Source organism: Apodemus sylvaticus, chromosome 3 (assembly GCF_947179515.1).
Source record: "Apodemus sylvaticus chromosome 3, mApoSyl1.1, whole genome shotgun sequence".
Classification (NCBI taxonomy): Eukaryota; Metazoa; Chordata; class Mammalia; order Rodentia; family Muridae; genus Apodemus; species Apodemus sylvaticus.
In genome coordinates this window covers 17,811,996-17,946,329 of record NC_067474.1, presented here as the reverse complement: position 1 = coordinate 17,946,329, position 134,334 = coordinate 17,811,996, and the positions used below count along the sequence as shown (strand labels likewise).

Below are 134,334 nucleotides of genomic sequence, written 5' to 3'. Positions count from 1 at the left end.
TTAAAGAATTACAGGAAAGCACAAACAAGCAAGTGAAGGAGCTAAGCAAAACCATCCAGGATCTAAAAACAGAAGTAGAAACAACTAAGAAAACTCAAAAGGAGACAACTTTGGAGATAGAAAGCCTTGGGAAGAAATCAGGGGACAGAGATGCAAATATCAACAACAGAATACAAGAAATAGAAGAAAGAATCTCAGATGCTGAAGATTCCATAGAAACCATGGACTCAACAGTTAAAGAAAATGCAAAATGCAAAAAGCTTGTAACCCAAAATATCCAGGAAATCCAGGACACAATGAGAAGACCAAACCTAAGGATTATAGGCATAGATGAGAGTGAAGATTTACAACTTAAAGGGCCAGCAAATATCTTCAATAAAATTATGGAAGAAAACTTCCCTAACCTAAAGAGAGAGATGCCCATGAATATACAAGAAGCCTACAGAACTCCAAACAGACTGGACCAGAACAGAAATACTTCCCGTCACATAATAATCAAAACACCAAATGTTCTAAACAAAGAAAGAATATTAAAGGCAGTAAGAGAAAAAGGCCAAGTAACATATAAAGGAAGACCTATCAGAATCACAGCAGACTTTTCACCTGAGACTATGAAGGCTAGAAGGTCCTGGGCAGATCTCATGCAGACTCTAAGAGAACACAAATGCCAACCAAAACTACTATATCCAGCAAAACTCTCAATCACCATAGATGGAGAAACTAAGATATTTCACGACAAAACCGAGTTTACCCAATATCTATCCACAAACCCAGCCCTAAAAAGGATAATAGGAGGACAACACCAATACAAGGAGGGAAACTTCACCCTGAAAAAAGCAAGATAGTAACCTTTCATCAAACCCAAAAGAAGTTAAGCAATCAAATTTAAAAAATAACGTCAAAAATGATAGGAAGTAACAATCACTATTCCTTAATATCTCTTAACATCAATGGACTCAATGCCCCAATAAAAAGACACAGACTAACTGACTGGATACGTAAACAGGACCCTACATTTTGCTGCTTACAGGAAACACACCTCAGGGTCAAAGACAAACACTACCTTAGAGTAAAAGGCTGGAAGACAATTTTACAAGCAAATGGTCTCAGGAAACAAGCTGGAGTAGCCATTTTAATATCAGATAAAATTGACTTTCAACCCAAAGTCATCAAAAGAGACTCTGAGGGACACTTCTTGCTGGTCAAAGGAAAAATACAACAAGAAGAACTCTCAATCCTGAACATCTATGCTCCAAATGCAAGGGCACCCTCTTTCATAAAAGAAACTTTATTAAAACTCAAAGCACACATTGCACCTAACACAATAATTGTGGGTGACTTCAACACTGCACTTTCCTCAATGGACCGATCAGGAAAACAGAAACTAAACAAGGACACAATGAAACTAATTGAAGCTTTGGACCAATTAGATTTAACTGATATATATAGAACATTCTATCCTAAAACAAAAGAATATACCTTTTTTTCAGCACCTCATGGTACCTTCTCCAAAATCGACCATATAATTGGTCACAAGACAGACCTCAACAAATATAAGAAGATCGAACTAATCCCATGCCTCCTATCTGATCACTATGGAATAAAAGTGGTCTTCAATAGCAACAGAAACAACAGAAAACCCACATACACGTGGAAATTGAACAATACTCTACTCAATGATACCTTGGTCAAGGAAGAAATAAAGAAAGAAATTAAAGACTTTTTAGAACACAATGAAAATGAAAACACAACATACCCAAATCTATGGGACACAATGAAAGCAGTGCTAAGAGGAAAACTCATAGCCCTGAGTGCCTCCAAAAAGAAAATGGAGAGAGCATACATTACCAACTTAATGACACACCTGAAAGCCCTAGAACAAAAAGAAGCTATTTCACCCAGGAGGAGTAGAAGGCAGGAAATCATCAAACTCAGGGCCGAAATCAATCAAGTAGAAACAAAGAGAACCATACAAAAAATCAACAAAACCAGGAGCTGGTTCTTTGAGAAAATCAACAAGATAGATAAACCCTTAGCCAGACTGACCAAAGGGCACAGAGAAAGTATCCAAATTAACAAACTTAGAAATGAAAAGGGAGATATAACAACGGAAACTGAGGAAATCCAAAAAATCATCAGATCCTACTACAAGAGCCTGTACTCAACACAACTGGAGAATCTGGAGGAAATGGACAATTTCCTTGACAGATACCAAATACCAAAATTAAATCAGGACCAACTAGACCATCTGAACAGTCCCATAAAGCCTAAAGAAATAGAAGGAGTCATAGAAAGTCTTCCAACCAAAAAAAGCACAGGACCAGATGGTTTCAGTGCAGAATTCTACCAGACCTTCAAAGAAGAGTTAACACCAATACTCTTCAAACTATTCCACAAAATAGAAACAGAAGGAACACTACCCAATTCCTTCTACGAAGCCACAATTACGCTGATACCAAAGCCACACAAAGATCCAACAAAGAAAGAGAACTTCAGACCAATTTCCCTTATGAACATCGATGCAAAAATACTCAATAAAATTCTTGCCAACCGAATCCAAGAACACATCAAAACGATCATCCACCATGATCAAGTAGGCTTTATCCCGGGAATGCAGGGTTGGTTCAATATACGGAAATCCATCAATACAATCCACTACATAAACAAACTCAAAGAACAAAACCACATGGTCATTTCATTGGATGCTGAAAAAGCATTTGACAAAATTCAGCATCCTTTCATGCTTAAAGTCTTGGAGAGAACAGGAATTCAAGGCCCATACCTAAACATAGTAAAAGCAATATACAGCAAACCGGTAGCCAGCATCAAACTAAATGGAGAGAAACTTGAAGCAATCCCACTGAAATCAGGGACCAGACAAGGCTGCCCCCTTTCTCCTTATCTTTTCAATATTGTACTTGAGGTACTAGCTCGGGCAATTCGACAACATAAGGAGGTCAAAGGGATACCAATTGGAAAGGAGGAAGTCAAACTATCATTATTTGCAGACAACATGATAGTCTACCTAAGTGACCCAAAAAACTCCACTAGAGAGCTCCTACAGCTGATAAACAACTTCAGCAAAGTGGCAGGTTATAAAATCAACTCAAGCAAATCAGTGGCCTTCCTATACTCAAAGGATAAGCAGGCTGAGAAAGAAATTAGGGAAATGACCCCCTTCACAATAGCCACAAACAGTATAAAGTATCTTGGGGTGACTCTTACCAAACATGCGAAAGATCTGTATGACAAGAACTTCAAGACTCTGAAGAAGGAAATGGAAGAAGACCTCAAAAAAAGGGGAAAACCTCCCATGCTCATGGATCGGTAGAATCAATATAGTTAAAATGGCCATTTTGCCTAAAGCACTATACAGATTCAATGCAATACCCATCAAAATCCCAACTCAATTCTTCACAGAGTTAGAAAGAGCAATTATCAAATTCATCTGGAACAACAAAAAACCCAGGATAGCTAAAACTATTCTCAGCAACAAAAGAAAATCTGGGGGAATCAGTATCCCTGACCTCAAGCAATACTACAGAGCAATAGTGTTAAAAACTGCATGGTATTGGTACAGTGACAGGCAGGAGGATCAATGGAACAGGATTGAAGATCCAGAAATGAACCCACACACCTATGGCCACTTGATCCTCGACAAAGAGGCTGAAAACATCCAATGGAAAAAAGATAGCCTTTTCAACAAATGGTGCTGGTTCAACTGGAGGTCAGCATGCAGAAGAATGCGAATTGATCCATCCTTGTCTCCTTGTACTAAGCTCAAATCCAAATGGATCAAGGACCTCCACATAAAACCAGACACTCTGAAGCTAATAGAAAAGAAACTGGGGAAGACCCTTGAGGACATCGGTACAGGGAGAAAGTTTCTGAACAGAACACCAATAGCGTATGCTCTAAGAGCAAGAATTGACAAATGGGACCTCATAAGGTTACAGAGTTTCTGTAAGGCAAAGGACACCATCAAGAGGACAGATCGGCAACCAACAAATTGGGAAAAGATCTTCACCAATCCTACATCAGATAGAGGGCTAATATCCAATATATATAAAGAACTCAAGAAGTTAGACTCCAGAAAACCGAACAACCCTATTAAAAAATGGGGTACAGAGTTAAACAAAGAATTCTCACCTGAAGAACTTCGGATGGCGGAGAAGCATCTTAAAAAATGCTCAACTTCATTAGTCATTAGGGAAATGCAAATCAAAACAACCCTAAGATTTCATCTTACACCAGTCAGAATGGCTAAGATTAAAAATTCAGGAGACAGCAGGTGTTGGAGAGGGTGCGGAGAAAGAGGAACACTCCTCCACTGCTGGTGGGGTTGCAAATTGGTACAACCACTCTGGAAAGCAGTCTGGCGGTTCCTCCGAAAACTGGGCACCTCACTTCCAGAAGATCCTGCTATACCACTCCTGGGCATATACCCAGAGGATTCCCCACCATGTAATAAGGATACATGCTCTACTATGTTCATAGCAGCCCTATTTATAATTGCCAGATGCTGGAAAGAACCCAGGTATCCCTCAACTGAAGAGTGGATGCAAAAAATGTGGTATATCTACACAATGGAGTACTATTCAGCCATTAGAAACAATGAATTCATGAAATTCTTAGGCAAATGGATGGAGCTAGAGAACATCATACTAAGTGAGGTAACCCAGACTCAAAAGGTGAATCATGGTATGCACTCACTAATAAGTGGTTATTAACCTAGAAAACTGGAATACCCAAAACATAATCCACACATCAAATGAGATACAAGAAGAAAGCAGGAGTGGTCCCTGGTTCTGGAAAGACTCAGTGAAACAGTATTTGGCAAAACCAGAACGGGGAACTGGGAAGGGGTGGGAGGGAGGACAGGGGAAGAGAAGGGGGCTTATGGGACTTTAGGGGAGGGGGGGCTAGAAAAGGGGAAATCATTTGAAATGTAAATAAATTATATCGAATAAAAAAAATTGAGAAAAAAAAAAGACAGTTATTTTCCGCTGGGTGTGGTGGCACATGCCTTTAAACACAGCACTTGGGAGGCAGTGGCAGGTGGATCTCTGAGTTCGAGGCCAGCCTGGTCTAGAAAGAGGAGAGAGAGGTGGGAGGGGGGAGAGAGAAAGAGAGAGAGAGAAAGAGAGAGAGAGAGAGAGAGAGAGAGAGAGAGAGAGAGAGAGAGAGAGAAATAGTTCTAAGACAGCCAAGGATACATAGAAAAATCCTATCTTGAAAAACAAAACAACTCCCTGCCCCCTCACACACATGTGTTCTCTCTCTCTCTCTCTCTCTCTCTCTCTCTCTCTCTCTCTCTCTCTCTCCCTCTCTCTCATACACACACACACACACAAATCAAAGCCAAAACAAAACAAAACAACAACAACAACAAAGAAGAGCAGTGTGTTAGTTTGATTGGTGGTAGGGAGGCCCCCTCCTTTTTTTGGTCCCTGAGACAAATATGAGAGAAATAGTTTAAAGAAGGGATGTGTCCTTTTGTCTGACAGGTTCACAGTCCATGGCTAGCCAGCTCCATGCTTTAAACATGCAGCAAGGCAGCGAGGTAGCAAGGCAGACCACGGTGGCAATGGGAGTATGACACTGCTCACCAAAGGCAGCTATGAGCTGGAAAGGATGAAGAAAGGGTTGCAGATGAGGATATATTTCCCCAGGTGTGTCCTACTATTTCCCATTAATGCCAGCATATTCCGAATCTATCCATAAGATAAATTTCTTGACTAATACAGAGCCCTCATACAAAACTATGTATACTGTATGTTGTAAATTAAGGAATGCCACAGGGTAGATGAAAACATACCAAGGCAACTTTGCTTTTGATGCCTACTGATTTTCAAGATGCTTAAGAGTCTTCAATCTGTCTACAATGTGACTTGAATAGGAAGAGAATGTTGGAAATGGGTTTAATGCCTGTATTCCCTGCCCTGGAGTTCTTAAAGTTAAACAGTTTTATACACAGCAAGATGTTGTCTGCGTTAATTACTTTGCTCACTGCTGTGGTAAAAGTTGGACAACACAAACTGGAGGTGAAAGGTTTATTTCATGACTTTATAGGACACAGTGTACTACTGTGAGGACTACAAGTTGGCCTGAGCTCCTGTGGTGGTGGAAGTATATGGTGGTTTGCCCATCTATCCTTGGATTAACTAATGGCACGGGGCTCTAACCCTTAAGGCCTGTTCCCAAACAACCTACTTCCTTCTACTAAATTCTGCCTCTCAAAGGTTGTACACCTCCCCCCAATAGTATTACCAGTAGGGGACTAAATATTCAAACAACATGAACCAAAAGGGACATTTCTCAAATCATGATACTGTCAAGAAAAAAAAAAAGAGGGAAAGAAAAAGAAAAACTGTTATGGCTAAAGAATTTCCATTTTATGCTAGTCAACCATTTTGGTTCCCACCAGCCGTTTGTCTTTGACTCCAGTCCTTGGAAAATAAATTCCCTGTAACCATAACTCAGTGACCTCACCCCCAAATGTATAGCCATGACTATCCACTTGTTATGATATGACTAACTGCTTTTTTTTTGCTTCTGTAACTTGCTTATGCAAATACCCAAAGATTTTTTTGAGTTGCCTTAATCATTTAACTTGGCCGAACAGAAGAGTGTTTGCTTGCCTACATAGATATTGAAGGTCTTGGTGTCCCCCTCCCCCATTTAAAAGTCCTTCTCCACACCCCTCTTCCAAGTTAATCTCAAATTTGGCTCAGAGATTGTACCCCCGGCCAGCTAGCTGCTAATCAATAAATCTTTTGATTGCAAACTGAATTGAGTCTATGGCCTTTTCTCAGAGGTCACACCTCCATAACAGTTGGAGGCCTCCAGCGAGATCATCGGGAGACCCCAGAGTCAAGGTCAGTGGTTGAGAGTAGAGCAAGTCTAAAGTGGCCTTGTTAGGCCCAGGAGAGCTCCGGCTGCCACAGTCCCAAATTTGCAAATGGAAAGCAAATTGAAAGTAAGAATTGCCAGCCAACATGGCATCTGACACCTGGACATATGGGTGAGTTGCTCTATTCTGTTTTGGAGTCCAGACATTTAGAGAGACAAAATGCGAGATCCAACAAGATCGTAGACCCAGACCCTGGGACAGAGGGCACATCTTGCTATCCTTCTTGTTTGGGTGTATGAGGGAAGGTAGTCACTGTATGGCTGAGTTCATCTGTGATTTTTTTTTGTCCCCACCCCCAATTGTGTTGTTTTACCGCCTTTTTTTGTTGTTCTCTGCTGTCTGATGGATTTGTGTTTTCAAGCTTTGTTGCAGAGACGGCAATGGAACTGAGCACAGATGAATTGCCCCTGAGCTGTGAGTTACATCTTCAGGATTTCCCTGAGATAGACTGTTCCTGGCTTCCATTGCACTAGTTCCTCCCTCTCTGGACCTTTCTCCTACAGACTTGCTCCATTTCTCTTTCACTGAAGCCTGCTGTGTAAGTTCTGCAGTTATAGCAGGCATTTCTCTGTGCATTCTTTTTCCTTGCTCTGCTTCTGAAGAATGTATCTTTTTCCTAATTGCTCTAACTCCCAGCTGAATACCATCCCTGTCCATAGAGCCCTGGCTTCAGTCTTCCCCTGGAGCTGGGCTGGCGTGTTGCATGCTCCCATGATGTGTAACCTGCTAGGCACCACAAGGTCCTTGACCATGGGCTGTTCCTTGCTGCACTGCTGCAGTTGGTCCACACCCAGAACTTATCTCTAACCTTTCTTTGTTTTCTACTTGCTCTTGCCTTTCCCTATGGTCACTGAATTTAGCTTTTCAGGGATTCAGGTGTCTTTGGGGTATGGTTAATATTTAAATATTGTTTTATGCTTTTGTATTTTATTAAAAAGCTGGCTCTGGAGTTGGGGTATGGCCTCCCTCTCCGGACCCAAGCAGGGTTGTTTAAACATTTTTTCCAACATGTCTGTCCTAGGTTAGAAGGCCTTCTAACTCTAGGACAAAGAGGAAACAAAACCTAGCCCAAGAAAAGACACTAAGTGCTTTAAAAAGGCTTAAATATACACTTTATATACCTTAGGATTTGTAAGCTTATTGCATATGGTTAAAAATCTATAAAGAAAAATAAAAATCTGTAAAGATGCCAACATTGTGTGGAGCTCCTTTAGATGTCTGGTTTTTGTACTTTTCTGTTTAATGGTTACAGATACTTATATTAGTCCACAGCTTAAGGTCTACATAAGATAAAGAATACTTATTAAGCTTCCCAGGTTGTCTTCTTCTGTCTTCACACATACGCATTAGTTACAAAATAAAATAAAACCTGCCTAAAATCTCTAAATAATAACCCTAGATAGTTCGCTTAGAATAATCAGAGTGAGAGTTGTTAAGTTAGTATCTCTTCAAAAGAAGGAGCTAGCTGAGGTCCCTGCACCTAAGAATCCAGTCACTTCTAGCTGGTTGCATGCAATTAGGCCCTCACTGCAAGAAGTCTCAAGGTTTTCTGGAGAAACTAGGAGAGACAGGCAAATAACTAAGAATAAGGATGGGGTCCATCTACGAAAAAATGGAAAAACTGTTATATATACTGGGTAAACGCTCCAAATATTATCTAACACCCCCTTAGGAAAAATTCTTACAATAAATGGTAAAGGTATTTGTTATTATTATGTCTTGTTATTTCAAATTTTTTAAAAAGGATTTATATAAAAATTAGGATGGCTAAATAAATAAATAAATAAATGTAATGTAAATTAAATCACTATTTGAATTCTGTCCTCCTTTTTTATTCTTGTTTATAAAAAAAAATTGTTCCCTCATTGGAGGTCATAGGTATTCAAAACTCTTGGTAAAATGTAAACTTCCTTTTTTGCAAGATCTGTAAGACCACGTGGGGGTGGGGAGATAGGAAACCTATAATAAAATAAAACCCAAAACCTATTTTAAATGAAAAAAAATGCTTCAAACTTGTAACAAACAGGTTGATGATTAAAAATCTATACATAAGTAGTCTTAATTTGTTATTGAATGCTTATATGTAACTGGAAATAAACTCCAGTGCCCTTTTTAGCCAGTGTCCTTTTTAGACTAAGGAGACAACAGTTCTCTAAGATAGTTTGCCTTTTTATGAAGATTTTTGTCCTAAAAATTAAAATAAAAATAACATGTTTAATAAATAAAATATATTTAATAAATAAGATTTATAAACTCTTAAGGTCTACTTGTATTAACAATAACTGACTTAGTCTCCTTGTCTTGCTAACTTTGTTAAGCTTTAACAATATTTGGATAAACTGAGTCATACAAGAAACTATAATATTCTGAAATGGTGTACTATAAAAGGATCAAAAAATATATAAAGTTTCAAATCTCTTTTTTTGTGGACTATATTTATGGTTTTATAATTTGCAGTCTCTGTCTGAGTTACATTTATGTTTTAAATTTTTATTTTGATACTGAGAGTTCCAATTCAAAAATTATAAATTTTAAGACTAAAACTTAGCTGGGCAGTGGTGGCGCATGCCTTTAATCCCAGCACTTGGGAGGCAGAGGCAGGTGGATTTCTGAGTTTGAGGCCAGCCTGGTCTGCAGAGTGAGTTCCAGGACAACCAGGGCTACACGGAGATACCCTGACTCAAGGAAAAAAAAAAAAAAGACTAAAACTTAACTTGAATAAAAGTGTAAAATCCTAATCCTCATCTTATTAAAGCTGCTGACTTCTTATGAACCACTAAGGATAAATAGGACATGCAAGTTAATGCTTCTTATAAATAATCAAATTCTCTAATATGTTCAAAACAATGCTTGTTATCATGCTAAGTACAGATGTAATTCATTTTCAGGGACAAGTTATATTTAGCTTTCCATGAATGTTTTCAAGGTTAAGCCTAAGGCAGTGAACTGAAAACAAAGCTTATTAAAACTAAGTGTATTTCATAAATTAAATGTTGGCCCTCAAACAGATGGCATTTAAAGTGTGTGTGAGTGTGTGTGTGTGTGTGTGTGTATGTGTTTTAAAGCTTCCCATGATATACAAAACTGCTAGCTCCTAGTGGCAGCCCTGAGGTATCCTCCACAGAAAATGATGGGGTATGAATGATGAATGATTCCATTTGGATCATAGCAACTCTAACCAATGAGCAAAGCAACAAAACAAAGCAAAACAAAACAACTGCCCCTCATGGCAATAAAAGACTTAACTAACGCTGGGCTGTGTTACTGCCTGTGAAAGACCCCTGCCCCCAAGAGCATCACGGAGCAGCCTAGGGTATCTGTCTAAGTAAGATTGTTTAAGGTATATATAAAGCAATTAAAAATATTTCAGATTTCTTTCCCTCTTGCTATGTCATTGTTATATTCAGACTTCAAAAGTTCAGAGTTTTGACATGAATCAACAGAGTTAAGGTTTTCCCCTAAACTCCTGAACTTTAACTTTCTGTTCCTAATCTGTATTTGTCCCAACAGATTTCCAGTCAACTAAAGGCGAAGAATTGCTCCAGATACACAGGTGGTCTTTGGAAACCAGCAAGCTTTGTACTTGCTGAAGCCAGTGTAAGCCAGAGGCTTCTGTCAAACTTTCCTAGCCGCTTGCACGGCAGCTTTGGCCCAGCATCCAGATGGCTCCAAAGCTCCCTGTGCTTCACTAGTTTCAGATGGCCAGAGAAAACCTGGGCAGCAAACTAGGAGTACCCTACCCGCTCCAGGGCTTCGACCAGCAGTCCAGCCTTTCAGGGCCTGACAACAATAAATCCTGCTTCAGCTGAGATGCAGTTACAGAAGAGACTGCATTGTCCCATACTATTAACAAAAAGGCTGTAATGTTAGGTTCAAAGAAAACTAGGTCCCCACTACCAAGGGAACCATTTATCTATCACTGTCAAAGTGAACAAATGTCCATCTGTGGTGCTTATTACTATACGAAACCTTAAGCTGGCCTCTGGGGTCCTTCGCTATTACAAATACCTTTTAAAATCAGAGTTATGAAATGAGTCACTCAAGATGGAGACTGGAATCTGATTGAATAGCTTAATTCAAATATTGACCTTTACCCTGACATAAATGTCAATCAGCGATGTGATTCATAGGATCTAGAGGCAGGGAGGGGATGTTATGGATAAATAAGCTCCAGTTTATGCTGGGCATCCATCTTGGTACCCACCAGACATTTGTCGAAGACTTTAGTCCCTGGAAGTTAGCTCCCTAGTAACCTTGACTCTGTGACCTCACCCTGCCCCCCAAATATACAGCTGTGCTTTCTATTTGTTATGATCTGAATACTTTTTTTGTGTGTCTGTAACTTCCTTATTCAGATATGCAAATATGTGTTTGAATTGCTGTAACCACTTAACATGGCAGAACAGAACCGGTTTTGCTTGCTTGCATAGATATTGAAAGTCTTTTGTGTGCGTTTTCCCCTTGAAAAATCCTTCTCCATACCCCTCCTACAAGGCAATATCAAATTTGACTCAGAGACTGTTTGCCCTGCTAGCAGATAATCAATGTCTTTTAATTATAATTGGACTGAGTCTATAGTCTTTTCCTAGGGGTCACAGACTCCAAAGGAGACACCTGTGTACTTGGCTAGGAGGGACCCACAAACATGCACAAAACCTTGGCCTTAAGTCATAAAAACTAAAAGCTGAAAGTTCAGGCTGTGGTTCCAGATGGCACTTGGTTTTGTTTTGTAGTGTTAAGAACAGAACTCATGGCAACTGCACATACTAAGCACATAAAAGCAGCACTTCCCATCCTGTGCTCTCAGCTTTTATGAGAACTTGCTTTTAAAGCTGACCCTTGAAGCCCTTTCTCAAGAATGTACCACATACCACCAACATAGGGCATTCAAACCATGTGTGGTTTCTATTTGTGCTTTTGTCAGTGGTAGGAATGTGCTGATTGTACCTGTGCCTTTTGTAGAATATGGGTGATTGTCACTCTTTTGGATTCTGTGAGGCAGCTATGTGAAAAACTATGACTGGATGGAATCATGACAGCCCACACAGGCGTTAACTGAAATAGCACATAGGTGCTGCTTTAAACGCTCTCTAGAGGAGTACAAACGGCTTCATGGGTTTTATTTTTTCCAAGCGTCCAAATAGTTCATGAGCATGCCACACCTGAAACATGGACAAAGCAAATTCGTGCCTTTCCACAATGTCAGAATTCACTGGATAACAATGAATTCGTAAGTTTTAGCCGTTTCCACCACCTTGTTGTCTGCCTACCTTGGTAGCTGCCTCAGGTGAATGCAGGCCCTTTCGTTCCAGTCTTAATGATCGATGTCACGCCTGTATCACGTGCCACACAGCACGAAGTTAACCTAGGTATATGCTGTTAACACCACAGACTCAAGGAGAGAGACCACTGAATCAAACAGTGGCCGAATTAATTGATGTAAGTAAGCTTTTAAAAAATTCGTGTACACGGGCTATCACTCCGAAAAGTTGTGCTCAAGAGATCCCCACTGGCCATAGGCCAGATAAGGGTTCTTATAGCTTGGGAACAGGAGGTCTTCAAACTTGGGAATTGTCAGGCAAAGAGTTGGGGCCCCAGAAGCCAAGCCTAAGTATAACAAGTTGGTCATAACAACCTCCTGAAAACAGGCATGGTTGCCATTTCCTGGGACAGGCAGGACAGATCATTTTTAGCTAACGTTACAGGCAAATCTGTGAGGAACAGACTAAATCATAAACAAAAATTAATCTAGCTTGCTTTAATTATAATGTGTTTTTCAAGCCTAATATGGCATCAGGCAGGTTCCTCAATAACTATATATGGGCAAAAGAATAAATACAAGTATAAGAGAGGGCAGCAGAATTGAAGAGGCTTTAGAAGTGGGCAATTGAAAGAGTCTGTATTGACAAGAAAATGAAGCAAACTCGTGTTGGCAGCAGGCTGCCTCTGGATGGAGCTACTGGAGTCCTTCCTTGAGAGTGAAGCTGTTGCAGCTGTGAAGTGGAAGGCTGAGAGCAGGAAATAGCCAGTAGGTTCAGGTCCAGATGGGAGAACGTGTGGACAGGTAGGCAGCGGGATAGGATTGGTCACTAGCGGGGAAACACGCTGAGCCAAAGCTCTAACTAAGGACGCTGAGTGAGTCCTGAATGCATGCTGCAGATGTCAGACGGTAGTTGTGGGGCCATGCCACAGCAATTAGGTGTCCATCATTTTATGGGTCCAGATGAGGTAGCTGCTTCTCTTCCTCAGTCTGTCCTGTCTGATAAGTTCATTTTAAGATACCCGAGTATCTCTACAGACTCAATTCACCTGATAAATGCATAGGCTGTCTCCCTTTCTATTTCCAGAAATAAGCCATTCAGTAGCTGTGCTGGATGAGTAGAGGCTATGGTTTCTGTGTCCATGGGGGCTGCAGCTGGCCCTCTGTCCCATCAGCATTTGCTTGTAAAATGGAGTCTTTGGGGCAGGCCACAGCCTGAGAAGAGTTTTATTCAATATGCGGTGACTTGCAGTAGAGCACAGCCTGAGCTTAACAGTTTCAATTTTGTTTCCCACGATACAGGTTCAGCTTTTCACCCAGAGCAGGTCACTTTCTTGTAGAGAAAGCAGGGGAGAAATACCTGGAAAATTTCCCATATGGCAGCCATCCAACATCCCCAAATTGAAAAAGGTCAGGCACTGGGGCAGACATTTAATCGCAGGCTGGAAGATCTTTGTTAGTTCAAGGCCAGCCTGCTCTAATTTAGAAAGTTCCAGGGTGACCAGGGTTACATAAGGAGATCTTGTCTCAAACAGTACAACTTTAAAAAAAGAAACTACTGACATAGGTGGGTCCTCTACCACCAGGCCTGTCGTGGAGCCTGTGCCCAAATGGAGAGCAGCAAAGAGAATGACTCCCCACGGCCATCTTTGCTGTCTGCCGTTCTAAATACTTATCCTGATACCCACAGGTAAGTGTAGCGCTTGCTTCTCATCAAAGGAGCTTTTTATGGTAGTGGTATCCTGTAATCCAGAGATTACAGGAAGCCATATCAGGTCAAAATGCAGAGATCCACTGACCATGGGGTGCCCAGCCCCAACTGATAAATCTACAACACAGCCTTCGCACCTAAGGCGCAGGGAACATTAGGGAGGATGAGATGGGAAGACTGTGAGCCAGAGGACCAGGAAGTCCGTTGTGAGACAGTGAGTTCTACAAATGATGGGGCTATTACGCCTATGAAATCTCAACCGTGTAAGACCTAAATAAGGCCTGAAAGAGGACTACAACTGACACACCAACGTGAATGAGGGAAATCTCATAGGACCCCACCCGAGATGAAAGCGGCACAGGCTGCTGGGAGGGGGAATCAGCCTGTCATAGGGAACAGCTCCTGATTGGTTATCGAGTGCCAAGTAGTCAGCCTTAAAGTATACATATATGAGTAGCACTAAGTAGATTCAGCAGGCTGTATTTATAAATGTGTGTGTGTGTGTGTGTGTTACAATAATGAAGAAGAAGAGGTGAGGACTTTTGAGAAGGAATGAGGAGGTGGCAGGTGGAAGGAGGGGAGGGAGAGAGGAAATGATAGAAATAAGTACTCATATATAAAATCCTCAAAAAGTTATTGCTTGAACCTTGAATGCTGACTATATGGTGATATGAAACATTCATTTTATCCTTGATAGGATAGAAAAAGTACCTTTAAGCATTTTATGGATATGAATCGTGCAGATCCGATTAAATGTTCATGCAAAGTCTTCGGGGCTAAGGTATTAATATGGCCTGGCCAGCCTCCCCAAATCAAGGCAGAGTCTTATGAATTTTGTAAATTATCTCTAGCACAATTATTGGGGGATTGCCCCTAATCTATATTTCTATTTGCTAGACTGTCGACTTCCCAGCTTTGTTACCCAAGTACTGGCTGTTTGAAATCTGGCCCAGGCTACTCCTGCTCTGGCAGTGTGCCCTGGGGGAGCATTTCATTTGGGCATTCGCTCCTGGTCTATCATATCTAATGGAGACCTCCTGTTCTCTCCATCTTCCTCCTCCTTCACTCCCCTTTCTTCTCCTCCTAGTCCCTACCTGTGACCCCTGAGCCACATAACTGAAACTTTGCCTCTTCTATTCTCCACAATAATTGGCTATAGAAACCCTTAGTTAACCAATAGTTTAAAATTGGGGAGCAAGGTTTTACATAGATTCACTTGGTATACTTGAGACTCTGCTCATTGGGGGCAACCAGATCTTGGGGGCCAGTGTTTAGCATTTGAATACACAGCAGCACCAGACTAATCCTCAACAAAGCGTTCTTGAGGATATGAATCACATAGCTCCGAGTAAATGTTCTGGTAAAGTCTGCTGGGCTAAGGAATCTAGACTGTACAGGCAGGGTTTGGTGATGTTCGCAGGGTGTTGTCTGTCTCATACACAGAAAGGACAAAATCAGTGGATGTGTGAGCCTGTGGGGAGGAAGTGGTTCTAAGAGCTCTGGGTAGAAGGCAGATTCAAGAATTAGGTGTGTAAGCCAGAAGTAGTGGCACACACTTTAAATCCCAGCCCTCTGGAGGCAGAGAGGTCGACTTCTGAGTCTGAGGCCAGCCTAGTTTACAGAGCAAGTTCCAGGCCAGCTAGGACTACACAGAGAGACCTTATCTTGACCATTCGCCTCTACCCCTCCCCACAAATAATTATGTGTGCTGTTCTTGATTTGGAAACTCACTGATCATCTGGTTGTTGGCTTATCTCAGCTTTCCTAAATTGAACAAGCACGGGGTACCATAATACCTTGTCGCTATGTTGTGACTGGAGTAATCTGTAAGAAGAAAGCTTTGCCAATATCTGCAGTTGAACCTATGAAAGGCTGTGACTAATGAAGGGTTTTAATATTTTAGCAGACCTTTTCTCTGATCAAAGCTTTCACACAGAATACAAACTCCATAAACTGCCATGGGGCAGACATGTGAGGCTCTGCTGGTGGGTCTGCCGGGAATCCCTGTGGATGAGGAAGGGGCTGCTTTCCAGGGATTTCCACAGAGGCCTGACTGATACCAGGCTGTCTGGAAGGACCAGGGCCTGAGCTGAGCTGAGACTTAAAAGCGAGTTGAGTGCAGTGGGGCACATAGAACCTTCCAGTCAAGAGAGTGCTTTCACAAGGGCGGAGAGGAACTGAAAGCAGCAGTCTTTGGGGCTAGAGGAGGCCGGGAGAAGGCATTTTGACTGAACGAACAAGGCACTTTGAGAGAGGGCTGAAGAGTGATACTATGGGGCTGGGCGGTGGTGGCGCACACCTGTAATCCCAGCACTCTGGGAGGCAGAGGCAGGCGGATTTCTGTGTTCGAGGCCAGCCTGGTCTACAGAGTGAGTTCCAGGACAGCCAGGCTATACAGAAAAACCCTGTCTCGAAAAAAACCAAAAATAAATAAATAAACAAATAAATGAATGAATGAATGAATGAATGAATAAATAAATAAATAAGAAATAAAAAAAGAATGATACATGGATTTTCTCTCAGTCAAAGATAGAGCAGCTATTATTTTTTTATTATTTTAAATTACGTGTAAGTATGCATGTGTGTGTCTGCGCTTGGGTATTTGTGTTGTGGTAAATATTATTTGGGGGTTTCTACCAATAAGTCATATAGTTCGCAAATAAAAGACACAATTATACTAATGAGCCTTAAAAGCATTAGAGCTGGGCAGATATCAACCCTCTGTGCTATTTTGCTTATCTGTCAGTGACCCCGAGATATGACTTGCCACCTTCTCCAGGGTCCTCCCGGCTCCAACTGGCTGTCCCTCACCGCCCTGTACTCATGAGCCACCTCCCCATGGCACCTTCTTGCTCCTGTCTTCTGTGGTCCCCGGCTCAGGCCCCCCAGCCTCCAGGCTCTCGGCATGTTTATTAACCAGTCAGGGATAACTTGGCGGGCACGGTGAGGGGGGCAAGGTCTACACAACAAAAGCTGGCATATAAGAGAATCTCTACATCTCCCCGAGCAGAGCAAGAGCAACCAGATCTTGGCCAGTCTTCCTCGGGGAATGCCTTGTATATGTTGACTATCTTCAGACATGTGCGTCCATGTCACTTTAAAGACTTCCTTGGGATGGACTTTCTGGACACAAGGTGAGTGATTCAGACAAGATGGAGGGCAAAGGCCAAGAAGGATCGGTAGATCAAGTCAGTGACCAAAGGAGCAATTGACAGCTGCCACTCAACTCAAACAACACACCAGCAGCACAGCTGCCTGGGCTACACGTGGTGTCTGGAATGCCAGTACTCACCTGGTTTTTTAAGTTTCAGGCCAGTGCTGGAGGTGAGCTGCCCATGGGTCTCCAAGCTATCATCTTCGTATTTAGTGCTTTGCTTTGACAAGATAACAGGATAGCCTGTGACCAAGAAAACTTTCTATTTCAACTGCCTCGGAGGTGACAATTCGTGAATCGTGCATGTGAGTTACAAACTGACATTTGAAGGTTGTTTTCATTGGAATCGTGAACCCCAAATGCTCAATAAGCCTATACATTTAATGGATATTAACTTTGGGAGAAGAAAAAGATTTCTTACTTGCATACTAGCATTTCTACGTAAAAGTGGCTATTTAAGTATTTCAGTGTATTTACTAGAAATGCCATGTAAAGAAAATCAATTTAAGTGAAGAGAACAGAATAGAATTAATCAATTCTGTAGCCCTTGCTGGGAGGGCTAGGAAGAAGAGCTGTCAGGTCAGGGGCTGTGTATCCCACTAGTTCTGGTGTGTCACGCTCAAGGATGCCCTGAGAGGCCTGAACAGAATAAAGCAATGCCAGCCAAAGCCCCGAAGGAGACGGTTTAGACTGTGTAACGTAACCTTTAGCAATACACTTGTTGTTGTACTTATCAAGCATACTGTTCTTTGTCAGGGAAGGTAAAGAATCACGGGTTTACTCATTGGGACAGGAAAAGTGAATAAACTGAGGGCTGTCACAAACATAACTTAGGATTTCTCAAACTCTCCGCATACTGTACGGACTGGTTTCCATGTTCTCGTGTGGAAGGGCGACTTAAATTTCCTTGTCTGTGCGACAGAATGTGAGCTTAGTGTTTTACTTCTGATCTACAGCCCAGTGGCACACTTACCTAAGAATGGAATTTAAACGCCCAGCACTTTACACTCAGTGCAGCGGTTCTCAACAAGGGGTCGCATATCAAACATCCTGCGCGGAAGATATTTACATTATGATCATAACAGGAGCAAAATATAGCTATGAAGTCACAGCAAAATACTTTATGGTTGGAGGTCACCATAACCTGAGCAAATCTATTAAAGGGTGGGAGCGTCAGGAAGGTTGCGAACCACCGCTGCAGTGTCATGTAGCGAAGGCTGTCCTGTGCCAAGAAGTATTTTTCATATTGTAGTTGTCCTCCAGCTGTCTGATGGGAGTGTTATGCCGTGGTTCTGCAGGACACTCAGGAGAGCTCAAGAACTGCAGAGTCCGATCAATCATGCATTAGAGTCTTAATTATTATTATTACGAGTCAGATTCGGATCGTCTGTGAAATCTTCCCACTGCCAAGTACAAGAGTATGACCCCCAAGCCTAGACGGCTTGGCACTTGTTACAGCATAGTTAGAGATTCTTTGTATTTTAGGGTGACGGGGGAGGTGACAAGGCAAGTCATTTTTCAAACACCCTTTGTTCAAGATGGCGGCAGGGTGGAATTGAGATTCTGACCTAAGGATTATCTTTATGGTCCTATCAGGAACTAGGGAATTTTATGTCCAGCTGAAGCTGTCTGTGACCCCTGATTACCTCCCTTCCATGATTCAAACATGGGACCCTAATATTTCTAAGGATGTTTGGCTTTTTTAATATTTCTTTTCCAAGGACAGGTGGCAGATGCACCTGGGAAGAGCTCGGCGGTTTGTCAGCGAGAGTGCGGGCCTCGGTGATGCGGAGGCTGGGGGTCACTCAAGCTGGCACCCGTGGCTCTTCGGGGTGTTCTTGTTAAGGGGTGCTTCTATGGACAGTGGGTTTCTAGAGTGTCCAGGGGAGGAAGCCTGGCGCTTGCTGTGGGAGGGAGCAGGGAGTAGGGGAAGGGGCAACCTGTCTGCACACCTCAGGAGCCATTAGCAAGGAACACATGGGCAGTTGAACAGTAGGTGATACAAATTAGTTGTACTGTCCGTTTCAGATACGCAGCAGATACCCAAGAAGCAGGAAGAAAGTAGCCAGGGTGGGGTTGCTTGCACTCAGGAGTCCAGAGGAGAACTCTGTGAGTTCTAGACTAGCCTGGGTATTGAGTGAGACTGTTTAAGAGGAAGATCACCACGAAGCTTCACGCCTTTAACCCTGAGCTCAGATCTATGGTCCAGAATGTGCTCTGTCTTGTGGAGTATTTCTTATGTTCCTTTCTTTGTTTTGGTTTTGGCTGTTGGTTTTTTCTTTTGTTTTTGTTTGCTGTTTGCTTGTGTGTTTTTGACACAGGGTCTCATTATGTAGCCCTGCTCGGCCTTGAACTTATTATATAAGGATTAAAGTCATGACCCATCACTCCAGATTTGGAGGCAGAAGCAGGTGGATCTCTTTGAATTCAGGGATAGTTTGGTTGACAAAGTATGTTCAAGGCCTGCCAGTGCTGTGTGCCCTGTCAAAAAACAAAACAACAACCAAAACCAAAACCAAAACCAAAACCAAACCAAACCAAACCAAACCAAACCAAACCAAGCCAAAGAAACCCGAAGAAGAAAGAAGAAAAAAAGATATTTGTTTTTGATATATATTGAAATGATCTTTTTGGTAATAAAATATATTCATTTCTTTTTAATAATGTTAGATTAATATTAATATTAATATTAATATCAATATTATTGTGTGTGCCCATGCATACAGACCAGAGGACAACTAGCAGTTTTGTTCCCCAGGAAAGATGCTTCCTTTATTTTGAGACAAAGTTTCTCATTGATTTGGATCTTTTCAGGTAGGCTAGGCCATCTGTCTATGAGTCTCAAGGCTGAGGCTACAGGTGTGCACTATCACAACTGGCCTTTTCTTTTTTTAAATACGAGTTCTGGGGGTCAAATTCAGTTCCTCCTGCTTGACAGACCATCTCCCCAACCCTTGGTTTTACTTTTTATGTCCCCCCCCCCCAGGAAATCTGTGGTCTGCCTTATAGTCTACTGGAAAGCACAAACCCAGATGATCCCATTCAGTTCAATATTACTTTTGAATGCTCTACCAGGTACCTCAGTTACACAGAACCCTACTCATTCAGAGCAGAGCCTTGGTTGTTTTCATACTTAATGTAGTAGCTAAGCAAAGCATGTTTACTGTGCTACAGATAGCATGTTCTCCATATTATCTAACCACACTGATACAGTGGGGTTACTTTACACCCTAGGCTTTATGCTGTACATTTGAAGGCTTTTTTTTTCTAATCATGATCTGTGGGTTGCACTAAATGAAGTGTCTGGGTGTGTACAGTGAAACTGTTGGCCAAGAAGCCTGTTTAGGCAAACTTTAGTGCCTGATGAACTGCTACGTAACATCGTGTCTTTCTTTTGTTTCTGAATGCTGCAAAAGTCTCATTTCTGCCTTGGAATGGCATAGCAATTTGTTGACCTTGCAAACTCCTGCTCTGCCTAAGGATTCTTTCTCCTAGGGTAGAGAGAACTGCCATGTCACACCTTCTAGTCACACCTTCTAGTCACACCTCCTAGTCACACCTCCTGGATTGTAAGCCGCTCAGCTTCCTCACCCACCATCCAATCCACTGCTTCCCACCCAAAGTAAGATATACATACAAATATTTTTAAAAAGTGATTTTTTTCTTTTGTGTGATATTTAATAATTTGTTACTGTCTTAGGTAGGGTTTTACTGCTGTGAACAGACACCATGACCAAGGCAACTCTTACAAGGACAACATTTAACCAGGGCTGGCTTACAGGTTCAGAGGTTCAGTCCATTGTCATCAAGGCAGGAACATGGCAACATCCAGGCAGGCATGGTGCAGGAGGAGCTGAGAGTTCTACATCTTCATCTGAAGGCTGCTAGCAGAATACTGACTCCCAGGCAGCTAGAACAAGGGTATTAAACCCACACCCTCAAGGCTACCCCTACTCCAACAAGGCCATGTCACCCAACAATGCTACTCTCTGGGCCAAGCATATACAAGCCATTACAGTTACTAATTAAGGTTAGCATTAAAAAAAATCAGTTGACTTAGAACAGTAAGTAGAGGTTGGAATATAAGCTGCAGGAAGAGTACAGGCTTGGGGTGGATCTCACCAGCACTCTCTTTCTTCCATTATGCTACAACAACATGACAAAGCAACATTCTGATGGTGGATGATGACACTAGGTATCATTGGGAATAGCTTGACATAAGATACTAATAATTAGGAAGATGAGTGAAGTACATACAAATATTTTATGCTGTTTTTGCATTTTCATGTCAGAAATTATTCCAAGGTGAATTTTTTTTTTCAAGACTGGGTTTCTCTGTATAGCCCTGGCTGTCCTGGAACTCACTCTGTAGACCAGACTGGCCTCGAACTCAGAAATCTGCCTGCCTCTGCCTCCCAGAGTGCTGGGATTACAGGCGTGCACCACCACCACCCGGCCCAAGGTGAAATGTTTAAAAGAAGAATTAAAGAAAATATCACCATCATGTACTCAATGTTATAGTACTCAATCAAAATGTGATATCAACATAGGGTATATTTGAGGGAATCATAACTTATTTTGAAAACTCATGAGGGCATTAAAAATGTAAACCAGAAGATCGTTGGGACATGGTGATGTGGCTGAAGTGAGAACCAGGAGTCTGAGGTCAAACTGTGTCCCAGCAGGGCTGACTAACCTCTAAAATCAAAGAAAACACAGAGTGAAACCAAACCCCTGCCTGCACTCACGATATCATGCTCCAGAAGGCACAAGACCCAGTGTTCCTTGACATACGCTGTGAGCTCAACGAGCAGATATAGCCAGTTAGGAAACGAAGGCCCGGGAGCTGGAGCGCTGGCTCAGCAGTTTAGAGTACGTGCTGCTCTTACAGAGGACCCAGGTTCCGTTTCCAGCACCCACATGGCAGCCTACAACCATGTGTAACTTCAATCCCGAGGGACGGGCACCAGGCACTAATGTGGTGCACATCCATCCATCCAGGCAAAATATTCATACACATAAAATATAAAAGTAAAAGAAAGAGAAAGACTGTCAAAGCATTCTTCTAGAACAGTCTAAGTTGGCTTCTAAAACCACACAAAGCAAACAAACTGAGCCAAACCAAAGCAATACAAGCTGAATAAGGCGAAATCATCTTTCATATAGAATCCAGTTATGAATTAAAACCATACATTTTGATATGACAGGATTTATGCAGATTATTACATAATTTGAAAATTTATAGTGACTTAGATTTTATACACTAGATAAAAACTTCCTCCAAATCACTACCATCACTAAAACCATTTTAGACAGTAAAAAGCATGAAGAGAGTCATTATTACAAGATTCCCAACATCCTAACAAATGCAATAGAAAAAGAATAGAAATTAATGGGTACGTGATTAAACAAACAGTTGTGGACGCCAAAACCTATTTAGAAAAGCAACATGAAATAATTGACAGCCATTATCACTATTTAAAATAATTCAGTAGGATGACTGTTTACACCACACACACACACACACACACACACACACACACACACACACACACACACACACACACTCGCTCTCTCTCTTACCACACTTCAAAATAGTCAGGGAAATTAATAAGGGAAAGATTAGTTGCTTAATATAAAATGAGGTAGCAGCCTCAGGCAGTAATCCCAGCATCCAGGAGTGTTGGCAGTAAATGTCTTTTATCAGTGACTATTGCTGGCTCAGTGTTTTACTTTTAATCCATTTTACATATTTACCTTCTCATTAAGTTTTATTTGAACAAGCATCACACAATAGAGGAGGAGATTTCTTGCCAAGCACTAATGATATAAATGAGTTTTCCCCCCAGTGTGGCCCGTGTACAGGAATACTTTAGTTCTGGGTAGGCTTCTGGTTCTAAACACATTTGTGTCACATGTTCAGGAAGACAAACAAGAACATATACTGTAAAAAGGCACACATGCACAAGAGGGTGTGGCAACGAGCTACAACTGGAGATTTTCGCAACCTGCTTTTACCCCATGTCACCTTGTCCTGTGCAGAATTATCTCTGAACACGAAAGGCATTGTTCAAAAATGCTGTATAAGAAGTATAGAGAATATTCATAGATTTGATGTTTCAAATTAAATTAAATTAAATTAACGAGCAGCTCAACGGTTTGTGTGCCGGGACAACCAAGCTTAGAGGTTGGGACACTTGAAGAGTGTTGACATTCTCAACAGTGTTGCTTTGTGATGCGAAAGCATCATGGTTCTGTTGTTTTGTTCTGAGGTCCCAGGCCTGGGCTGCAGTGAAGGCAAGCACACTGTGACCGAGTATGCACGCAAAATCTCTCCACTTGTCTTACTTCCCCCAGGGCGATCCCGGCCAGAAGGAAAACCTTACAGTGGCTACAGAGAGCCACTGATGATTGCCTACTTAATAAATGTGAACACATTTTTTTTTTTTTGGTTTTTATTAACATACCATTTAAAGATGCTTTAAGACATATTTTATTATCTGAGTGTTTTGCAAGTGCTAGTGTGCACCATGTGCGCATGTGTGCCCATGGAGGACAAGAGAGCACTGAAACTATGGAACTGGAGTTACAGACAGTTATGAGTCACCATATGGTTCTTCTGTGGGAACAGATAGTTCTCTTAACCACTGAGCCTTCTTTTCAACCCTCAACACATTTCTTAGATGAATAATTAAGCAACATGTATTCTTCCTCCTTTAAATTCATTTACATTTCAAATGTTATACCCTTTCCCGGTTTCCCCCTCCCTGAAAACCCCAACTCATCCTCCTACCCCCTGCCTCCAAGAAGATGCCCCTCCACCCAACACACTCCCACCCACCTCCCCTTGATTTGCCCACATTGGGGCATCTATTGAGCCTTCATAGGACCCAGGGTAGCCTTGGACTCAAGAGAGCCACTTCTCTAACAAGGTTGGAATTAAAGGTGTAGGCCATCAAACCAGGCCATTTTACTTCGTACTTTTAGAAGCTATCTTAAAAACTGTATGCCTGCGGGTGCTTGAGGCCAGAAGAGTGTCAAATCTTCTGGAACTGGAGTTATGAGGTTGTGAGATTGACGTGACTGTTGGAAACCAAACTTGGGTCCTTTGCGAAAATAGCCACTGCTTTCTTAACTATGGGCGATCTCTTCAGACTGTGGTTTTGACATCTTGATTGTATCATGGAGAGATTCTTTGTGATTGCGTTGTTTGGGGTTTCTAAGTACCTCTTTCCAATTCTTTTCACAGAGATGGAAGACCAGCCTCCCCCATCGTTTCTTTGAAGGGATTCTCTGTGCCTTGTTTAGTGTTTGTGTAGCTGTGTATCCATGAGCACCCAAGTACAGATGTGTGCTCCTCTTTATTATCTTGAGATGAGTCTCTGACTCTGAAGCTCCAGGGCAGTTGTGAGATCTCAGGATCAGCTTTTCTCTGTCTCTCTACAAAATTAACTGGGGTCACAAGCACCTCTAGCTGTGTTGGTTTTAACACAGTGCTAGGGGCTGAGCTCAGGTTCCGCATACACAGGAGATACCGGCCCGGGCCTTGTCTTCCTCTCAGCTCCTTCTTCTACCTATAGCTTTGGTATTTTAGTCTAATCGTGTAGTTTCTCTAAGTAATGGCTGGGCTCATTTGCTTACTGATGTCAGAATGCAGGACACCCTTGAATTGGTCCTCCACGTGCTAATGTCTCAGGTTTTCAAGCTGTCTTGCAGTTCCTGCTGACAGACCCACTAAATTAGTTCTGAGTCAAGCAAAACCACACGTTACCATGTGAGGCGTTTCCAATGTGTGGCTACTTGGTGACAGACTTCAATGCATCTGATAATCTTTCATCTGCCTGACAGTTTATTGGTGTTCCCCAGTATACTTACTTAATTACAAAAAATTAGTCTCCATTACTGAGATCCTAATTTCCAACAGTTTGTGCCAATCTAAATTTCCTTTGTCTCTCAAGTAGCTGAGTTTATTCATTTTTTTTCCTCTTTCATCTTGCTGAATTTCTCATGGCTTTTGTCCCCATGTAATAGATTCACTTTTTTTAAGCTTAATCTTCTTGTTTGTAATATCATTGGGTCATTGACCATTTTCCATAGTTAACTTTTGAGATCTTTATTATTGGTGTTTTACCTGTTTGTCTTTGAACTTCATACCTGAGGAGCGACAGTGCTTTGCTAGAATTGATTGCCTCTTCTTGTTTACTGTCTTTTGTTTTTACATCATACTTCGTGTATGTGTGTATATGTATGCCATGATTGGCATTAGGGAGAGAATAACCTTGTAGAGTGGTTTTCTCCTTTCCACTGTGGGTTCCAGGGATCAAACTCAGGTTCTTGAGCTCATGTGATCTCATGGTTAGCTTTACCTGTCATTTGGACACCCCGGGGAAATGAGAATTCAACTGAGGAATTGCTATCATATTGGTCTGTGAGGCGGCATTTTCTTGATTGCTAATTAACGTAGGATGGCCCAGGCCATGAGCAGTGCCATCCCTGGGCACGTGGGCCTGGGCTGCAGGAAAGGCGTGTTGTAAAAGCTAGGAAACAGCACTTTGTCAGGGCCTGTGTTTCAGTACCTGCCTTCACTCCCCTCAGTGATAGACTGTGACCTGGGAGTTATAAAATAAACCTTTCTTTTTTAAGCTGGTTTTGGTTGGTGGTTTAGTCCCTGGGAGCTCTGGGGGTACGAGTTGGTATATATTATTGTTCCTCCTATGGGGCTGCAAACCTCTTCAGCTCCTTGGGTCCTCCATCCATCCATCCATCCATCCATCCATCCATCCATCCATCCATCCATCCATCCATCACATAACTAGCCCAAATCGCTACTTGTCCTTTTCATCCACTGAATAGATGGAAATTACTTCTCAATCTTCATACAGAGGCATAATCTGGTTATCTTAAGGGATCCAAATGCAGAAACCATGGCAGACAGTTGATGAAATTATAACTAGAAAACTGTTTGCAATAAATTGTGTCATTACTGAATTTATATATATTTAGATTTTCCAGTCACTTCACATGAATACTTGATTGTACCTAAATTTAATTTTTAAGACATGTTGGATTTACTTACTAGTTTTATGAAAATAGATGATTATTAAAATGTTTTAATTATTTGAAAAAAAAAGCTGGTTTTGGCTAGTGCTTTATCAGAGGAACTTCAGTGGCTCCACTGTGCGTTGGTTTGTAATTTATGCATCTCTTAGTTCGGATCTAATTTCTGGTTTTATCTGAGGCTTGCTTGCTCTGGAGGGCTTAGTCTTCAGTGCCGTTCACTGAAAAAACTAGTGTAACAGTGGCTATAGCAAACTACACCAGACACAGGAATACACATAATATCAAGTAAAGTCAATTAACGTAACACCAACAAACTAAAATTGTACAGTGTACTATGAAATGAAAAATATTAAACATTAATCAGGTTAGAAATGAAAGTAGTAAATGAATGAGACAAAGGGATAGGACCAGAGGGAAATAGAGCACAAACAAGGGAAAAGAGGAAAGAGAAAGCAAGAAGAATGTTACTGAGGAGACAAAGGCAAAAATAACAGAAAAAATTAAAGTATTTTCTAATAAAATTCATAAATGTAAAAAGGGAATATGAAAGCATAAAGCTTTTTTTTTTGAAAATAAAGATAGCAAGAATAAAGATTACCCAATAATAAAAAATACATATAAGCAAATACTAGGTAGACAGAGAATGAAGAAGGAAACCAACATTAACATAAAAATTCGGCACTGGAGAGATGGCTCCGTGTTCACTGACACTGATCTCTCTCACACAGAGGGTGTGATTCCCAGCACCCGATTGTGGCTCACAACTGCAGGTCAGCCCAGTTCTAGGGGATCTGATGCCCTCTCCTAGCCTCCATAGGTTCTTGGCACCCATTAGAACACACATACATGTAAGGAAAACACCCATCCACATAAAATAAAACACCTCAACCCCCAAAAAGTAAAAATACTTCTAAAGTATAATAAAGAGAAAACCCTAGGCAACCAACCAACCCACCACCCACCTACCAACCAACCCACCACCCACCTACCAACCAACCAAACCAACCAAACCAACCAAACCAACCAACCAACCAACCAACCAACCAACCAACCAACCAACCAACCAGAGCAGTACAAGGGAAAAGTATTAAAGGTTGGAGTGGCTTCTTCCCTTGGTCTTTGAAAACTGGAGACTATCAGGTATAAATACGGGTTAGGTGAAAGGTCAGTTGAACTTCCTCTGATTTATACCACAGCTAAACTTGCATTGCCAGGTGGCTGATGCCTGTTGGAACTAGCTTCGTTTCTATACCTTCTTTTTACATACAAGGGGCAGATGCTGTCCACCTAGTTCTGTAGTCTGGTCTGGAGAGATTCTTTTGTACTCTTCCCAGACTCCCAGTTCACTCTGTTGGCGTGGGTAATGCTATGGCTGGGGATTAGTTCTGTTAAGCATTGGGATAGGGGAAGCCGGCAAATCAGAGATCTGTACAGGCAGAGCTGCTTTCATCCTTACAAGATCTGTTGGGTGTTCACCACCCTGCTGGTGGGAGGCAGCTCTGATGCCAGGTCTTCCACTGGGGCTTTGCAGTTTAGACTTAGTAGTACCTCATGGCAGGTAGCTGGCCCAGTGTCCTAGTCAGGGTTACGACTGCTATGATGATACACTATGACCCTGAGCAAACTGGGAAGAAAGGGTTTATTTGGCTTACACTGCCACATTGCACACCACTGAAGGAAGTCAGAGCAGAAATGCAAGCATTGCAGGAGGAACCTAGGCAGGTGATGCTTTAGCCATGGAAGAGTGCTTACTGCCTTGTTCACCATACTCTGACCACCAGCCTGCGGATGGCCTCAAACACCAGGGGCTGGGTCCTCTCACATCAATCACTAGTTAGCACTCCACAGGCCTGCATACAGCCTGATCTTATTAAGGCATTCTCAGTTGAAGCTCCTTCATCTCTCTTGCTTGTGTCAATTGACATAAAACAAGCCAGGATACCCAGGGCTACCGAACTCTTTATTATCTTATTATTTGATGATGTCTGCTTCCAGGTATTGGTGGGGCTACCTCTCCATGCTCTTTTAAGTGTAGGCACTCTTGCTCTACATGTCTGCCTCTAGACTGTCTCTTACCCTGAGATGGCGAAGAGTTGAATCCAATATGCTAAGTTGACTGTCCCATGTTCTCAGTTGTACACAGTGGGGTTCCTCTCCAGATGGCATCTGAGCAAACCTGAGTGGAGTTACATGGCTGTGAGCTTCCTGACTGGAGTGCTGGGACGTGAACGTAGGTCTCTGCATGAGCAGTACTCACTCTTCACCACAGAGCCATCTCCTCAGTCCTAGGAAACCCTTCTTAATGCTAAACTGTTCTGCAGCTGCAACTGCATCTAAGGGGCTTTCCTCATTTTGGTTCACTGTTGGAATGGTTTTCACGTTTCCCTCTGCCTCACACTCTTGCTGTACAGTTCTCTTGAAGTACAAACTCTTCCCTTGTTTCTGTCTTGGAATATAGTCCATTAACCTTAACCTGTGATTTCTTCTTTACTGGGTCACACACACTACAGTGTGGAGGCACACTGTAGACTGCAATCTTAACTGGAAGTCTTACAAAACTTCAAAAACATTACCTTCTACATTACATTATTTCATGCTGACTTTGGGATGACTAAGTAAAAGGTTGTGTGCTAGAGAGTTAAGAACCCACACATTCTAGGGACTCACAACCATAGGAGACCTGACACTCTCCTCTGGCTCCTGAGGACATTTGTATAGGTAGCACTCACACATACACACAAAGCTTTCAAAAGAAATCTAGTTAGAGGAAAGAAATAAAACAACATTTGAGATAAATAAGCCTAAAAGCAAGTTCAACTTTATTGAAGCAATTTGGTCTTTTTATCAAGACTGAAATGTACAAAAGCCTAGTGGTCTAACTCCTAGAAACTTAGCAACTGAAATACTTGTTCAACAGCAAGTACTGTAAGGAAAGACAGTGCTTAATAGTTGATAACAATAAAGCCATAAAAACAGCTTGCGTGCTTCTCAGTGCGGAACTAGTTTATATATACAGATGATGGAATACAAAATAGCCATTTAAAACACGAGGTAGATTGACATGTATGAAATGGAATGGCCTTCAAGACACACTGAAAAGCCAGGTGCAGTAGGTGGAGCCAGAAGGGTTAGGAGCTCAAAGTCACTCTCAGTTACACACGAAGTATGAGAACTTCCTTCCACTTCCAGAGGACCCAAGTGCCATTTCCCAGTGCCCACACTAGCAGCTCACAACCACCTGTAACTCCAGCCCCAAGGGATCCAACACTCTCCCCTGGACTCTGGGGGCACAGTGCGCATGCTCTCTCTCTCTCTCTCTCTCTCTCTCTCTCTCTCTCTCTCTCTCTCTCTCTCTCTCTCTCTCTCTCTCTCTCTCATATGAAAGCATTTATTTCATATACTATACATTAAGAATCCACAAAGGGAAGGCAATGACTGCACAGTCACACTGCAGTCTTTCCTTCAGGAGAACTAAGAGGGGACCAAAGGGTCAGCTCAGCAGGTAAAGGCTCTGGTTATAAAGCCTGATGACCTGAACTTGATTCCCAGGGACCCACGTGGTGTAAGTAGAGAATGGACCCCAGCAATTGTCCTCTGACCTCTACACACACGCATGCACATACAGACAAAACAAAAATGTAATAAAAAAGTTAAAAAGCAAAGCACTGCCAACTGTGATTAGCTTTAGCTAGTTGAATAAAAGGTAGGTGAGGTGATGGGAATTTTACTTTTCTTGTTTTATCATTAAATTGATAACATTATTTCAATAGGGATTACATGTGTGGGTAGAACTGCTTTGTTTTCTTTATATTTAAAAAAGACCCAATAGTAATTTATACAGACACAAAGATGTTAGGCTAAAACAATTAAAGAATGAAAACATACACATATAAAGATGCACTTAATTTAAGCACAGGGACACGCCTAGACTCTATGATTTTTTTTTTTTTGAGGCAAGATCTCATGTAGCTCAGGCCAGCTTTGATTTGTTAGGAAGCACAGCGTGAACTTGAACTCATGATCTTTTGAAGTGCTGGGACTGCAGGTACCTGCTACCACCTTGCCCTGATGACGTTTTAATGTGTACAACACAGATCAGTTAATATTACCCGAAGATCTCAAACCAATTCATTAGCATTCTTTACAACTCAGAGGTTTCCATATTACATGTGCACCCAGTATCCAGGAACCTAGGAAGGCCTCGCTCCTGTCTCTCTCTCTCTCATGTTGGCCATCCTCACTCCACATGCTCTGTGCTTTACAGCATCACACTTCTGCTTCAGAAGTGGTCTTCGGAAGTGCTGGTCTTCTGATCAGGTCACCAAAATATGCAGTGATTGTCTTTAACTTTTTGTTAAGAAAATTCTGTTCTATTTCCACTTGCCCTCCAAGCCCAGCCAAGGATGCCACCTGCCAGGAAAACACATACAGAAGTCAAGCTCATGAACAGGCTATCCCTCCCTCCTTTCTTTTAGGCATGGTCTCATTTAATAGCTCTGGCTGGCCTGCTTCTTATGTAGACTGGGTTGTCCTCAAACTCATATCCTGCCCCTGCCCCCTAAGATTAAATGTATCCACTACCAAGCTCAGCACAGACATGGCTTTTAAAACAGCCCCTTCCCTAATCTATACCACCAGTGAGAGGAAGACTGTGTAAGTCCCTCATATAAAGAAGCATCTCACTCACTGCTACTTGCCAAGATATGTATCAATGCAGTATTTTTTAGTAGAAACACTTCTTTTGGACTCCTTTGACCTGAGTCCTATCACTGTACTACAGATGCCATCTCTGCAGTGCCACACTAAAGACGCAGAGGAATGGAAAAGGGATGAAAACCGCATGCATATTTAGGACAGACGGTTAAGAATGCACTTTCCTTTTTCTTTTCTTTTTTTCTTTAAAAGACTTATTTATTATATGTAATTCAGACACTCCAGAAGAGGGTGTCAGATCTCGTTACAGATGGTTGCTGGGATCTGAACGCAGGACCTTCAGTGCTCTTAACCGCTGAGCCCAAGAATGCACCTTCCTAAACAGCTCATTTTATTATTATTGTTGTTGGTTTCTTTGTATGTGGAGGCCAAAGGCCAACTTGTATAGGTCAGCTCTCTCTTCCACCATGTGGTTCCCAGGACCTGACCTTGGTAGCAGGCAGCTTTCCACGCCGAGGACCACTGTCACCTACTCCTAAGAAGTCCTTCCTTGTTCGTGTTGTCATCTTCTACTCTCTCAATTGCTCAACAATGTTTACTGGGTTTTGAGTAGAGGTGACACTTTCCAAATTATCTCTTTCGTGGTCTCTATTTTTAATTACTTCTTCTACCCATTGTTCTTTTGTGTTGAATTTTAAATATATTTATGTTTGTGTCTGTATCAGTGACTTTGAAGTCTATAAATATAGCTATTGACCCAAGGAGCTAAAAGCATTCATTCTTTCAGAGTTAATATTAAAAATGCCAATCAAATAACTGGTCAATAGGAATAATTAGCTGCTAAGGAGCCTTTTGCTTTGACAACACTTACACTGGTCTTTGTGACAATTCAAACCAGCAAATAAGAACCCTAAGTTCTTATACAGGTTCATTTTCATCTAGCACCCAACATTTTAAGACATTTACTGACCTAACACAATCTTATTTACCAGAGATCAGATAACCAGATTGGTAAGATTCAGGAAATGAGGAATAAAGTGGGCAGGCCTAGAAGGAGTCAAAGTTGTAGATATCCCGTTAACTACCATTGGCAAAACTCAAGTTGTATATTTTGTAAAGAAAGGTTCTCAGTATAGTCTGGATTCAAAGGCTGACAGATTCTGATTTCAGCATATTATACACCACAGACACCTGGTGGAGTTTAAGAAAAATGACTACGTTTTACTGGTGAGCATACTTTAAAGTTATCATTTCACCTTACTGTTAGAAAACAACTCAGATATAAAATTAGGGAAGAAACAGGTCATTCTATGATACACACCTGCCTTCATAACCACTGGGGTCCTGCAGATAGAATTCTGAACTCTATACATGCTAGGCCAACACTACCATTGAGCTGTATCTCCAGATCAGCATGAAATGTTTTATTTTTTTTTTTCCTGGTTTTTTGGAAACAGGGTTTCTCTGTGTAGCCCTGGCTGTCCTGGAACTCACTCTGTAGACCAGGCAAGCCTTGAACTCAGAAATCCACCTGCCTCGCCTCCCAGAGTGCTGGGATTACAGGCGTGTACCACCACCACCCGGCATGAAATGTTCTTGAAAGAAAAACAAAGTCTCCAATCCTTAGGAGGTTGAGGAAGGAGGAATGCCGTGAGCTCCAGGCCAACATGTTTATGATCTAAAGAAGGCCAGACAGAGGATTCTGTGGGGAGAAGCATTTGCTATATGTGTTTGGTGATCTGGGTTCTATCAGAACTGGCCTGAAAATCAGAGTGTAATAGTGTAGTGTCTATAATACCTCAGGAACCGAGACAGATGGGGACTGAAGAGTCTCCAGGAACTCCAGGGCCACACACCCAAAAAGCCAAGGTGTGAGTGCACGAGAACACATGTGAGTGCGCGTGTGCCTGCACCCCACTACCCCACACCCACAAAACTAAAACAAAAAGGCTGTTCAATCAAGGTAGTTACAACATTTTCACTCTTCCCTTCTCCCTTAAAGAGACTAAAATAACTGTTATTTCTTATAACCATAAATAATAATCCCCATGGTTTAGTAGTGCTTTCCCTTCTCTGAATTTTCCAGGGTTCTTATATGCAGGACTCTAGACTAGTTAAGAGCAAGAGTTCATAAATCACTCAACAAATACTAATCGAGTGCTATGAACTTTTGTTATGGGAGCAGAATGCAGCACAATACAGAGCCAAAGACAGGATTTGCTTCACGGTCATGGAACTTAGGTATGTTCATAGCACCAAGTCTATATGCAGGCACAGAATGGGAAAACTAACCTACCCAGGATAGAGAAAGAAAATCTAAGTTAACATGCTCTTTTCAAGTATTCTGATTAAAATTTCTAACCTTAGAATATCTTGCTTTTTTAACCACATATACATTAAAAGTTAAATGAACCATGAACTAAATTTATAAATGAACATTGTGCTTCAAGCAAACTAATGATGCCAATTGAGTTGACCTTCCTTTTCACTAGCAGGTTTAACTGACAAATGTTACTTACTTCTGAAGAGTAATGAATTGAGAGAGAGAGAACACCCAGCAAAGACAAGCAGGCTAGGGAAGGGAGGGAGGGTGGTGGGTGACCTAGATTACATCCATGCTTCTGTTACATCGCCTAGACCTTAGCACCATCAGAAGCAATACCAAGGGCAGTAGAGAGGACCAGAAGCCCAGTTCCCAGCACACAGACTGAGCAGCTCACAACCACCCATAACTCCAGCTCCAAAGGATCTTATGTCCTCTTCTGACCTCCATAGGCCTCTGCACATATGTGTGTACTATCTGTCCTTCTGTGTCACTCTTGTTAAAAACATTAACAATTATTTTGGACTAGAATTAGAGCTCCTTAAGAAAGGAGAAATGAGAAAAGGATCACACTGAAGATAATTGAAGATGAATGATGTTAAGACAGACTTAAAAATCAAATAGTAACTTTCATAAATGAACTGCTATAAAAAATTTGTACTAGAGGCTTGGGTTCCACATTTAGCATTACCAAAGAGATTAGTGATATAGGTGACCATGACAAGCACCTTCATTTTCAGGTCAGAATCCATAGGCAGAAGGGCCAAGCCAGAGCCTTCCTCACTAGTCCTGGTTGTCCCTTTGTTACATCTAACTAATAACAAAATAAGACCAGAAGCAGGGGGCAGTCAAAGACGAAAACATTTTATCTGTAGATACTAGGCAACACTCAAACTTAATCAGCTCTTTTTTCCTGCGCATGATAAAGAGGAATGAGATTTCTACACTTAAACAAATCTTTGATTCTAGGAGACTGGTAACCAGCTCTTCAGCTTTGTCCCACCACAATCTGGTCCTAGACACACAAAGGCTGTTCTTGAGTTTAAAACTTGCACAATGCTCAACAGACCCACCTGTCGGGAACCCTGATTTTTTTAGAGGCTCTTCAGTTTCAGTGTCGTTCTGGAAAAAGATCACATATAGAGCAGGGATGCACAACACTGCTCCAATCACTTGGCAGAAAATTCACAAGACAAAGGGCTTGATGAATTCAAATTCAAAGATAAGAGAGCTAATAAAGATTACCAAGTAGCCACAATTCTCTATCTGCACAAGAATAGCTGATCTAGACACCTGGGTTCAAGCAACCAGAAGCACAAGAGAAAGTAGGTAAGGCCCAGCAACAGCATTCTCTACGTGGTTCCAATTCGTAGCACTCCATTGTCTTCTTCTTCTTCTTTTTTTAAAATCAAACAGAAATGACCAGAACTGATTTACAGGTTTTCAAATTTAAAGTACATCAGTTATTACTTGTGCGAGGTCACGTGGACCATGATGTATGTGTGGTACTCAAGAGGACAACTTGGGGAAGTCTCTTTTCTTCTTCCACCCTGTGGGTTTATAACACTAAACTCAGGTTGTCAGGCTAGGCAGGTTGTCAGTACCTGCTGAGATATTCTGAAAACCCAGAAATATTTTTTATATAATTTCTTTTGCTCACCCTGCTCTAGTCAGTTCCTAATCATCACCCCCAATCTCATGATGAGCATCTACTGAGGTATCTGGTGAATTTTGATTTTCTCAGCAGTAAGTATTCCACCCATGGGATGCAGCAAGTTGCTAAGGTGCTGGCTCTGCCAGTGTGTGGCAGAAAGGCTGGGCAGATCACTGAACTTAAGCAAATTAGGCTGATAACCTCACATGCCTATTCTACAATGTTGGAATAATCTAATAAAATGGGCAGAAGACTCTTCTTATGAACCCCAGGGGCATGATCCACCCAGCTGCCATACTGTGTCTATCTATAATGTGGCAGTCATTTCAGAAGGAGGAGTGAGCGTCTGTATACTTCGAGTTGCAAGGAGTTATTTTCAAGTTCTACAGTCTCAGTCCGTAGTCTCTCCACACACCAACCCCACCTCTAGCTCTCTTTTATAATTTAGTTTAAGTATTTACCGCTTAGCAGTATCATTTAAGAGGATCTTTTATTGGTTAATAGTACTGGATTCTACATAGCAAGGTTTTTAAATATTTTCAGGGCTGATGTAATGGCTCAGAGGTTAAAAGCACATGCTGATCTCGACGCTGCTTCCCAGTACCTATGCAGAGTGGCTCACATGGGTAACCCCAGTTCTAAGGGATATGATGCCCTCTTCTGGCCTGTGTGTGCCACCCCTGTCTACAGTCTATACATTCAGACAGTTTAAAAAAAAGTAGGAATGTTTTCAATAACATCCTTATTCTTTACCTATCTCCCGTCCTACCCATATACCAATGAATATAAGCTATAGAGGGTGATGATATAGCTCAGTAATTAGCCGCCACCCATTCCCTGAAGTACATATGGAATAGAATTTAGCTTTGGTACTGTGGATTGAACCCAGGGCCTTATACATACTAATGAAATCTACCACTTAGTTATACTTTCAGTCTCCTATAGAAGGAACTTTAAAAGCCAAAGAGACTATAGATGTTTGAAATAAAATAGGTAATAGGTATTATCAGGATATATATCTAAAAGAGCCAGGGAGGCTGGAGTTATCCTAGAGAAGGGTCAGGAGTTGTCTGGCGGATGGCTACAGGTGTATTTTATTTTTATGTGTATGGATGAGAATTCTGCAAGGATGTCTGTGTACCACACATGTGTAGTGCCTGCACAGGCCAGAAGAGGGTGCCTGTGCATTGTGAGCATGTGGGCACTGGGAACTAAAGGCTCCCTTAAGGAGCAGCCAGTGCTCTGAGGTTGCTAGCCCCTTACCAGCCCTACTTTTTAACATGCCTACAGGGCTGCTGCTCAGTGCCACTGTTACACACACCACTGTGAACGTGCTTAATCTGAACTGAAGAGTCTAAGGGCTGTAGTCACACGTTTTGTGTGGTTTTGAAAGCAAACAAGGACAAGGAGTTACTACACCGCAGGGGCTGAGAGGCCTGCTTTCATGATCTCATGCCTGGTAAGAAACAAAGCTCGTCATGATAGGAGAGCCCTGGCACAAGATTTCCAATACAAGCGTATCTGAGTCTGCTGCATGCTCGTTAGATGACTATGACACTGAGAGGCTTCTCTCTCTACATAGGCTTACTCCTTAAAAGAAGGTTTCCTGTTTGCAAAGTATGGTGACTCCAAAGCTAGTGCTGCCCGGACTCTAGACTGTTAAGAGAGAACTGAAGGGAAACAGTAAGGAACAGGGAGCAGCAGCAAGACGCAATTCAAACCGAGACTTCTCCGCACTGCATCAGACCCAAGTCCCTGGGTTTGTGTGGTTTTGATAGATACCTATTTCTATAGGATAATTTCTGATAGATAACTATTTCCACACAGTCTCTCACAAAAAGATGTTTGTTTTGAATAAATTAGTTCTGGTTTTACAGTGAGTGAGTGGATAGCAAAGAATGCATGTTCTAGAATAAGTCCACAAGAAAAAGGAAAAGGGAGAGGTCCAGGAAATAGGAAACCCAGAAGAAGATTTCTCCAGCTACAAAGTCAACGGGTATCATCTCCTACATGAACAGTTTCTAAGACAGGTTCTATCTGCAAACTCAGTTTGGCAGTGAGCAGGACACACAGTATAGCCTCTCTGAAATGGAAATTAATGCCTGCTACAGAAACATGTATGGAAAAACTCAGCCTGAATTCAGACGGCAGGCTTATAATCAACTCTTTACACTCTTTCAAGCTTTTATTAATCAATCTCTTTTCATTTTAAAAACCTCACAGATATATTTTCTCTCTTAAAAAAAAGTGACTTCCCACTGCAGTTTATTTCATCTACACTTCATACCAAGCAATTTCCTTTAACATTTTCTAGTGTCACTACTCCCTCTAGAGGGAGAAAGCACGAAGGCCCTAGGAAGTCTAATTCTGGGTGCTTGCAGATGCTGTTTCTACGGGCACTCCCGTACAAGTGGGACACAGTGTCTTCCTTTGTTTACCAAATGAACCACCGCCCCAGTTCCTACAAGTCTAATTCTGACAAGTTTTAAGGACAAAAACAAAAGTAAAAACTATCTAATTTTTCTTTGTGTCAAAATAATTTTAATCACTGAAATTTTCATTCTAAAATGTGGCTTCTAGCCAGGCAGTGTTGGCACACACCTTTAATATCAACTCTGGGAAGCAGAGGGAGGTGAACCTCTGAGTTTGAGGTTAGCCTGCTCTACAGCCAGGACATGGAGAAACTCTATTTGGGGAGGAAGGGTGTGTGTGTGTGTGTGTGTGTGTTTATGTTTCCCATTGCTATGAAATACCCAAATGAGTTTGTCTACATGTAACTCTATTTGGGGAGGAAGGGTGTGTGTGTGTGTTTATGTTTCCCATTGCTATGAAATACCCAAATGAGTTTGTCTACATGTACTATTAAGGACCAGGACTTAGCCTATTAAGATCATACAACCTCTTAGGAGATAGTTTTTGAGTATCATGGGTGCCTAAGTATAGAAAGCAGTTACACAAGTAACCGACAATAGGTTCAACGTGAAGGCTGATGTAGGAAACTCACAGCTCCAAAGAACATTCACATATGCCATCTTGGGAAGCTTAATGCTTGAACAAGTAGATAATAAATAGATGACAGAAAGCAAGACAGAATTTAAATTTCCTCTAATGCAGTCTAAACGCTTAGCTTTTCATGTACTCCTTTTATAACCCAGAGAATCTCAACTATGGAGCACAGTAGAACTACCTGGAAAGCTTAAGCCATCCATGCTTGGGCCTCATCCCAGAAAATATACCAGAGAATTTTTCTTAGTAGGTCAGCATTATCCTTAGTGGGTCAGTAGTTGGCAAAATCTATTCAACCAAAACTATGAGACTCTTAGATAAGACAGAGAAAACACAGGTAAAGTACGTACATCTAATTTTATAAGGAATCAACAGACATGAGTTGAAGGGACAGACAGGAGATTTGGAAGGAAAAAGTAGAGTCTAACACACTAAAATCACGCAGAGGGCCAGCATGAGGTAAACACATGTTCTAGAGAAAGGACGGGAGGCAAGGACAGTGAAACTGTTCCTGGTCAGGCTAAAGGACACTTGATTCCTTCTTTTTCCTCCTTGCCACTCATAGGAACCCTCCCTCCTGTTTCTGCCCCAGTGCGGGAATTATGAACCTCTACACCTTCCTAAGATCTTGTCTCTTTCGCTGGGTTACTATTTTCTAAAGTACAGAAAGGCCAGCAGACCTTGGACAGTTGGATGCAGCATCTGTAACATGACGTCACTGCCTATCCTGCTAATCCTTCTTCACAAAACACTAGTGACATCATCTCCCTCTCAGGAGCTGTGGTGGTGGAGGACGTAAAACACCAGTTAGGATCTTCTCACAGCAGGTTCTCTGGTGAGGACATTACCCTGGGTACTTCTCTGCCCATTTTTCTAACAGTTAAGTAGAGGTGTACAGAATTTCCTTAGTAATGGCTTACCTGGTCAATATCAGCATTTTTTGGAAGAAAATAAACAATATTATTAGTGATCTTCTGAGAAAGCCTGAAAATTTCAAAGGTGAAGAACAGTTAAGGATAAAAAGTTAACTTTCTGAGTGAAGAGACTTGTCACTAACTAAGCACATTTTTGTAAGCAACAAAAAGGTCCATGTTTAAATCCAAAACCCAGATCCTTGATTTGAAATCCAGCAGCAACTGCACCCGACAAGCTAAAGGAGATGGCTGCTTTAGTATAAGGCACTGGGAGTTGAAGATCACTACCCACAGACCTGAGGTCTCTACTAATTCCAAATATAAATATGTCTGTTTATCCTCAAGGCAGCTTCTGTAGCAGCAGACCTAGATCTTGGGCATTTGGCTGTATAGCATCTGTATCACGAATCAGCAGTCATCCTGTCAACCCACTTCATAAAACCCCAGAAAACCACTTTCTTTTCTCCATTCCCTAGGAGCTATGGCAGACCTCTTGCTTTATAATAGAAAAATTAAATAGTAACAAAGGTCTAGATACAACTATAGATAGTACACCTATTGATCACATAATTTTTATAGTTGTTTGTAAAGTTTCTGTTATTACTATTATAGTGTGTATCCACGTAGTTCCTGGGTATATTAGAGGATAACTCTCTTCTTGCACCTTTATGTGGGTTCTGGGACTCAATTTCAGGTTGCCAGGTTTGTGCAGCAAGTGTCTTCAATAGTTGAACCAGTTGGAAGACTGAATATCGTTTTTTGTGTAAAATACAATGGAATTATCAAATGTAATTAGCTTAAACCTTTTCTCTATACTGACTTCCTATACACATCCATGTGCACAAACACACACACGCACATACACAACCACCACTTTCCTCGCTGCAAACATTTACATATGCTATTAGGACTTCCAAAGGATATCCATCAGGAGACATCATCGTTCTAATGTCAAAGGTCTCTGCAGTAGCATAATCTGGGCCCCCCCAAGGTGGGCTTAGGAACACAACATCGGCTTTTAAACACGGAGCCAAGAGCAGGAAATCACCACAGATAAACTCTATCTTATCTGCTATCCCATAAACTTCAGCATTATTCCGAGCAAGATCAATTTTAACAGGGTCGATATCAATGGCAATCACTGAAAATAGAAAAAATTGACAATGAGATGGGATAGTTTTCTGAATATAAACACCTAAAAAAAAAGATTTAAGAGACCAAGAAAACATTATCTAAAGAACAGGTTTCCATTTTGTTTTGTCCAGTCATCACCCAAAGTGTAAATGCCTTTGAGGGGAGGGGGTGACAGCAGCTATTTACAGTTGGAGCCTGAATGCTTACAAATGCTACTACTTGAGCTGGAGAGATGGCTCAGTGGTTAAGAGCACCAACTGCTCTTCCAAAAGTCCTGGGTTCAAACCCCAGCAACCACATGATGTCTTACAACCATTTGTAATGAGATCTGACACCCTCTTCTGGTGAGTCTGAAGACAGCTATAGTGTACTGTATAATAAACAAATGCTACTACTAGCATGTAGAGCTAAATGCTGGCTTTCAGAAAAGACCAGTTTCCTTAAAGTGAGTCACTGTTCCTAATCCTACATGCTGTGAGGGTAAAGGCTGTCATCACAGCACCAGAAAGAGCTCTGGGATATAATACACATGAATCACAAACCCGTATACTGCAGGTAAGGGCTCTTCTAGGCTAAACCTTCAGTCCTAGGTATTTATAAAAAAATTTTTTTAAGGGAGAGGGTTATGGTGTCTCTGTAGCTCATTCCAGTCTCAAGTTTGCGACTTTCCTCCTTTTCTCCCAAATACTAGTGTACATCACTGTATTCCAGGAGAACAAGCCACTGATTTTTATTTTCAGTTGTGTGCTTAGCCTTAAATGGCTGAGCCAGCTCCCCAGCCCTCCTCTAATTTTAATACTGTTTGTTTGTTTATTTATTTATTTATTTATTTATTTATTTATTTATTTATTTATTTATTTAGTAGCAAAAGCCCTGAGTAACCTCACTGGTCCAAACAGTCAGAATTTTTGGAGCTTTGGGATTTTACAGCTGGAAAGTATCACATGTGAATTCAAGGTGTCCTTCAAAGGGATTAGTTAAAGGCCATAAAGCTCCTGAGTCGGCAGTGACAGAGCTCCTTCTCCCTGCCCATTACTCTTCAATTCTAAAAAGCAGTGTGCATTGTTGTTTTTATAGACTGCTAGTATCTGGGCTCCAGAGATTAGGGGGTGTGTCTGTAAAATCCTGTGCAATCACTTTATCTTTTTATGTCTCCATTTATCTGTAAAATTAAGGTAGTAAAAGATATAATTTGTGACTGTTGACTAAATAAATACATATGAAGTAGTTGCTAAACATATGCAAGATTAATAAGCAGAAAGCGATAGCTTTAAATATTTGGTATAAAATTATCAACTATATATTAAATTTCACCAAAGATACGAACGAAAATAAAAATATTCTCTGCATAAATTGGAAAATAAACAGTCCTCTGCCCTAAATGACTAAATTACCTCTTTTCCCGGTTAAGGCAAACTGAATGGTATTTCCTCCAACTCCACAGAAGGCATCGACTATGATGTCACAGTTGAAGGACTGACTGACACGGCCAGCAATGTGCTCAGCAATCCTCTCAGGAGTGACTGAAAACCAGCCCTCTGTGAAGGGAAAATCGTTTTGTAAAATGTGAGATTCCAAGAATCCAAGCATGAAAAGAAAAACATATTGCAAGTTAAAAGAACCAGAGAGATGGCTTAGTGACTAGGAGCTCAGTTAAACGCTTGCACCGTTCTTGTAAGGGACCTGTTGGTTCCGTGTCCGCATCAGGTCATAATCACCTCTAACTTGAGCTCTATCGGATCTGCTCCCTCTTCTAGCTGCCATACTCAGTCGCACCCCAGCACGTATATGAATACAAATACACACTGCCTCGCTTTAGAGAACGGCCCTGCACAGTTGCTAATTCCTGATTCATTTGTATGATATCGTCCCCATTTCTCTAGCAATCATACACAACTACACTTTTTCTGTTTGTGGCATTAACTGCTGCTTATCAGCTATGGGAATTGGCAAGTTCTAACTGGCTTGCTGCTTCCCATACTACAGTGACTTCCTCAATTATTTTAGTTATAATGGACAGGTAATGAGTTTTTATTGACACTTTGGGAACATTTACATGCTTTCAAAAATTTTCTATGTAGGGACAATCTTTTGTGCACTGTGTAAAAGCATCACCTTTCAAAAAAAAAAAAAAAAAAAAAAGAATCTGATGGCCAATAAGCTGAGGCAGGATTAGAAAGTGAGACATCTGAGAGGAACTCGCCACCTTCACCAGGAGGACTCAGGGGAATATATGAAACTGAGGACATGTCCAGCCACGTGGCAGAAACAGATAAGTATAAATGGGTTGAGTTATGAGCTACTCAAGGATGAAACCTAGCTTGAGGCCTAAGCGTTTGCTAATAAATAATAAGCTTCCGAGTTGCTACTGAGGAATTAGGACACAGGTCGAAAAGTCTGCGGCTACATTATTATTATTTTTGAGTGCTTTGCATTCGTGTATGTCTGTCCATGGGGTGCACGCCAAATTTACATGTTTTTAAATGTCAGAAAAAGCAAAGAGCAGTAGCCAGTGACCAGGAGGGTGCTTTAGCCTAGAAGAATAGCGGAGCCACTGCCATAGTCAGAGATGAGTTACACTCCCTTACCCGGAGGAAAAGACCTCCCTCCTTTCTATCAGAAAGAGTCTGCATTTCTCAGACAGAAATTTCTTTGAAAAAAATGATGGGCAAGTATTCCTGTCCTCACTACTTACTAAAACTTTAAATGGTTCTCCATCACTTGAAGAAGTCTAAACTCCACTGAATATTTTATATATTTTTTCCCAGTTGTTTTTCTCTTAATCAATTCCTATATGCCTTCTATAGGACTCACTATTTTACACATTATACAGAAGGCATAGAATCACTGACAGTTCTCAATAGATCAAGACCTCATGATTGTGAGTTAATAGAGGTATTTAGTCTCAATATGAAAAGGCGTGACAGTCTCTGAGACTAAATTAAGTCTTTAAGATCATGGAGAGTAGTGGGGATATGGACCTGAAGAGACAGCTCAGTGGTTAAGAGCACTGGCTGCTTTTCCAGAGGTCTGGAGTTCAATTCCCAGCAATCTCCTTCCTTTTTATCTCACTGTAATGAAATCTGATTCTCTCTTCTGGTATGCATTGAAAACAGAGCAATCGTACATTAAACAAACAAATCAGAAGGAAAATTCAATGAAGAATTCAAGTTTTGAGTGCTAATCAAATTATATGTTTGTGCATTGGTATATTTTCATCAGATGCTCTTTTAATGACCCACATACTTCTGTTACCTTGCAGAAGTTGCTACAAATACCAAGTTAACCCTGAAATGAAAACACAGATGGTCATATACATGTAGTTGAGTGATCCTCCATAGGGCAATGAACCGTCATTCCTTGAAGGATGTCAATATCATGCTGGAGGAGGGCCTCGGTGGTAGAAAACCCAAACAAAGCCTTGGGCATGAGAGTCTGAGGAACTACTACAGGTTGCAGGAAGCTAAGAAAACACAACAAGTAAATGCACAACACTGCTTTCTGACAACATATGGTTACAGAGATAGCTTACTATCTTTGTTTTATTTTCTTTCCACATGAGGACCTGATCTCAGGTCTTGATGGTTAATATTACAGCAAAAGTCCCTGTTCTTAGAAAATGCATACTAAAGACCTGGGAGTGCCATGGTATATGTAACTGGATTAGAAAACGACAACACACAGAATCAAGTTATAAATGTTGGAAATAGTTGAATCCAGGCAAAAAGGATAGGAAAATTTTGTCTTGCAACTTTTTCGTAAATCTACACTGGCTTCTAAATAAAGCTGAACAATACATGTATACTTTACCTACCTTTGTCCAATTTGACCCCATCATCAAAGCGAGAGAAGAGCCTGTACCTCTGGGCCCAGTATTTTGCCAACTCTGGAACAGAAGCTATTTCAGGTGGTAGACCATTTATCTTTTTGTTCTTGTTTTTCTTCTTCTTCTTTTTCTTCTTTATTTCTACTAAAATAAGATAATACAGATGCTGACCACGAAAAGAGAATGGAACTAAGGAATTCATGAACAGCAGCTATATCAAATAATCACCGTTTTGGACTTTAGCAGACCACATGTGCAGTGACACATGCACAGAATCACAGAGCAAGACAGAGTACTACCGCTGCAGATCACAGCCTGGCTGTCATTTACTGGCCTGAGAAAACTTCCTGGACATTGGTCTCTGCTGTCACACTGTCCCTGGCATTTACTGGCTAATTTCCCTTTCTCTTTCCTTCTTTTTCTTTCTAATGATTTGCTTTTATTTATGAGCATTTGTGATTTGTCTGCACGTACAGTACATTTTGGGGACAGTATTGGAACTCCTGGAGCTGGAATTACGAGCTGCCAGATGGGTGCTGATAACTGAACCCATGTCTTCTGGGTGGGCAGCCTGCTCTTAACTGCTGAGCCATCTCTCCAGACCTCTAAGCTCTAGCTTTATTCCTACAAGAGGAACAGATGATGAATGCATAGTACCTTACTAAAGTCATTTGCAGCACTGATGTAAGGACTAAACATCCAAAACCTTCCAAAACCAGAATCCTAAAACACATCTGGTTCCCACCATGTCAGATATAGGATACCAAAGCTATATACCAAAAGCACTAATACAGGTCTTAAACTGTCGACAGCGACATGAATTACAGAAATGTAAACATTTTTCTTTACTTCTTTTTTTTGTTGCTGCAGTCCTAGGGAATTGAACTTAGAACCTTGTAGTAGACAAACACTCAATTACTGAGCTATAACCTCAATCATTTTTTAAAAAATGTCCGTCATCCATCCATCCATCCATCCATCCATCCATCCATCCATCCATCCATCCATCCTTCCTTCCTTCGGCAGGGGCTGGGTAATTTAATTTCTCCAGGCTAGTGTTAAACTTGTGGTCTTCCTGCCTTTAGACTCCTGAGAACCTAAGGTTTGCCATCAGGGTCATATTTCATTTTAAGGTCCTTTTCATTTCCAAGGCCCATTAAGTTCTAGCCCTGGCCATATAAACTCAAGAGAATACAAGGTGTCTTGGAAGTATGGTCAAGTTCCAGTCAATAATTATTCAGAAAAACACATTATTAATCGATGATTAGGTTTCAGTCACCAGATTAGATTAGAAGATTAGAAGCAGTCATGCAGTGATGTTTATAGATGAAGAGAGTTACCACAGAATACAAGATTATAGCTGGTAAACAACAAAGCTCTATTACACTTCAATGTTTTTAAGGATAGGACTATGTCCTAATCTGCCCATCAGGTCATTGCAAAGAGCCAAAAGTGTTGAGAGAAAAAGCACTGTTTTCACCCACCTCTGCACCCAAGTAGCACATAAATATTAGCTGTCACAACACTGGTAATAAAAAAAAAAAAACCCACAAAAACTCTTGAAGTCTACTGTGTAAAAAGGCAGGAGACAGGTACATGTATGTGTGCCTGCACAAAGTAAAGGAATCAACTAAACCAAGTGTGCTGGACAGTTTTACGTCAGCTTGACACAAGTCATCTCAGAGAATGGCGTGTCACCTGTAAGATGAGGCTGCAGGCAAGCCTGTGTGTAGTTACTTTCCTAGGAGCTGCTGTGGGAGGACCCGTCCCACGATTCTGGACGCTGTAAGCAAGCAAGCTGTGCCAGGAAACAACACCCCCTCAGTCTCTGCATTCCTCTTCCTCGTTCCTGCCTTGGCTTCCCTCAACATGGTGCAGGATAAGTAAGGCAAATAAATAAACCCTTTCCTCCCCAACTTACCCTTTAGTTACAGTGTTTCATCACTGAAACAGTAACCACAGCTAAGAGAGCAGGCTACTGTTAGTAGCTGTAAAAGGAAAGAAGGACCATAGTAGACAAGAGCTGCTTCTGAAGGACAAATATGAAGCAGTTCACGAAATGAACTAAGTAAAACTGTTTACCTGCAATGTTCTATCAAAGACTTTCATCTTTATTAATAAAAGAAATTTGGCCATTAAAAATGCTAGTGTTCATATTTATTGGTGCCAACTACTAAATAATGTATGTATATTGTTAAAATAAATTTTGTTACTATTCTAAACCCTTCAAACCATTAAAAAAAAAAAAAAAAAAAACCTATCAAGAAAATATGTGCCTCACCAATTTCAAGAGGGACATGCCACTGTCAGCCAGGGACAGAGTGGCAGTAGAGATCAAAGGCGACAGTGTGTTTACCTTGATTTGGCCCAGCCCGGTTAAGGAGAAGTAAGGAAGAGTTGAGTGCTGGATGACAGCCAGAAGCTCATTCCCACTCTCCAGATGCAGAAATGCTCTGAGAGTGTGAACCATGGGCACACAAGGTGAAGCACATTTACTCTTACCTTCTGTTTCTGCATGGGGAGAGTTTGGTATTTCTTCTACTGAACAGTTCTCCGGAACAGTTGCTACTAAGGAGACTCCTTCACTCTTTTCTGCCTCAAGTTCACTGGCTGAAGAGATGGTCTGACACTGTTCAGGTTCTGGATCTCTGGTCTCCACCAGGTCGTCAGCTTTCTCCAAGGGCATGTCTTGTTCCTCTGAGTCACTGCTTGTGCAACTGTCTTGCATTTTGTTTTGAGAAAGAGATTCCTGTGATGTCTCCTCATCTACTTGTTTGTTAACCCATTTTAGGAATTTTTCTACCTGAAATTTTAAGATACCATAACAAACATCAATTAACTACAAAGAAAATAGAATTTTCTCACCTTTTACCATTTGTGACTTGATTAACAAGCCATCATAATTATTAGCGTGGAAAAGTGCAATGTATCAAACAAGCTAGGGGAGCATTCTGTGACTTATTAAGAATTCTTTTACAAGAAGTTACATGGCATCAACAGAATGTTAATTTGTCTTTAAAACAAAATCAGAAGGTGCAGGAAGGATAGAGACAGCTCAGCAGACAGGACCTGGGTTCTGTACCCAGCATCTACATGGCACCTCACAACTGTTTTGTCCCAGGAAATCTGATGTCTTCTAGTCTGCACAGGTGTCAGACATACACATGTACACGAAATATACATAAACATAAATAAATCTAAAGCCAAAACACAACCCAGAATTAAGTTCTAACAAAATCAGTTTACTTGCTAAAATAGAATGGCAGCCCAGGATTGGATGAGTTACTTCTTTGCATTTGCTGCACAATGAATCTTCTCTATGTTAGGTCTTTATGATCATAAGAATGAATAACTTTCCAGAGAAAGGCAGATAAATGATAAACAAAACCTCACACTGAGGAGAAAGTGCCACCTATCCGCACACAAGGGAACTAAGGTCACAGCAGTCACTATATACAGCTGTTTCTATATTCATTTACAGGTGAAACGTATGGGAATTATTACTCCCAATACATTACAAAGTCTTAAGAGACTGACACCAGGCAGTCTATTTCAGATATAAAAAGGGTCAGTAAAATAGTCATTAAACTATCACCAGCCTTGATTAATCTGAAACACACACAGACACAGACAGACACACAAACACAGACAAACACAGACAAACACAGACACACACAGACACACACACAGACACACAGACACACACACACACACACACACATACACACACACACACACGGGGGGGGGGGGAGGAGAGAAATAAACTATCAATTTGCAGCATGTGAAGATTCAACAAAGTCAGACACCTGAGATTGTGCTTCCTGTATTAAAGGGAGTTGGTGGCAACATCAATGACAGGAAGGCTCTGATCATCAGAAACGCACCATCCCCGATAGAAGGATAACTCACCTAATCCCATGATGTTCTAATACATTTATTTCCTATTTCTTGATTGCAAAGACCAAGAGGGGTCAGGTTACAGTGTCTATCTATAAACTAACCTTGTATTTTACATTCTTGGCTCAAGCCTATTACTTCAAAGTGCGGTAAGTCTTTGGATGAGCTCAGAATCCAAGCTTGTGGTTAAAACCACAGCAGATTCTATATTTGATCCTACTTTGGGTGAAACAGGTAATAAAATTCCCCGTCCTTGTATGTACTACATGGGCAAATCAATCGAACTGATATATCGTCTCAGATGCTCAAACTTTTTAAACAGCCCCTTTTTCATATTACCTCAATTTCCTTCCCAGTTCCTCAAACCTAGTTTTCATAATATATAACCTGTAAAGCAGTGGAAATATAGCTGACGTATCCTTCAATCTTGAAGGGGGGAACTTCCCATTTGAACACAACTATAAAGAGCCAAGTTATCCACTGGAATTCTGTCTCAACCGAAGGCCGGCTTGTGCACACCTTACTCCGTACTTTACTCTTCCTAACAAAGGGTTTCCCTGACTCCTCCGGGAACCGGATGTGCGTGTTCTTCACAGTCATCTGCTTGCGCATATCCAGGTACTTTGACTTGTATTTCACATTCTTCTCTAGATACCTGACTTGTCGACGACTGAAATTTGGAATTCCACCATATCTAAATCAAACCAAAAGAAATAATTCACATATTAAAAATTTCTTGTATAGGGGAAAAAATATCAAAAAATGAAAAGAATCCAAAAAACAACTCCCCCATCTCCAAATAACATTTTACTAGTATTTGCTAGTTATAGCTATCATTTAATCCTAATAATTTTGAAAATGATAAAATCACATACTACCTGCAGAAGAGTTTATGGTTTAGTCTTCGTGACAATTTAAAAGCAAATGTGAAGGCAAATCAGAGTCTGAGGCCAGCCTGGTCTACAGAGAGGATTCCAGGACAGTTATAGCTACACAAGTACACCCTGTCTCAGAAAAAAATTAATAATAAAAATAAAATGCCACCTTCCCCAAAAGCCAGCCCCCCCCCAAAAAAACCCAAAACCAAATGTGAAAGACTGATAAGTCTAACGAGGTTATTTCTTCCTGTTTGAGATAGGCTTATACCATTTAGCCCAAGTTTGCCTTAAATCCTTCGTTCTACTGCCTCAGATTCTTGAATGCACACATTACAAGCATGACACCACAAAATACTGTCATAAAAAGGGTTAGCAAAAACTGAAGCATCCTTCCTTGTTGGCGTCATTTTTCTGAGTGAGGACAAAGCCCTACACACATCGGGCCATCATCAAACGAATGCTAAGAATGGTTGCTGAATGCCTAGTTAGAGCTAATCTCATCTAATCCCTGAGTTTCTGTCTGCCAGAGTTTCCAAGTCCCCCGAAATGTCGGCTTTGACTCATGTTACCTGAATAATAACAATGATCATCTTTCTCTTTAAGTAGAATTCTGTTTCTAAATAGAAAAGGCAAAAGCTGAGTTCCAAACAATGAAATTTATCTCCCTGAGTGTATACTACCAAGAGCCAAATAACAGTTTACATAAAATCAATGCTTCTAATAACGAAAACTGCTTTTATATATACTGTTAAACTCTATCCTTTTTAGCCTAAAGTGACTATACAAAGTACTACTGAGTTCAAGTCCATAAGCAGGTGACTTTGAAGCCATTATAGGATTTGAATTATAAGCATGTACTTTTGAACTAATTTGGAGTCAATTTACATTAATCACGAGGCAGTTCTCGAGATGCACAGCTTATATAAATTTCCTAAGATACGGTTACTAAGACATTAAATTTGAACCCTGAGAAATATAAAAAGTCAAGGACTGGAATAAACGGACCCAAACAGTCCATACTGAGGCTGTTTTATTCACTTGGTTCAGTCTTCTCGTCATGAGATATAAGTTACTCTTACAAAAATATCTGATCATTCATATCTGTTTTTAACGTTTGAGCATTCAATCCCAGAGAATATTTAGGTTTCTACACACAAATGTTCACAGCAGCTTTATGTGTAATAGCAAAATACAGAAAAAAAAATCTAAAGGCCATTTAAAAGGCAAATGGTTGAACAATTTTTGCTCTCTCCATAGAATGTATTGGCTGCCCCATCAAGGAGGAGGAAAGAACAAATGGGATGAGTGCATTACAGACATCATGCTTAGAGCTTAGGAATCAACCTGGATACTGTTAATGCGGATGGAGATTTAATACTAACTTTCACTGAGAGGATTAGGTAAACGCCGTTTCTGTGTGCCAACAAGAAAGGAAATATTTAACATATTGCTGAGAAAAGCAAGTTGTGACCTATGAATGCTGCATTAGTGACTTATGCAAACAAACAAGGAATAATCTATGTACCCAGTTGTGAAGCTCTGTGAGCTGAGTTTAGACCTTCTCTTTGTGAAATGTGATCTGGACTAGGTCAAAATACGTGTGACCTACAGCTGCTGTATCTATGTAATAGACTTCTTACTAACAAGAAAAGCTGGTATGTTAATTGTTATTATTTGCAAAGGTATCAAATACAGTATTATAAATTATCTATTTGAATGCCAAAGAGATTTAAGGTAGTTGAAGGTATTAGGACTTTATGCATAATTACTTTTGTCCTGAGCCATGCTTGAATCCTAGAAGGAAACCATTGTCATCGACCTCTGAATCTGGGTTTTCCTCAATGTCCAATTCATGGCTAGAAAAACAAAAAAAACAAAAACAAAAATAAAAACAAGACAAAATAAGGGAACATGACTTTCAGCATGAACAATATCACACAAAACCAGAAAGTATGGAGAAAAGGTATTTTAACCAGTATTTTTTGCATAACAATATACTCAGCAGTGTTTGAAACTAACAAGCATTTATATTCTTTTAAGATTTTGACTTAAAATGTACGTATGTCTTTCTATCTATGTTTATAGGCATGTGAATAAAGGTATGCCAGTAGAGGCCAGAATGAAGACCTCAGATCCTCTGGAGCTGGAGTTACAAGCTGTTGTGTGCTGACATGGGTGTTTGGTACCCAACTCAGCCCCTCTGGAAAAGCAACAAGTGCTCTTAACTACTCCGTATCACCACCCCTCCCCACCCCCCAATCTTAACCCCTTTATGTATTCTACCTCTATTCCTGAAGATGGTGTAAATATTTATCTCTTTATGTAATCTCGGCTGAAGCCTGAGCTTAATTTTCTGGAGTGATTTCTCTAGAGCTCTCCCTAAAAAAATTTGAGAAGAACCAATCAGACCAGAACATTTTCATAGAAAACCTGTTTTTAAGAAGAGTAAGGTGTGGGGGCTGAAGAGATGGATGGCTTAGAGGTTAAGAGCACTGAAAACTCTTTCAGAAGCCCAGTGTTTGGTTCCCAGCACCCATGTTGAGAGGCTCACAATGACCTAAAACTCCAGTGGCAAGGGATCTGATGCCTATTTCTGGTCTCTTTGGGAACCTTATGTATTACCTACAGAACATAAACATACAGGTGACAGGAAAACAAATCTTCAAAAAAAAAAAAAAAGTCTGTGTAACCTAGGAGAATCTACCAATTGAACTTGACCAGACTTAGAATATCTAACGAGCACTCCTCTGCCTGTGTCTGGGAGGGTTTTCCTTCAGGTTCAATAGGAAAGAACCACCCCAATGGCATCCCAGACAGATTGAGAAACTTAGAAGAAAGCAAGATGGGAACTGGATCTTAGCCCTCACTGCTTCCAGATGCGTAGTTAGTTATCAGCTGCCTCTTGTGCTCACAGTCAAAACCCTGAGCTGCTTCCACCGACATGTCTTCCCTGTCCTGATGGGAACGTAAGTTCAAACTATGAGTCTAAAAGACTCTTGCCTTACACTGTTTTTGTCAGCTATCTCATCTCAGAAGTGACAAGTGCCTGAAACAGGTTATCTTTAAGAACACTGATTGTACTGCATCAAACAGAATACAGGAAGAAGTAACTCTATAAAAATTTTATAGAGTACATATCAAATGCTAGGAATATCAGCATACACCCTTCTTTTTCTAGAAATGTGTAGTAACTAGTGGGGTAATAAGCGAAGGCTCCTACGTACGGACCACAGCACAGCAGTGGCATGTGTTTATGGACTACGCTATTCAGACTTTTGTTTGCTACATGGAAGGAAAAACAACCTATGTGGAACACTATAAAGAAATATGCCCACCTAATAATGTTCTAATTCTGTAATGATCTACTCTTTCCTAATTATCTACAGTATCAGCACTTGGGACACATTTGACTTTACATCATTGTATATTGTACTGTATAGGTGGTAAACAGAAAAAGCACTGTCTTGGGTACAGTTGATCTTCACTCTAAATTCAGATAAATGCCAAAGTAAAGAACTTATCTTTGTTTCACCATCCCTATTTCAACGAGAACATTTGACTGAAGTCTATTTCAAAAAATAGCTTAACATATAAATAAAGAAATTCAACTACATGTGTGGGGTGGGCTGAACGTTATGTACTTCATTGATTTTGTCCTACTCCGTGTGATAGTTCCCGTTGACTTAATGAGCTCACAAATGAGCAAGTAAGACATTTATTTAGGATTTGAGGGTGGAACTGGGCCCCGTTTCCTCAGAGCACAGTGCTGCCAGGTGAGGTCACGTGGGACTAACCTTCTCCTCACTTTGCTGGGCTTCTGCTCAGGTGGGTCATCCTCGCTCTCGCTTCCATCAGCCCCGGCATGGTGTGCTCTATGTTTACCTGCGACTGTTCCTGAAGACTCCTGCAACTCTAAAGAGAGAGATTACAAAGGACTTTTTCCTGAGGCCTGCCAACTCCTCTATTATTTTCAAAGGCAATTAGTAATGGCCATGTCTGTAAGATTTAAGGTTTCATGGTTTACACATACAACCATGTGTGTTATTTTGTTTTGGTCAAAGATGGCACTGCACATTTGAATACTCAATAGTGGTCTCACATGAGATTTTTTTTTTAAGGTTTTTTTATGTATGTGAGTACACCATTGTTCTCTTCAGACACATCTGTAATTGTATCCCAAATTGGATTACAAATGGTTGTGAGCCACCATGTGTTTGCTAGGAATTAAACTCAGGCAGGACCACTGGAAAGCAGCCAGTGCTCTTAACCTCTGAGCTATCTCTCCAGCCTGGTCTCATGAGATCTCATCACAACTCACTGTTTAATTTCAGTGTCCTCTGATGAATGCACAGCAGTGAAATCATCTGATAACAAACTTCTCAGAACCTCACCTCCTACATAACTGAAGCACAACTCTGGTTTAAAAGCAAAACGAAGCTAGTTTGTCCAGATCAATAGTACAGGATATAGCATTTCCTTTCTGCTAACTGCTGTTGGTAAGTACATTCTTTTTTCTTTTAAATCAATTAATCTTTGTGGGTGTGGGAGGGGGAGGTGGCCATGACCTGAACGTTGATAACCTGTTCACAGGATAACCTGTGAGATTAGGTCTTTTTTTCTATGTAGGTTCTAGAGAGCAAACTCAGATTACCTGCTGAGCCACTTCATTGGCAAGGCAATTTCTTTCTTCCTTTATTTTATTGATATATTCTTTATTTACATTTCAAATGATTTCCCCTTTCCTGGCTCCCCAGGCAAGGCAATTTCTTAAGGTAAATGTTGTAGGATATTTGATCACACTGTGAACCCAGAGATTATTTACTAGAAAAATCTGTTTCTAGTTGTGGTGGGTCAGCCCTAGCACACACCTTTAATTCAAGCTTTCTGTTCATTGTAAACATGATTAAATTAAGTCGACCACAGGGTAAGAGATAGAGCAACCAGCTGGCAAGAAGTGAACACTGGAAAAAAAACAGAGTACGAGGGAGACAGAAGGGTGGATAGAGAGACACACAGGAAACAGAAGGGAGCGACACTGAGTCTGAAGGGTTTTTGAAATGACATGGAGTAAGAGAGCTTCCTTTTGGGATTTTGTTTACAAACAACAGGTGAACAGAAGCAATACCTAAGAACATGCTGCAAGAAGGGAGCTGTGTAAGAATTCTGAGTGCTTGTGAGAAAACTCCAAGAAAACAAGACAAAGAGTCTTTTGACCTTCAGTTTCTTCAAAAAACAGAACTGCTCTTGACATGTGTTTCTGTGCCCCTCCCTGGTGTAGTGGATAGCTGTGAGTTTATTTCAGATTATTCATCATAACTGGCTATTGTTATTTGTTTGTGCCTCTATAGAAAAATGTCTTTTTGCCAAGTGTGGCTTGTACTCGTGACTGTACACTCTACTGAAGCAACTCTTCTTATCTCCCACAGTATACATGATCCGAGGCTCTGAAGACAGGTGGCTGATGCATGAGACGTTAGTCTATCTCATGGATTGGCCCCATCCTCTCAGGTCCCAGTGCCTCTACAGAAGCAAACAGGGTTGGACTGGAAAGATTCAGTGACAAAGTGTAGAAATCACATGTATGTAGAAATGTGACATAGATTTCATACTTTGATCTTAACGGGAAATGAAAATATGCTAAACCCTCAAATCTTCATTATCCTGAGAGACAATTCAAAGGAGCAAATTACAACCAACCAACAAATGTGGGGCAGACAACAGAAGGCATGGACAGAGAAGCTTTACTGTGTTTGTTTGAAAAAGGAAAAAAATTGATAACCAGGGAAGAGAATAAAAGGGGTAAAATATGGCAGTACACAGCCCAATACACTGAGCAGTATTTACAAACTTTAATAAGGAAGGATGCTGTGATGGTCAGTGCCCACGGGACAGGATCTGGAGTCATGTAGGAGACAGGCCTCCAAGTATACCTTAGGGCATTTTCTTTAATGGGTTATCTGTTTTTAAGAGAACAGTACCTTTAAAGGTAGGTGGCACCATTTTCTGGGCTTGGGCCTGGACTTCAGAAAAAGTATGAGCTGAGTGAGAGCATGCATTGTTCACGTCTCTCCCTGACTGCAGCTCAAGTAGGCTCAGCGGCTTCAAGGCCTGCTGCCTTAAATTCCATCATGGGTCTAAACCTTCAACTGTGAGAGAACATGTACACTCCCTTCCTTAAGGTGGTTTTTACAGCAAAAGGAAAGCAACAGGAACGCAACCAGGACAGATGCACAGGAATATACAGAACAGAGACTCAATATAAAGTCAGAAAAGAAAGGATGAGGATCACAACAGAAAGGAATGAGAATGCAGCAGCTCAGAGAAAAGAGAAAGCCACGAAGTCTGCAAACTTGGGGACAGGATTGGTTCACAGTAACAACAATTCTAGGACTGGAGAGGCTGAGGCATGAGGGTCATAAGTTCCAGCCGGGTTATATAGTTGTGTCTTAATAAAACCTCAATTTTCTAAATTAGATGATTAGTCATCTAAGCAAAGCATTTGCCTGTCAAATGCTTGCTTCCAATTCTAATTCATTTGTTCTAAAAAACTAAGTTGCAAGTTCACTTAAATTAGATTTCCCAAGCGTTTTGGGTTTGCTGTAGAGGTACAGAAGGAAGGGGTCTTTATGACATTGAGATGGGATAAAAACATTCATTAAGGCTAATGTGGTAAGCAGACTAAGAACCATTACCTGAAAGACTAAGTCTGGATAATCCTACCTTGAGCTGGTTGGTCTGAGCTTCTGTTCTCAGACATGTCACTTTCCTTGGGCATTCCATTACAGGAGTCACTTCCTCCAGAGGCAGGGCACTCTTTTGCAATGACTTCACTGAGTGGCTGGTTCCAGGGTTCAGAGGAATCTAACTGGCTCTGATCTACTTCCTCTGCACTCAGAGTTATGTTATTAATCCCAGTAATAATTTCATTGTGGTCATTATCATTTGAGCCAGGGCTTTCATCCCCAACTATGTTAGGTGAAGATGAAGTCGTTACATCTGCTTTCAGACTGCTCTCAGCATTCTGGTCAACCTCTGTGTGAGAAGGGCAAACATCTTTATCACAGTTTTGTGAGGAAGCAAAAGTCCAACCCTGAGCTTCCCAATACTGAAACTGTTCCAAATAATACCAATAAAGCTGACTGTAATGTTGCTCCCATTCTTCCTTTGTATCAGGAAGATTCCAAGGCTCAGAAGACAGTGTCTGCTCTGGATATTTTTCCTGCCAGCTTTGCCACAACAGCCCTTCTCCATATTCATTCCAGTACTTTTCCCAATTCTCTGAGACCTCTAACTTTGGTGCCAGTGTATTTTCAACAGAAAGATTTTCTGTTTCAGTATCTGTTTTGCTTTGAATTTCACATGTTCTGTTGTTCTCACAGTGTTCAACTAAGGATGGATCATCTGAAACTACAAGGTCATCTTCTTCACAGTAATTTCTCCAGGATTCCTGCACCATTTCATCTAAATACCGCTTTCGGTGTTTTCTTCTTTTCTGCTTCATTTTAGCTTTATTTCTTGCATTCATAGACACCTACATCAGATAAATGGTAACAAGCTTGAGGCTATTTGAAAATTAGCACAACCAAAACCACACCCAAACTCCCAGCATGGGTTTTTAATACACAAAAAGTGACTGCTGCGAGTACTCAATGAGAGAAAAGTTAAATGTGGGACACATCTCAACTTGCAGTTTAGCTATGATACATATGAGAAAAGTGCTCTGACTATGAATGAATTTTATTAATTACAGTTTTCTGAAAAACAAGAAAAAGAAATAGTTAAGAGTAGACCCATACCTCAAAAGTCTCATGTGTAGACATTCTACCAAACTGAATTGGTAAGCCCATACTTCTCATGAGTTTGGCCTCAGAATCAAGGTCACTTTCATCTGGGCTATGTGATTCTGCAGTGCCAATGGAATGACCATCTTCCTCCTCTTCTGTAAGTTGGTCTCCTACAGACAGCATTTGTAGGAAAAGACAGCTTCATTGTAGAGAAAATGCAAAGGCAGGTTTTCTGATCCTCATTTTAAAGAAGAACCTGAGATCCAGATCTCTTACATGACTTGCCCATACTTGTACTAATGTTGTTATTACATCTTTTAAAATCATAAGAATTGGTGGTAATGTGAACTAACACACACACACACACACACACACACACACACACATACACCTCTTTCTCACTACTCAGTGAGAAAACAAATAATACCCACTCTAAATTCATGATTCAGGCAACAGAAATAGACATGGATAAAGAAACCTTGTATACGAAATTCTACCAAAGAGGCTCTTCAATGAGGAAAAGACACCCATTTAAATAGTGAAGCGTGGCTCTACTCACTACTTCATCCAATGACATTATGAAAGCTCAGGAGAGCATAGGATGAGGAAGACAAATCAACTAATTTTGTGGTCCTCTCACAGGTAACACACCTTCTCAGGTTCAGTAGGAGCCTAGAACCTACAGAATCCCTATTTGTACAGCACAGTATGAAACCTTGGCTTATCCTATTCTTGAGAAAGTTAAAGTATCTTGAGGGCAACTATGATAGACTTTATTGGGGTTGTCTTTGGCTTTTAACTCTGTGCTGCAATTCTGTTCATTTAGAGAAACATTTACGTGGAATGATAAAGGCTAGGGATGTCTGAGAGTGTATAAAGTAGAGTCATGACATAGACCAAATTCTGATTTTTATTTGGAATGGTAACTCATATGGGACTGTAATCTTCTCACTTCAGGCAAAACTCTGTACAAGTTCACTTGGGATTCATCCTAATGCTACCTTTAATATAAAAATATGGCAGTTTTTTTTTACTTTTCAAAATTTTAAACTTACGTTGCAGAGATGACTCAGTGGACTGGCTGCTCTTCCAGAGAGAGTCAGGGTCTAGTTCCCAGCACCCACATGGTGACTCACAACCATCTGTCATCACAGTTTTAGGGGATTCATCTCATGTCCTATTCTGGGCACTCCTAAGATTCATGATTCTCTCAAGATGACCTTTATGGGCACTGCATAATCATGCATCATACATGCATACTTACATACATATCACAGTGACATACATGCAGGGAAAATGCCAATATCAATTTAAAAAAAGATTTTTAAAAAAAGTTTCAAATTCCAGGCTAATGATTAAAAATCAGGAAGGAATGGTAGACACCAGAGAGTTTAAGCCAAGACAGCATACAACTGGAAAATCAGGAAAATAAAAGATGAACTTTGATAGCAGTTCTAGAAGAACCATCATTAGAGTAGAGGATCACTTGGGACACACCTCGCCAGAACTCCGTTTGCACCCAGGAGCTCCACAGTGCCACGGCCAGCCAGCTGGGCACCTACCCTGCCAGGATACCCTGCAGGGAGGCAGTTGGAGGGAGTCCTGAGGTCAAAGGTAAGATGCTGCCATCTTTGCGCCCGTGACTGTGTAGCAGACTGGTAGGCAGGGATCACCAGAGTAGAGGATCACTTGGGACATGCCCCGCCAGGACTCCACCTACACCCAGGAATCTGTACCAGGGGAAAGCAGGTCACCCAGGGGTACTGAGATAGGCTTGCAGGCACACAGGAGGGGCAAGCACCAGGCAGAGACAGCTGGACCAACACCAGACATAACCAGATGGCAAAAGGCAAACACGGGAATGTGGCTAACAGAAATCAAGGCAATACGGAACCATCTGAACCCAATTCTCCCACAGCAGCAAGTCCTGGATACCCCAACACAACAGGAAAACAAGATTTGGCTTTAAAATCACAGGCCAGGATGCTGATGGAGGGCTTCATTTAGGGCTTCAAGAAGGACATAAGTAACTCCTTTAAAGCAATACGGGAGAACAGAAGTAAACGGGGAGAAGCACTTGAAGAACTAAAGGAAAACACAACAAAACAGGTGAAGGAATTGAACAAAGCCATCCAGGATCTAAAGAAGGAGGTAGAAACAATAATGAAATCACAAAGGGAGACAACTCGGGAAATAGCAAACCTAGGAAAGAAGTCAGGAGTCATGGATCCAAGCATCAACAACAGAATACAAGAGAAAGAAGAAAGAATCTCAAATGCAGAAGATACCATAGAAAGCATGGATACAACAGTCAAAGAAAATGAAAAACGCAAAAAGCTCCTGACCCAAAACATGCAGGAAATCCAGGACAAAATGAGAAGAGCAAACCTAAGGGTTAGAGGTATAGAAGAGAGTGAAGATTTCCAACTTAAAGGGCCAGTAAATGTCTTCAACAAAATTATAAAAGAAAACTTCCCTAACCATGGGAAAGAGGAGCCTATGAACATACAAGAAGCCTACAGAACTCCAAATAGAATTGATGAGAAAAGAAATTCCTCCTATCACATAATAATTAAAACACCAAACGTACTAAACAAGGAAAGAATATTAAAAGCAGTAAGGGAAAAAGGTCAAGTAACATATAAAGCCAGACCTATCAGAATTATACTGAACTTCTTACCATAGACTACGAAAGCCAGAAGAACCTTGGCTGATGCCATGCAGATCCTAATGGAACACAAATGCCAACCCAGACTGCTATATCCAGCAAATCTCTCAATTACCATAGATGGAAAAACCAAGGGATATCACGACAAAAACAAATTTACACAGTATCTTTTCACAAATCCAGCTCTTAAAAGGATAATGAATGGAAAACACCAACAAAAGGAGGGAAACTACACACTAGAAAAAGCAAGGAATTAATCTTCTTTCAACAAACCCAGAAGAAGACAACCACACAAACGTAGCAATTATATCAAAAATAGCAAGAAGCAACAATCACTATTCCTTAATATCTCTTAACTTCAATGGACTCAATTTCCCAATAAAAAGACATAGACTAACAGACTGGATTCGTAAACAAGACCCAACATTTTGTTCCCAGGAAACAAGCTGCAGTAGCCATTCTAATATCCAATAAAATAGTCTTTCAACCAAAAGTCAACAAAAAAGACACAGAGGAACACTATACTCATCAAAGGAAAAATCTACCAGGAAGAACTCTCAATTTTGAACATCTATGCTCCAAATACAAGGGCACCCTCATTCGTAAGAAAACTTTACTAAAGCTTAAAGCACACATGGCACCCCACACAGTAATTGTCAGTGACTTCAACACCCTACTCTCCTCAATGGACAAATCAGGGAAATACAAACTAAACAGAGACACAGTGAAACTAACAGATATCTATAGAACATTTCATCCTAAATCAAAAGAATATACCTTCTTCTCAGCACCTTATGGTACCTTCTCTAAAACTGACCATATAATTCGTCACAAAACAGAACTCAACAGGTATAAGAAGATCGATCTAATTCCATGCCTTTTATCAGATCACTATGGTGTAAGAATAGTCTTCAATAGCAACAGAAAACCAGTAGCCAACATCAAACTAAATGGAGAGAAATTTGAAGCAATCCCACTAAAATCAGGAACTAGACAAGGCTGCCCTCTCTCTCCATATCTTTTCAATATAGTTCTTGAAGTACTAGCTAGAGCAATTAGATAACAAAAAGAGGTCAAAGGGATACGAATTAGAAAGGAAGAAGTCAGATTATCACTATTTGCAGATGATATGATAGTATACTTAAGTGACCCAAAAACCTTCACCAGAGAACTCCTACAGCTGATAAACAACTTCAGCAAAGTGGCTGGTTATAAAAATCAACTCAAGCAAATCAGTAGCCTTCCTATATGCAAAGGATAAACATGCTGAGAAAGAAATTAGGGAAATGACACCCTTCACAATAGCCACAAACAATTTAAAGTATCTTGGTGTGACTCTAACTAAACAAGTAAAAGATCTGTATGACAAGAACTTCAAGTCTTTGAAGAAAGAAATTGAAGAAGGCCTTAGAAGAGGGAAAAATCTTCCATGCTCTTGGATTGTCAGGATTAACATAGTAAAAATGACCATCTTGCCAAAAGCAATATATAGATTCAATGTAATCCCCATCAAAATCCCAACTCAATTCTTCAAAGTGTTAGAAAGAGCAATCTCAAATTCATCTGGAGTAACAAAAAACCCAGGATAGCTAAAACTATTTTCAACAGTAAAAGAACTTCTGAGGGAATCAGTATCCCAGACCTCAAGCAGTACTACAGAGCAATAGTGTTAAAAACTGCCTGGTATTGGTACAGTGACAGGCAGGTAGATCAATGGAATAGGATTGAAGACCCAGAAATGAACCCACACACCTATGGTCACTTGATCTTCGACAAAGGAGCTAAAACCATAGAGTGGAAAAGATAGCCTTTTCAACAAATGGTGCTGGTTCAACTGGAGATCCGCATGCAGAAGAATGCAAATTGATCCATTCTTATCTCCTTGTACTAAGCTCAAGTCCAAGTGGATCAAGGACCTCCACATAAAACCAGACACACTGAAGCTAATAGAAAAGAAACTGGGGAAGAGTCTTGAGCACATGGGCACAGGGGAAACTTTCCTGAACAGAACACCAATTGGTTATGCTCTAAGATTAAGAATTGACAGCCGGGTGGTAGTGGTGCACTCTACCTGTAATCCCAGCACTCTGGGAGGCAGAGGCAGGCAGCTTTCTGAGTTCAAGGCCAGCCTGGTCTACAGAGTGAGCTCCAGGACAGCCAAGGCTATACAGAGAAACCCTGTCTCAAAAAAACCAAATCCAAAAAACCAAAAAGAATTGACAAATGGGACCTCATAAAATTACAAAGATTTTGTAAGGCAGAGGACACTGTCAAAAGGGCAAAACAGCAACCAACAAATTGGGAAAAGATATTTACCAATTCTTTATTCGACAGAGGGCTAATATCCAAGATATACAAAGAATTCAAAAAGAAAGACTCCAGAGAGCCAAATAACCCTATTAAAAATGGGGTACAGAGCTAAACAAAGATTTTCACCTGAGAAATATCGAATGACTGAGGAACACCTAAAGAAATGTTCAACATCCTTAGTCATCAGGGAAATGCAAATCAAAACAACCCTGAGATTTCACCTCACACCAGTCAGAATGGCTAAGAACAAAAACTCATGAGAAAACAGATGCTGGTGAGGATGTGGAGAAAGAGGAACACTCCTCCGCTGCTGGTGGGATTGCATGATGGTGCAACCACTTTGGAAATCAGTCTGGCAGTTCCTCAGAAAACTGGGCATGATACTACAGGAGGACCCCGCTATACCACTCATGGGCATATACCTAGAGGATTCCCCAGCATGTAATAAGGACACATGCTCCACTATGTTCATAGCAGCCCTATTTATAATAGCCAGAAGCTGCAAAGAACCCAGATGTCCCTCAAGGGAGGAATGGGTACAGAAAATGTGATATATTTACACTATGGAATACTACTCAGCTATTAAAAAAATGAATTCATGAAATTCTTAGGCAAGTGGGTGGAGTTGGAGAATGCCATCTTGAGTAAGGTGACCCAAACACAAAAGAACACATATGGAATGCAGTCACTGATAAGTGGATATTAGCCCAGAAGCTTGGAATACCCAGGAAACAATTCACATATCAAATGATGCCCAAGAAGAAGGAAGGAGTGGCCCCTGGTTCTAGAAAGGCTCAGTGCAACAGTGTAGGGGGATACCAGGACAGGGAAGCAGGAAGGGGTGGATGGGGGAACAGGGGGAGGGAAGAGGGCTTATGGGACTTTCGGGGAGGGATTATCCAGGAAAGGGGAATTCTTTTGAAATGTAAATAAAGAATATATCAAATAAAAAAATTCTAGAAGAACACCGTGTGTGCATGATTGCATGTGTTTGTGTGTGCGTGCATTGTGAGTGTGTGTGTGTGTGTGTGTATATGTATGTGTGTGTGAGGAAGAGATTATAGGATTATTTACCATTTATGCCAGCAAGTAGAACACATTATCATAAACTATATACATGAATACAGTAGTACAATTAATTTTTACCAAAAAGGGGTATGCATCTTACTCTGTATTACCTGCATTATTGCCACTGCTTTTGACATAGTAGCCTTTTAATCCCAAGTTGTACAACTTCCGATCCCTGTGAAGCAAAATAAATAATCTGCATTGGAAAAAAGTTGAACTATAAATCTGGAAAGAAGATGGAGTTAATACTGAATTGATTAGCTAATATAAAGGTTAAGAGAGAGAAGGAACCTGTTAAATACATTTCTCTCACCTATACAATGTTTCCCTTGGAGTTGTAAAAGTTGATAACACAGATAAAATAGTATTTCTTGACACATGATAGTGCTTATCATTGTTAATCATTAAAATTAAGTGGAATTTCTCCTGGACATTGGAGGGTTGGGGTCAATTTTCTGATTTTCTTTGTTACACACAAGCAATTCTCGTAAGTTTTTGGTAACATTTGAATGTACCCCAATAGTGAAAAGGGTGAGCGCACCCACACATAAAGCTACATATATACTGTAATATATTTATAAACAGGAAGGAATATCTATTACACGGTAGGGGAAATAGCCATGATCTGTATAAAGGTTCTTACTCAACCTTTCTTTTGCACATTAGTTACCATCATTGGCAATTTCATTACTAAAATAAACTTACAGAACATTTAATAAAAGCATACTACAAATTGTAGCTAAAACTACCTCCTTATGTCTGCTTTATTTGATAGGGTCTCACCCTGTAGCCGAGCCTGGTCTTGAACTTGAGATAACATATACCCCACTGTATATGATATCTCACTTCAGTATCCCAACTACTAGGATTTAAGGTAGGAGCCACCATGCATGCGGATTACTACAATTCTGGTGACCTTATAAGGAACTTCACAAAATAAAATTCCTATGTGCCTGATCCAGCCTGTTTTTGAAGGGATATCTTATGAAGCATAAGGTAGATGGTTATTCACAGAACTGTGAAGGAAGGAGATAAAGTGCAAATGTACTCTGGCCACATGATCGCTGGTCCCACTACTCACCAGATCCCAGGCACCGTGGGCAAGGGAAGGAGTGGGAGCCACACACAAGCATCGGTGTTTTGTCTGTCAGCACCCAAATATATGAGACACTGAGATATCAGGTGGAGGCAGCGTCAGTATAGCTACCATTACAGTTACAATGGTTACAAGTAAGGAATGGATTGCAGAAGAAAGGAGGTCTTTACATAATGGTTCAGCATTACAAACTCATGGCATTAAGTACATGGTACATATGGAAGTACTTAAAAATATTGAATGTATACATGTATGCAAATACCCATTCTTACATGTACTATGATTCTTATTTCACATGGATATTGCAGAGCTGTCTACTGAGAAGACACAGGAACAACAAATATACAGCTTTTGGTTTAAAAGTTCTGGTTAGCATTAACTGTCAATCTAACACAATTTAGATTCCTCTCTAGAAGAAAGGCCTCTGAGAAGGTTTGTAAGGATTATCTTGATTGTATTAACAGATGTAAGAGACCTACCTACCTACCTACCCACAGGGGTGGCTTCACTCCCGGGCACAAATCTGAGCTTGGGACTCTGGATTTGACCCACTCTCTCAAGCTCTTGCAGCTGTGGCTTGCCTGCTTTGGACTATAACCTGGACCTGACAGCTAGAACATACCCTTTCCTTAAGTTGCAAGATATTCAGCATATTTTCATCACAGCAACAGAAAAGCTTGAGACAAGGACTATTATCTACTAAAAGAACCAAGATGCTCTTGGAGAAATGAGACTAGAAACTAGAATAAGTCTGGGTTACCTTACAAAACAATGTGAGAAACCTCAGACAGGCTGTAAGAACTACCACAAAAGGTCTCCTACTGGAACATTAAAGATAGTCTGAAAAGCAGTAGCAACAACAGCAATGGATTCTAACTCTCGATAAACTAAGGGGTCATTCCTCAGGCCCTGTCCAGTCTCTTTTGAGACAGTCTGTTAGTGGCCTGGATCTCTCCAAGTGCTCCAGGATGGCTCGCCAGTGAGCTCTGCCTTTTGAGTAGGAAAATAACAAAAATGGGCTCCTGTGTGCAGCCCTTTTCAGGTGGGTTCTGGGCACTGAACTCAGGTCTCACATACAAGTACTTTACCAACTAAGCTAACTCCTTAGCTTTTTGCTACTTTCTGCAAACTATTTAAATTACTTTAAATGGTTTATATAAAGATAATTAAAGCATGCATTTTATAGCATAAGCAGCTTTATGATAAAAAAAACAGTAATTACCAATTCAGTCTTTTATTGTGTTTTATTCTAAGCACACAAATTTATATTCGTGGTATAGATATTTTGTATTTTGTTGAATAGCTAGGACTTAAGACCAGCACAAACCTCTTCAAGGTGCTAAGTCAATCTATTTAATTTATATCATCTAGTCTTGTGTATTTCAGACTCCTCAAAATGAAAGCAAAATTGAACCGATGAGACTCACGTCAGTGCTTCCACATGCAGCTCTTCCCTCGCTAGTGGTCCCACGCTCAGTGAGGAGTAGCAAAGGAGGAATGAGCTATCTACCTCTGGTCCCACTCTCCTCTGCATGCTGTCCTTCCTATTCCTCAAGTTAATGACCAACAACCTCTCATAGCTCCTTTCCCTTTCTTCACCTTTTCTGTTGCTGTCTTTTAAAAACTGCTTTGTGACACAGTCTTGCTATAAAGCATATGCTGGCCTACAATCTACTGCCATTTTCCTTAATCAAAGCTAAGCTATATTATCTCTTTCCTGCACATGTCTTGAGTTTTTTTTTTTCTACAAACCATTCAAACCACTGCAGATAAGTTTTTTTAAAAATGCTAATGTGATAGCTGAAGCAAAGTAATTCATTCTGCTTCAAGTTTTCTTTTCTGGGTTTTTTTAAAATTTTTTTTAATTAGTGCTAAAGATTCACTAGTACATTTTCAGAATTTAAATTTTTTTCTTCTAATGTTTTACTAGTATATATAGTGATGGATTTCAAGTCTACCGTTTCTCCACACTCCCTTCCCCCTCCTACCAATCACTTCCCTTTCCCCCAGTTGTCTCCACTCCGGATCTACAGTGGCATAGGAGTTCGGTGAAATACTGTACTTGTATACCAAATACTCCATTTTATTTCTCATGTCATGTATATCCTACATATGCATACATACATGAAATCTAGATTCCACATGAAAGAAAATTTGATATTTGTCTAAGTTTAGCTTATTCTGCGTAAGATGATTATCCACAGTTCATTTTAATGTTACATTTTCATTGTTCTTTATGGATTCATATCACTATATATACAGGCCAGTTTATTTATCTATTCATCTGCTAATGGATACCTAGATCAACTCTGTAACTTGGTTATTATGATTAGTGCTACCTACAATATACAGGATTAGCAAGTCTCCAAAGGATGTAGACTTAGATTCTTTTGGGTCTATTCCCAGAAGTCTGTCTGGATTATTGGATAGCTCTATATTTTCAGTTTTTTTGTTTTTGTTTTCGCTTCTGCATACTGATTTTAATAATGGATGATTCCATCCCATAGTCCCAAAAGGCTCTTCTCACTCAGTCCTAACATAACAAACTGTTAAGGTACAGTGAGATGGAATTTCTTTGTAGTTTGGATTTTAGCTTTCCCTTGATGTCGAAGGATGATGAATATTTTTCATGTATTTATTTTTGACCTCTTTATAGCAGAATTGATAAATTCTAGGTTCACTTTCTTTTTTTAGTCACTATTCTATTGCTTTGAAGGATACCATGACCAAGGCAACTCCTATAAATGAAGCATTTTACTGGGGGCTTGTTTAGCATCATGATTATCATGGTGGGCAGCAGATTGGAATGGTATCCTGATTCTCAGGTGGCAGGCAGCAGGAAGGGGAGGGAGGGTTGTACAGATAGACAGACAGACTGACTGGGCATGGTGAAAGCTTTTGAAACCTCAAAGCTCATCCTAGTGAGACTCCTAATGCTTCCTAAACAGTTCCACTAACCGGATTCAAATATATGGGGGCCATTCTCATTCAAGTCACAACACTGCTGCCAAAAATAAAGCGGGTAGAGGATGAAGAGATCACTTCATAAGAACCTTTACTATGCGTGCCTATGTTTGCCGAGACACAGGAAGATCCTAGGAGTTTGCTGGCCAGTCAGTCTATCCTAAATAGAAAGCTGTGGGTTTCAGTGACAGACCCTGCCAGACAGGAATAAGGCAGAGAGGAAAAGAAGAAAGCATTAGGCATTCATTCTCCTCTGGCTTCTCACACACTTGAGTGTCCACACCCAGACCCATACAGAGGCCAGGAGCCTACAGAGGTGAGCCATGAAGTGGTGATTTGAATGATAATCGTGCACTTAAGATTCAGGTATTTAAACACTTGGTCCTATTGTTGGCAGCACCATTTAAGGTGGTGCATCCTTCTTGGAGAAGGTACATTACTGTGGCAGGATCTGTGCATGCACAGCCTTGCACACTTCTAGTCTGTACTCTTTCAGCTTTCAGCTGCAGTTGTCTGTTGCCATGCCTTCTGACTTGGACTCTTCCTTTGGCAAAGTAAGCCAAAGTAAACTCTTACGTAAGTTGCTTCTGGTCATGGTCCTTTGTCATAGCAACAACTAATACAGCTAATGTGAAAGACACAACCAGGACACTTTTGAGAAGCCCAGACATCTAGAGGTGTTTTCTTTTTACATGCATTCTTCTTTCTATCAACATTCATGCTTACCTCTGTGTTAAAAATCTCTTAATCTCCAACTCAGCTTCCTAAGAGTTTTTTCTGCTGTGAAGTTAAACATTTTGTCTTCATCTAAGTAGCTGTCTCCGGGGGTGCTGTAGGTGACAGCACAGAGTTGTTTCTGCACTTTCTGCCCCACTGTGACTGACATAACCTTTCTCTACAGACAGAGGTTTCTTTGGACAAATGGCCTTGGAAAGAGGTCTAAAAGAAACAAACAGGTAGGTATGAATGGGAAAAAGCATTCCTGTAACACAAACCCCGTGTAAAGTCTAGAGGCAGTTAAAGCCTGTGAAACTGAAGGAAAAGACTAAGAAAGAGGAGACAGCCAGTGAAGTAGGCAGGCGGTCAAAATATACAGGATTGTACAGAAGCCTAGACTGTCCCTAATTTATAACTGTGGTCCAATTTTAGAACGACATGCAATGAATATCCAGATTCAGTAGAAATTGAAGTTTAGATTTTGAATTTATAGTTCAGATTTTAGATTGTTGAAACTCTAGATGACCCTCTCAACCATTACCCCCCACTGGAAAATCAAAAACTAAATTATATACTTCAATATACAGTGTTACAGAAAGATAAGTGGAGGCACAGTGAGGACATGTTGGACCAGAGTAAGACCAAACACTGTGGCTCTATGTCATAAGGCTGGACTTTTAATTTCAATTTCACTGCCAAACTTGGCAGTGTTTTCTTTGTGGTACTGGCTGTAGAGTCATTAGTGAAGGGTCCTGGATTCTTCCTGAATGTTTTCAGAGAGCCTCTGAGGGAGATCAAGCAACATGTTACATGGATGTAACCCCTGCATGAAGGCCCTAAAAAGCCATTGCTGGTAGTTCCTCTTCGAAAGAAACAAATCCAATACTTTAGCCCCACACATGTTCTCAGGACACAAATAGCACAGGAATGGATGAGTTAGTATGAAAGTCTTGTTTCCCTCGAGCTGGGACTCTATAGTCTGTCTTACTCTCAACACTAATGTCTACCAGGTTCTTATTAGAATGGTCTGCTAAGCTATAGCATCCAACTTCTTTTTTAGCCCAAAGTTTTCCACATTCTTCCAAAAAGCCTACCACAAGAAACCAACCAACCAACCAACTAACCAAAACCACAACCTGGCCAGGCTCTTCACAGCAACAGCCCATTTTCTGGTACCAACTTCTGTCCTAATTACTTTCTCTTGCTGTGATAAAACACCATGATGGAGAGAGAGCAACTATGGAAGACATTATTTTGGCTTGCAGTTCTAGGGGAAGAGTCCATAATGGCAGGGAGACATGGCAGCTGGCACAAGAAGCTGAGAGATCACATCTTCAACTGAGCACATGGAGCAGAGTGCAAACTAGAAGTGGGCAACACTATGAACTCTCAAAGTCTGCCCAAGTCATCTCCTTCCTCCGGCAAGGATCCACCTCCTTCCCAAACAGCGCCACTAACTGGGAGCCAAGTGTTTACAGACCCGAGCCCATTTTGGGGGATCATTTCTCATTTAACTTGTCAGCCATGTTTCTGGTGGCTTCTGAAGCTCTATTTCAGTGGGTCACTAAGAAGTGTAAGTAAGATTACAGAGAAGCGCCTGATGAGAGATAGGATTGTAGCTGATAACGGGAAATTAAGATGTTTTTACAGTGAACAAACTTTTACCACAAAAGCTTACGTTTAAGAACGGCTAATTGTTATTTTAGCATTCTCTCTAAAAAAACCCAAACCAACCAAAAACAAAACAAAACATGTATATGGCAGAATGTGGTGGCACACGCCTTTAATCCTAGTGTTGGGAGCCAGTGTGAGTTTGAAATCATCCTGGTCTACATAGTGAGTTTCAGGCCAGCTAGTCACTCAGTCACTTGGTAAGACCTTGTCTCAAAGTCTTTTGGGATGGTTCTCTTCTTCTACCATGTGGATCCTAGAATCAAACCCAGGTCCTCAGTATTGGTGGTAAATGCCTTCACTCGTTGAGCCATCTCACTGTCGTAGTCCAACTTTTCTTACTTACTTTCTTTGTGTAACAGAGCCCTGGCTGTCCTATCCTTGATTTGAAGACCAGGCTGGCCTTGATCTCAGAGAACAGCCTGCCTCTGCCTCCCCCTTCCCAAGTGCTGGGATTAAAGGGCATTCACACCAGCCTATTTTAATACTTATTTAAACTAGTTCTACATAAAAGTACTATTGTTTTCACTCAGGCCATCTTTTCACATCAAATTCTGTTAAGTATACTGGTTTTCTTGATTCTCAGCCAAAAATGGACTTCAAGAAGGCTCTGAATGGAGGAGCTCCTTTCCCCTCCAAGGCCTTACTTCACTGTCTATCCTGCCACAAACTGCTACCAAAGCACCACAGACATGTCTCACAGCCAGAGTTAACTGAGTAATTGTGCTAACAGCTATCTCAGTGCAATATTATCTCCTTTGTTTACAAAGTAAATTCAGTTCAGCCTGGTCCTGTCTTCTATTCCATTACCTGCCAGCACATCTAATAGGCACATAAAATGGAAATTCACCGAATTAAATGCACATCTGACTATAGTGAGCACCGGGAGCCATTTCTGCCTGTTTCTGTAAAAGCCTGCCTGTTAGGCAGAGTCAAGGCACAGGTCAGGGTCTGCGGGCTGGCAGATTTCCTGGCCTGCTGACGCATGGAGGCTCAAGGCAAGGGGCTGAAAGTCCTATTAATCTTCCTGGAAGGAACAGGGAGGCCTCTGGATGGGAACAGATATCCAATCTATGTCAGCCATTGTCTCTACTAGTTTGTGACTTTGTTTCCCACAATACTGTAAAGTATATTAAGGCTATGAGAAATACATTTGGGGCCGGTGTGGTATAGACCGGCAGCCCTCCGGATTTCTAACATTTGTATAAGAGTCTTCCTTTCTGTCTTATAATCATCCTCACTCCCCTGCTAGAGGATTGTTCAGCTTTGAACCAGCAGGACTGGTGCAAATGAAGCTACTACTTTTTTTTTTTTAAATATATGTTAAACTTGACATGGTGTTATATTTCTTTTTTGAGGAACTTTCAGATATCTTCCATGAAGTAAATAATGAGAAAGAATATCTTCAAATTTAAATTTGTTAGTACTTCTTCCACCAGAAGGTTCTTTCTATTCAGGCAATTTTTAACACGAAACAAACATTACCCCCAAACAGAGATGTCTCTAAAACTGCTATAAACAGTTAAACCTTTTATCTCAAATAATTAATAGTTTCAGATAGGTAAATTTTTGTTGGAGAGGATTTTACAGTTTGAAAATAGAGCTCTATTTTGATCCTTCACTTCATCATGCTATTTTTATTAGTCACTTCACACCTCCATCTTACTGGTGTAGCTCGGGATGGTCTCGAACTTGCGATCCTTCTGCATCTGCCACTGAGGCGCACGATTATAGGCCTGGGCCATCTCGCCTTACTCAGTTAATGTTGAGCCTGGCCCTTCATTTATGGAAACACGAATTGACACATCTAAGGAACCACATTTTAAAAATCAAAATCCTATTAACCCTCCCTTTAGTAATCGCGGTGGAGCATCCCACGATGCTCGCGGGGTTCCTAGCGTCTTGGACATCGGTCTGCCCTACGAGTATGTCGTCCGGCTTTCTGGAAAGCCTGACTCGAACTCTGCGACTGCCACATTCTCGAGCAAGGATAAAAAGCGAGAGGACCGTCGCGACTTACTCCACAAACGCCCGGGAGCAGAGGCAATGGATCTTGGACTCCTCCTCGCGGTCTTCAATGAAGAGCAGCATTTCGGCCACGTGGTTCCACTTCTCGCAACACATTCCGTTACCCGGGCTCGCACTGGTGTCCGCGACGGGGCCCGGCCTCCGCTCTGCTGCTGGACACGGAAAGGCGTAACTCGCGCGGGCAGAGGAGCGGAACGCGCCTGGGGACGCTCGAGCCCGGAGCCCGCCAGGCGCGCCACCGGAAGCAGCTACTGCGGCTACCGGAAGGGGCGGGGCGACCGGCGGTCCTACACCCAATGCGGCTCGGGCTTCTTCCTCTCAGGTAGTTAAAAGAAACTGGCACCTGAATGTCTGCTCCTCCCGGCTCAGCCGCCGACGAGCTGCCGACGTCGCCGAGGGCAACCTGATTTCCTGTGACCTTCTTGTCAGGTGCGTCGGGCTCTCCATGGACTTCTCCATGCTGTTTCAGCTGGTAGCGTGCGTGGTGTCCCGGTCGCGGGGCCGGGAGCGGAAAGCCGGGCTGGTTCCCGGTCTCTGCGCCTGCGCCGTGCAGCCTGGGAGCCGGGCTCTGACCACGCCCGTCACCTGCTTGCTTTCTGCACCTACACCTCTCTGCGCTGTCGGAAACTGCCCGCAGCTTTTTGTCTGAGGCTAGGCGTTTCGCTTGGCTCATGACAACCCAGTCCCGCGAGCCTCATGGAGCTGGAGGGAAAAGTGAGACTGTAGTGCCGAGGCCATTGGTACAGGTTAGAACTGTTGGACTGGCTTACGCTCTTTAGTACCCATGTGACCTGGCCTCAATGAACAGCGTCTGATCACCTATGAAAAGGGGCTGAGTAGCAGTAACTATCCCGTAAGGCTCCGGAGAGGATCAAAGGAAACAGCACTTACAACCTTATATTTGTGCAAATTCGAGTTGGCCCAGATCCTGTAGATGCTGCGCTATCGCGATTCCTGGGTTTTGTAATCTATTAAACATTTAGTAAGAAATAATAGTGCATACGTTGGACATAGAAAAACTTGCAGAACTGCTATATTTGAAAAAAAAGAGAATACACTCAACACTAGATGCTGTCTGAGACTGGCCAGCAGCTTCGTCAAAAACAAAACAAGCTCATGCTTGAAGGGTTTTGTATCATTGAAGACTTAGTTTGTGTTCGTTGGTACTCTTTATGGACTGTATAAGAAATGAGCTGAAATTCAGATATGTATTTGTATCATGTTTGTGAATGGATGGAAATACTTCAAAGAAAATGTTTGTGATGGTTTGCTTAGGCTGGGAGTGGCGATATTAGAAGGTGTGGCCTTGTTAGGGGAAGTGTGTCATTGTGGGGGTAAGCTTGGAGATCTTCCTCCTAGCTGCCTGAGGATGCAGTCTGTTCCTGGATCTTGCTCGGTAGACTGACTTTGAAATCAGAGATCTGCATGCCTGTCTCCTAAGCACTGGGATTAAAGGAGTGGTCCACAGTCTCTGGATTTAAGTTTTTCTTCACCTAGAATTTGCTCTGTTTTAGGCTGGCCTTGAACTCAGAAATCTGCATATCTTTCCCTCCTGGGATTAAAGGCTTGCAACACCACACCTGAACCTAAATTCAGCTGAGTGAAATCTTGCCCCAAGGTCACTACTCTCTTAATATCCTTAAACACAGCATTTAGTTCCATTTCACTTCCTGTTGTCCCTTTAATAGTCAAATTATATATTTTGTATTTTTCCTTTCTCAGCTTGCTACATTTGTTCAAAATGCTCTTCATCAGACTTAACCAGAGAACAAATTCTCTGTTGGGCTTTTTTGAGACTTCCTTTGTCTATGCAATTAATATAAATCTTATCTTAACCTTAGGCAGTCTCTTCAGACAGTGGCAAAAAGCAGCCATGTTCTTCACCAAAACATCAAAAAACAGTCTCTTCAGCCACATGTTAAAGTTCTCCACTGAAAGTTCTCCACTGAAACCTCTTGGGCCATCAGGCCTACACAGTTCAAATGACCCTCAGCACCACTGTCTTCCATATTTCTACCCATTAAACCCCACTTAAACCATTCCATAGCTTTCAAAATTCAAAGTCCTCAAATCCACACTCTTCCAAACAAAAGCATGGTTAGGTGTATCAGAGCAATACCCCAGTCCCTGGTACCAACTTCTGTCTTAGGGTTTTACTGCTATGAACAGACACCATGACCAAGGCAAGTCTTATAAATAACAGCATTTAATTGGAGCTGGCTTACAGGTTCAGAGGTTCAGTCCATAGTCATCAAGGCAGAAGCATGGCAGCATCCTGGCAGGCACAGTGCAGGAGGAGATGAGGGTTCCTTATCTTCATCTGAAGACAGCCAGAAACAGACTGGGCATGCTCAGGCAGCTAGGAGGAAGATCTCTAAGCCCATTCCTACAGTGACACACTTCTGTAGCAAGGCCACACCTTCTAATACTGCCACTCCATGAGACATCATAGCTAAACCATCACAATGTTTATCCCTACATTCTTAGAGCGGCTTTATTTTGAGGTCAAATATATATTGAATTTAGGCCTTATGAAAGTAAAGAATACTACAGTTGTAGATGTGAATTATAGGTAGGCATGGTGGCACACACCTATAATCTCAGACTTGGGAAGGAAAGAATACTACAGCTCTAAATGTGAATTATAGGTAGGCATGGTGGCACACACCTATAATCTCAGACTTGGGAGGCAGAGGCAGACAGATCTCTCTGCTTGGTCTGTAAAGCAAATCAGGTCCACACAGATGCTGTTTCAGAAATAAATAACTAGATGTGCTACAGCATTATTGGAGAGAGTGGCTAGAGGTAGCTGTGATACAGTACAACAGTAGTCATTAAAAGAGTAGGGGAACTCTAACCAGAAGCAGAAGAGCATTTTTATATTGAAAAACAAAATCTTTGAAAGGTAATGTACATCAGAACTTGGAGAAAGAAGCTTCAATCTACAGGATTTGTTTTTGTTTTTGTTTGCTTTCTTTTTACTGGTAAGTGGCATATGGGTGTTGGGGAGAAGGCTTATTGGTTAAAGGTGTTTGCCACAAAACACTCACTGAGGCATGAACGTTGTCCTCCTCCTCCACGTGAACAGCCATGGCATATGCTCGCTCATGCACCCTCCCCACGGGGTCAGGTAATAGAAAATATTTAAATATTTGTTAAAAAGACAATGGCATGTAATAATTGTACATATTTCTGGGACACGGCAGCCATTCAGTGCATGTATACAGTGTGTATTCATGAGGCGATGGGGGAAATGATATAGTTCTCACCTCAGACTTGCCATTTCTTTGTGTTGGGGCATTCAAAGTGTTCTCTATCAGCTGTTTTTGGATACTCACTTTATAAACCAGTTTTCCTGCTGTGCTTTTAAAGTTAATTCTTCCTTTTGGCTATGCTCCACACCCACTAAATCACCCCCCATCTATATACTTCCCTGCACTGTCCTCATTCACTGTTTTTATCTTTGAGATTAAACAAGGAATGATTTTATCATTACTTGTATGAGAGAATGATTGATATAGTACCACCTAGTGTTAGTGTGAGTCTTTCCACCTCCATTAACACCACCACCACCACCACCAAAAAAATCCTTACAGACATTCTCAGAGGTTTGTCTCTTAGGTGGTTCTAAATCTGTAGGCTAACAGTCAAAAGTAGGAACAGCCATGTTGCTATCTATTCTTCATATGTTTGTATAATCTCCCAAGGAGTACTATTCAAGCCCTCCTTTTAATGGGGTTATTTTGGCTTTTCCTGTTGAACCTTTTGACTACTTAGTACAGTCTAGAAATAAATCTGCTGTTCGATTAATAGTTTTTTTGCTCTGGATGTTTGTGCTTTGCTTTGGGGGGCATAGTTTTCTCTGTGTTTTCTTCTAATAAAGTTAGAAAATAACATTGCTGCCTTTGTTTAAAATAAATTGGCTGTAAGTACATGGGTTTATTTTTATATTCGGTTTGGTTTCATTGGTCTGGTTTCATATCAGTTCCATGTTCTGGTTACATTGAAGGTGGATATGGTAATGCCTTCCGCATTATTCCTAGTGCTCAGGGTTGCTTTGGTCATTTCAAGTCTTTGTGTCTCCATATGAGTTTGGGGATTGTTCTAGTTCTGTGAGTGTATTTTTCTATTTCTGTGAAATGTCTGCTATTTTTATTGGAATTTTGTTGAATCCAAATATCATTTTGATTAATATGCACATCTTAACAATATTAATTTCTCCAAAACAAGAACATGGAATGTTTTCATTTTTATATTTTCTTAATTTCTTTTGTCCTTGTTTTTATAACTTTTATTGTAGAGATTATTCTCTGTCTTTGTTAAAGATATTCCTAGGTCTCTTCTTCTCACTTATGTTTTGTATGTACACTGTGTTCAAAGCTGGAGATAATATATATCTAATATGTATTACATGTATACATATTATAATATATATATATATATATATATATATATGCACTTTTCACGATGGCTTACTATATGAGGTTGTGAATTTACGTGTGGAATTTTCTACGTCGTGGCATTCAGATTTTTCTGTTTTGGAACAGCTTGGGTTTTGGGGTTGACAGTGCTTACTTAACCTGTATAGAACTTAGTCCTATCCTTAGTTTTTAGGTGTCTACCTGGGTCTAGAATGTACACTTTGTAGTTAAAGGAGACTATTATAATTCTATTACTGAGTTCTCTGAGGAGGTACTAAAGAAAGCTAGATGCTAAAACCTATTAAAGTGTAAATAAATCTATACTATTGGGGGTCAGTGCCTAAAAACAATAACAGCCAAAGTTTCAGACTGTTAGTTAGGCCTAGGCAGTTTCCTTTAATCTATATGAAAGTTTAAACATTTTGTTTATTAGCAGTGTTTAAATACTTTAACAAGTTTTGGGATACAGTTCACAATAGCATGTACCATTTTATACTGTGCAGATTAGTGGGTTCAGGCATCCTTACTCTCTAATTCTAGGGTATCTCAATATCTCTTTGACACTCCCCAGCTCTGGCAACCACTAATTTTTCTGTTTTGATTAGCTTATTTTGGGCATAACACATTAGTGGATACATACTGCCTGACCATTTGCCATTTTTGATTGTTTTTAATTTAGTTTATTATGCTGTTTTACAGGTTAACTCATGTTGCAGCAGGTCTCTGCTCTCTGACTGAGTGGTGCTGTATTATATGGATATATCATTTCTACGCACTCATCAGATGGTAGGCATCATAATCTATCTACTTTTCAACTATTATGAATGATTCTGCTACTAATGTACAAGCTTTCTTGTAAATGGTATGTATGTCTTTAGTCTTCTTGGGTATATTTGTAGTATAGATCTGTTGGATAATATAGTAACATGTTTAGCTTCTTTAGAAGCTGTCAAGCTGGTTTCTAAAGGCAGTAAGTTTTACTGTATTAAATTTTAAATGATCAAATGTTGGTAAATTATGATTTAACTCATGGTGGATTTGTTAGTATAATGGTTACATTTTATCACAACTTTTGATTTTATTATTTTATTATCAACTTCTGATTTTGATTTGATTAAGAAACACCTGGTACATTAGTGAAGCACCCCATTGGCTGTGTCTGCGAGGCTTTTTGAAGGGCTTGGCTGTAGTACTGAATAAAAAGGAGGAAAGCAGAAACCATGGTGATCACTGGCATTCCTCTTTCTCTGTTTCCTATTTGTTGCCACAGGACCAAGCCTTTTATGCTTCCATAACTTCTTGCCATTATTTCTGATTTCCTTTGAACCTTTGAGCCAAAGTCAACCCTTCTTATTGTCAACTGCCTTATTTGTTGGGTATTTGATGGCAGTGATGAGAGAGAGCTTATGCAGTGTTTTTATAGCTGTGCTTTCAGTCATTATGTTTTAACAGAACTTTTAGTGATGAGAAGAGTAGCCAATGCAGTGGTAGAATAAAGTGTAGGTTGAGGAGCTTAACATCTACTGTGTTACCCAGTGCTGCCACAGAGAAATACTGTTCATTACAAGGAAATCAGACCAAGTCCTCTATTAGTCAAAGTATGTGCTCTGTTACAAAGCTAATCTGCAAGATAATCTTGGTAACAAGATACCATGCAATTGTTCTTGTGCAAGAGTCTGGTTTATTCTCTCTTTTATTTATTCCTTTCCTGAATCTGTCACAAAGACTTTGAGATTGTTTTTTTAAAATTATGTAATATGAAATGGTGGTTAAAGCGTCTCTAGATCAGACTTTGAAGCAGTGAACATATGAATGAAAGAAAGAAATCTTATGTAGGTAATTATGTCCTAAGGATAATATCATTGAATTATTATATGTCATGAGACTTGACTTGTAGCCTATTAGTAAAAGTTAGTAGGAAGTGACAGTCATTTAGACAACCTACCTTTATACTTCCTCTTATAGATGCAAATATTTTATGTCTGTAGTTAAGCGGTTTCCTGGGTGAAGCTGTGCAGAGTGGCCTGAGTGTAACTTGTGACACACCTAGGGCTGTCATTATTTGTCAGACATTTGTGGCTATCTCCTGCCATTATTTCACGGAAATGTAAGCGTACGGTACTAATGACTTTTTGTTTTAGTAATATATTTGTTTATTGTGTTTTCAGAGTACATGCATTGAAACTAGACAAAAGATATTTGTGTAATTTCTGGTAAGTCAAGTAATTATTTTAGAGAGTGAATTCATGCAATATTTTTGAGGCTGTGTTTTCAGTCATTTATGTTTTAATAGAAAGTTTAGTGACTGTAAGGTAAAAAGTGCAGTTTTTAATTCTGTAATGTCAAAACTAGCAGATAAGCTCTTATGTAAACTAGTTTCTCTGTAAAAGAGAAACTACCACCACGTGTATGTCATTATTTCCTAAAGCTCTGGATTACTTTACTGGATCAGACACTAATGTTTTCCTTTGTGAAGGACACAGTATAAAGAGTAAAATGTTGAGCATGGTCTATGGAAGATGCAGGTTAGATTACAAGTTTGAGCAGCAATTTCATTCTGTATCAGCTTTTTCCTCTTAATCACAGCTTGCAAGTTATTTCAAAAGCTAAAACCAATACTTTTCATGACTTTGTAGAGAAATCCTTACCATCCTCACAGTTAAGTGTTAAAAAATCCTACTTATCTTTGGTATTAAAGATGACTGTCCTAGCAAAATAGACTAACATATTTAGCTTCGTAGTTGTAAAGAGAATGACAGTCTCTTTTTCCCTTCAGGCATTGAAGTGAGAACATGTGGCAATGAAGAAAGAGATAGAATTTTGGATTTTCATCTAAAGAAAATGATAGCTAACAACCAAACCTGTGCTGCAGGACAGGACTCGGCGCCCTATGTGACCTGTGTGATTCATGTGCTTGGAGAGTGGTTGGGTGTGGAGCAAGTGGAGGACTATCTCAACTTTGCAAGCCATCTCCTGTGGGTTTTCACCCCACTGATACTTTTAGTACTTCCTTACTTTACCATCTTTCTTCTCTACCTTACTATTATTTTCCTGCATATCTATAAGAGGAAGAACGTATTAAAAGCAGCCTACTCTCATAACTTGTGGGATGGTGCGAGGAAAACAGTGGCAACCCTGTGGGATGGACACGCGGCCGTTTGGCATGGTAAGCGGAGTGCTGCTGTCTCACACAGGGCCTGGCATGTGTGTGTGTGTGTGTGTGTGTATGTGTGTGTGTGTGTGTGTGTAACACTGACACTGTTGATGGACTGGGAGTTACTGAAAAATAGACTGGAAGGGATGTTTACATGTAGTGGATGTGTATCTCTTTAAGTGATTTTTCCTAAATTCATTTATTTTTGTTATATAGCACTCTCAATTACTATAAACTGAAATATGAAAATTGATATTTAAGACATCTATACAAATTACTTAAAACTGTCAAAACTTCTTATTTTCTTACCACACAGAGTCACAGCTTTTATTGTGACTGTCTCAGTTTGTTTTTCATTTGCTGCCTCATTCCTTTCCTCTCCCCGTCTCCACCTCTTGCTGCTCCTCCCCTTAGGCAGTCCTGCTTCTGTTTCACACGTGTACATATGTATATATACATACTCCATCTATACACTCCATAGCTATCTTCTGCTCCCCCTTCCTCTGCCCTTTAGACCTCTTCCTCTTCTTGCGGTCCTCTCTTTCTGTTTCATAGACACTGCTTTTTCTTGTTTTTAAAGATTTATTTATTTATTTATTTATTTATTTATTTATTTATTTATTTCCTGTGTATGTGTGCTGGCAGAACCCAGAGGTGTGTGTCCAGTGCCTTGGAGCTGGGGTTGGAGACTGTTGCAAGCACCTGAGCTTGGTGGTGGAAACTGAGCTCTGGCCTGTGCCTCAGCAGCAAGTGTGCAGAGCTGTCTCTCTAGCCGCACTACATTCTATTTTTTGAATTAAGTTTGGAAATGTAGTCTAGCCACCTGGAATTTACAGTCCTGCTTTGGCTTCCTGAATACTATTGGGATTATACCAAATGCCACCATGCTTGGCTAGAAAAGGTCTTTTCGTTTTCATTTTACTTCTTAGATACAGGGTCTCTACATATCCCTGGCTATCCTGGGACTCTATGTAGGTCAGGTTGGCTCTGAATTCACAGAGACTGCTTGCCTCTGCCTTCCAAGTGCTGGGATTAAAGGTATTTGCCACTGCTATTCTGTTCAGACTAAATTTGATTCTGCCAATGTGACATTTTATTTATTTATTTTATTTTTTTATTTTTTTGTTTTTTTTTTCCGAGACAGGGTTTCTCTGTGTAGCCCTGGCTGTCCTAGAACTCACTTTGCAGACCAGGCCGGCCTCGAACTCAGAAATCTGCCTGCCTCTGCCTCCTAAGTGCTGGGATTAAAGGTGTGCGCCACCACTGCCTGGCTGAAATGGAATAATTTGTAAATAACTGCCAAAGTCTGAGAGCATGGGTACATCCCCCTTGTCCTGGTGAAAGTCTCATGTGGCTTTGTGCGTGGCCTGAAAGTGGAGGGAAGCAGGCACCTAGGCAGAAAGAGAACAGACACAAATGCTTCAGAGCCTGCGCTGTTAAAGACTAATTACACATTCACTAGACAACCTGGGGTTCCTTGACATATGTGTGCGTGTGCTAATGTTGTCCCTGCCCTTTCACTTCCCTCTCACTCACCCAGGCTCTAACAGTTCCTACACCTCTCTGCTCTCCATTTCCACTCTCTAGTGACCACTGCTCCACGCTGTACTTTTATATGTTTTCATTTGAAGATTTAAAACGTGCTTTATGTTTGGCTTATTTTACTCATAGTGTTTGGTTGTATCTGTGTGTAGCAACAGCTCCTTTGGCTATGTACACAATAGTGGAATTGCTGGTTTTTATAATATCAATGGTTCTGGTTTTGTTTTTTGTTTTTCCCCAGATTTTCCATATTATTTTCTATAATGGCTGAACTAAATTATAATTCCCCATTCCTCTTCACTGTAACCAGTATTTGAGGTTCCCCAATACCTCCTGGGGATTAAACGTAGGCCCTCATAACCCTGGTAAAGCATCCCACCACTGAGCTACATCGTCTGCAGCTCTTGGCTCACCTTTGATGATAGCCATTAAACTATGGGGAGTGATATTTGATGATAGCCATTATAACTATGGGGGGTGATATTTTATTTTGGTCTCAACATGCATTTTTCTGATAATTAGTGAGATATATTTTTACACTTATTTGTTGACCATGTCTACTTTTGAGAAATATACTTAGTCCTTGCTAGGCCATTGTTTTATAATCCCAGCATTCAGGAAGTTGTGGCAGGAAAATCATCAGAAGTTCAGGGCTAGCCTAGATACAGTGCTAGTGACCAAATGAAAAAGAGTTCAAGGAATGGTCCAGCATTGGGAGCATTTGTTCCTCTTGCAGAAGACCCAGATTTTGTTCCTAGCATAGATAGTAGCTTACAGCCATTCCTGACTGTAGTGTCTGGGAATCCAGCAGACTCTTCTAACTAGTCAGGCTTCAGGTATACAAGTAGTGTACAAACAACCACACAGACCAAATGTTCATACACATAAAATAAGTAGATCTAAAACAAATTAAATAAAGAAGAAGGGAGGAGAGCTGTTGTTCTTTAGACCATTAAAAAGTGTTTGCTTTTGTTGTCTTCATTCTTTGAGCTTCTGCTATAGTCTGGACGCCAAACTCACCCAGTGTGCTGTTGTGGATGTTTTCTCGCTTTGTAAGATACTTTGCTCTGAAGAGGCTTCTTAGCTTTCTGTAATCACATAGCCTGCTTTAGTTGCTGGGTCATGGAGTCCTGGCTTTATAAAAAAAAAAAATCAAATAGCCTATTTTTAAAATTAATTTAGTTCCCCAGGAAAAAATTTGCTTCTGGGAGTTTTACTCCATTCATAAAGTGCTGTCCCACCATCTCGCAGCCCCTCGTAGAACTCGTTTCTTGTAACTGCTGCATTGAGTAATTCAACCTCAGCATGAGTTCTGGTGAGGAACAAAACATTTTTGAGGCAAAACAGCATTTGACAAAGATTTCTATAGACTATTGTTGGCCCTCAGACTGATTTCAGAGCGGGCGTTGTTTAAAAACAGAATCTCTCTATAGTCCTAGCTGTCCAGGAACTTGCTCTACAGACCAGGCTGGCCTTGAACACACAGAAATCCTTCTGAGAGGACAGACTTTGAACTAGACACTTGGTGATATGCATCACTCAAGTAGAGGCTGCTGTTAGGAAAACTCTCCACTGATACACTTTTTAGGCTAATGTGTTGTATCACAACACTATGTTCATATTAAAATATAAATCAAACCTTTTTTTTTTTTGACTTGCCAAACACTGTCAAAAACTTTCATCCGCCTTGACTTCTTTAAGCCTTACTTCAAGATAGATAAACTATATGTTCTTTTTCCATAGTACTCCTCAGGTAACAGGTTCAAAGAAGTTACTTCAGAGGTACAGTCAGAGGATGTAGTCTTTGACAAAGGGATCTAGCGCCCCCACCCCCGAATCAGAACTGTATACCCATCGATCCTGCACTGGGGATTCAGGGCCAGAAGTCATGTTATTGAGCTTTGCAAACAGGAATCATGCTTTGGATGCTTTGGATTCTTAATATTTGCTCATTAAATCTCTGCTGGCCAGTACAGGTCTCTGGCCCCTCAGTGTTTTACACAAAGCATTATCTCAGCACACATATGCCTGTCTCAGAGTTGCACCTTGGTGGTCTTTAAAACAGTGACACTTATTAACATTAAGATACTTGTTAAGAATTTACATCTTCTGCCAACATATACATTGTTTAAATTCCAAGATAATATATATAAAGCAATTTGAATTTAAGACATTATAGGTAAATTTAATCACTATTTTATATTGGAAGTCCAAGGTAGTTTCAGATATGTATTTTTGGCTCAGAGGCAATAAAATATTCAGTACTTAGCCCACTTTAATGTTTTATGTTAAGATATTTTGTCTAGATAATTGATAGTTTTTAAAAAGTTGATCTTGTGACATAAATAAAAGGTATTTGTATCTATATTTTGATTTTGTTGTACTCTTATGTGTGCTTTTGAAACTTCAGAAACTTTAAAAGAAATGATCATCGTAAAAAGAAAAAAGGTACCTAAAATTTATCATGCAAATAAACTTTGTTAAAATTGTGGTTTATTTATCATTTGTATATGTGTGGCCAAATAGGACATTGCATGCTATTATTAATCCTTCTCATAAATATTTAATAGTTTATTTAGTTACCTGTCACTGAACAGGTTTTATTTATTTATAAGGCTTTTACTGCTTGAAAATATCCCTATGCCAGGATCTATTCAGTGTCTTATATTATAACATTTACCCTCAGATCATATATACCCTATGATTTAAAAAAACAAACAAACAAAACATTCTGAGATTCCCTATAAAATGCAAAGAAACACTAAGTTTTTATTTAAATGGACATTTTATTTATTTACATTTCAGATGTTATCCCCTTTCCTTATTCCCGCCCCCCGTCCTCAGAAACCCCTGTGCCATCCCTTCCTCCTACTTCTATGAGAGTGTTCCCCCACCCTCTCACCCACTCCCAGAAACACTAAGTTTTAACTAAGTCACGTTAGTTTGGTGGTAATGAGTGAATGAAGTCCCTACTCTCAAGTGACTAGCAGCCTTTTAGCTCAATCCTTTCTTTCACTCAGGTTTTTAAAATAGCATTCTTCCTGGAAAATGGCAGTGGTACTCTCAAAAGCTAGGTTCTTAACATTGATTTTCCTTGAAAATTAATACAATAATGGAAACTCCTTAATAGACATTTTATATTTTCAGAAAGTTAAAAGTATGAGATAGCTTAACTGCAATCATCCGTGTATTGTAGAGCCCTGAGGTACACTGCTGGGCAGATAAGATTCCTACGTGTATTCATAGTAGGCGTCTTCTTAAGCTAAAGAGCATCAGCAAGAAAATGTAGGTGCATTCACAGCTAGGCGGTGGAGGATTTGTGCTAGGGGGGAGTGCAGAGCCACGAGCCTGGGGAGGCCGGCTGTCCTCAGCTGCTCAGGCAGCCCTCCCTACCCCTTCTCCACACGTGGCTCTGCCTTCTCGAGCCCGCCCAGTGCTGGGCTGCACTCTATCATCTCCATCCCTGTGCTCGTTCTGTCTGCCCTTGGCTGCCTTCCTCTTCCCCAGCAACCCATCTCTGAAGGCTGTACTCTTTCCTGCCTGCGTGCTGTCCTCACAACTCCACTCTGGCTTCTGCTCCCACTCCTGGGCCACCCCTCACCTTCCTGGACTCCCAGCAGCACTCTGCCACGCCTCCAGTCACGTGCCTTGTTTATTCCGTCCTGCTGTAGGACTGTAGAACCAAATTATGCTATGTCTAAAAGGAAGGGAAAGGGGGGAGGACTGTGGAGAGGAGACAGGACTGGAGAGGAGCAAAGACTGGTTTTGTGTTAGGTATTTTACTTATCTGTAACTTGTCTTTCAAACAGGTTATGAAGTTCATGGGATGGAAAAGATACCGGAAGGACCAGCACTTATAATTTTTTATCATGGAGCTATTCCCATAGACTTTTACTACTTCATGGCTAAAATTTTCATCCACAAAGGCAGAACTTGCCGAGTAGTAGCTGACCACTTTGTCTTTAAAATCCCAGGTAAAACTTAACCGTGTGTAGTGATCAAATTATGAGGTTGTCTCTCTTTAGTACTGTTTAAAAAGTGTTTTGCCTCTTTAGGATAACACATTTTCAAACAAATTTGAAAAACATCTAATTATCCAATTTAAGTAATACATCTTTTTAAAAAATAGCCAAAAATGTCACCCGGTTTTTGTTTGTTTTAAAGACAGTATGGCTCTATTTAAAGACAGTAATCCTCCTGCTTTAGCTTTTCAGAGTCTTGGCTTTCTAGGTCTGGCCACCACTGCTGGCTCTAGCTATACCCACCCACTCACCCACCGTTCGTCTGTCTGTCCGTCCATCCGTGTCCGTGCATTCGCCCATCTCACCCTCTTTACCACGTTCCTTGCTGTCACTGGCTCTAATTATTCTCTTTCTTCCTTTTCCCTCTGCTCTCCTCCTCCCCTTTCCTCCTACTCCTTCTTGGTCTCCATTCTTCTCTCCTTCTTGTCCCTCCTCCCTCTCCCTCTTTCTCCTCCTTGTTCTTTTTTCTTTTGCTAGTACTAGGGATTGAATCCTAGGGATGAACATGTTAGGCAAATGCTCTACCACTGAACTATAGTCCACCAGTCCTATTACATTATCTTTTCCTTTATTAACAGAACTTTAGTCAGTATTTTCTTTTTCTTTCAGTATTTTCTTTCTTTCTTTCTTTCTTTCTTTCTTTCTTTCTTTCTTTCTTTCTTTCTTTCTTTCTTTCTTTCTTTCTTCCTATCTATTGTTCTTATATTTAAATCTTCTTTTACAGTCAAGTCGATATGCCTCTCCCCGTCTATCCTCTGTTTTTCAGCCCATTCCTCTTCCCCCATCTCCAGAGCTCCCCACTTCGGGGTCCTCAAGTCTTTCCAGGGTTAGGGGCATCTTCTCTCACTGAGGCAAGACCAGGCAGTCCTCTGTAGTATATGTGTCGTGTGCCCCAGACCAGCTCACGTATGCTGCCTGGTTGGTGGCTCAGTGTCTGAGAGATCTCGGGGGTCCAGGTTAGTTGAGATTGCTAGTTTTCCTATGGGGTTGCCGTCCTCCTCAGCTTCTTCCAGCTTTTCTCTAATTCACAGGGGTCTCTGGCTTCTCTCCATTAGTTGGGTGTAAGTATCTGCATCTGACTCTTTCAGCTGCTTGTTGGGCCTCGGAGGGCAGCCATGCTAGGCCCCTGTCTGTAAGCACATCATAGCATCAGTAATAGTGTCAGGCCTTGGAGCCTCTCCTTGAACTGGATCCCAATTTAAAAAGTCTTTTAAAAATTGAGACAGGATCTTGCCAAGTTAAGTTACCCAGACTGGCTTTTAGCTTATAGTCTTAAATAATCCTTCTGCCTCGGCCTACCAATTTGGTGAGACTGCAGACATATATGCCCCAACAGCAGTCTTAAATCATGAACTCTGTTTGCTATGATACTGGAGATAGAGTACTCAGCAAGTGCTCTGACCTTGAACTCTATCCCTTACCCAAATCTTGAACTTTCAAGTAGAATTTTTTAAAAATGATATATATTTTTATATATAATGTAGTTAAGTTTTCATATTTTTTCTTTTTAATGCTGTTAAAGTTTAACTAGCAAATCAAAATTGAGGAAAGTACACACATGGTGCAATTGTTCATACTATCCTAAAGAGTATGTGTATACATGCTTCTCTTCCAGTGTGTGATTTGCCTCATGGACTTAAGCTCTTGAGATTGAAGAGATGTTTGTCATGACTTTATATCTTTTTAAAAAGTTTTGTCAAAGTGTTTAAGATAAAATAGTTATTTTTTAACAAATTATTGAATGGAATAACTGAGAATAAACCTTACTTTCTTTCATCTCTAAGTCAGTAGAAACCGGCCCGGGGAGTTGATAGTGTGCTCTCTGGAGTAAAAAGCAGAGCTGGCCTAGGACCAGAGCAGACTCAGCAGGGAGCTGAGGACAGTCTACTCAGTGCCTTCTGTACATGTGGTTAGTGCTGTAGTGTATGTTAGCACATCTGTTCTCTGTGCATGTTAAGTCAGATGGAAGGCTTTCCTTTAGAAAGAACGTGTAGATGTGGAACAGAAAGATAGTATAATCTCATTGTAACTGGCTGTTTTGATTTTTTAAATGATGTTTTCACACATTTACAAACAATTTTGTGGGTTTTATCCCCCTAAAGAGTTAATGTAAGCATTACCATCCTATAGTGGTTCCTACCCCTGTCAGGTTCTGGAGTTTATACCTAGGGCCTTGCACATGCTGGCACTGACCTACCCTACAACCAAGGACACTTTTATAATATGGCTCGTGTTTTCGTAACTGTTGTTCTCTTGTGGAACACGGGTTTGTTTGTAGCTTTTTCTTTTTACAAGTAAGAAATGTTTTTAGGTTTTTCCTAATACTTTTTCCTTTATGCTAATACCGTATTTTGACAATGATTTACCTTTAGTCATGATTTTTAGTGCAAGACAGAAACTTTGTGATTTATGGGCCCTCCTTTCCATTTACTCTGAGAGTGAATCTAATTAAGTAAGTGAGGTTTTGGTGCAGAATAAGCATTATTTAAATCTTAATGACAGTGATAGTGTTGTTTCAGCTCTTTAAGGCAACGGGAAACTATGTTAGTCTACCGAGTTGTACGAACTATCCACATTCTCAGTCTCAAGCAGGAAAACATGTACACTGACAGTCACATAAAGTTCCACTGTAGAATTTTTATTAAAGTATTTCTTTATTGACAGTATGTCTTTCATGTAAGAGTAGTCACAGTTTGAAGAACTGTATATTAAGATTTGGAATTAGCTTTTCTTAAATTACTATCCTCGGATGGTCAAAAACTCTCAATTTACTGTTGTTATAAAAATTTAATTGTAGGATTAGCATCATCTAACTTTTTTTATTTCAGTAGATTTGATTATAGTCTTAGCTGATTTTTGGTATGGCTTAACATAGTTGCATTTACATTGTCTTAGGTGGGTCTTTGTTACAGGATTAGTGGGTGGTTAGGGTTTTGGTTGGTGATGAGAAGTCATCTCTGATTGTTTTAACATACATGAGAACATATGTGGCTTGAAATTTAGTGAAAGGCATGTGGGATTGGACATAGTGCAGTGGTAACCTTTGTTGTGTAACTTCAAACATGCTTTAAGCCCATGTTTTGTCATTTGTAAGATGGGGAGAAGACACCCCATTTTTCATGGAGTTTTTCATGATAGTTTTGAGTTTTAATTAAGAGTTTGAAATAAAGTAGTCATAGTAAGGAGGTAATTAGTCAGGAAGTAATCAGTAGTAGATGATCAGTAAGATATATATTATTTCATAAGTCAAACAGGTCTTATATCTTAAGAGCTGTTGAAGTTTATAAAAAGTATGGGTAGTAAATTGCATAGATCATGAGTTTTACTCTGAAAGAATTGAACAAGATCAAGATATATCTTCGTGATTATGTTTTTTACAGGGTTCAGTTTATTACTTGATGTATTTTGTGCTCTTCATGGACCAAGAGAAAAATGTGTTGAAATCTTGAGGAGTGGTCACTTGTTAGCTATTTCTCCAGGCGGAGTGCGAGAAGCCTTACTCAGTGATGAGACCTACAGCATCATTTGGGGTAACCGTAAAGGCTTTGCTCAGGTCGCAATTGATGCACAAGTGGTGAGTCGTCAACGTCATTATTCAAGCACAGCTTACTTGAATTTCAAAGAAATGCTTAAAAGATGAGCCAGAGTATATGAAACTAGATTCTTTTATTGTAATAGCACAGAGGTTACTATATATAAAAATTTGTAGGCATGTATTGAAAGACGAGTATTCCTTACGTATGAGAAGCCATTTTCAAAAACAAAAGTCTGATCTGGAAATTTGGCAAGTATCTAACAAAGTTTTGTTTTTCAGTTGTAAATTCCATTCTTTTTCATGAGAGATTTGTGGTTCTGTACACAGCCCCACCATTATTTCAGAGACGTTTTTTAAATTCTATAATCAGCTCATTCTATGAGGTATTTTAAACCTTTGGTAACCTTGGCATTGCTATGTTTCATGGATGAATTTGGTTTAGTAGGTTTTTTACATGTAACTGGTTTTTTATAACGATACATATACTCTGTGACTAATGTCATTTTTCATCAAATGTGTTAGCTATTTTATAATATATGAAGTGGACAGTGGTGTAATAAATATTTACAGCACTTTTCAAATGAATTCATCAATGAAATTAAGCATACCTCGGAGATTTACTGTAGTTAATTGATCTTCTTAGACCAAATGTCGAGAGAATGTGCTTTTGCTGGTTGCTGTTTTGTTGTTTGGTTTTATTTGTTTGTTTGTTGGTTTGCCTCTGCAAAGTTGTTCACCATATATGGCACTTTATCCTAAGGACATTGCAGTCCCTTGCTGGACTCTTGTTCTTTTCTCTAAACTTAGAAGTTGAGTCAGCTGCAGTAACTTTCAGTGTTCAGGTTGCTGTCATTAGAGATCAGTCTACATCTTTGGTTTCACTGTGTACCATTTAAATATAGACTGTTGGATAAAAAAGATTGTAGGTAACTCATTCTGACCGAAGAATAATGTCTAAAGAGGAGTGGATATTTTTATGTTTGAATTACTACTTTACAGTTAAACAAAATAATCTAAAGAGCTTAGTGGTTCTTTTCTCTCCTGTACCTGTGCATACACTTTTATGTGACTGCTAGAAGTCATTGCTATAGTGCTTTAATATGGGTTCCTAGTTAAATTAATCTACTTCCTACTTTTTAAATACATGTGTTCAAACATGTAAGTTCTTTAAGTACAGGAATTTTATATTTAATTCTTTAGTGCATTATCTACTTTGAGTAGGGTTTGTTTATTTGTTGAATTAATTTTTTTGTCTTTAAACACAGATTTCTTAATCCAGCAAAAAACTTTTTAATTTATTTATACATTTTGTGTTAATAATAAAGAAAACTGACTGATAGCATGTTACCTATTTTTTCAATAGTTTTATAAGCACAGAACTGTAGATTGTCAGCAAAATGGTATACAAAGCTGTACACAGCTGTACAAAATTAAGAATAATCAATGCAAGAATAAAGTTCTAATCTAAAACAAAACATTGACTCATTTTCTATAAGTTCATATTTTGAAAGGTTTGTTTTTATATAAATTTCAGATAAAGATAATAAAAATATCTTTGAATCTTACAAGTTTACCATGGAATCTTAATTATTCACTGTTAGATTTGTAGTTTTAAGGAGGATATTGCTTTGGAGACCTAATAGAAAGGACAAAATAACTAGAATTGAAAAGAACAAGAACTCAGATTCTTGAATTTCTTGATAACTTTTTAAGATAATCTAGATAATTCAGTTAATTTTTTTTATAAAATTCCAAAAAATTGAGAAATAGCCTTCTATACATTTAAATCAAATACAGAATTTTAATGCTAAGAACTTGCTAATCACCTTATAAGTCTGATAACTAGTGTGCAGCACTTTTGAGGTTTGTCTCAGGGCTCCACATGGTAATGAAGTGACATGAGTAATATTCTAATGCAGTGGTTCTTAACCTGTGCATTTCCTGAGGCCATCGGAAAACAAAGATGTTTGCCTTACGATTCATAGCAGTAGCAAATTACAGTTATGAAGGGCAATGAAAATAGTTATGGCTGTGGTTATCACAACATTAGGAATGGTATTAGAGGGTCACAGCGTTAGGAAGGTTGAGAAGCATTCCTCTAATTTTATGGATGTCTCAGGCAGACAGAAATGGGAGGCGGAAGAGACCTGGGCCCCAACTGTTCACAGTGAGTGCAGACATCAGAGCCTGAAGGAGTCTTCTAGAGATGTGAGGAAAACTTTTCAGTAAAACATTTACATAGTTGTAAGTGACTGCGGTCCCTTAATAGATTAAACCAACCTTCCATAAGCGATGAGAAAACACTTGAAACTCTGCATGTAAGACTAGCTACATTTAAAAAGGACTGCTTGGCTGAGTCTGCAACTCATTGATAGAGTACTTACTTAGCATGTGCCAGGCTTTGAATGTAATTCCCAGCAGTGTCCCTGCCCACAGAATCATTTAAAAACTAAACCGGGCATACGAAAAGGAACTAAAGGGGGAAATTGAATTGTAGTTCATAAAATATAATCAGAAAATATGTAAAGGTTATTTGGATGGGACAGAATTTTATACATACCAAGTATTGCTCTTATCTTTTGAATTCCTAAAGATTCTATATAGGTAGCTTCATATCTAGGTTGAAGAAAAATTAGTTTATTTAATTGAAAGAAAACAAATGTAAAAGAAAGTAGCATTGTATTTAGCAATTATTTATTCATGTGATTATCCATAGTTTTTATGGATACCTTATCCATAAAAACTTTTGAGATAAAGGCAGTTATATCTTTCTACTCTTCATATTGAAGAAAATAAAGCTTAGGTTTGATAAGCAACTTGTTTACTGTTTCCTATATTTTTAGTAAATATAGGACTCTAAGCCCCTGCTAAATTGATGCCCTAAGAGTACATATAGGTGGGTACAGAAATTATGAATTCTTGACTGCCTATGCAGCTGTCTTGTATTCAAACATGTAAAAGAAAAGTGCTAAATGACTGTACAACATCAAATTGTGAAATACTAGTGCTTTGTCTTTAAGAACGGAAGCTTGATGCACTTAAAAACTGCAGGTTCAGATTACAATATGGACGATAGAGCCAGCTAGGGCAAGCTTTCTTCAGTGAAGTGGATTTTAGATTGTTCCACTCCAGAAGTTTAGCTTTTTAAGCAGAGTGGACCCTAATCATCTGGATGAAGTGCACATTGTAATACAGGCTTTAGGAACCATGCTGGTCTCTAGCCATGGCCAGCAGTTGCACTCAAGGGAGAACACGGTGTATCTGTGAGTTGAAAGGCTTTCTGTTCCTTGTGTGCATTCTGAGTTCTAGAAATGTAACTTTTAAAACATTAGAATTTTATCCATTTTATTTTACAAAACTTGTAATGTCTTAGGTAATAGCAAATTTTTTACTTAAAAAAAAAATCAATGTCCCTTATCCATCTTCATATGGTAGTTTCATTAATTATCCACGTCAGATTTTACATTCTTCACTTGACAGCTTTGTCTGCTTTCTCTAGTGTTGAGACAACTGCTGCCTGTTTCTGACCTCTGTATTTACAGAGCAGAGTTCATTAGAAGTCTATAGCATGTGTCCATTCTCTCCTTAGTTCATCCATAACTGTCTTTTATCTTATCTGTTCCAGGTACTTTTCTAAGTGCGAGGGATACAGCAGTGAAGGAAACATGTCTTAGGTTCCCTGAACGTAGTAGATGGCTCTCCTCTGCTAGGAGGAGAGAGACAGCAAGTGATCAGCTAGTTCAATGTGAGGATACGTTTTATGAAGTTTATCCTTGTATTTTCTAGTCTCTAAAAATGCAAAAGACGTAAACTATCGTTATCTAAAACCCTGCTTGTACAGGCATATAGTTGTATAAATAATGTGAAACTTCATGAACATGTGTACACACACATACATATATTTTATCTTTTAAAAAAATTTTGTTCAGTATATTTGTTTATATATGAAAGCATTTTTTTATCCAATTTTGATATATCCACTGTTTACAATACCATAACCTTCCTATATTATATGTTTATGATATTTCATTATTTTATGACATTTTCCTAACATTTCTGTTATTAAAAATCACATTTAACTATCGATGTTCATGGAATGTCCTATAAAATTGTTATCTAAATTCATTAATTTATATACGTTTTAAAAATCCTTATATCTGCTTTACACAGATACTGAACATTTTGAATTTAATGGTCTCATAAAAATGAGTTACTAATTCCATGAGACCAACTTGCTGAAGCTTATCATTTAATTTATATAAAATTTCCCTTTGTCTTAGTTACTTTTCTGTTTCTGTCACCAAAGCCATGATAAAGATAGCTTATAAAAGAAGCATTTAATTTTGGGCTCACAGTTCCTGAGGGTTACTGTCCATAACCGTCCTGGCAGGGACAGTTCACAGTTGATCCATGAGCTGGAGGCCGAGAGAGCTGACTGACTGGAGTGGGCTTTGGAAACCTCTGAGTCTGCCCTCAGTGACACACTCCTCCAACAAGGCCACACCTCCTAATTCTTCCCAAGCAGTTCTATCAGCTGGGGACTGAGAGGTCAAATGTATGAGCTCAGAGGGGTCATTCTCACTAGCCACCATACCCCTTCAAAGTAGCTTCGTCTGGTAACTTCTTCAATGAGCATATTATTTAGGAACTAGTAAAGCTAATTTACCATATTCATTTTATTTAATGAAATCAATGAGTATTATAATCTGTGAGTTTTAAGGGTTTATCTATAAGGAGAATTGGTAGATGAACTATTATGTGCTACAACTAGAGGATAGCCATTCCAATTTCTGTTTTCATAAATGATCAAGTCAAATTTAGTCTGATAAATCACACCACCTTACATATGCCTTTAGTGTTAAAAATCTGTTTTTAGGATTTCAAATGTGCCCTCAAAAAAGTTGCCTTATTGAGTCAATGGAGACCTTAAGTGGATTTATTTATTTACTTTTTAATTCAAATTCTTTTCTTTAGCCCATTATTCCTATGTTTACACAAAATATTCGAGAAGGATTTAGATCCCTTGGAGGAACAAGTAAGTTCTCATTCATATGGTTTTTAATTATAGTGTAATACATAAAACATTTGGGGTTTTGAATCCTATTAGGAAAACTTTTGGGTTTTTTTGTTGTTGTTTTTGTTTTGAGACAGGGTCTTACTATGTAGTTCTGACTGTCCTAGAACTTCTAGTATAGATCAGGCTGGCCCTAAATTCAGAGATGCCTCTGCCTTTGGCTCTACCCTTTGCTGTGTTGTGGTTAAAGGCATGCAGTACTATTCCTGGTGACTTTTGAATTATTAATTTTAGAAATGAATATTTTGATACTGTTGTGTATAAACTCTCAGGATAATGGTTCTAAGTACCGGCAGTTGTTCTTATGTAGGGACCGGGCACTGAGACTGTTTATTACCCTGCGGGCAGACTAGTCTCAACTTTGTAATTTTCATGCTTCAGCCTCCTGAGTTCCTAGGAGATGCTGTGTTTTTGTTAAGAGTACTCTATACATAGTGACACTTACTGAATGGACTTTTTAAACCTTAAAAGTGATTCATCTAATATGTTGTATATACTATCAACTAACAAAACTAGCTTTAAGATTGGATAACCTATATAATACACTAAGGTTGGCATCACAGAAGATGGAGATGTCATTTGCTTTGGTTTATTCTGTTATTTTACACTGATAATTTCTTTTACCTGTCTTCAGATTACTAATTAAAAATATACTTTTAATATAGCTGTAGGGATAAAAATTAGGATGTTTTTCTTTATGTCTCTTATTTTGGAATGTTTAGCATGTTTTCTACCTGTGATTTATAAATTATGTTGACTGTATTTTATGTAACTGTTGCTGTTCCTATCCACATAGAAACCCTTTTGCAAGCCTTGAATTCCTATTGTTTTAACTCATTTTTTTATATTTAACTTTTAAATTTAGTTTTCTGTTATTTTTTAATAATAGTAAATCAGAAGCTATTACAGAAATTCTGTTTGACTGCTTTTCAACTTTACTTGATTTTAAAGTTCAATATTTCTCAATTAAGTGTCTTTTTTGTTTTAACATCCATCCATCCATTCATTCATTTATTTTTGAGGCAGAGGCTCACTGTTGTGACCCTGGCTGGTTTGGAACTTGTTTTGTACCTGAGGCTGGCCTTGACCTCATAGAGATCCACCTGCTTCTGTCCACCTCCTCACCAGTGTTGGAATAATAGGTGTACATTACCACATCTGGCTAACTCAGTGTTGTGAGAGTTGCTTTGGGTGTGATAGTAAATTTTGTGTTTGTCTATGTAATCAGTGTTTTTAGTGCGTAACTGTATTTCATGAAACTTACCTTTTTGTATTCTGTTGATGCAGTTGTTTTTTAATCTCCTCTACTTACTTATTTTTAATACATTTAAACTCATTCCTGCTGAGTTTGAAACCAGGACCAGTCTAGTAGATCAGTGCGTGGTGTGTACATGAAGTCCTCTCTAATCTTGGGTTGTTCGGCATTTGCTGGGCGTCCCTGAACATCTCTGCCTCCAGCTCCTGCTGGCACTCCTTAGCCTCTCTGAGCCGTGGTACTAACTGGGTAGTCTTCTAATATGCTTAACTTTTAACATGTTATTTGGTCTTTTAATGAATAGATTCAGCTTTTCTTTTCCTTTTCTTTTTGGATTTATTAAACATGAGAACAAAGTACTGAAAATTGTTGCATGTGTCTTCAGCAGTCTCGAGGGTCTCTCCTTATGAGCACATTGCACCAGTGTGCTGAGTTTGCTACAGCTGATGACAAGCTTACTTTGAAGAAATGCTGTGCTCATCATGTAGCTCAGTGGAAGAGCACTTGCCTAGCACGGAGGAGGCACTGGATTCAGTTTCGGTCCCCATCTCCCTGCCCCTGAATCCTACACACACACACACACACACACACACACACACACACACACACACACACACACACACACACATTACTGAGAATTGATATTTTTGCTACCTTTTTGCAAGTCTTTTGTAATTACTTAGAAAACTTACAGTTATATGCATAGCATTTTTGGATAATAAAAATGATTTTGCTTATGTTAAAACAGGATTATTTAAGTGGCTTTATGAAAAGTTCCGCTATCCATTTGCTCCAATGTATGGAGGTTTTCCTGTAAAGTTGCGGACCTTCTTAGGTGACCCTATTCCATATGACCCCAAGGTGACAGCAGAGGAATTGGCTGAAAAGGTAATTTGCGTTTTATTTCTTAGCCTTGTAGGCCAGATTTTGTCTTAAATTATTTGAAATTTCATTGTTTATGTATTGTATGTGAGAATTATCAGACACTGATTTTGTCCCATGGGACAAACATTTGGCCTAGTGACATTGTTACTGACATGAGTTTGGATGGGGCTACACTACACACATTTAGTATTTAGAAGCCAGGAATAGATTTATAGGCATCTGTAGGAAATCTAGAAATAGCTTTCTATATCTGAATGCTTAGCTTGAGAACTGGGGTTAAGGAAAAAAGCCAGAATTGATGATAAAGACTTAGAAGTCAGGTATTATGTAGTTATTATGGAGGCTTTAAAGTTTACAAGGTAGGCAGGTAAGAAAACATCATTTGAGTAGTGAGGACTTTTTAAATGTTAGAGTAATTAGTAATCTTGTAAAGAGTTGAGGAATTGTGAGAAGTGAGACCGAGAAAGGACTACTCAGCTGGGAATTAAGCGCTGAGAGTCTAAAACAATGAAAGGGAGATATGTAGAAAAACACAATAGATTGGACAATTTTCATGGAGAATTAAAGAGGAAAGTAGTAGACATAAAAAACATTGCTGAATTAATTGAAAAGGGAAGTAAAAACATTTTATGGTAAAATTGAAGATGTGCATGGAAAATATTTCTGATAAAATTGTAGAAAAATATGTTAAAATTGAAGATTATCATGGAAAATTTTATATAGATATAATAACGGTAGGCATAAAAGTATTCCTAAGTTGATTGAAAGTAGAATTATAAACATTTTTCTGATAAAGTTGAAGATTTACATGGAAAATATTTCTGATAACATTGAAGAAATATATAGAAAAATATGTTAAAATTGAAGATTATTATAGACAAATATACAGATAAAATGGTAGGCCAAAATAATTCTGTTGATTGAAAGTGTAATTATAAATTTTCATTTCATTATAAATTTAATATTCATTTTCAGGTAAAATTGAAGATTTATATGGATAACTTTTCTGAGAAAATTCAAGAAATATATAGAAAATCACAAAATGTTTTTAATTCCACCTCAATCAATCTAGAAAGTTTTTTATGTCTATCATTTTATCTACATAATTTTCCATGAAATAGTTTTTCAGTTTGTTATTCTTATTAATATTTACTAAATGGAGTGAATGGAGGGGAGCAAGGAGGGGCGAGTAGGTGGAAGAGGGCAGTGAGGGATGGGGCGAAGAAGACCAAAGCTCAATGCATGTATGAAGACCAAAGCGAAGCCAATGCTTCCTATACCTGCGAATGTAAAAGGTTAATTAAATTTAAGATATTCATTAAAATCGATGATTATAGTTAAAATGAATGGGGATAAATAAGTTCTTTGTCTACATAGAATCAATCAGAAATATTTTCCATGTAAATCTTCAATTTTATCATAAAATGTTTTTACTTCCATTTTCAATAAAAACATACTTTTAAAAACAAAGAATAATAAATTAAAAGTTTTCAAAAAAAAAAAAGCTGAAAGGGAGCTTCCGACACTGTTGCTGAATAACTTAGAGTAGGATGCGCAAAGGCTTCTGTAGTTGCTGTTTTGTCCTACTGGTATCAGAGCCAGAGCCTGACTCATGCTAGCCGGTACCACTGAACCACACTCCTTGTGAGTTTATAACTTTTATACCACTCTTTATACTACGTTAGTTGGATTCATTTAAGGCATTTTGAATATCCAACTCATTCTATGAAGCCACAATTACGCTAATACCAAAACCACACAAAGATCCAACAAAGAAAGAGAACTATGGGACAATTTCCCTTATGAATATTGACACAAAAATACTCAATAAAACTCTTGCCATTCGAATCCAAGAACACAACAAAACGATCATTCACCATGATCAAGGAGGCTTCATCCCAGAGTTGCAGGGATGATTCAACACATGGAAATCCATCAATGCAATCTACTACATTGCAAACTCGACGAAAACTCAAAGAAAAAAACCACATGGTCATTTCATTTGATGCTGAAAAAGCATTTGACAAAATTCAGCATCCTTTCATGTTAAAAGTCTTGGAAAGAACAGGAATTCAAGGCCCATACCTAAACATAGTAAAAGCAATATACAGCAAACCAGTAGCCAACATCAAACTAAATGGAGAGAAACTTGAAGCAATCCCACTAAAACCAGGGCCTAGAAAAGGCTGCCCCCTCTCTCCATATCTTTTCAATATAGTACTTGAGGTACTAGCTCAGGCAATTAGACAACATAAAGAGGTCAAGGGAATACGAATTGGAAAGGAAGAAGTCAAACTATCACTATTTGCAGATGATATGATAGTCTACTTAAGTGACCCAAAACACTCCACCTGAGAACTCCTACAGTTAATAAACTGCCATGGACGGTCCCAGCTGGGAACTTTCAGATCCTAGGGGGAACTTTGGATTTCAGGAGAGGAACAGGTTCGGTGGGATGACAGACAGAACAACCACACACAGAGGCGGTTTGAATCTGAATGTATTTAGGAGCAAGGATTTTTATACACAAAGAGTATGGTATTACCATACAAAGATGTATGCAGTAAAGCAGGCACAATTATCATAACCATTTGGCACAAGGAAATGCAAAATCAATCAGTTACAATGTTTCTCATGTAACAGATTCAGAGGATCAATTTACAGATGCCATCAAACTTCCTGATTAGAATACAGAGTCACTTATAGTTAACAGTAAACCTGCAAAGAGTTTGAAGTTTCTTATACCCCCCTGGGTCTTAACAAGTTTTTGTGAGAAATCCTTATCTAACATTTAGCTTCTTCCTTGTAAAAACTTGACTCAATCAGTGCTTTCCGTATCACAGTGTCAGAGCCACCCTCATCTACATACTCATAGCCATATAGACCTGCATGTGGTTGGAAGGTTGTAATTATGTAAATGACTATGAGGCAGAGTGTTGCAATTCTTAAAAAGGAGCTTGAAGTCAGTGAGTCAACTTCAAAGAACGGAATCCTTGTGAAGAGAGAAAAAGAAGAAATTTAGAGTCTCAGAATTTTCTGGCTACTGACTTACTTCAAGATGGATTCTTTTACATCTTAATTTGCTTGGGTTTTCTTAGTACTGGCTGCTAAGAAGGGGAAGAGTTTAGAAGCAAAGCAAATTGCCAAGTGAGATTTTTGGCTTCTGAATAGGGGTGTTCTGGAGAGCTCCAGGAGACATTTCTCGCCTCAGTTAGTAAAACTTTGTCTTACAGAGTCTACTGGAGCCACTGCAGCAATAAACAACTTCAGGAAAGTGGCTGGTTATAAAATCAACTCAAGCAAATCAGTAGCCTTCCTATACTCAAAGGATAAGCAGGCTGAGAAAGAAGTTAGGGAAATGACACCCTTCACAGTGGCCACAAACAATATAAAGTATCTTGGGGTGACACTTACTAAACAAATGAAAGATCTGTATGAGAAAAACTTCATGTGTCTGAAGAAGGAAATCTGGAGAAGACCTCAGAAGATGGAAAAATCTTCCGGGGGTATCAGTATCCCGGACCTCAAGCAGTTCTACAGAGCAATAGTGTTAAAAACTGCATGGTATTGGTACAGTGACAGGGAGGTAGATTAATGGAATAGTATTGAAGACCCAGAAATGAACCCACAGACCTAGGGTCACTTGATCTTTGACAAAGGAGCTGAAACCATCCAGTGGAAAAAAGATAGCCTTTTCAACAAATAGTGCTGTCTCAACTGGAGGTCAGCATGCAGAAGAATGCGAATTGATCCATTCTTATCTCCTTGTACTAAACTCAACTCCAAGTGGATCAAGGACCTCCTCATAAAACCAGACACACTGAAACTAATAGAAAAGAAACTGGGGAAGACCCTTGAGGACATGGGCACAGGGGAAAAGTTCCTGAACAGAACACCAATAACTTATGCTCTAAGATCAAGAATTGGCAAATGGAACCTCATAAAATTACAAAGTTTCTGTAAGGCAACAGACACTGTCAAGTATACAAAACGGCAATCAACAAATTGGGAAAGGATCTTCACCAAACCAACATCCGACAGAGGGCCAATATCCAATATATACAAAGAACTTAAGAAGTTAGACTCCTTATTACATGGTGGGGAGTCTTCTGGGTATATGCCCAGGAGTGGTATAGCAGGATCTTCTGGAAGTGAGGTGCCCAGTTTTCGGAGGAACCGCCAGACTGATTTCCAGAGTGGTTGTACCAATTTGCAACCCCACCAGCAGTGGAGGAGTGTTCCTCTTTCTCCACACCCTCTCCAACACCTGCTGTCTCCTGAATTTTTAATCTTAGCCATTCTGACTGGTGTAAGATGAAATCTTAGGGTTGTTTTGATTTGCATTTCCCTAATGACTAATGAAGTTGAGCATTTTTTAAGATGCTTCTCCGCCATCCGAAGTTCTTCAGGTGAGAATTCTTTGTTTAACTCTGTACCCCATTTTTTAATAGGGTTGTTTGGTTTTCTGGAGTCTAACTTCTTGAGTTCTTTATATATATTGGATATTAGCCCTCTATCTGATGTAGGATTGGTGAAGATCTTTTCCCAATTTGTTGGTTGCCAATTTGTCCTCTTGATGGTGTCCTTTGCCTTACAGAAACTTTGTAATTTTATGAGGTCCCATTTGTCAATTCTTGCTCTTAGAGCATACGCTATTGGTGTTCTGTTCAGAAACTTTCATAGCAGCCCTATTTATAATTGCCAGATGCTGGAAAGAACCCAGGTATCCCTCAACAGAAGAGTGGATGCAAAAAATGTGGTATATCTACACAATGGAGTACTATTCAGCCATTAGAAACAATGAATTCATGAAATTCTTAGGCAAATGGATGGAGCTAGAGAATATCATACTCAGTGAGGTAACCCAGACTCAAAAGGTGAATCATGGTATGCACTCACTAATAAGTGGATATTAACCTAGAAAACTGGAATACCCAAAACATAATCCACACATCAAATGAGGTACAAGAAGAAAGGAGGAGTGGCCCCTGGTTCTGGAAAGACTCATTGAAACAGTATTCAGCAAAACCAGAACGGGGAAGTGGGAAGGGGTGGATGGGAGGACAGGGGAAGAGAAGGGGGCTTACGGGACTTTCGGGGAGTGGGGGGGCTAGAAAAGGGGAAATCATTTGAAATGTAAATAAATTATATCGAATAAAAAAAATTTAAAAAAAGAAAGAAAAAAAAAAGAAGTTAGACTCCATAGAGCCAAATAACCCTATTAAAAAACGGGGTACAGAGCTAAACAAAGAATTTTCACCTGAAGAACTTTGAATGGCTGAGAAGCACCTTAAAAAATGTTCAGCATCACTAACTATTAGGGAAATCCAAATCAAAACAACCCTGAGCTTTCACCTTACACCAGCCAGAATGGCTTAGATTAAAAACTCAGGAGACAGCAGGTGTTGGCAAGGATGTAGAGAAAGAGGAACAGTCCTCCACTGCTGATGGGACTGCAGGTTGGTACAACCACTCTGGAAATCAGTCTGGCGGTCCCTGCAATACCACTCCTGGGCATATACCCAAAGGATTCCCCAGCATGTAATAAGGACACATGTTCCATTATGTTCATAGCCCTATTTATAATAGCCAGAAGCTGGAAAGAACCCAGATGTCCCTCAATGGAGGAATGGATAGAGAAAATGTGGTATATTTACACAATGGAATACTACTCAGCTATTAAAAACAATGAATTCATGAAATTTTTAGGCAAATGGTTGAATCTGGAAAATATCATCCTAAGTGAGGTAACCCAATCACAAAAGAACACATGGAATGTAGTCACTGATAAGTAGATATTAGCTCAGAAGCTCTGAGTACCCAAGACACAATTTACATATCAAATGACTCCCAAGTAGAAGGAAGGAGAGGGCCCTGGTCTTGGAAAGGCTTGATCCAGCATTGTAGGGGAGTACCAGGACAGAGAAGTAGGAGGAGGTAGATTAGAGAACGGGCGAAGGGAAGAGGGCTTATGGGACTTTTGGGGAGGAGGGAACCGAGAAAGGGAAAATCATTTGGAATGTAAACAAAGAATATAGAAAATAAAAAAATATGGTAGGAAATATGTAGAATTTCTGGGCATGGTGATGCATCATTAATATGCCATTAATCCTCTGGTGTAAGGGGTGAGCGGATCTCTGAATTTGTGGCCAGCATGGTTTACATAGTGAGACCTTGTCTTTATCAAAACAAGATGAAACAAAAACAGATATACTTACAGTTGAGTTCCATTAAGTACATCCACATTGTTGAACAAAAGATATCTTGAAGATTTTTACTGTGGAAACTGGGTTTCTTCCCACTGAAGATCATTTTCCCATTTCTCCCTCTGCTAAGCCATTGCCAAGGCCCTGAAGTCTGAAATGCTAATATTGCTAGAAGTAGACACAGGCAGTGCCCTGTGAGCTGTGGGTGTGGCACAGAAGTGCTTCTGCAAGTAGCATAAAAATCCTACAAGAAGGTCTGAACTGGGGCTGAACCAATAGTGGCTTTCCTTTTGTTTCCTAAATAGACCAAGAATGCTGTTCAAGCTTTGATTGACAAGCACCAAAGGATACCGGGGAACATTAGGAGAGCTCTGCTGGACCGCTTTCATAAAGAGCAGAAGGCTAATTAGCAGATAATATAATGTGTCTGCAGTGACAAGTTTGCATCTGTGGTACTGTCTTTTAAATTTTTTTAGGTTGTATAGTGTTTTTAAAACATCATGCTAATGAACATCTTTCTTTAGAACTTAAACTTTATATGTTTAATCTTTTCCCTTCAATTAGTTGTGTCAAATTTAATAAGTAACTCATCACATGCTTGACTCATAATGATCATGTTGCATTTGCAATCTTCAGTAGTATATGATAAGAACAGAATCTTAGAGTTAAGTCTTCACTAATATCAGTAGTTTAGGTTAGGCAGACCTTACTAAATCATGCTCCTTATGTTCGTGTCTGTTGTGCCAATATGGTAGTAGGTTGTAGCACTTGCTTGATTTAGTTGAGCGGTGCCTTTGTGAATCAGTCCTGCATTCCATTCACAACTGCTGGTAAGTTGTGGGACACTCTCGCAATGTTAAGCATGATAATACTGTGGTGATGAACATTATTTTAAGTTGCTTATATCTACTGTGATATATCTGTATCTGATATATCTGATAGATATTTGTAGTGAGAAATCTATATTTGAATTGATTCCTGAATCCTTTAGGAGTTACGTATATTTTTTGTTCATTGGATGTTTAAACTCTCCTTTAGGTACAATGTCCAGTTGCCAAGCACAGTGAAAGAGATGTACTATTTTATAAATCAAATCATTGGTATTTGTAGTATTTATTAACTGAATTGTTTAGTATTTATTTTAAACAAGTATCTAAGTAAATATATAGGATAAGTTGTCAGCACAGTGTTTTATGGTATAAAGACAAAATCACGGGCTTGGTTCATGTTAGAAACGGATTCTAGGCTGAGGAATAACCAACTAAGGAAGCTCTGGTCTCACTCAGTATCGGGGCTCTCTTCCTGCGCCTTGCAGCCAGATGTGTGGTTATTATTTCAGTAAAATGTACTTGAATGACAAATTTCTGTAAACATGTACCTCTCTGAAAATGTAATTGCTTTTGATTTGTTGTCTTCTTGAAAACTTATTTTAAAAGTATTTAAACAACAAAGTATCATGAATTCACTGCAGTATGTCTCCTTCTGCCTTTGTAGTACTTGGGTTTTATATGGACTTTTAACTACAAATGTATATTTATGATATGTATAATGTATATAGAAATGATGTAAAAATAAAGCTGGATTGCAACTCTTTCTCTAGTAAAATTGTGTGAGATATAGTTTTAAAATGTTATTTTTGCTATTCTTCAGAATGTTCTCCATTTCTCAGCAATCATTTATTTTGACCACTGTAAATATGTAGCGTGCTTCCTATGTAGTCAGCACATCTCAGGGACCATTTCAGAGAATGGAGTCAATTCGCTGTCACTCCTTGCCCCATTTAGTAAATTTTACTTAGTTCAAAGCTGTTAAATATTTCCAAAATGAATGAATAAAAGACTATAAAAAGAACAAGAAAACTATTTTTGGAGAATTAGTTGATTCTAAAGATTGAAGAAAGAGTGGCATTTGTTGCTTAATGTTGAAAAAGTGGTCATTTTCCAAGTGTTTAAATATTACTGTTCTATTCAAATAATCTTAGGTCCCTGGTACCCTCAATGTCAGTCCCATCCAGACTGAAGTATTGTCTCTGCACTGCTTGAACTTAAGTCCCCTTTGTAAGATGCAAAGACTGAAATGTGTTGATAGATATGGAGATCATGGTGGTGGTGGTGGTGGTGGTGGTGGAGGAGGAGGAGGAGGAGCATTAGGAGCCTGACACGGTGCCAACAAGACAGGACTTTGGGAACCTGACTCTGGTCTGCTTTGCAGGGAGAAGGTTTAGACCATCTTCTAAAACTGTCTGTTTAGAAAGAAGAATCTGAAACTTTTCAGTACTGCACTCGTAGTAGAAATACCCAGAATCCAGGCAGCAATTGTTAGCATTTCACTTGTTCTGTTTTCTTCACAGGTTCTCTCCCTCAGGCCACATGCTTATCTAGGGCTTTAGTTTGGTTAGTTGGTTTCCCTCTCCCTCCCTCCCTCCCTCCCTCCCTCCCTCCCTCCCTCCCTCCCTCCCTCCCTCCCTCCCTCCCTCCCTCCCTCTGTTCCTTTCTTCTTTCCTTCCTTACTTCCTTTGCTCTTAAACAATGAGCAGTAAACAAGGAAATTTGATCAATATAAGACATTTATGTACAGACCATACATTAGTTTTCATGGCCTGTCAAATGGCTTAGCAGGTGTCTTAATTTAGATTTTATTGCTGTGAAGAGATACCATGGCCAAGTATTATAAAGGCAAACATGTAGTTGAGGCTAGCATACAGTTTTTGAGGTTTAAGTCATTACCATTGTGGTGGGAAGAATGGCATCTTGCAGGAAGACTTGATGCTGGAGGAGCTGAAAAGTTCTACATCTTCATTCGAAGCAGCAGAAGACTGATTCCGCACTGGGCCGAGCGTGATCACAGGATATCTCAAAGCCCACCTCTGCTTCCTCCATCAAGGCCCCTCCTTCTCCAATAAGGCCATACCTCTCAATACTACCACTCCCTATGGCCAAACATTGAAATACAGGAATCTGGGGTGGCGGGGCAGACATATTCAAACCACCACAGCAGGTAAAGACACTTGCTACCAAGCCTACATTCAATCCCTGGGACCCACATGGTGGAAGGAAAAAAAAAAAACCCTGTGATTTGTTCTCTGACCATACATGTTTTGTGGCTTCTGTATGCCCACACATATACAAAGTAAATAAATTAATATTAAAAATTCAAGGTCCATTAGTTTTCCACAGTATATCAGATTTTGTACTTCAACCTTTACCGGAAGCTTGAACACTGCCATTTTCCTGCCTCTTCAGTCTGCCGTAATGTGGTGTGATTTCTCAGTCCTGTGTTTTCTTTAATAATACTGAGAATTTGGAATGGAAGGACTGTTTGTTTCCTTGTTAAGCCCTTAATTTTATTTTCTGAGACTGTTATCATGATTTGATTCAGGGTGTGTGATCCAGACTTAAGACTTTAATGATATGGCTTTTACAAGCACATCACATGAGGAGGTCATGTTGATTTGTGTCTTTTGTAATGGTCAGTTAAGACAGTGAGCACAGCTCTTTCCCCAGTTATTTTTGCCCTCTTAATCAGTAAATATTGGGACAGATAATTTGAAAGCATTTCTATCTCTGACCTTCACTGAACTTTAGCTTACTAGTTTATCATTCTTTAACTTAATTTGTTTAGATGAATTGTTAGTCTGGGATTCCAAGAGTGAAGGTTTCTAGTTGAATTCAGTATTTAGCAGTTGGCAGTTTAGAAAGACTATCCGGAGATCGGACAAGGGATTCAATCAAAGAGTTATGCATAAGCATTTAAACTCTTTGAACAGAGGCCTTCTGAGGCTTGCATGCAGTACACTGAAGGGATGGCTGTGCTTGGTGGGACATGTATTTGTAGATGATGATGATGATGATGATGATGATGATTTTCCTTACATTTGCATTAGTGCAGTTTTAAAATTGACAGTTTTTTTCTCTATCCCGGTTACCTCCCAAATTAATAAGTCAGAGACTATAAGATTTATTTAATCAAACTTTGGGTATGACACAATAGCCAAGCAGTATTAATCTGGCTACCTCCCAACCCAAATCCTCAAGATACTTGCATTTTAGTATTGATCTGGGGTTCTCTGCTCCAGATTTGTTCCCATGTGTCTCCTGGACCCTCCTTGTGGTAAATCCTCCTTTCTCTTTCTCCTTGTCTCCTGGCTGGGGTCAGAAATCTAGCCCTGCCCTTTCTTTTGCTTAGCTATTGGTTGATGAGCTTTTATTGTCAATTCAGGGGATAAATGGGTAGCAATGTTTATACAATGCCATGTCCAGATTGCAACAGACAATTGGAGTGGGGTAGGGGACAGGGTATTCAGCATTTAATAATATACGGATAATCTTTATACAGTGCATAGTAACATTATACCTACACATTTGCTTGCTTGTGTGCGTGTGTGTGTGTGTGCGTGTGTGTGTGTGTGTGTGTGTGTGTGTGTGTGTGTGTGTGTGTGTGTATGCTTATACCACACAGCATGCATGTGGAGGTTAAAGGACTTCCTGTGGCAGTTGATTCTCTCCTACCACATTGGTTCTGAGGGTTAAACTGGCCAGTAAGGCTTGGCAACAAGTGTCTTTCCCTGCTAATCCATCTCACTGACACCGTAACGATCATTTCTCAAAAAATGTTTTGTTTTCTTTTTGTGAAATATATTTGATAAAAGTTCATTGCTTAATCATTTCAAATATTACTATTGTTAAGTACATTCACAGAGTGTGGGAGCATCACTACTAATCATGTTCTAGAACTTTCGCCATCTCAGATGACATGATGGAAGTTTATTTTAATAACTGAAGATCAGCTTTCCATCCCTTAGCCCCTGCACACATGCTCGGCCCAAGCACAATTTCTACCTTTTGTTTAAATATATTTCTCTACTCTGCATACTTCAAATAAATAGTATCAATCCTTTTGTGTCTAACTTATTTAACTTTGCATTGGTGCTTGGTGTTTTTTCTGATACCGTACTGGCTAGTTTTTAATGTGAACCTGGCCCAGGCTAGAAACATTAGGAAAGAAGGACCTTAGGTGAGAAAATGCTCCTACTAGTTTGGCGTGTGGGAAAGCTTGTGGGTACTGATTAATGATTGATGTGGGTGGCTCATCCCATAGGGTGTGGTGCCACCTCTGGGTGAGTGGTTCTGGATGGTATAAGTGTAAGACTCTGAGCCTTTGCTTACGTAGGTCCTGCTAGCCCCAACACGGAGCTGGGGATCAGTGTAAAAGCAAGAGGAATTTATTGTTCCAGGATGCTGGGGTCTTTATCCTGCACCTGAAGGAGATGTGGCGACCCTGGGTGGCCTGTTCTGGTAAGTTTTTATACAGTTTTCAGGGGCGGAATAGAGCATCAGCAACTAGACACAATATGTTTGGCAGAACATGTGCCCTCTAAACTGATTGGTCTTCAGGGAAAGAGGTAGTAGGGGCTTAATACTTAATAGCCTCTTCCTTCCAACTTATGTGCTCTCTGGCTTGTCTCTTCCAGGAGGGGAGGGGTGTGATAGAATTTTCCAATGGCTCTGAGCTGAACTGTTCATAAGAAAGCAGGCTAAGCAAGCCTTAAGGAGAGGGGCAAGCCAGTAAGCAGGCCTCTGCTTCAGTCCCTGACTTCAGATTCCTACCCTGTGTGAGCCCTTATCCTGATTTCCCTCTGTTATGAACTATAAGGTCTAAGACGAAATAAACCCTCTTGCCCATGTTGTTTTTGATGTTTTATCGCAGCAATAGAAACCCTAAGACAAAACAAATATATCCTAGAAACAACTTGGTATTATAGACCACATGAAGGAGGAGAGGAAGGAAGACCAAAGAGTGGATGCTTCAGTCCTACTTAGAAGGGGGAACGATATAATCAAGGGAAGTAGACAATGGGAGGGACTTGGGAGGAGGAGAGGAGGGGAGGGGGAAAAAGAGGGGCCAGATCAGGTATGGGAGGAGATGGAGCAGATGTATAGAGGGTCAGGAAATTGAACAGATGTCTGTGGTAATGGGGATGAGGAACTGGGGGTAGCAACCAGAAAGTCCCAGATTCCAGGAAAGCAAGAGCCTCCCAGGACCTCACAGGGATGACATTAGCTGAAATACCCTAAAAAGGAGAGGGAGAACTCTGTTGAGACCATATCCAGAGATTAGACATGTTAAGGGATGGAGCCATCCACCCATCTCCAAAATTTTAACCCAGAATTGCTCCTATCTAAAGGAAATACAGGGACAAAAAGTAGAATAGAAACTGAAGGAAAGGCGATCCAGAGACTGCCCCACCTGGGGATCCATCCCACATTCAGACACCAAACCCAGACACTAGATTGCTGCTGTCAAGAAGTGCTTGCTGACAGGAGCTTAATACAGCTGTCTCCTGAGAGGCTCTGCAGATCCTAACCAATGCAGATGAGGATGCTCACAGCCAACCATCAGACTGGAGGAAGGACTGAAGGAGCTGAAGGGGCCTTATTTGGCATCAATGGGAGGGGAGGCCATTGGTCCTGTGAAGGCTTGATGCCCCAGTGTAGAGGAAAGTTAGGGCAGTGAGGCTGGAGTGGGTAGGTATGTGTGGGAGCACCCTCATTGAAGTAGGGTAAAAGGGGATAGGATGGGTTTGCAGAAACCAGGAAAGGGGATAACATTTGAAATGTAAAAAATAAAGTATTCAATTAAAACTAAAAAAAAAAAAGAAAAGAAAAAAAGAAAAACCAACTTGGTGGTGTACAAATTTAATTTAGTTGACAACAATGTTAAGGTAAGTACAGATCTAAACTTACAATGGTTCATTCTCTTAAAGACTTGTCCCACTTAAATGCCAGCCATAATTGTGACAGGCTGTCTATCCTTGCTTTTGCCTGATCAATATCTCACTTAAAAGTTTTTGAAACCCTACTAGAGCAACTCACAGAACTCAGGATATAGCTATACTAATTCCATTATAAAGGAAGCAATGCAGGAAACTATCAAAATGGAAGGAAGGGTATGCTGTGAGAAGGGGGTGGCAGAGCCTGCAAGTCCTCTCAGGGTGTACGACCTGTGCAGCACATCCATGTCTACACAAAGCCTGGATTCTCCCAGGCCTCATGATGGAACGAATCCTTAAATCATTGAGTTCTAAGTCATAGGTGATTGAAATCTACTTTGAACCCTGTGTATCTGCCGAGGTTGGGGCAGATGGAAATGCCCATCCTTTACTCTTGTGATTGTCCTTTTCATAACCAGCTGCCTTCCTGAAGCTCACTGTGTTTCCTCTGCCTTGAGCAGTCTCATAAACCTGCAAGAGGCATTCCTTGTATGTTAGGAAATCCTTAGTGATTTAGAAGTTCTAAGATAGACATGGTGGCACCGACCTGTAATCCCAGGACCTCAACCAAGAGGTTGAGGCAAGAGGAACAAGAAATGAGGCTCTCCTGGTTTACATTGGCTCCTGTCTCCCCAAATGACATAAAACATACACACACTCCAAACAACCCCCCCAACAAAGTTATATGTATATGTTTGTATGTATGTTTAAATATATAGATAAGTATATAAATTTGTATTTTTTCCTGTAGCCTGAGAATCATTTCATTTTTGTTATAGCATGTTAAAATTTCATTGTCTTCTTATGGCTAAAATCTCCATTGTTTGTGTATCCCACATCTTATTCATCTGTTGGTGGACATTTGGATAGTTTTAGCCTTTCAGGGACTAACTAATATGTGTGAATATTGCTAGATGTGTCTCTGTCTTTAATTCTTTTAAGTTACTACTGTTGTTCCTGGAACAATGGTGAAAAGATGGGGGTAACATGATTTAGCTGAAGATGGAGGATATAACTCAGTGGTGGCAGCTTGTTTAGCATGCACATGGTGTAATCTACAGTTTGCGGAGGAGATGGTGTGGTTTGAATGAGAGTGCCCTCCCCCGCCCCCATAGGCTCACATATTTGAATGCTTGGTCCTCATTTAGTGGAACTTTTGTGGAGGAGGTATGTTACTGTAGATGGACCTTCAGGCTTCAAAAGCCCACTGCAGTCCCAGGTAGCTGTCTGCCCTGTGCTTGTGGATGGAGATGTGACTTCTCCGCTCTGCCAGACTCATGCCATACCTGCCTACCACCATGTTCCCCACACTTACGGATGTGGACTTTAATCCCCCGGAGCTGTGAGCCCCAATCTAAATGCTTTGCCTTTGTCACGGAGTTTTGTTAAAACAATGAAAAAGCAACTAAGAAGTAAAGGGGTTAAAAAGGAAAATTGAATTGGGGAGATCGTTCAATCAATAAATTGGGGAGATCGTTCAATCAATAAATTGGGGAGATTGTTCAATCGATAAATTGCTTGCCACAAAGCATGAGGAGCAGGATTTGATCCCCAGGACCCAGGTACAAAAGTAGGCCATGGTGATGTGTGCTCATAATCTCAGCACTGCGGAGAAGGAGGTGTGTAGCTCCCCGAGTCTCATTGGTCAGTTAGTCAGGCTGATTCACTGAACTCCAGACCGGTGTGAGACCCTGTCTCAGGAAGCAAGGTTTGTGATGTGTGACACCTACAGTTGTCTTTTGATGTCCTCATGTGAACATACACAAAGAGACATGCAGACACACATATACGAACAGAGACATAGTAGTTTTTTTTTAGAGCAGAACAGTTAGAAAAGATTTAATAATGAAAATATATTACAGGGAAGACAGTGGCTCAGTAGGTGAATTCTCAGAGGGAATGAAAGTTCTGCCACTTAAAGGAAGTTGCTTGGTTTTGTGGGCTGTTCCTGTGGGGCCCATGTCTTGATATATAAAGAGGACATCTATCTTGATTTCATATATATATGTATATGAAATATATATTTATATGTATATATATACATATGTATATACATACATATCTAAATATATAGAAATTTAGTCTATCATTTGGCCAAGGGACCACCCCTTGGGAAGGTGAACTTATGCCATGCCAAAGAGATCAGAAGAATAATTAGTCCTCTAATGAGTCAGGACTTCCTAAGGCAGGCGGTACAAGGTACTCTGAAGTTCTGTTGTGTCTGCTAACCTTTCTGTGTCCTCACTCAGGCATTTCGTTTCTGTTCCTTTCAGGTGCTAGCCTAAATATGCTTTTTTCTTTCTCCCCTCCTCCGTCCCAATGCTTTGGTCTTCCTTCCTTTCTTCCTTTCTTCCTTCCTTCCTTCCTTCCTTCCTTCCTTCCTTCCTTCCTTCCTTCCTTCCTTCCTTCCTTCCTTCCTTCCTTCCTTCCTTCCAGCTCCTCTCCCTGCCACGAGGCTAGTTGACCACTATGTAGCTGACCATCACAGAAGTTTAACTCAAACCTCCTGTTTTTCTCACTTCCTCTCCATCCTCCACACAGTTGCTGAGATTTACCAGTACATGCTGTGGAGTTTTTATTTTGATTTCTCTCTATAATTATTTTATTAATGAGACTAAGAACCCTACAAAGGGGTCCTCCTCCAATTTCTCTTGTCGTTTGTATCTCATTCTCCCAAGTGTGGGGTTTTGTCCACTTTACTTTCGAACTATTATTATTATTATTATTATTATTATTATTATAATTATCATCCCCATCATCATCATTGTCATTGTTGTTATCATCATCATCATTGTTTGGTCTGCTGAGTTTATAGAATACCCCCCATTGCAAGCACATACATTCATGTGCATGTGTGAATGTGTGTGCATGTGTATGTATGTCTGATTGCAGGCATGCCTCATGTGGAGGTCAAAGAATAACCTCAGGTGTTTGCTGTATCAGGTCCTCTCTCATACATTGCGCTGTATGCCAAGCCAGCTGGCCTGAAAGTTTATGGGAAGTCTGCTCTCTGCCTTCCATCTTGCTGTAGAAACTGGGATTGCAGAGGTGCACCAGCACAGCCAGCCTTTAAAGACTCAGGCCCACACTTGTGTGACAGATGCTTTACCCTTCGATCCGTCTCTCTAGCCCAGAATTCCTCATATGGTCTGAAGGTTAATCTATCAGACATGATTTAAAAATGTCTTTTCCCTTTTTCTGAGACTTTATTTTCTTGATGGTGTACTTTGATGTTTCAGGGTTTTTCTTAATTTGGTGAGATCCAATTTAATATTTCCTTCTAGTTTGTTCTGTGCTTTTGCTGTCATAACCAGATATTATTGTGAAATTTAGTGTCATGAAAAATTTTAATTTCTTATTTTGAATGAATATTGTAAAAGCATAGATTATTTTTTAATTTTATTTATTGAATATAATCTTCATTTGCATTTCCATTGGTAAAATCTTTCCCAATTTCTCCCCTCCCCAAAGACCCCCAACCCTTCCTCCCACCCCCTGCCTCCACCCACGTATATGCCCCTTCACCCAACCCACTCCCACCTCCTCCCCACTTGATTTCCCTTTGTTCGGGCCTCTGTTGAGCCTTTACCTGACCAAGGACCACTCCTCCCACTGATGTCCAACAAGGCCTTCCTCTGCCACATTTTTGGCTGGAAGCATGTGTGCCCCTTGGTGGATGGTTCAGTCCCTGGGAGTCTTGGGGCATCTGGGTGGCCGACATCGATGTTCTTCCCATGGGGCTGTAAACCCCTTCAGCTCCTCTGGACCGCCTTCCAGCTCCTCCATTGGGGACCCCATGCCCTGACCAATGGTCGGCTGCTAGCATCTGCCTCTGTATTTGTAAGGCCCCTCCAGAGACAACCATGGCATACTCCTTTTGATATACACTTCTTGTTGTCCATAGTAGTGTCAGGGTTTGGTGACTGTTTATAGGATGAATAACCAGGTAGGGTAGTCTCTGGGTGGCCTTTACACCAGTCTCTGCTCCACACTTTGTTACCTTTATTGCTCCTGTGAGTATTTTGTTCTCTTTCTCAGAGAACAAAAGCACCCTCACTTAAGTCCTCCTTCTTGAGATTCCTGTGCTGGGTGAATTGTAACTTGTTTATTTTGAGCTTTTGGGCTAACATCCACTTAGCAGTGAGTGCATACCATGTGTGTTCTTTTGTGATTGGGTTACCTTGCTCAGGATGACACTTTCTAGTTCCATCCATTTGCCTAAGAATTTCATGAATTCATTGTTTTTAATAACTGAATAGTACCCCATTGTGTATGTATACCACAGTTTCTGTATCCATTCCTCTGTTGAGGGACATCTGGGTTCTTTCCAGCTTCTGGCTATTATAAATAAGGCAGCTATGAACATAGTGGAGCATGTGTCCTTATTACATGTAGGAGCACTTTCTGGGTATATGCCCAGGAGTGGTATAGCTGGGTTCTCAGGTAGTACTATGTGTAATTTTCAGAGGAACCACCAAACTGATTTCCAGAGTGGTTTTACCAGCTTGCAATCCCACCAACAATGGAGAAGTGTTCCTCTTTCTCCACATCCTCTCCAGCATCTGCTGTCCCCTGAGTTTTTCATCTTAGCCATTCTGACTGGTGTAAAGTGGAATCTCAGTGTTGTTTTGATTTGCAGTTCCCTGATAACTAAGGATGCTGAACATTTCTTTAGATGCTTTAGACCCATTTGAGTTTCCTCAGTTGAGAATTCCCTGTTTAGCTCTGTATGTACCCCATTTTTTAATTTGAGTCTCTGGAGACTAACTCCTTGAGTTCTTTGTATGTATTGGACATTAGCTCTCTATCAGATGTAGGATTAGTAAAGATCTTTTCCCAATTTGTTGGTTGCTGTTTTGTCCTATTGATTGTGTCCTTTGCCTTACAGAAGCTTTGTAGGTTTATGAGGTCCCATTTGTCGATTCTTGTTCTTAGAACATAAGCCATTGATGTTCTGTTCAGGAACATGTGTTCATGTGTTCAAGATTCTTCCCCACTTTCTCCTCTATAAGCTTCAGTGTGTCTGGTTTTATGGGTAGTTCCTTGATCCACTTTGACTTGAGCTATGTACAAGGAGATAAGAATGGGTCGATTTAAAAGCATAGATTATTAATTCTACTTGATTTTTTAATCTTCAGAGATGATGCCAGCTAGTGTCAACATGTACAAAAGAACTGTAAACAGTGTCAAAATAAGCAGAGTGGTTTATGCTAACCCTAACATAAAACTAAATCACTGGAAGTTTAAGACTAAACTAGTCTACATAGATTTGATTTTCATGTCAGCTATATAGCAACTCATTCTCTCTCTCTCTCTCTCTCTCTCTCTCTCTCTCTCTCTCTCTCTCTCTCTCTCTCTCTCTGTGTGTGTGTGTTTGTCTGTCTGTCCCTCTCCCCCCCTTCCCACCTCCATCCCTCTTTCTCCCTCCATACAAATAAATTAGTAGAACAAGAAAGTTAAAAAGGAAAGGCTCCCATGCACAATTTACTGACAGTTACCATCACAGAGGACTATACTGGAACCTTTCATAAAAGCCACCACACACACCATGCACACACACACACACACTACACACACACACACACACACACACACACACACACACAAAAGATCAAAGCCTGCCACAGTGACACACTTCCTCCAACAAGGCCATACCTACTCCAACAAGGCTACACCTAATACTGCCATTCCCCATGGGTCAAGCATTCAAATGCATGAATGTATGGGAATCATTCCCATTCAAATTACCACACTTTAGCCTTTCTTTTTTCTTATATGCATTAAAAATTTTTTTCGTGGAAACGTGTTTGAAGCCAAGCATGAGTTCTACCATGGAGACCACCCAACCCCCAAGTAAACCTTTAAAGCATTCAACTATAAGTGTCTTTTACTTTTGTTTCCTTTATCACTGGAATGGTAACTGAAAATCATTGCTTTGTTTCCAAGCAGTTAAATTAATTAGATTATTTTTTGTTTGCAGTTGGTTTCTAGCCCAATTACTCTGTGACCAGAGAATATAGGAGAATGATTTAAATCATCTAGAGTTTGCAGAGTGGTCTGGCATATGTTCCATGGATAGTTCCAAAGAAAGTATTTGGTATATGCATGTATGCATGCATGTATGTATGTATGTATGTATGTATGTATGTTAAGTTCAACTTTGGGAATTGCTATTTGTGTCTCTTGTATGCTAGTGGACTTTTTACTTCTCATATTTCTCCATTTTTCCTAACATATTTGGGAGTTATATTTTTTAAAATGATTTATTTACTTAATTTAATATGTATATTAATATTTTATACATATTGCCCATGTAATTTATGTACAGGACATGTGAATACAGGAGTCCACAAAGGTCAAAGGTGGGCATTTGACCTGGAAATGGAGTCAGAGATGATTGTGAGCCACTGTGTGGGTGCTGGGGCCTGAACCTGTGCAAGAACAATAAATACTTCTAAGCACTGAACTATCTCTCAAGCCCCAGAAATTATGTTGTAAGTCCACATGCATTGAGGATTTCATACTTCCCTGATGAATTAACAATTTTATCATGGAATATCAGTCATGATTTTAAGTGACATTTCTTCCCATAAAATGGAATTTGTTACTTGTATACCTAAAGTAGCTTCCTTTTGGGTAATGTTTACTATTTTTTAACATACAGTTATTCTGTATCCTTGCATTTTCAAGTGTTTCCTATAAGCAACATTGTAAAATAGTTGGAAAATAACTAATTGTCTGAAAATCTACTTAGATAATTGGTATATTTCAGTTCATTTATTTTTGTATGTATGTTTGTATGTATGTATGTATGTATGTATGTATGTATGTGTGTATGTGTATATGTGCATACATACTTACCATGGCCTCTGTGTGGAGGTCAGCAAACAGTTTATGGGAGTTGGCTCTCCTTCCACCATTCGGGTCCTGGGGAATTATAATTATGTAATAATTATATTATAATTATATTATTATATAGTATATTATATAAATATATTATATATTATATGTATAAATCAATTTAATTTGAAAATTTCTTTTAAAATTTCTTTTAAAAGGACCTGTTTTATAGTCCTTAATCTCCTTTCTCTAGTCATTTCTAAGACTAAAAAAGCGCCTTCATGAGTCTGATGCAACCCTTTTCTCCCTTGTTGTTGGCCTTCTACAAATGAGCAGATCTGAGTTGGAGATCTTGCGATCCTGCTCTCTGTGTGCCATATTTCCCTTTTATATTGTCTGTCTTTATTTCTCTCATTTTGAGTAGCGTTCTTTATGTGTGATCTACTTTTACTAATTTTATATTGCTCTTTGATGTATCCATGGAGTTTACAGATTCCATATCATTTGATTACTGGAGTTACTGTGCTGAGCCCCCATCGCCCTGCAAACAGCTACCTTCTCTTCTCCTGGCTCCTTTTTTTCTTTCTTTCTTCCTCCTCCTTCTTATTCTTCTGCCCCCCTTTTCTCAGTCTCCTCTTCCTCTTTCTCCTCTTCTCCTTTTCTTCTTCCTCTTCATCTTTCCCTCCCGGTCTTCTCCCCTCCTTATCACCCTCCTTCCAAACCGAGCTGTGACATTTTTCTTTCTAAGAGTCTGGTTCTGCTGTGTGCTCTTTTTGCTCTACCCCAGTACTTATGAATTGGTCCAATTTTACCCTGGAGAGGACATTTAGCTCAGCCTGGAAATATTTCAGCTTGCCATCCTTGGGAATGGATGGAGGGAAGAAGTCTATCTTTTTGCACAGGGCAAGAATGCCCTGCAATGAGTTGCCTGATCCAACACTGCCAAGACTGAGTGAGGCTCATGTATCAGGGTTTTTATTTTATTATTATCTTTTTTAGATCTGTGCTTTTTAATTTGAGCTTATACATCTTAGAAGTATGTGTATAAGGCATTCTGAGAGGTCTGGGTTTTTTTTTAACAAATTTTTTTTTTTTTTTTTTTTTACATCTGCCAGTTACCTAGGGATTTACTATTAAGGAACATCCTACTTCCTCAGCCTGATTTTTTATTTTATTTTATTATGTTGTTTTGTTTTTCTAAAAATGTGATTGTCTAATTTCTCAGAAAAGAAAAGAAAAGAAAAGAAAAGAAAAGAGAAGAAAGGAACGTCAGGTTGTGTTTCCACTTCTAACAGTTGTGGTGAAGATGGAAGAGTGCTCTTCCTGCAGGATGTAGACACAGATTGCTATCCTCTGAGATGCACTTCTCCTCTGACTGCGTCCTCATCCTGGGGATGTGTTAGATTATTTTCTCTTTGCTCTGACAAAGTGTCTGGCATAAACAAAGGATTATTGTAAGGGTTATTTTGGCTTGAAGTTTGAGAGGACAGTTCAACCCGGAAGGAGGTCAGAAGTGTGAAACATGCTCCTTCTGTCTTTGCATTTGTGGAACAGAACAAGACACAATCTGTCATTAGCTCCCCTAACCCCGGCTTCATAGTCTGTCCTTGGTTTAAGTCCCTGCCCGAGAAAAGTCACCCACAGTCCAGGTGGAGTTTCCCATCTCTGCTAAATCTTCAAGTTTCTCACAGACACACTTTGAGGGACTTTAGTCAAACTGATAATGAAGATTAGCCATCAAAATACCCTTGTATTGTCCACTTGATAACCAAAGTTGACAGTCATGCCTTCCCATCCCCAGAGGAAAGCATGTAGTTCATATCTAAAAGTTTCAACAGTTCAAAACTGTGACTACTAAATTGTTTGTTTTTGAGATTTAGACAATCTTTTAACTGTGAGCTCCTACAAAAATTAAAGGAAAAGAAAAAAGAAAAAAAATCAAAGTCTATACTATGACACACAGTGAATGTTTCTTATTCCATAAGGAAGAACAGATGGTAGTCAGGAAAAGATACAGCAAATGCAAGGCTGGAAAGACAAAATGAAACCAACAAAATGAAAAACAAAACAAGTGAACAAAAAACCAAACAACAAATCATCTTCTGGCTCCAGCTCCTGTAGTATATGGAGTTCTCTAGGGTGGATCCCACTAGCTGTGCCAGTCTGACTGGTCTAAAGGCCATTTCAGTCCTGGTTTCTTTAAGAATAGCGTTAGCTCTGCTGATGGAACAGGAAGTAGGCTTGGCCTTTGGGCGGGCGGGGGATTTTGTGATTTTCATTTTTCTTTTTTTTTTTTGGCTTTTTTTCTTTCTGTGTGAACTCCTGGAAATGGCCTTTTCCCTGATTGTTTAGCATAGATGGGCGTGAGTTCTAGAGCCACTGTGCCCATCTCAGGACTGGGATGAGGCCTGTGTCTGATGAGGCAGAGTAGAGACAAAGCAGTTACATCCAGCCAGCCATTAATGACATTGCACACCTGGACTCTCAGTTCAATGACTCAACTAAAATTTCTCCTTTTCTTTTTCTTTTTCCCTGCAATCCATATACCCTGACTTGGCTAGCTGTGGTGATCCAACATATAACATGTAATTTATCATATGTTAGTTTTCTGTCTTCGCGCTGTGGTCATCAAGTGCATGAGTATTTGCATTTCAAAGTTCTAATTTATGGCTTACCTACACTCATTGTGTGATTGCACATAGAATTTCTTTCCTTCCCAACCACCATGAAAAGCAAGGCTTTTCAGTTCCTGTCTTGGCTTTGCTGAGCGTGTTAATAAAATTTTCCATGCAAAGGCTTTTAGCCTTTACGTTGCATGATGTATTAAAGAACAAAGTGTAGGGCTGGCTCATAAGCTATACCTGGAGCTCCGTAAATTTTACCTATGATTGGTCTCTCTCTCTCTCTCTGCTCCCTGCAGAACACACCCAATTTAACTTAAATATTTTACCTTAACTCCAGTTAAATTTTATATTCTTTATTTCATTTTTTTCATTCTAAGTTGATCTCTGACTTATTCAGTGTGCTGACATTTTTTTTTATTTTGTTACTATGATTGGAGTAATTAACATATTTTAAATCTTGTTTCTGTAGACTTCTTTAAGTTTTGATATATATACAGACTCAGTGAAAATCTTTTCTGGAGCTTAATCCAAGTTAGTAAACAAGGTTGGTGGCCCTCTTCATCCTACCTTAGAGTTTCGCTTCCTTATGTTGTCTCACACCTGATTTGATACCAAGTCTACTCTCTTACTGTCTGTGGCTCAAGCCAGATGAGATGATCTCAGTGCTATATTGGCTGGCTTTGCTGGAAGGCCAAAGAAAACTAACCTTATTTTATTTTAAGCATCAGGTGCAGTGCTGAGTGCTTTCAGGGTTATGCCTCGTAGTCTTTACCTTAGTGTTTTATAAATACAGAGGGAACCACAGAGTCTGAAGAGATTAAATAGCTTGTTAGCGAAGAGTTAATCTCTACAAGTTCTATGTGATGGTTCCCACCACGGCTACTGCTGCATCTGGTTTCTGTCACACTAGTGGTCTAGAAAAGGGTATGTCTGGTTGGTGATCTCAGATTCAGCAGCCAGCCAGCCAGTGTCATGCTGTCATACTGGGAGGCAGCATGTAGCACAATCCGCTCCAGCACAGAGGTGGAGGTGCCTCTCTTAGCAGCTGTGAGCACAGACCTGGTCATGTCGCTTCACGTGTGACATGCTGTGAGGTACTGCAGTGTTACCTCACAGCACAACCGCCAGTTCAGGGACTGTTACGTAGAGATGGTGGTCTGGTGGGGGGGTGTAAAATGTGGGCTTGGCCTCTGATTTAATTCCAGATGTCCCCAAATGCTGACCATTGGCAATATTGATCATTGAAACTTACAGCATGGCCAGGCTTCTAGAGAAGTTTCTGAGGTCTTGGGATGGAGCCTAATTTACGAGGTAGGTCTGGCCTCTGGTAACCGAGGAACTCACTGAAGTGTGGAGAAAGGTATGAATGGGTCTCATTAGAAGAACCTGACTCTGCTGCAGACTGAACACAGCTATAGGCCATGAGTGAGGGAGAGCCATGTGGTATGATGTCTTGTTAGAGAAGTATTGATTACAGGACTAGTGGTATTAGGTGTAGTTCTAATTTAACCTACATCCTGGAGCTATTGCTTTTAGATGACTTATTTCCTCTTCCCTAACAACATAAGCATTTCTATGCCAACTGAGACACAACACTGTTGTTTTAATTAACTTAATAGTTCTATGGGAAGACTGAGGTTTTTCTTCAGCAATGTGGTCTCTTGTAGCCATTGTTGGTGATGTTGTGAGTTATCCCCCCAGGACATCTATAATTAAACTTCATTTGACATTGATTGAAACTGTGCAAAATGTTACATTTTCCTACATTGTAGCATAAGAATTCAGTGGGATATTTCTTGCCCCAAATAAGACTTTACAGGTATAGTAAACTGTATAACTGAAGTTAATGGTCTTTGAAATAAAGCAAAATTGTAATGAATTTGTTGAAATTGTTTTAAATCCAGAAATAAGCATATGGCTTCATTATTCGCATCCTATCTAATCCATACCAAGGATTTCCATGTTAGTCAGCACTTCTCCATAACAATGCTTCTTAGCATGGTTGTGGTCAAGTGGAAAACGTCAGGGAGAGCAGTCATTAAGAAATAACAATAGTTTTTGCTACATACTCAACTGTATGGTAACTACACTATATATAGAGTTCTAATCCGTCTTTATTAAACATGTATTTATTTTAATAGTTTTTACTAGTATTCTGGATACTGTGACAATTTAAAAATCAAATTATGTTATTTTTTCCTTTTTAAAAATAATCTTTAAAACTTATTTATTCTTCTTTCATGTACTACAATCCAACTGCGGTCCCCCTCTCCACACCTCCCATTCCCTCCCTACTACCTCCCCTCTCCCTGAAATCCACTGGCCCATTTCCCTTCAAAACAAAACAAAACAAAACAAAACAAAACAAAAAAAACCAGGCCTTTCAGGAATATCAACCAAATATGGCATAGCAAGATACAATAAGACTAGGTACAAGCTTTCGTATCAAGGCTGGATGAGTCAACCTGGTAGGAGGGAAAGGGTCCCCAGAGCAGGCAAAAGATTTAGAGACCACCCTGCTTCCACTGTTAGGACTCCTACAAGAACACCAAGCTACACAACCGTAGCATAGGACATAGCAGAGGACATAGCTCAGACCCCACACAGGCTCCCGGTGGTCCATTCTGTCTCTGAGCCCAGTGAGCCCTGCTTAGTAAATTCTGATGGCTGTGTCCTTGTGGTGAAATGATTCCTCTAGTTCATACAGTCCTTCCCTGCCCCACTCTTCTTCCAGATTGTCTGAGCTCTGTCTAATGTTTGGCTGTGGGTCTCTGAATCCTTTTCTGACTTTGTGGGTTTTTCCTCCACGAAGTTCCTATCTGTTAGGACTGCCATGCTCAGAAGTGAAGATGTTCATGTCATTCAGGTCTGACCCACTCGTTTGGTACTTAGAGTTTATCTGCAAGCTTCTTGTAAAACTCCTGATACAGATGACTGCTAAGTGAGTTACTAAGTGACTTTTTTTTTTTTTAACAAACTAAAGAGTGTAAGAGCATATATTTTGTAAAAGATTATCCATTTATTAGAGACGTTAAATCAGATGGTGTGTTGAAAAGATATGTATTTGAGTTTCAAGATGCTAGTAGGGGCCAGGTCCTAGGTTGGGAAATGAATGCTCTAGACGACAGCTGTCTTATGTGTAAGCATGAATGTTGGAATCTGTTTGTGAGGGTGAGGAGAGGGCAAAGGTGTTTTTGTACACAAGGCAGTCCAAGTATATCTCACAGGCTTACAGAGGGTGATGCCCAGGAATAAAGCTTTCTCTTTGGGTGCCGTCACACCAACCCTTTACAAAACATGTTTTGCTTTTGCATTTTAGAAATCTGTTAAGTAAGATATCAGTTGGAAAATTATTTTAACCAAACCCAAAATATTCCTGCCCTGAGAACTCCTATTTAATTTTACATCTATGTAGAAACAAACACCATCTCTAGGGAAGGAGTTTCTGAACGAATCAGCACTGTGTACATGCAGATTTTTTCTCTTTTGGAGATAAGGTTCATGCTATGTGGCTGTGCCTGACCATGAGAACTTATGAGATGAACTTAAGAGATGCCCCTGCCTTAACTTTCAAAGTAGCTTGGACTTTGGGTGTCTATCCCATGCCTGGTTTGATCTCGGTTCTTGCATAGGACCCGACATGGTCAGGCCTCCTCTGAGGGTTCCTTCCTCCAGACAGCACCTGCTTTCCAGGGCCTGCTGGTCTGTCTGTTAAAAAGCTTCCCTTGGCATGGCTCACAGTAGTTCTTTCTCAGTTGCACCCAGTTCCCACATCGTCTCTCGACACCTGACCTGGGCTTGCAGCAAATCTCTGAATCCTGGATTAAGAACTAGACCGGACACCCATCCTTTCCAGTTTTATCCCAGACAGAGTTCAAGGCCGTCCTGTACTTGAGTAAGATTATGTGCTTGCACTTCCCCAGAACAAGACAAAGACAGTGGGTTACAGCAATCTGTCTGCCCCTGTTCCTAGGGACTATGACAAATGGCTAAACCTTAAGCCCTGGTGTGAACTGTAGTCCCGTTTGGGATCAGCAAAGAATCACAATTCAAAAGTCCAGACATAGGCTTCTTGGAGGTGAAATGATGATAAACTCTCGATGCTTTGAAGCCACTGCTATCAGAATCCCCAAAACTCGTCCTGAGATACACATTGAGGCTTCAAATTTCGTAAAACGGTTGTTCATTCATTGTGCAAATCCCTTTTCTTTCCTCTTGCTTTGTTTCTTCGTGGACTGAGACCCAAACCCTGTTCCCAGCGATGCTAGTCAGATGCTCTGCCCCTGAGCTGTGCCCCAGCCGTCACTGTGAGTGCTGTGTTAGCATGGCTTGCCTCCTTGCTTGTGTTTCTCCACAGATGCCGACTCCCAAGTACTGCTGAACAGAAAGCCATTGTGGTTCACATGCATTTTCCCCCATTGGGTTAAAGTAACAAACTCTCTGCTGAATTAAAAAAAAAAAAAAAAAAAAAAAAAGACTTGGTACCACAGAAAGCAAAGCTTAAGGGAATCAAACAGTCAATGCTACAACGTGGCCGCTTCTGGGCATTCAGGATGGGCACGGGGATGACATAACAGAAGGAAGGAGATGCTGAGAATGGTCTCATATGCAAACTCCTTTTCTTAGTTCATCTAAAAATATCTGGACTTCTATCCTGTATATTCATTACGTTTTAAATTCTGGTGCAATAGATTCGTGCAGGTGGGTTTGGGGAAACTACCCTGGAGAGTGGAAGTATGCTTCTCAGTAGTAAAGGCAACAGCATGGGGCCAAGGGCAAAGTGTGGTATACAAAGTGGATTGTGCCTATCATACAAATAGCTGAGATGCTTCTGTCCCCTTCTTACTCAAACTGCAAAGTGAGTAAATGTTTTTACACAGAAGGGTTCTATTAAGAAGATGAATTATGAAGTTTAATAAAAGACTAGTAACCCAAGATACTCTGCTACTTAATTGACTACATAGGTCATTTTGACTCTAGGATAGTATGAAAGCAATAAGCATTCAATTGAAACTGTACTTCACCTTTTTAAATTTGATCATTTCCCAGGCTTGATACTCTGTCCTGACACTAGGTGGCAGCAGTGAACCACAATGGACATCCCATCTTGAAAAAAAAAAACAAAAACAAACAAAACAAACAAACAAAAAAAAAAAAACCGAACCAACTGTTGAGATTCCAGTGTGTTGTGTTGCAAATAGTGAGTCTGGGTTAAGTGTGAATGCAATCTAAACTGGTTATTTTAATGTAAGACAGACCTATGGGCTACAACCTCATCATGAGGAGCACCTGGATGTTGACAGTCGAGCGCTGGGTCTAATGATTCAAGCATGCAATACCAGCTCAGAAGGCAGAGGTAAGAGAATTGGCAACTTGAGACAGCTTGGGCTACATGGAAATTTACAGACCAGCTTGAGATATTTAGCAAGACTTTTCTCAAGCCCTACTTTCCCCCAAAATAGGGAAATTATTTTGATAATTTTCAATTTGTAACTGTACTGGCTGGTTTTGTGTGTCAACTTGACACAGGCTGGAGTTATCACAGAGAAAGGAGCTTCAGCTGGGGAAGTGCCTCCATGAGATCCAGTTGTGGGGCATTTTCTCAATTAGTGATCAAGGGGGAAGGACCCATTGTGGGTGGTGCCATCCCTGGGCTGGTGCTCTTGGGTTCCATAAGAGAGCAGGCTGAGCAAGCCTGGGGAAGCAAGCCAGTAAGGAACATCCCTCCATGGCCTCTGCATCAGCTCCTGCTTCCTGACCTGTTTGAGTTCCAGTCCTGACTGCCTTTTGTGATGAACAGCAATGCAGAAGTGTGAGCTGAATAAACCCTTTCCTCCCCAACTTGCTTCTTGGTCATGATGTTTGTGCAGAAATAGAAACCCTGACTAAGACAGTAACTAAAAGACTGAAATAGCCAATTAAAATTCTACAAATGTGCAAGGAAATGGGAACATATAAGAATGTCTTATTTAGTAACCATTCATATAACCGAGTGAGGGCGAGGTCTTGAGGGATGCTGACAGGGCACCAGCCACCCTGTGCCTTGGCACTGTTCCCTCCTTTACCCCCGCCACTGGGTTTTAGCCATATGCGTCTACTTTTATTAGTACATGTTAATTGCACAAAACACTGGGTTTCAGGATATTTTCCCACATACACAATACTCTTTGGTTGTAGCGGGTATTTCTTTCTTAGCTTCTCCATTCTTTGTACCCGATTTTCTTCTTAGACGTGTCTAGGACAGCTAAAATGTCACGCGTGTGGCCTTCATCTCTTCTCTCTTCAAGGATAGGCCTCTGTCCTTCTCACAGAAGTACTTGCCATCCCACAAGCACTACGGAGCAGTCAGTGGCTGACAGCCTGCTTCCTAGAGCTGACCCAGTTGAGCCTGCCCCTTGTTTCTTCAGCAGCTTATGTGCTTAAAACAGTGCCTGGCCCACACATTAAATGAATACTGCTACATCTTAGCAATATTAATTACCATTATCAATATCAATTATTTTATGGGCCACTGTGTCCTTGGCTCCTTCTAAGATACTCACCAAATTGTACACAGTTAATACATGAATGAATAAACAAAGCATAGGAAGAATTAAAACATCTTATTGTGCTAAATTTTTGATGGAATTCATATAAGAAGCAATTTCATTGATTCATAAAGTGTATCAATGTACATAAATCTCAAGCAACAAGCCCTGCTAGTGAGGAAATTAGAATCAGTTAAAAATGCTTTTCTCTAGCTATGAATCACAGCAACTCAATTTTCCTAAAGATCAACATTCCGGGTCGCAGTGATCCAGAGCTCTCTACAATGCAGTGCATCGAGCTTTCTGAGAATCGGATTTAGGAATTGTTGAGTTGTATTGATTAGTTCTGCCATCGTGAAATGTGATAAAGAGGTATCTGCTAGGCATTCTAGGACACAACTGAGCTGATTTTGCAGAACTCGTGTGAGTACCACTATAAGGAACAGGGCAGTGCACAGCTGATTCACAAATGTTCGAGTCTGAAAAGGAGTAGCTGGCTTACCTGTAGGTTGTGTGACTCTTCTCAAGGTTCTGTCACTAAAGCAGGGTGACCACCTGGACATGGGACTGTGACACTGCAGAAGTGTTACAAAGAAAAGATAGCGTGTCCTAGTCACCTGAACAGTGTGTCCTAGCCATCTTCTAGAAAACGTTATTTTCCCATCTACCCAAGTCGAATTGTTTAACTACGTACCCACCCACCTTTTCCTGCTTTCTCATATAGACAGTGATATTTATGTGGAGAAACGTGTTGTGAGATTCCTGATGTGTTTCCTGGACTCACTTGGTGCTGCCGGGAGTCCACTATAGACACCTGAAAGAAAAGTGAAGCCTGGATCCTACTCTTTGCCCCTTGTTTGCTGTTACTGTCTCCTGGTCTCCAGGCAGGACTGAAGCCCCTCCCCATCTGTGACCTGATGTTCCCTACAGTAGCCATGCAAATGGATTGTGTCAGTGTTGCTGCTGACCTTGGCACGGAGGGTTTCTTCTCTCCGTTGAACTTTTATCCACTAGTCTTTGTCTTTACTGAAGGCTGGTACTTGAATCAGTTTTTACTGTGATGGTGGCTAAATGAATAGCTTCTGGTTTTTCAAGGAAAATATTATTGTGGGGAAAAGTATACTCTTTTGAGCCACCCAGTGTTCGGCCAGGTGGGTTAAGTGCTCACAATGTTGTCACTACCACCTCTATCTATCTCCAGAACATTCCCATCATCCTCTAATGAAATTCTGTGCCAATGAAACAACAGATCTGTCTTCCGTCCTCCCACACCCTCTAACTGTCGGCATTCTTTTACTTTGTTTCTTCAAGGATCCAATTCCGTGTACCTTCTTAAAATTATGAACAACCTGTATGTTTTATGTGACTTGTTTCACATTGTGATTTATTCCTGCTGTAACATTCCGGAATTTCATAGGACTTTAAAGATGAGCAATATTCTGTATATCTATATCATGTATTTTATTTATCCATTTATCTGTAGAGGCTGCATGGCTTGTGGTCATCTTTTAGCTACTATAACCAATGCTATTGGTATCATGGTGTGCAAAAACAATGTCTAAGTCTTTGCTTTCTATTGTTTTGGGTATTTGGCTAGAAGAGGAACCACTGGGTTACCTGGTAACACTTAGTGTCTTGAAGGACCACTGTGTCTTCCGCAGTGGCTACATCATTTTATTTTCAACAGCACTGAATCTAGCATCTATTTCCTTTTCTCTTTCACATGTATTATGTTTCTGGAAAATTGACATTCTGATAGATATGGAGCAGAACCTTGTAGTTTGAGTTGGGTATGTTGTGCCTTCATTTTCATTAAATTCTAAAAAGTCTTTAATTTCTTTCCTTACTTCTTCCTTGACCAAGGTATATCATTGAGTAGAGTATTGTTCAGCTTCCATGTGTATGTGGGCTTTCTGTTGCTTTGTTGCTATTGAAGACCACCCTTACTCCATAATGATCGGATAGGAGGCATGGAATTAGTTCGATCTTCTTATATCTGTTGAGATCTGTCTTGTGACCAATTATATGGTCAGTTTTGGAGAATGTACAGTGAGGTGCTGAGAAGAAGGTATATTCTTTTGACTTAGGATGAAATGCCCTATAGATATCTGTTAAATCCATTTGGTCCAAAATTTCTGTTAGTTTCACTATGTCCCTGTTTACTTTGTGCTTCTGTGATCTGCCCATTCTGTGGGGTGTTGAAGTCACCCACAATTATTGTGTGAGGTGCAATGCAATGTGTGCTTTGAGTTTTAGTAAAGTTTCTTTTACGAATGAGGGTGCCCTTGCCTTTGGAGCATAGATGTTCAGAATGGAGAGTTCTTCTTGGTAGATTTTTACTTTGATGAGTATGAGGTGTCCTTCTGTGTCTTTTTTGGTGACTTTTGGTTGAAGGTCAATTTTATCTGATAGAATGACTAATACAGCTTGTTTCCTGGAACCATTTGCTTGGAAAATTGTTTTCCAGCCTTCTATTCTGAGGTAGTGTTTGTCCTTGACACTGAGATGTGTATCCTGTGTGCAGCAAAATGCTGGGTCCTGTTTACATATCCAGTCTGTTAGTCTATGTCTTTTTATTGGGGAATTGAGTCCATTGATGTTAAGAGATATTAAAGAATAGTGATTGTTGCCTCCTATTATTTTTGATGTTATTTTTATGTTTGGGGCTTATCTTCTTTTGGGTTTGTTGAAGGAAGATTGCTATCTTGGTTTCTCTAGGGAGTAGTTGCCCTCTTTGTATTGGCATTTTCCATCTATTATCCTTTGTAGGGCTGGATTTGTGGAAACATATTATGTAAATTTGGTTTTATCATGGAATATCTTAGTTTCTCCATCTATGGTGATTGAGAGTTTTGCTGGGTATAGTAGTCTCTGTTGGCATTTGTGTTCTCTTAGGCTCTGTATGAGATCTGCCCCAGGATCTTTTAGCTTTCGGGGTCTCTGGGGAGAAGTTTGGTGTAATTCTGACAGGTCTTCCTTTATATGTTACTTGACCTGTTCCTGCTGTCTCTGGTTCGAACTTGTCCCTCCTATGGGCATGCAAGCCTGTCTCGGCACCCCTGGGAGACTAGCTTTCCCCTGGCACAGAGGGCTGTGGCTCAGCCCAGCTCCTGGGTTCAGATGGAGCCCAGAAAGACCCCGTCCCAGCTGCCGTGCCACTCCTGTGTTCCCTGTGGTCTTGGCTGCACCCTCCTTGGACTGTCACCAGAGAGCAAATCAGGTATTTCAAATATATACACATATATCTGAAGACTCCAAACTAGCATCCAGAAATGAGAGAAAACGTGTACTACTTATCTTTCTGTGTCTGGGTTATCTCACTTAGTATGGTTGCTTACAGATCCTTCTATTTATTTTCCTGTGGATTTTATAAGTTCATTTGTCCTTAGCAGCTGAATAATATTTCATTATGTGAATGCATCACATTTTCATTATCATTCATCAACTGATGAGCATGTAAGCTGTTTCTATTTCCTGACTATTGTGAATATAGTAGCAATGAACATGGATGAACACTATCAGTGTAGTAAGATATAAAATTCTTTGGGTATATTCCAAGAGCTCTGTAGCTTGAACATGTACTTTATATAGTTTAAATTTCATCTCCTTACAAGATAATTTAATTTGCAAGTAATTTGTTTTTTTCTTTTTTCTCCGTCCCTCTCTCCTTTCTTTTTTTAATTGTTCTTTTCTTCCTTCTCTCTCTTCCTCTCTCTTTTTCTTCTGATTATCTTTCGTTTTGTATGTCTTTGAGACAGGGTCTTGCTAAATAGCTTAGGCTATCCTAACTCTACATAGTGTTAGATTGGCCCTAGACTGGTCTCAAATTACTATCCCTTGTTTCAACCTTCCAAGTGTTTGTATTACAGCATTGATAGCACGTGTATGATGTCTTTTTCAATTGTGTTATTTTATGCATCATTAAAAAAAGATATTTATTCATTTTTATTTCATTAGGTGAGTGTGTTGCCTGCATGCGTGTGTCTGTATGTGTATGCTGGTGTGTGTGTGTGTGCATGTGTGTGTCTGTATGTGTATGCTGTTGGCAGAGGCCAGGGGAGAGCATCACCTCCTGGAGAACAGTGGTAAACTGCAATGAGAGTACTGGAAACTGAACCTAGGTCCTGTGTAAGTCAGCATGTGTTTGCAGTGACTGACCACAGCCCTTTTACTCATCTCGGTGAAGTCAGGTCTGTATTTTATGCTACACCAGTGGTTCTGGCACAGCATCCAGAGTGTGGCCTACAAATCCTATGCTCTGAAACAGCTTTCTTGTCTGTCTTCTAGGAAGTTTATAGTTTGTCCTCTGATCTTCAGATCTTTGCTTCATTTCTGTTTTTTTTTTTGTTTTGTTTTGTTTTTTTGTTTTTGTTTTTTGTTTTTTTTGTATATGGTGAAATTCTCGGGCCCAGATTTATTTTCTTTTAATATGGGCATCCATTGTAACTTTCCAGTTGTTTAATGGAATAAGGATTCTTTTTCAATAGAGCTGAAAACAGCTTTGCAATTCTTGAACTTTCTCTGCTTAAGGACCCTTAGCAAGTTTTCATAGGGACTCCTATCTCAACAGAGAGAGTTGATAATGCCATTCATCAAGTGACTACACAAATGGAAAATTATTCATACCTAAACTAAGGAACTATTTGAAAAACTATTAAATATAAATGATAAAAAGCAGATGTTATTAGTTAATAATTAAATTTTTATTAACAAGTATCAATCATACATAATAATGATTTTCCAAGCATGTTGTTTAATGCATTTTGTTCATACTCCAAGTTACTTTGTTTTGTCCCTCTCCTACCCTTTATTTATCTTTTTCTCTTCTCAGTGAGTCCCCTGCTACTTTCATGGTGTGTGTGGCTTGCAGGTGCACGTAGTGTGTGTGTGTGTAACCAAAATGAGTTAACCTAAGCTTTCTTACATGAGCAATTATTTATAAGGAGAGGAGTTATTTATAAGATCTCAGACATACAAGCATTTGCTGCCTATAAAGCCTCAGGGGAGGGAAGGGCCTTGTGGCATCTTCCTTTACCATACACATTATGGATGAACCCAGTCCTGTACAGGTCTTGTTTAGGCAATCATAGCTGCTGTGATCTCATGAGTGCAAGCCATGCCACTTCTGGAAGAATGCTGCACAACACTCCTCTCTTTCTTCTGCGTCTCATGAAATTTCCATCCCCTTTGGTCATGGTGTTCCTCAAACCTTGGGAAGGATGATGTAGATGCCTGATTAAGGGCTCAACGTTCAGCAGTCATTTATTTTCTTGACTCTGACCAAGTAAGAGTCCACATTAATCACTGACAAGTGTAGAAAGAGTTTTCATTGACAAAAGCAGAAAGCACTAGTATATGGGACTAAACATAAATACTCAGAAAGTAGTTCAGTGGGCACAGAATGGCTAGTTAACATGGAAGAGTTTATCACTAATGCCCCTTCAGCCACAGAGTTAAACCAAGCTTAAAGTATAAAACTCAAAGTATAAACTCATCCCGTTTCCATTCCTGAATAAGGATACTTGGATTTCTTTCTTTCCTATTTGCAACCCTTTCATTTACATCCCTTGTCATAATTCTCTTACTAAGATTTCCAATACTATATTGAAAAGTAAAGAAAGTGGACACTCTTGTCTTTTTGCTTTTAGTAGAAATTCTTTGAGTTTCTTCCCATTAGTATAATTTCATACCACAACAATTTTCCTAATAGAGTAGTGTTGAATATGGATATACAAGTATCTCTGTAGTAGGATATACAATCCTTTGAGTATATATGCAATATTCAGGAGTGGTGCAGCTGGGCCATATAATAGATCTATTTTTAGTTTTTTGAGAACATCACAGTTTCCGCAGTGCCTGCACCTGCTGACACTCTTTCCAACTGTGACTAAGGGTCTCTTTCCCCACATCCTTGCCAGCATTTGCTGCCCTTCTTTTTCTTTATGGTAGTCATTCTGACAAGGGTGAGGGTGAATCTCAAAGTAGCTTTAATTTGCATTTCTGTGATAGCTAAGGTTGTTGAACACGTTGAAAATGACCTGCCAGCTGTCTGTATTTCTTCTTTTAAGAATTTTCTATGTGGATTTCATAGCAGTCTTTCCCCTTTATTGACTCTTTTGTTCCATTCTTTAGCTTTTTCCCCAATTCTTTGTGTATTGTAGATATTAATGTTTTGTTGGAAGAGTAGCTGGCAATGATCTTTTGATTTTTGTGGAATATCTGGAATATCTAACTTCCTTTGGTAAGCAGTAGGTTTGCAATTTTATGACTTGGTTTTAGGTCCTATTCTTTAATGACTAGGATTCTATTTTAAAAAGTCGTATCTATGCTTATTTCGTCACATGTTTCCTCTAACTGTTTTTCGCTTTGGGGTCTCACATAAGGACACTCATCTGTTTGGAGTTCATACTTAGCACAGGGTGAGAAATAAGGTTATACTTTCAGCATTTGATATTCATAGATCTAGCATTTCTAGGCTATCTTTTATCCAGTGTGTATTTTTGGCATATTTCTCAAAAGTCATGTGGCTAAAGTTGTGTGAGTTTGTATGTGACTCTTCCACTATTTTCAATCGATCTACACATTTGTCTTTGTGCTGATAGTATGATGCTTTTCTAACTATGGCTTTTCTGTAATACTTTCTGTGATATAGTTTGGAATCAGGCATGACAATGACAACAGCATTATTATTGTTTTTTGCACTTCCAAATAGAGTCTAAAATTAAAAAAAATTCTGGGCAGAAGGCCAGCTGTGCACTCGGAGGTTGGCTGCAAGGAGGCAGCTTGCACTGGTGAGTCCCTCCAGCCCGGCAGAGCAGAGGATCCAGTCCAGAGGCCTCTGGTGGGAGCCTTCTGGTCTCCACCTCTGGATCGGGAACAGCCTGGGCTATGGTGCTCCATCTCCAGGCAGTGCAGAAGGCCAGCTGTGCACCCGGAGGCCGGCTGCAAGGAGGCAGCGTGCATGGGTGAGTCGTGCATTGACAGCAAGACCAACTAACACCAGTGAGATCTAGATGGCAAAAGGCAAACGTAGGAACGTTACTAACAGAAATCAAGGCAATATGGCAGCATCTGAACCCACTTCTCCGTTAACAGCAAATCCTGGATACCCCAACACACCAGAAAACAAGATTTGGATTTAAAATCACTGGTCATGATGCTATTACAGGAACTCATGAAGGACATAAATAAATCTCTTAAAGAAATTCAGGAGAAAAATGATCAAAAACTAGAAGCCCTTACAAGGGAAACACAAAAATCACTTAAAGAAATTCAGGAGAATATGGGTCAAAAGATAGTGGCCAATAAGGAGGAATTGCAAAAACTACTTAAAGAAATATAGGAGAACTTTGACCAACAGGCAGAAGTCATGAAAGAGGAAACACAAAAATCTCTCAAAGAATTACAAGAAAACACAAACAAGCAAGTGAAGGAACTGAGCAAAAACACCGAGAATCTAAAAACAGAAGTAGAAACAACTAAGAAATCAGAAATGGAGACAACTTCGGAGATAGAAAACCTTGGGGAGAAATCAGGGGCCTTAGATGCAAATATCAACAACAGAATACAAGAGAAAGAAGAAAGAATCTCAGATGCCTAAGATACCATAGAAACCATGGACTCAACAGCTAAAGAAAACGCAAAATGCAAAAAGCTTGTAGCCCAAAACATCCAGGAAATCTGGGACACAATGAGAAGACCAAACCTAAGGATTATAGGTATAGATGAGAGTGAAGATTTACAACTTAAAGGGCCAGCAAATATCTTCAATAAAATTATGGAAGAAAACTTCTCTAACCTAAAGAGAGAGATGCCCATGAATATACAAGAAGCCTACAGAACTCCAAACAGACTGGACCAGAACAGAAGTACCTCTCCTCACATAATAATCAAAACCCCAAATGTACTAAACAAAGAAAGAATACTTAGGGCAGTAAGAGAAAAAGGGTAAGTAACATATAAAGGAAGACCTATCAGAATTACACCAGATTTCTCACCAGAGACCATGAAAGCTAGAAGATCCTGGGCAGAGCTCATGCAGACTCTAAGAGAACACAAATGCCAGCCAAGGCTACTATACCCAGCGAAACTCTCAATTACTATAGATGGAGAAACCAAGATATTCCATGACAAAACCAAATTTATACAATATCTTTCCACAAACCCAGCCCTACGAAGGATAATAGGGGGAAAACACCATTACAAGGAGGGAAACTTTACCCTGGAAAAAGCAGGATATTAAGCTTCTTTCATCAAACCCAAAGAAGATAACCACACACATATAAAATTAAAATAAAAAATGATAGGAAGTAATAACCACTACTCCTTAATATCTCTTAACATCAATGGACTCAATTCCCCAATAAAAAGACATAGACTAACAGACTGGTTACATAAACAGGGCCCTACATTTTGTTGCATACAGGAAACACACCTCAGTGTCAAAGACAAAAACTACCTTAGAGTAAAAGGCTGGAAGACAGTTCTACAAGCAAATGGTCCCAGGAAACAAGCCGGAGTTGCCATTCTAATTTCAGATAAAACTGACTTTCAACCTAATGTCATCAAAAGAGACATGGAAGGTCACTACTTGCTGGTCAAAGGAAAAATCCAACAAGAAGAACTCTCAATCCTGAACATCTATGCCACATTTACAAGGGTGCCCTCATTCATAAAAGAAACTTTACTAAAGCTCAAAGTACACATTGCACCTAACACAATAATTATGGGTGACTTCAAGATTCCACTCTCACCAATGGACAGATCAGGAAAACAGAAACTAAACAGGGAGAGAGCGAAACTAATTGAAACTTTGAACCTTTTCTCAGCACCTCATGGTACCTTCTCCAAAATAGATCATATAGTTAGTCACAAGACAGACCTCAACAAATATAAGAAGATTGAAATAATCCCATACCTTCTATCAGATCACTATGGAGTAAAAGTGGATTTTAATAACAGTAAAAACAACAGAAAGTCCACATACACATGGAAACTGAACAATACTCTACTCAATGATACCTTGGTCAAGGAAGAAATAAAGAAAGAAATCAAAGATTTCTTAGAATTTAATGAAAATGAAGGCACAACATACACAAATCTATGGGACACAATGAAAGCAGTGATAAGAGGAAAACTCATAGCTTTGAGTGCCTCCAAAAAGAAATTCGAGAGAGTATACACTAGAAGATTAATGGAACAACTGAAAGCCCTGGAACAAGAAGAAGCTAATTCACCCAGGAGGAGAAGAAGACAGGAAATCATCAAACTCAGGGCTGTAATCAATCAAGTACAAACCAAGAGAATCATACAAAGAATCATCAAAACCAAAATCTGGTTCTTTGAAAAATTCAACAAGGTAGATAAACCCTTAGCCAGACTAACCAAAGGGCACAGAGAAAGTATCCAAATTAACAAAATTAGAAATGAAAATGGAGATATTACAACAGAAACTGAGGAAATTAAAAAAATCATCAGATCCTACTACAAAAACCTGTACTCAACACAACTGGAGAATCTGGAGGAAATGGACATTTTCTTAGACAGATACCAATTACCAAAATTAAACCAGGATCAAATAGACCATCTAAACAGACCCATAACCCCTAAAGAAATAGAAGGGGTCATAGATAGGCTTCCAACCAAAAAAAGCACAGGACCAGATGGTTTCAGTGCAGAATTCTATCAGCCCTTCAAAGAAGACTTAACACCAATAATCTTCAAACTTTTCCACCAAATAGAAACAGAAGGAACACTACCCAACTCCTTCTTCGAAGCCACTATTAGGCTGATACCAAACCACACAACGATCCAACTAAGAAAGAGAATTTCAGGCCAATTTCACTTATGAATATCGATGCTAAAATACTAAATAAAATTCTTGCACACATCAAAATTCAAGAAGACATCAAAACGATCATCCACCATGATCAAGTAGGCTTCATCCCAGGGATGCAGGGATGATTCAATATAAGGAAATCCATAAATGCTATCCAGTACATAAACAAACTCAAAGACAAAAAACCACATGATCATTTCATTAGATGCTGAAAAAGCATTTGACAAAATTCAGCATCCTTTCATGCTAAAAGTCTTGGAAAGGACAGGAATTCAAGGCCCATATCTAAACATAGTAAAAGCAATATACAGCAAACTGGTAGCCAACATCAAACTAAATGGAGAGAAACTTGAAGCAATCCCACTAAAATCAGGGACTAGACAAGGCTGCTCCCTCTCTCCATATCTTTTCAATATAGTTCTTGAAGTCCTAGCTAGAGCAATTAGACAACATAAGGAAGTCAAAGGGATACAAATTAGAAAGGAAGAAGTCAAACTATCACTATTTGCAGATGATATGATAGTATACTTAAGTGACCCTAAAAACTCTACTAGAGAACTCCTACAGCTGATAAACAACTTCAGCAAAGTGGCTAGCTACAAAATCAATGCAAGCAAATCAGTAGCCTTTATATAGTCAAAGGATAAGCAGACTAAGAAAGAAATTAGGGAAATGACTCCCTTCACAATAGCTACAAACAGCATAAAGTATCTTGGGGTGACTCTAACCAAACAAGTGAAAGACCTATATGACAAGAACTTCAGATCTCTGAAGAAGGAAATTGAAGAAGATCTCAGAAAATGGAAAAATCTTCCATGCTTGTGGATTGGCAGGATTAATATAGTTAAAATGGCCATCTTGCCAAAGGCAATCTATAGATTCAATGCTATCCCCATAAAAATCCCAACCCAGTTCTACATAGAGCTAGAAAAAGCAATTCTCAAATTCATCTG

At 40.0% G+C, this 134,334-nt stretch overlaps 2 protein-coding genes and 1 long non-coding RNA gene across 9 annotated transcripts; 2 read left to right on the top strand and 1 right to left on the bottom strand.

Moving 5' to 3' along the window:
* Positions 1 to 12,808: 12,808 nt before the first annotated feature.
* Positions 12,809 to 55,076, top strand: LOC127680518 (uncharacterized). Of its 3 annotated transcripts, XR_007976963.1 has the most exons (5): positions 12,809 to 12,977; positions 13,760 to 13,863; positions 52,715 to 52,879; positions 53,492 to 53,670; positions 53,810 to 55,076. It is a non-coding gene; the product is annotated as an uncharacterized LOC127680518 (long non-coding RNA). The 3 variants fall into 3 exon arrangements; XR_007976962.1 differs by having other exon boundaries at positions 53,492 to 55,076; XR_007976964.1 differs by lacking the exons at positions 52,715 to 52,879; positions 53,492 to 53,670; positions 53,810 to 55,076 and adding exons at positions 16,895 to 17,018; positions 17,196 to 18,523.
* Tgs1 (trimethylguanosine synthase 1) lies at positions 28,884 to 70,998 on the bottom strand. Of its 2 annotated transcripts, none has more exons than XM_052176013.1 (13): positions 70,682 to 70,998; positions 62,324 to 62,388; positions 56,180 to 56,337; positions 55,104 to 55,914; positions 52,178 to 52,295; positions 50,153 to 50,239; positions 48,025 to 48,199; positions 46,111 to 46,411; positions 43,597 to 43,752; positions 41,177 to 41,320; positions 39,573 to 39,789; positions 38,655 to 38,733; positions 28,884 to 30,508 (listed from the first exon to the last, which is right to left on the bottom strand). In XM_052176013.1, exons 1-13 carry the CDS (start codon positions 70,783 to 70,785, stop codon positions 30,365 to 30,367), a joined length of 2,559 nt encoding a protein of 852 aa, XP_052031973.1. In that variant the 5' UTR covers positions 70,786 to 70,998; the 3' UTR covers positions 28,884 to 30,364. The 2 variants fall into 2 exon arrangements, with proteins under 2 accessions (XP_052031973.1, XP_052031974.1); XM_052176014.1 differs by having other exon boundaries at positions 43,597 to 43,749.
* A 1-nt stretch (position 70,999) lies between these two features.
* Tmem68 (transmembrane protein 68) lies at positions 71,000 to 102,388 on the top strand. Of its 4 annotated transcripts, none has more exons than XM_052176022.1 (9): positions 71,000 to 71,118; positions 75,810 to 75,896; positions 77,279 to 77,323; positions 77,887 to 78,276; positions 83,616 to 83,780; positions 87,209 to 87,402; positions 92,338 to 92,398; positions 94,441 to 94,580; positions 101,089 to 102,388. In XM_052176022.1, the coding sequence occupies exons 4-9, from the start codon at positions 77,952 to 77,954 to the stop codon at positions 101,191 to 101,193; spliced, it is 990 nt and encodes a 329-aa protein (XP_052031982.1). In that variant the 5' UTR covers positions 71,000 to 71,118; positions 75,810 to 75,896; positions 77,279 to 77,323; positions 77,887 to 77,951; the 3' UTR covers positions 101,194 to 102,388. The 4 variants fall into 4 exon arrangements, with proteins under 4 accessions (XP_052031982.1, XP_052031983.1, XP_052031985.1 ...); XM_052176023.1 differs by having other exon boundaries at positions 75,810 to 75,972; XM_052176024.1 differs by lacking the exon at positions 71,000 to 71,118 and adding an exon at positions 71,256 to 71,435.
* Positions 102,389 to 134,334: the final 31,946 nt, after the last annotated feature.

Bases quoted from the DNA above. Each gene is read 5' to 3' on its own strand.
- Tgs1 (XM_052176013.1), bottom strand. From the start codon at position 70,785: ATGTGTTGCGAGAAGTGGAACCACGTGGCCGAAATGCTGCTCTTCATT. The intron at 39,790-41,176 runs GTAATTTAGTCA...TTCTATTTTCAG, and splicing joins TGCCTTAACCGGGAAAAGAG to TGATTGCCATTGATATCGAC. The intron at 30,509-38,654 runs GTAAGCCATTAC...TTTTCCTGGCAG, and splicing joins AAAATGCTGATATTGACCAG to GTGGCATCCTTGGCTGGGCT.
- Tmem68 (XM_052176025.1), top strand. From the start codon at position 77,952: ATGATAGCTAACAACCAAACCTGTGCTGCAGGACAGGACTCGGCGCCC. The intron at 87,403-92,337 runs GTGAGTCGTCAA...TCTTTTCTTTAG, and splicing joins TCGCAATTGATGCACAAGTG to CCCATTATTCCTATGTTTAC. The intron at 92,399-94,440 runs GTAAGTTCTCAT...ATGTTAAAACAG, and splicing joins TAGATCCCTTGGAGGAACAA to GATTATTTAAGTGGCTTTAT.